General features: G+C 39.8%; 4 protein-coding genes and 1 long non-coding RNA gene across 15 annotated transcripts; 2 read left to right on the forward strand and 3 right to left on the reverse strand.

Moving 5' to 3' along the window:
- Positions 1–21,796: 21,796 nt before the first annotated feature.
- LOC128670013 (uncharacterized protein) lies at positions 21,797–38,788 on the reverse strand. Of its 4 annotated transcripts, none has more exons than XM_053745334.2 (17): positions 37,147–38,788; positions 36,696–36,816; positions 35,428–35,712; positions 33,621–33,974; positions 32,816–33,175; positions 31,438–32,723; positions 30,025–30,142; positions 29,584–29,877; positions 29,186–29,289; positions 28,398–28,621; positions 26,535–26,675; positions 25,492–25,684; positions 24,793–25,057; positions 23,700–23,886; positions 23,254–23,390; positions 22,884–22,986; positions 21,797–22,525 (listed from the first exon to the last, which is right to left on the reverse strand). In XM_053745334.2, exons 3-17 carry the CDS (start codon positions 35,450–35,452, stop codon positions 22,291–22,293), a joined length of 4,026 nt encoding a protein of 1,341 aa, XP_053601309.1. In that variant the 5' UTR covers positions 35,453–35,712; positions 36,696–36,816; positions 37,147–38,788; the 3' UTR covers positions 21,797–22,290. The 4 variants fall into 4 exon arrangements, with proteins under 4 accessions (XP_053601309.1, XP_053601310.1, XP_053601312.1 ...); XM_053745336.2 differs by having other exon boundaries at positions 21,799–22,525; positions 23,709–23,886; positions 37,147–38,785; XM_053745335.2 differs by lacking the exon at positions 36,696–36,816.
- Positions 38,789–39,960: 1,172 nt separating this feature from the next.
- On the reverse strand, positions 39,961–43,014 carry LOC128670014 (thialysine N-epsilon-acetyltransferase-like). The gene is made up of 4 exons (XM_053745338.2): positions 42,835–43,014; positions 42,200–42,251; positions 41,325–41,530; positions 39,961–40,322 (listed from the first exon to the last, which is right to left on the reverse strand). Exons 1-4 carry the CDS (start codon positions 42,928–42,930, stop codon positions 40,149–40,151), a joined length of 528 nt encoding a protein of 175 aa, XP_053601313.1. The 5' UTR covers positions 42,931–43,014; the 3' UTR covers positions 39,961–40,148.
- A 6,068-nt stretch (positions 43,015–49,082) lies between these two features.
- Positions 49,083–87,165, forward strand: LOC128670435 (transcription factor BCFI-like). Of its 5 annotated transcripts, none has more exons than XM_053746092.1 (9): positions 49,083–49,240; positions 68,122–68,473; positions 77,757–77,875; positions 78,425–78,621; positions 78,949–79,012; positions 82,435–82,649; positions 84,044–84,208; positions 84,326–84,425; positions 84,510–87,165. In XM_053746092.1, exons 1-9 carry the CDS (start codon positions 49,198–49,200, stop codon positions 84,719–84,721), a joined length of 1,467 nt encoding a protein of 488 aa, XP_053602067.1. In that variant the 5' UTR covers positions 49,083–49,197; the 3' UTR covers positions 84,722–87,165. The 5 variants fall into 5 exon arrangements, with proteins under 5 accessions (XP_053602067.1, XP_053602069.1, XP_053602065.1 ...); XM_053746094.2 differs by lacking the exons at positions 49,083–49,240; positions 84,510–87,165 and adding exons at positions 67,139–67,319; positions 83,149–83,300; XM_053746090.2 differs by lacking the exon at positions 49,083–49,240 and adding an exon at positions 67,141–67,319.
- Positions 87,166–87,360: 195 nt separating this feature from the next.
- LOC128670434 (transcription factor GATA-6-like) lies at positions 87,361–97,335 on the reverse strand. Of its 4 annotated transcripts, none has more exons than XM_053746088.2 (10): positions 97,164–97,335; positions 93,221–93,974; positions 92,964–93,140; positions 92,612–92,833; positions 92,141–92,330; positions 91,440–91,618; positions 90,662–90,796; positions 89,394–89,508; positions 89,186–89,300; positions 87,361–88,486 (listed from the first exon to the last, which is right to left on the reverse strand). In XM_053746088.2, exons 2-10 carry the CDS (start codon positions 93,971–93,973, stop codon positions 88,429–88,431), a joined length of 1,944 nt encoding a protein of 647 aa, XP_053602063.1. In that variant the 5' UTR covers position 93,974; positions 97,164–97,335; the 3' UTR covers positions 87,361–88,428. The 4 variants fall into 4 exon arrangements, with proteins under 4 accessions (XP_053602063.1, XP_053602060.1, XP_053602062.1 ...); XM_053746085.2 differs by having other exon boundaries at positions 92,964–93,143; XM_053746087.2 differs by having other exon boundaries at positions 92,964–93,143; positions 97,060–97,335.
- LOC128670436 (uncharacterized) lies at positions 95,468–96,623 on the forward strand. The gene is made up of 2 exons (XR_008404762.1): positions 95,468–95,838; positions 96,097–96,623. It is a non-coding gene; the product is annotated as an uncharacterized LOC128670436 (long non-coding RNA).
- Positions 97,336–107,985: the final 10,650 nt, after the last annotated feature.

Below are 107,985 nucleotides of genomic sequence, written 5' to 3' on the forward strand. Positions count from 1 at the left end.
CCTAACCTAACCTAACCTAACCTAACCTAACCTAACCTAACCTAACCTAACCTAACCTAACCTAACCTAACCTAACCTAACCTAACCTAACCTAACCTAACCTAACCTAACCTAACCTAACCTAACCTAACCTAACCTAACCTAACCTAACCTAACCTAACCTAACCTAACCTAACCTAACCTAACCTAACCTAACCTAACCTAACCTAACCTAACCTAACCTAACCTAACCTAACCTAACCTAACCTAACCTAACCTAACCTAACCTAACCTAACCTAACCTAACCTAACCTAACCTAACCTAACCTAACCTAACCTAACCTAACCTAACCTAACCTAACCTAACCTAACCTAACCTAACCTAACCTAACCTAACCTAACCTAACCTAACCTAACCTAACCTAACCTAACCTAACCTAACCTAACCTAACCTAACCTAACCTAACCTAACCTAACCTAACCTAACCTAACCTAACCTAACCTAACCTAACCTAACCTAACCTAACCTAACCTAACCTAACCTAACCTAACCTAACCTAACCTAACCTAACCTAACCTAACCTAACCTAACCTAACCTAACCTAACCTAACCTAACCTAACCTAACCTAACCTAACCTAACCTAACCTAACCTAACCTAACCTAACCTAACCTAACCTAACCTAACCTAACCTAACCTAACCTAACCTAACCTAACCTAACCTAACCTAACCTAACCTAACCTAACCTAACCTAACCTAACCTAACCTAACCTAACCTAACCTAACCTAACCTAACCTAACCTAACCTAACCTAACCTAACCTAACCTAACCTAACCTAACCTAACCTAACCTAACCTAACCTAACCTAACCTAACCTAACCTAACCTAACCTAACCTAACCTAACCTAACCTAACCTAACCTAACCTAACCTAACCTAACCTAACCTAACCTAACCTAACCTAACCTAACCTAACCTAACCTAACCTAACCTAACCTAACCTAACCTAACCTAACCTAACCTAACCTAACCTAACCTAACCTAACCTAACCTAACCTAACCTAACCTAACCTAACCTAACCTAACCTAACCTAACCTAACCTAACCTAACCTAACCTAACCTAACCTAACCTAACCTAACCTAACCTAACCTAACCTAACCTAACCTAACCTAACCTAACCTAACCTAACCTAACCTAACCTAACCTAACCTAACCTAACCTAACCTAACCTAACCTAACCTAACCTAACCTAACCTAACCTAACCTAACCTAACCTAACCTAACCTAACCTAACCTAACCTAACCTAACCTAACCTAACCTAACCTAACCTAACCTAACCTAACCTAACCTAACCTAACCTAACCTAACCTAACCTAACCTAACCTAACCTAACCTAACCTAACCTAACCTAACCTAACCTAACCTAACCTAACCTAACCTAACCTAACCTAACCTAACCTAACCTAACCTAACCTAACCTAACCTAACCTAACCTAACCTAACCTAACCTAACCTAACCTAACCTAACCTAACCTAACCTAACCTAACCTAACCTAACCTAACCTAACCTAACCTAACCTAACCTAACCTAACCTAACCTAACCTAACCTAACCTAACCTAACCTAACCTAACCTAACCTAACCTAACCTAACCTAACCTAACCTAACCTAACCTAACCTAACCTAACCTAACCTAACCTAACCTAACCTAACCTAACCTAACCTAACCTAACCTAACCTAACCTAACCTAACCTAACCTAACCTAACCTAACCTAACCTAACCTAACCTAACCTAACCTAACCTAACCTAACCTAACCTAACCTAACCTAACCTAACCTAACCTAACCTAACCTAACCTAACCTAACCTAACCTAACCTAACCTAACCTAACCTAACCTAACCTAACCTAACCTAACCTAACCTAACCTAACCTAACCTAACCTAACCTAACCTAACCTAACCTAACCTAACCTAACCTAACCTAACCTAACCTAACCTAACCTAACCTAACCTAACCTAACCTAACCTAACCTAACCTAACCTAACCTAACCTAACCTAACCTAACCTAACCTAACCTAACCTAACCTAACCTAACCTAACCTAACCTAACCTAACCTAACCTAACCTAACCTAACCTAACCTAACCTAACCTAACCTAACCTAACCTAACCTAACCTAACCTAACCTAACCTAACCTAACCTAACCTAACCTAACCTAACCTAACCTAACCTAACCTAACCTAACCTAACCTAACCTAACCTAACCTAACCTAACCTAACCTAACCTAACCTAACCTAACCTAACCTAACCTAACCTAACCTAACCTAACCTAACCTAACCTAACCTAACCTAACCTAACCTAACCTAACCTAACCTAACCTAACCTAACCTAACCTAACCTAACCTAACCTAACCTAACCTAACCTAACCTAACCTAACCTAACCTAACCTAACCTAACCTAACCTAACCTAACCTAACCTAACCTAACCTAACCTAACCTAACCTAACCTAACCTAACCTAACCTAACCTAACCTAACCTAACCTAACCTAACCTAACCTAACCTAACCTAACCTAACCTAACCTAACCTAACCTAACCTAACCTAACCTAACCTAACCTAACCTAACCTAACCTAACCTAACCTAACCTAACCTAACCTAACCTAACCTAACCTAACCTAACCTAACCTAACCTAACCTAACCTAACCTAACCTAACCTAACCTAACCTAACCTAACCTAACCTAACCTAACCTAACCTAACCTAACCTAACCTAACCTAACCTAACCTAACCTAACCTAACCTAACCTAACCTAACCTAACCTAACCTAACCTAACCTAACCTAACCTAACCTAACCTAACCTAACCTAACCTAACCTAACCTAACCTAACCTAACCTAACCTAACCTAACCTAACCTAACCTAACCTAACCTAACCTAACCTAACCTAACCTAACCTAACCTAACCTAACCTAACCTAACCTAACCTAACCTAACCTAACCTAACCTAACCTAACCTAACCTAACCTAACCTAACCTAACCTAACCTAACCTAACCTAACCTAACCTAACCTAACCTAACCTAACCTAACCTAACCTAACCTAACCTAACCTAACCTAACCTAACCTAACCTAACCTAACCTAACCTAACCTAACCTAACCTAACCTAACCTAACCTAACCTAACCTAACCTAACCTAACCTAACCTAACCTAACCTAACCTAACCTAACCTAACCTAACCTAACCTAACCTAACCTAACCTAACCTAACCTAACCTAACCTAACCTAACCTAACCTAACCTAACCTAACCTAACCTAACCTAACCTAACCTAACCTAACCTAACCTAACCTAACCTAACCTAACCTAACCTAACCTAACCTAACCTAACCTAACCTAACCTAACCTAACCTAACCTAACCTAACCTAACCTAACCTAACCTAACCTAACCTAACCTAACCTAACCTAACCTAACCTAACCTAACCTAACCTAACCTAACCTAACCTAACCTAACCTAACCTAACCTAACCTAACCTAACCTAACCTAACCTAACCTAACCTAACCTAACCTAACCTAACCTAACCTAACCTAACCTAACCTAACCTAACCTAACCTAACCTAACCTAACCTAACCTAACCTAACCTAACCTAACCTAACCTAACCTAACCTAACCTAACCTAACCTAACCTAACCTAACCTAACCTAACCTAACCTAACCTAACCTAACCTAACCTAACCTAACCTAACCTAACCTAACCTAACCTAACCTAACCTAACCTAACCTAACCTAACCTAACCTAACCTAACCTAACCTAACCTAACCTAACCTAACCTAACCTAACCTAACCTAACCTAACCTAACCTAACCTAACCTAACCTAACCTAACCTAACCTAACCTAACCTAACCTAACCTAACCTAACCTTTTTTTTTTTTTTTTTTTTTTTTTTTTTTTGTTTTCGCAGGGGGGAATGCATTTAGGCACCGGCCCCCGGGGACACTGTTCCCGGGGAGTGTGGGACTCCCAGGCCTAGCCCGGACTACCCACTAAACCCCCCTGCGGCGTTTCCGCACCGGCCGTTATTGGGGGCGCCATGGGATCGCGAACATTCTACCACGACGCCCCCCGGCGTTGCCTCACGGCACTATCCTAGCAGACGACGGGCATATTGTGCCCGCCGCCTGCCTCTTCGTCCTCGCCGATGGGGAGGGGCATGCGCTCGTGCCTCGCGCTCCCTTTCAGCAGCCTCCTTCTGCGACATTACCGTTTCGCAGAAGGAGTATACTGCATCCCAGCGTCCCTCGCCGCTCAACATCTTGCTGATGACGTTGTGCAGCGAGAGATCCAGGCCTCCTCCTCCTAGGGCCACTGCTAGGGCCACCCTCTCCTCGGTCCATTTCCCGCAGTCTGCCAGAGTGTGTTGGGCCGTGTCATCCGGCTCCCCACACTCATGACAGACCGGGGTTTCCTCCTTTCCTATTCTGTGCAGGTAATGACCGAAGCACCCGTGTCCGGTCATCACCTGCGTCATCCTGTACGTCAGTTGGCCGTACGTTCTTTCCATCCATTCCTCGAGCGATGGGAGGAGCGCCCCGATGGTTCGAACACCATACGGGGAGTTTTCCAGCTCTACTCGCCATCGCTCTTTCAACCTGTCTACGGCCAACTGACGGACAGTCCTTAATTCTCTTGGGGCGGGCCTTTCCCCCACAGCTCGCCTCCTTGCCCGCTCCCAATATACTTCCGCCTGAACCTTAGCGTCCATATCCCACGGTGGGGTGCCAGCCAGTGCACACGCCGCCGCCCATGCCACCGTTACGTAGGCCCGAGCTATGCGATTGGCCACCACTCTCTGTGGCCTCCGCAGCTGGGCCACGTTGGCTTTGGAGAGCCTATCTGCCCAGATTGGTGCCCCGTACAATGCCATGCTTCGGGTTACACCCGCATATAGCTTGCGGCACGGGGCACTGGGCCCTCCAACATTGGGCAGCAGCCGGCCCATGGCCGACGCAGCACCGACTATCCGGGGAGCCAGTCGTTTGAAGTGCTCCCGGAAGTTCCAGCGTGAGTCCAGGATGATACCTAGGTACTTGATATGCGGTTTCACCTGGACTCGTTCCCCACCGATGGATATGGACGCGCCCTCAGGCGGCTTCCATCCCCTGCTTCCGAAGGCGATGACCTCACACTTGTTGAGGGCCACCCTGAGCCCCAGCAGCCTGACGCGGGTGACCATCAGGTCTGCTGCGACTGCGGCTGCCCTGAGGGTGCTTTCCAGCTTCTCTCCCCAGATGGCCACCATCGTGTCATCTGCATAGCAGATGACAGTCATCCGGGGGAGCAGGGCCCCGCGGATGGCCCAGTCGAAGCCGATGTTCCATAGCAGAGGCCCTAGAACAGACCCCTGGGGAACACCGCAGGTCATCGCCTTGGATTTTACGCCTTCTCTGTCCTCGTAGAGCACCACCCTCTCAGTAAGGTAGTGCCCTACGAGGTTCCTGAGGTAGAGGGGCACCCCATGGTATTTGAGTGCCTCCTCTATTACCTCATATGGGAGGGAGCCGAAGGCATTCGCTATGTCCAGCGAGACACCCACGGCCCCTCCCTTCCGTTCCATTGCGTCCTCCGAGAATATTCGGAGGGCCCCTATCGCGTCAACGGTCGACCGCCCTTTTCTGAATCCGTACTGGCGGTGCGACACGTTGGGCCCGACATTTTCCAGATGCTGGATGATCCGGTTGGCCACAATGCGTTCTAGCATTTTCCCGGTTTCATCCAGCATCAGTAGGGGCCTCCACCCCGAGGGGGAGTCCTCGGGCCGGCTCTCCTTCCTGAGTAGGCAGAGCTTGCCCTCCTTCCACGGTTTGGGGAACCGTCCTGATGACAAACAGTCATCAAAGAGCTGTCTGAGACGGCTCCCCAGGTGTTTTAAGGCCACCGGTAGAACCAGACCAGGGACGCCATCTGGGCCAGGGGCCTTTTTGCAGGCCATTAGGCGCGCTACTCCCTGGTCAAATTCCTCAGTCGTCACCGGTGGCACTTCCGTCGTGATGGACTCCCGCTCGGGGGCCGACATTCTCGGAGGAACGAATGTTTGGGCCGTTGGGAACCTAACCTAACCTAACCTAACCTAACCTAACCTAACCTAACCTAACCTAACCTAACCTAACCTAACCTAACCTAACCTAACCTAACCTAACCTAACCTAACCTAACCTAACCTAACCTAACCTAACCTAACCTAACCTAACCTAACCTAACCTAACCTAACCTAACCTAACCTAACCTAACCTAACCTAACCTAACCTAACCTAACCTAACCTAACCTAACCTAACCTAACCTAACCTAACCTAACCTAACCTAACCTAACCTAACCTAACCTAACCTAACCTAACCTAACCTAACCTAACCTAACCTAACCTAACCTAACCTAACCTAACCTAACCTAACCTAACCTAACCTAACCTAACCTAACCTAACCTAACCTAACCTAACCTAACCTAACCTAACCTAACCTAACCTAACCTAACCTAACCTAACCTAACCTAACCTAACCTAACCTAACCTAACCTAACCTAACCTAACCTAACCTAACCTAACCTAACCTAACCTAACCTAACCTAACCTAACCTAACCTAACCTAACCTAACCTAACCTAACCTAACCTAACCTAACCTAACCTAACCTAACCTAACCTAACCTAACCTAACCTAACCTAACCTAACCTAACCTAACCTAACCTAACCTAACCTAACCTAACCTAACCTAACCTAACCTAACCTAACCTAACCTAACCTAACCTAACCTAACCTAACCTAACCTAACCTAACCTAACCTAACCTAACCTAACCTAACCTAACCCAGTCTCCCCGCCGCGCGCGAGCTGAACGCACACGGTCCGCGTCGCTCCGCGCAAAAAATTCCCCATTTCTCGTTTAAAAAATTAATACCTCCGGATCTAAAAGTGCTACAGCTAAGTGATATACCTTAAAAAATGCGCGCTTATTAGTGCTACAAACTGTGTTTAGTGTTATAAGTGTAGATTTTTAGTAACTATTTTTAAAAGTGCAAAAACTCTAAATTTTCGTTGACTTTTTTCATATTAAAATCAATAAAAAAACCCAGTGGACAGATATCTTTATGATTCATATACCAAATTAAAGGTTACAACAGTGCGCAACTTTTGACATATAGTACAGTGTTATTAAGACAATAGTGTAACAACAGGAAACCCAAACATTTTCACTTTTAAAAATTTTAAACTTCAAAAAATTTTTTCTCTGGAATAAGATCGATAACCCCACTTTTTTGAACTGCTATCTTGTGTGTAAAATCAGTGACTACAATTTCACCAAATTTGAGACATTTCTGCTGAGCCATCAGGTGGCTATCACAGAAAAACCATCACAGCCAATCAGCGGTTTTCTTGTGTTTGCGGCTAAACCCATGCACCTTCGCTAGTGGTTCAACTGCCTCCTGAAGTGCGGTAAGAAGACGCATCTGAAGGCAGTTTCACCAGGTTCCTGGGATCCCGCGTTCCTGAGATACAGCCGTTTTTCCTGCCGAAATTCAACATCTGGCGACTTCGCGTCATCACACACCAGGACCCTGGAGCCCCGGAGCTAAGTGACATAGTTGAGCCCCTAGTGCATCTATCTGACCATAATTGTGCCAAATCTGAGAATTTTCCCTGCCATAGTTCCCGAGATAGACCGTCCTAACCAAAAAAGAGAACACTTTCTCGACGACTTTACGTAATTTCAAACTGAAAAATCACTTTTCTCCTACGGGATTTTTGGACAAACCAACAATATACATCCATAGTCTAGACCTAAAAAATAAGTTTCACGCTGTTTTTGGAATTTTATACCCAGTAGTTTCTGAGATATTAAGCTCGTAAAATCGGAAATTTTCACTACTTTTTCGCATTTTTGGTCAAAATTGCACTCTTTTCCAATAGATTAGACCCACAGAAGTACACCTACACCATTTTTGAAATCTTTTCTCAACTAGTTCCTAAGATATTAATTTATAAAGTTAAAATATTTCTCTTATTTTTTTTTTTTTTTTGATAAAGTCATTCTTTCTTTCATTTACCATGGCTAGCGTTAAAGCCACCTTGCCCACCCCCCCGACCCTCCCCAATTTGTCAGAAAACCCCACAGAAAAAATATATCAGCTAGCAAACATCATTATTGAAGCAATTAATCAAGGAAAAAGCGTCACAGCACCCAATAAGAAATTAATAGTAGAAGCAGCAGAAGCTATTAAGAGCACTACGATAAGAATTACATCGAGCAATAGTGAGAAAAGCTCTCAGGACACCCCTAACCCCCTAACCCCAAACCCCACTATTCAGGAAGACACTCTCAGACGGGTTTTTAGGGAGGAGCTTGAGGCGTTCCATACCCTCTCTACTCCCTCCAAGGCCCCCACATATGCCTCTTTGACCGCCAAGACCCCCACTAAACCAGCTATTCTTGTCAAGACCCCAACCCCCGACGGCGATAACGCCAAACCAGCTATACAGACTCTGAGAGAACAAATCTCATTTAAAGATAAGAACTTCGCCCCCAGCAAAATAACCCAGATTACAAAAGACAAACTTATAATAGAAGTTGAAAACCCACAACAACAGAAAGAAACATTAGAGTACATCAACCAGTTCGAACACCTGCAAGCCTCTATACCAAAGAAACGTAAACCACTAATTATTGCAAAGGGAATCCATAGCCGAATAAAAAGAGAAGAACTCATACAAATCATTACAACACAAAACACTCTCCCAACAGAATCAATCAGGCTGTGCTACTTGACTAACAACAGGAACCCTAAACTATACAACGCCGTACTAGAAGTCGACCCCTCTGTTTACGCCCGTATCATCGGACTAGAGAGGATCGCTGTTGACTTGCAACGAGTGCACGTAGCCCCCCAAACAAGATTTATACAGTGCCACTCGTGCCTCCAATTTGGACACACGAAAAGCAAGTGCACATCCAAAACTAAACCGTGCGCACACTGTGCATCCCCTGACCACCAGATTGACACCTGTCCAACCAAGAACACTCCAGAATCAGCCTGCTGTTACAACTGTGCAGGCAAAGGCCAAATAAGGAACATCCAAGACACACAACTCAACCTAAACCACTCCGCAACCGACCATAAGCTGTGCCCTAGAATAAGGGCAGCCATAAACAGAATAGAAGAAGCCACTGACTTTGGATATTAAACAGAAACGAAATTCCTCCAAATAAACCTCATGAAGAGCTACCGCACGCACCACGAATTCATTCAATATTTTCAAAAAGTTAAAGCAGCAATCCTCATTAAAAACAAAATTTCAACCCTCGGAATGGCACAATCCTCCAACAGTAACATAGCGGTAACACAACTAATAATGGATTACAGGAAATAACAGGCCATCACATTAACAAATTCTTCCCAAGTTTAGAACAATTAAGAAAAATTACAGAAAAAAATAGCACCGAATTTTGAAACTACTCAACTTATAACCTAGCATACAACCCACGAAACACCTAATAGAACACTGCCCAAAATTTTACAAATCAAGAAACTAACACAAAGAAGTAGCCAGGATCTACAAGATAGACCCATATGACCTATATCAAATTCATCACCGAGACTCCACCATCAAGACATTAGCAACCATTTACACAGCATACTAACTAACTTGAAAAAATTTAACCTACAATTGTAACTAGATTAATAATTAAGTGATTATAAAATAAACGCCACTGTATCAAATCGCAGAGGCAACAAAACTGTAAAATCAAAGACAATTGCTTATGTAAAACTACGATATATATTATGTAAGAAACTCTGTAATAATGCTCGATAATAAATTCCTCCCGGATGTCGTGTAGCATCCAGGAGAAATCTAAAAAAAAAAAACCTAACCTAACCTAACCTAACCTAACCTAACCTAACCTAACCTAACCTAACCTAACCTAACCTAACCTAACCTAACCTAACCTAACCTAACCTAACCTAACCTAACCTAACCTAACCTAACCTAACCTAACCTAACCTAACCTAACCTAACCTAACCTAACCTAACCTAACCTAACCTAACCTAACCTAACCTAACCTAACCTAACCTAACCTAACCTAACCTAACCTAACCTAACCTAACCTAACCTAACCTAACCTAACCTAACCTAACCTAACCTAACCTAACCTAACCTAACCTAACCTAACCTAACCTAACCTAACCTAACCTAACCTAACCTAACCTAACCAGTCTCCCCGCCGCGCGCGAGCTGAACGCGCACGGTCCACGTCGCTCCGCGCAAAAAATTCCCCATTTTTCGCTTAAAAAATTAATACCTCCGGATCTAAAAGTGCTACAGCTAAGTGAGACATCTTAAAAAATGCGTGCTTATTAGTGCTATAAACTGTGTTTAGTGTTATAAGTGTAGATTTTTAGTAACTATTTTTAAAAGTGCAAAAACTCTAAATTTTCGTTGACTTTTTTCATATTAAAATCAATAAAAAAACCCAGTGGACAGATATCTTTATGATTCATATACCAAATTAAAGGTTACAACAGTGCGCAACTTTTGACATATAGTACAGTGATATTAAGACAATAGTGTAACAACAGGAAACCCAAACATTTTCACTTTTAAAAATTTTAAACTTCAAAAAATTTTTTCTCTGGAATAAGATCGATAACCCCACTTTTTTGAACTGCTATCTTGTGTGTTAAATCAGTGACTACAATTTCACCAAATTTGAGACATTTCTGCTGAGCCATCAGGTGGCTATCACAGAAAAACCATCACAGCCAATCAGCGGTTTTCTTGTGTTTGCGGCTAAACCCATGCACCTTCGCTAGTGGTTCAACTGCCTCCTGAAGTGCGGCAAGAAGACGCATCTGAAGGCAGTTTCACCAAGTTCCTGGGATCCCGCGTTCCTGAGATACAGCCGTTTTTCCTGCCGAAATTCAACATCTGGCGACTTCGCGTCATCACACACCAGGACCCTGAAGCCCCAGAGCTAAGTGACATAGTTGAGCCCCTAGCGCATCTATCTGACCATAATTGTGCCAAATCTGAGAATTTTCCCTGCCATAGATCCTGAGATAGACCGTCCTAACCAAAAAAGAGAACACTTTCTCGACGACTTTACGTAATTTCAAACCGAAAAATCACTTTTCTCCTACGGGATTTTTGGACAAACCAACAATATACATCCATAATCTAGACCTAAAAAATAAGTTTCACGCTGTTTTTGGAATTTTATACCCAGTACTTTCTGAGATATTAAGCTCGTAAAATCGGAAATTTTCACTACTTTTTCGCATTTTTGGTCAAAATTGCACTCTTTTCCAATAGATTAGACCCACAGAAGTACACCTACGCCATTTTTGAAATCTTTTCTCAACTAGTTCCTAAGATATTAATTTATAAAGTTAAAATATTTCTCTTATCTTTTTTTTTTTTTTGGTAAAGTCATTTTTTCTTTCATTTACCATGGCTAGCGTCAAAGCCACCTTGCCCACCCCCCCGACCCTCCCCAATTTGTCAGAAAACCCCACAGAAAAAATATATCAGCTAGCAAACATCATTATTGAAGCAATTAATCAAGGAAAAAGCGTCACAGCACCCAATAAGAAATTAATAGTAGAAGCAGCAGAAGCTATTAAGAGCACTACGATAAGAATCACATCGAGCAATAGTGAGAAAAGCTCTCAGGACACCCCTAACCCCCTAACCCCAAACCCCACTATTCAGGAAGACACTCTTAGACGGGTTTTTAGGGAGGAGCTTGAGGCGTTCCATACCCTCTCTACTCCCTCCAAGGCCCCCACATATGCCTCTTTGACCGCCAAGACCCCCACTAAACCAGCTATTCTTGTCAAGACCCCAACCCCCGACGGCGATAACGCCAAACCAGCTATACAGAGTCTGAGAGAACAAATCTCATTTAAAGATAAGAACTTCGCCCCTAGCAAAATAACCCAGATTACAAAAGACAAACTTATAATAGAAGTTGAAAACCCACAACAACAGAAAGAAACATTAGAGTACATCAACCAGTTCGAACACCTACAAGCCTCTATACCAAAGAAACGTAAACCACTAATTATTGCAAAGGGAATCCATAGCCGAATAAAAAGAGAAGAACTCATACAAATCATTACAACACAAAACACTCTCCCAACAGAATCAATCAGGCTGTGCTACTTGACCAACAACAGGAACCCTAAACTATACAACGCCGTACTAGAAGTCGACCCCTCTGTTTACGCCCGCATCATCGGACTAGAGAGGATCGCTGTTGACTTGCAACGAGTGCACGTAGCCCCCCAAACAAGATTTATACAGTGCCACTCGTGCCTCCAATTTGGACACACGAAAAACAAGTGCACATCCAAAACTAAACCGTGCGCACACTGTGCATCCCCTGACCATCAGATCGACACCTGTCCAACCAAGAACGCTCCAGAGTCAGCCTGCTGTTACAATTGCGCAGGCAAAGGCCAAATAAGGAACATCCAAGACACACAACTCAACCTAAACCACTCCGCAACCGACCATAAGCTGTGCCCTAGAATAAGGGCAGCCAAAAACAGAATAGAAGAAGCCACTGACTTTGGATATTAAACAGAAACGAAATTCAGTAACATAACGACAACACAACTAAAAATGGATTAATGATAAATGGAAGGAAATATACAGACAGGAAATAACAGGCCATCACATTAACAAATTCTTCCCAGAACTTAGAACAATCAAGAAAATTTACAGAAAAAAAAAAAAAAAAAAAAAAATGACGTAATCAATATTAAAAAAAAAAAAAAAAAAAAAAAAACAATGACACAAAAAAAAAAAAAAAAAAAAATGACACAAAAAAAAAAAAAAAAAAAAAAAATAGTTTTAAAAGTAGTATAAGCCTGACAAAAAATAAAAAAAAAAAAAAAAAATTAACTTAAGTAGCAATAAAAAAAAAAAAAAAAAAAAAAAAAAAAAAAAAAAAAAAAAAAAAAAAAAAAAAAAAAAAAAAAAAGACGACAATGGACAGAACTACAAAATGGAGTACGTCATGCTCACGAAAATGGTCAATCTGGCGGCGGCGTCGTGGGCCGGGTCGTGAGGTTCCCTCCAATATGGTTGAGCTTTGCGATGGCTGACCCATGCGTCAACTCGTGAACGGGTGCTGCCAGGGGGTCCTGGTCTGCTCCATTCTGGGGTTCTGTTCGTAGAGTTAGAGTTAGTTAATTGTATTTAGTATTTTGTAACCGCCAATGGTATTTAGTTATTAAGACGAAAATTCGCGGAGCGAATTGGATGTTTCAACAAAATTTTCTAAACTTAAAACATTCATTAAATTAAAAAAGGTACAGGCCACGCGCCGTAGCTGAAAAATTTATTTAAAAAAAAAAAAAAAAAAAAACCTAACCTAACCTAACCTAACCTAACCTAACCTAACCTAACCTAACCTAACCTAACCTAACCTAACCTAACCTAACCTTTTTTTTTTTTTTTTTTTTTCGTATGGAAAATGGCCAACCCACTGACACCACTTTCACTGCGGGGACAGGAAAGCAGTAGTGTGGGGCTCGAACCCACTAAAAACCATACGGTGTACCTCTTATCGCAATTGGTGCCGTTAGCAGGGTCACCTGACCGAAGTCTGGCATTCTACTGCTGTCGGCTGCGATTACCTGCTTCCAGGTTCCTCTTGTTTTTGTTGCCTCTTGGGTTGCGCGCAGGCACACGCGCACGCATCCTCAAGTTGGGTCGACAGACTTATCCCCGAGTCCGCCACCCAGATTTGCCAGTCAGGGGGGTTGTTGGCGGTTAAAGTCCCGCCTTCTTCGTCCTTTTGTTCTACGTCGCATGGGGTCTGAGGTCGTAGCTTCACGTTCACGCTCCGCTTCCTCCTTTACTCCCATTACAACTTCGCAGAATCTTTTTACAGCATTCCATTCTCTTCTGGACGAGACCATCGCAATCAGAATGGCCCGCAGAGAGAGATCTAGCCCAATTGCGGCTGTAAGCTCAGCACGCTCCGTACTAAATGCCGTACACACTGTTAAGGTGTGCTCGGCCGTATCCTCAAAGCCGCCATCACAGTGGTGGCACTCGGTTGTCGGCTCCCTTCCAGCCACCTGACACAGATATTTGCCAAAGCAACCATGCCCGGTCAAAATCTGCGTCAGTCGGAAGGTAAGGGACCCATGACTCCGGTCCACCCACTGCAGTAATATAGGACGGACGGCTTCTACCGTCTGACGACCAGCACTTGTGTTTTCTAGCCTGTCCTGCCATAACTGTAGGGCTTCCATTCGCTTTTGGGAGCGACACCCCGCCACCTCTCTAGGAGCAGGTCGATTACCACGAGCCACCGCTTCTTCACGCCAGTTATAGACCGACGCGAGAATTCTTGCCTCTAGGTCCCATGGCAACGACCCTGCTAGTACACATGCCGCACTGTGGGAAACCGTGCGATATCCTCTTATGACTCTGATTGCCATCACTCTCTGAGAGGAATTAAGGAGAGCGACATTCTGGTTTTTCAGAGTCTCCGCCCATATAGGCGCTCCATATAAAGCCATCGATCTCACAATACCCTCATAAAGGCGACGGCAAGATGAGTTCGGACCTCCCACATTCGGCAGCAGACCTCCCAGGGCTAGTGCCGCTGTTTTAAGTTTGGGCACCAACGTCACAAAGTGGGTGGTGAAGTCCCACCTACTATCAAGTATCAGCCCAAGATACTTCATTGACCTCTTTATGACGATGGTGATTCCTCCCACCGTTATTTTACTTCCTGCAGGGGGCGCACTCCGAGGTCCGTGGAAGATTATGGCTTCAGATTTCTCAAGCGCAACCTCCAGCCCAAGAAGTCTAATGCGTCGTACCACATGTGCAACTGCGATAGTGGCCCGCATACAGACATCGCGGAGTGACTTCCCTCTAATCGTTACCAGAGTGTCGTCTGCGTAGCAGGTGAGATAGACACCTCCAATATTCGCACCCCGCAACACCCAATCATAACCGATGTTCCACAGGAGGGGACCGAGGACCGACCCCTGTGGAACACCGCACGACATTGGCCAATGTCCCCAACCGTCTTTTCCCGGAAATGAGACTTGCCGACTCGAAAGGTATGAATCCACCATTTTTTGCAAGTACTCTGGCACCCGGTGATACTGCAAAGCTGCCTTGATGCAGTCCCAAGGGAGGGTATTGAAGGCATTCCGTATATCAAGTGAGCAAGCCAACACCATCCCACCCCGAGACAATGCATCGTCCACCAGGGCTTTCACACGCAAAACCGCATGGACAGTGGATTTTCCTCTTCTAAACCCAAACTGGTTTTCTGCTAGGTCAGGACCAACAGTCTCGAGATGTTTTTTGAGACGGGTTGAGATCACTACTTCGAAGACTTTAGTCAGCTCACTCTCCAGAACAATCGGTCTAAATGCCGAAGGTGAGTCCATGGGACGACCCTCTTTCCTCAACAAAATTAACTTTCCGGTTCTCCACTCTTCAGGAAATTCACCCCTTTCCAAGCACTTTGAGAGCAGCGCTCGCAATCTGGGCTCTAGGTGTTTTAGAGCCATTGCTAGTACACGTCCTGGAACGCCATCTAGGCCAGGCGCTTTGCTCTTTGCTCTCAGGCGTTCAATCGCTAATCCCGTTTCCTCTTGCGTCACTGTACAATTATTATCTTCTAGCGCATGCAGACTTCCTGGAGGACAGGCCATCGGAGGAGGTGCATATTGGCCTCTGGTAGGAAATAGTGTCAACAAGACATTATTTAGGAACTGCGGTTGCAAAGTCTCCGTTATAGGGGGGGCCCAAGGTCGTAACTTCTGCCGCACCATTCTATAAGGTCGTCCCCATGGGTCATTGTCCAGTATCCTCAGAAACTCTTCCCTTGCACTCTCTTTAGCAATGGCTATTGCCTTTCGGAGAGACTTCTTGGCCTCTTTATAAACGGCGTGTAGCTGTACCTCTTTATCTTCGTTTCTGGGTCGTCTTCTTCTTTGGCGTGTGTACTGGCGTCGTGCCGCATTGCAGGTAGAGCGCAGTTTGGCAATTTCAGCGGACCACCAGTACACTTGACGTTTTCGGGTTGGGGGGCCAGCCCGGGGCATTGAGGCATCGCATATACTCTGCAGGGCCTTCCGGAACCAAACCACTTCTTCATTAATGTTCCAGAGAGGAGACGATGGCAGCCAACTCTGAACTATTGCCGCTTCTTCTAGAATTTCTTTCCTTAGTTTTTTAAGAACCCATCTTGGACTATCTCCTAAGCTATTGTTAGTTGGACCAGGGGATGGGACATCAATTTCTGGTGATATGTCAAATCGGATATATTCATGGTCCGATAGTGTCTCTACCTGAACTACCTCCCAATTTTTAACTCGGCATGCGATTGCAGAGGACGCAAAGGTGACATCCACTCGTGAACTTCCTTGCGGACGGACACAAGTAGGAGTAGTTCCTCTGTTTAAAATTGAAAGTCCCATAGTTATAAGCCACTCATGAATTGCCACACCCCGGCTGCACGTCTGGTGGGATCCCCAAGCCGTAGAGTGAGCGTTGAAGTCTCCAGCTATTAGAATAGGGTGAGGGTGGTTTTGACGAATGATAGCACCCACCTGGTCCAAGAACACCTCGAATTCCGATAAGGGCCTATTGGGAGAAAAATATACAGAAATAACTGCAATGTCACCCAGTAGAACCGACACACATCCAGACCTCTTAATAACATTACCAATAGTCACCTTTTCGGAGTTGTGGACTATTACAGCAGCTGTACTATCATTGTCTCCCAACCAAGTATCCCGCAAAGGAACGAAGTAGGGCTCCGAAACCAACGCTACATCTACTGACCACTGGGCCAAGCTTTGCACAAGCAGGTCTTGTGATGCACCACAGTGATTTATGTTCGCCTGGAGAAAACTGATTGGGGCCATATTATTGGCTGTTGACTTCCGTCGCCACTTCAACCCTGGTCACGTCTGTGTCCATCGGGCTTGTAGTTTGCAGGGACTGTTGCGTGTCCTTGGCCACTACGCCGCCTCTTCTATTGTCGCGTTTGACAACAGGTGCTTTGCATGTTTTGCTACCTAGCCTATGGTCGGCAGGTCTCTTTGCTTCCTCGCATATAGAACAGTGTGCTGGCGCCGTGCAATGTTCTGCTTTGTGTTCAGGGTTTCCGCAGCGATAGCAGTTGCTGCTTCTGTCTGTGGCCGCAGTACACTGAGCCCTGACGTGGCCACTCTGAAGGCAGCGGTAGCATCGCCTAGGTTGGGACTGTAACAGTCTAACCGACGCAGTTACCCAGCCAATACGAAGACCTTTTGCAGCCACTATTATTTTCGCAGCGACTGTGGGACATCTAACGAACACCCTACCCTTTCCTGTGGGATCTATGCGTATTTCACCCGCTTTTATTGATGCTCTTGGACACTGACCTTCTCGAGCGATTGCATCTTCAACCTCTCCTTTAGTGACTGCATCATCTAGCCCACCAATCACCAGATCAGCACAAATTTCAGGCCTAGATACTTTGACTACATTTTCACTTAGTGCCCCTCGTAATTTTTCAGCCAGTGCATCCGCTTTCTCACGGGTGGTAGCTCCTGGCAGCTCAAACACAGCAGCTCCTGTTGCGGCCCTGCGAAACCGGAGACCTGTTATATTAAGGTCGTCGAGTCCTACCTTAGACTTGGCCTCAAGGAGAATTTCTTTGTAGGAAACACCTCTCTTTTCTGCCTCAGGCTGCAGTGTAAGAACGACTGCTGAGGATTTTGGAGTCCGGAGCTTCGCAGCACGGGGGTTCGTCTTCTTTGGCCCTTTGCCTTTAGGCTGAGCTTGAGCACCCTGCGGTTGACTACCTTGTGTTTGACTGCTCTGTGGTTGCGTCACACTAGGTGCATTCTTCTTTTTTTTCTTCTTATTTTTCTTCTTCCTCCCACCTTTTCCAATTTCTGTCCATTCCGATGGGTTTATTACCTCAGGCTCCACATTAGTTTGAGGAGGAACATTTGCCTCTACCCGGTTCTCTTGTACCTTAGTTTTCTTTCCTATCCCTTTACCTTTTCCTATGTATTCAGCAGGCGCAGGGGGAGGCACTGGGGCAGTCGCTGGCTGACTATCAACAATAGTGGGGCCAGAGCAAGATGGAATACAGCTGTCCATCAATACCTCACTCCATGTTCTGTGTACAGACGGTGGAGGACGGTCCGAAGCAAGTGGAGGGCGTAGCCGTTTTTCTGGCAGAAGTCGATCTCTGATGCCGTCCAACTTGGCGTCCACCATAAATCCAGTCTTTTTCAGAAGGTCCGCCATAAAGTTCTCCAGGTCAGCTCTAGTGATAGGAGCACCGTCGCCAGCAGTGGGGCCGGCGCCAGCACTCTGCCCAACGCACAAGCTGTTTGCCCTTTGAGCCTTTGAGACTTCCGCTCGCAGCTCCGCCATTTCTTTGCGGAGTTCTGTCATTTCCATGTTCAGGCGATGATTCTCAGCCTGTAATTTCACGGTCTCCTCCGACATGGTCCGTTCCTTTAATACATCTACAGCTTCCGTTATGGACATAGAAGACTCCTTCAGACATTTAATAAAACCACCCTTCAGACTTTTGGACTTTTTGGCAACGTCCAGAATTATTTCCACCGAGTCCTGGACCTGCTTTGCCAACGCTTCAGTCGGCAAATTATGCAGGTTGTCACCGCCAACGCTTTTCGCCGTGTTTTTTCTGAGACGTTTCGCCTTTTCTGATACCTCTTGTTCTGCAGCAATACGCAGCGCCTCACGCTTAGCCGCTGCAAGTTCGGCTCTCGTTTGTGTCATCCCGACATGTTTTCCGGAAGACGCCACTCCACTACTGATAATCGGCTCCTCAGTCTGTATGTATTTTTTAGCCGGCGCATCCGAATCAGTATCCTCTTCAGTGGTTTTTGTTTGGCGCCTCTTCCGGCGCCACAAACCTCTAGACCCGTCAGAGTCAAAGTCAAGAGACATCGACGACCTCCTTGACCCGAGATCTGACTGCTCATCACAGTCCCGAAGGACTACCTCTTGCTGACCTTCTCGGTCGCTCCTACTCAACAACAAAGGTTTTTTAAATTTTTCTTTAATATTCTCCATACAATTCCCACGAGTATGGGGGAAATAAGTGGTCCACCCGAGCAGTGCCCCCTGTACCCGGGTAAGCCTAAGGGGTAACCCACCAGAGTGTCGGCCGGTACTCTGACGGGAGGGACACTAACGACTGGTCTATCCCCCAGCCATGCATCCCCTCACGGCGTCCCCACCGCTTGGGATTGGGAGTAATTTTTTCAGAGGTTGTCTTCCTCGCAGGCCGGGCGGTAAAGCCAAGCCCCTCGGTCCCGAAGGGATCCTCCGGGATTACGAGATCGACGGTGATTTGGACATGGTATAACGCCCAAGTCTAGCCCAGATGCCAACTTGGCAATCCGAGCCCGCCGACTTCCACCGCCAACTGGCGATGATGGCCGTTGCCGGCCCCCAAAATGAGCAGAGGCCCATTACTGGACCCTGCTATTTCCCCCCCTATGCCAGGACATTTGCCAACGGCTAACAAGACCCCTCATAACGGGGAGTTATTAACCGTTGCCCAGGGTGCACCAGCCCAATAGCTTGTCAGCCGCCGCTATCACCGGATCAAGAGATCAAGTGACAGAAGCAAACCTTCAAACCATCGAGCCAACGTGGAGGTTTCCTGACTGTAGCACCCCAACCTAACCTAACCTAACCTAACCTAACCTAACCTAACCTAACCTAACCTAACCTAACCTAACCTAACCTAACCTAACCTAACCTAACCTAACCTAACCTAACCTAACCTAACCTAACCTAACCTAACCTAACCTAACCTAACCTAACCTAACCTAACCTAACCTAACCTAACCTAACCTAACCTAACCTAACCTAACCTAACCTAACCTAACCTAACCTTTTTTTTTTTTTTTTTTGTTTTCGCAGGGGAATGCATTTACGCACTGAGTGTGGGACTCCTGGGCCGCTATCCAGCCCAGACTACCCACTAAACCCCTGCGGGTGCCATCGGCCGCTTTACAGGGAGGCGCCTCGGATCTATCTAACACAAGACGCCTCAGCGACTGGCCGGTCTCTTTCGCCAGAGACCGGACTCACCATTCTCAGGGGCCCACCGACACCTGGTGGACCCCTGCCGTCGGGTGGGACTAGTCCCACCGATTTAGGGGGGCGCCTGCAGGCGCGCAAGGTAGCGCCTGCGTCGCACCCCCGTCCGCCTTCTGCGGATCGGCTCCGCGAGGGGGTGGTCCTCGCGGTTCCTTTCCTCGGCCTCCCTCTGTGACATAACAGTCTCACAGAAGGAGGCCACAACCTAACCTAACCTAACCTAACCTAACCTAACCTAACCTAACCTAACCTAACCTAACCTAACCTAACCTAACCTAACCTAACCTAACCTAACCTAACCTAACCTAACCTAACCAACCAACCAACCAACCAACCAACCAACCAACCAACCAACCAACCAACCAACCAACCAACCAACCAACCAACCAACCAACCAACCAACCAACCAACCAACCAACCAACCAACCAACCAACCAACCAACCAACCAACCAACCAACCAACCAACCAACCAACCAACCAACCAACCAACCAACCAACCAACCAACCAACCAACCAACCAACCAACCAACCAACCAACCAACCAACCAACCAACCAACCAACCAACCAACCAACCAACCAACCAACCAACCAACCAACCAACCAACCAACCAACCAACCAACCATGGCATGGCTTGTAAACCAAACCATAGCGCCATTCACTTTTACTAGTGCGCCATCTAGTATTTGACACACTAACTATAAAATGAATGCCCAACCATATATAATGCTTTTACGCTTTTGTTACTCATTACCACTTTTAATTACAAACTTACTTAGTTGGGATAGCTGCCATACAAGTTAAAAACTTTAACTCCTATTGGTAGTAATTATAGCTTTTTATAGCTTATTATAGCTAGCGTAGCTCAATGGCAAAACGGAAGCCTTACAAATTCGTCATGTCTGTCTGTCAGTCCGTCCGTATGTTACAGCTACTTCTTTTTTCCGAAACTATAAATAACTATACTGTCGAAACTTGGTAAGTATTCTGCACAAAAAACTGAAACAAAAATTTTTTTTTAATATTACGTGTGGTACGTATCTATCTTCAAAAATGATATAGAGGTTTCTATATCTGATTTGTTCTAAACTGAATAGTTTGTGCGAGAGACACTTCAAAGGTGGTAAAAGTGGTGTGTGTGTCCCCTGTAACTTTTGAGATATGAGAATAAATACACTCAAAAAAAAAAATAATTTGATGTACATTGTATATTACTATGTAAACTTCAAACGAAAATTGGTTTGCACGAGATCTAGTAGTAGTTTTTGTATACGTCATCAAAGCAAAATTTTCTTGTCATTCGATTTTGGTATTAAAAAACAAATCCATCAACAAGGACTTTTATGTTATGTTACTTGCTACTACATGGGCGAGTCGACTCGCACTTGGCCGCTGTTTATTCCTTACTGTAGTTTCAAACGGATGACTATCACGGATGTTGACTATCACGGATGTAAACTATTTATGTTTTGTATTTATAAACCTATGCAAATTAATTGTTTATATAGCTTTTTCTTATTCTTTGTTTCTTATTATAAATAGTGTTCGGGGAGTGAGGTGTTGTTGGATGTTGATGTTGAGAGTAAAGGCCGGTGTAAAGCATTTCACTTTATTTACACGAAACAATTAATTATAATAATGTTAAAGAATTCACCCGCTCCGTGGAGTTGCAAATGTGCACTAAAAGTAAGTAAAATTGAGTAATTGAGCGTCGACCGATCGGCCGACGTCATAGGTGTTCGGTTACACCGAACAAATAGCTTTTTCTTATTTATGGGTACCTACATATAATTAAAATGAAAAATATTTTATGATAAAAGATATTTTTTATTTGTAATGAAAATATTCAAAAATACTCAAATCACCAAGATTAATCACATGTTCAATCATCGGTGCTCTCATATTAAAATATTTACACTTACTACTTCTCTTTATTTCATCACAACAATAGGAAAGTCTACCAGTGAACAATCTAAGATATCAAAATGAAGATAGGACACGGGGTCCGACAGGGCTACAAAAATTATTGTCGATCGGGGACTGGGGGAGACCTGGGTCTACGAGCTTCGACAGTACTTATCAGTAAATCGACAGATTGAAAATCGTAATAATTCGAATACTATCAAGTAGGATAGAGAGAGGTCTGGGATGGCGGCGGGCCGCGGTCGTCCAGACGCGTGCGGTAGCGTGGGGGCGCAGGGCGCGCGGCGAGCGGCGGCAGCAGCGCGAGCGGCTCGGCGAGCGGCGCGGGCGCGGGCTCGGCGCGCGCCGCCGCCAGCGCGTCCCCGCGCTCCAGCGACCACTGCCGCCGCAGCGGCCGCGTGTTGCGATTCACGCTCGTTCCGTTCGACAGGCATCTGTCAATAGAAGAAACTAATATGTATTTATTGTTTTATGTGGAAAATTTACACTTTAGAGGTACAAAAGTAAGTAAATACTTGACGTTTCAAGACAGACACATCCACGGTTCCTGATTTGAATTGGGTACTTTTTTAAAGACTGGATTAAAACGTTTGGGTCAGAAGGATCCATGATTATTCATACAAGGAATAACTTATTCCAGAAATAATAAACGGAACACACCCATACTAATAAACCTTATAATAAAATTGCATTTGATATTCGTTTGCAGGAGTAAAGTAAAATAAAATCGATATGTGCGAGTCGGACTCGCGCAAATGTTGGGAGCTGGCATTACAAACAATAAGAACATACCTGTACCGCGAGTAGGGGGCGCTGTGGTCGGCGACGCAGACAGCGGACGCGGCGCGCGGCGGCGGGCTGCAGTCGGCGGACATTGCGCCGGACCGTTGCCAACCTGATCCAAACAAATCATATAATAATATGCTAAACTTTTATGTTAAAGAAGCATTTGAGACCGAGATTTTTTTTATGATGTGTGTGTGTATGTATGTATGTGTGTGTGTATGTATGTATGTATGTATGTATGTATGTATGTATGTATGTATGTATGTAATGTATGCATGTATGTTTGTTTATTTTACATTAAGTTTGAAGTTCATGGGGCAACAAATCTCAGATTCTCGATTCTCCAGAATGTTCCTCCGAATTAATAATTAAATACCATATTTATCATTGAGGGGCGCAGGTGGGTCCGAGCTCTGCCGCTCGACGGCGGGGGCGCGGGCGGGGGAGGCTGCCGGCGCCGACGACGTCGAGCTATCGTTCTCGCCGTCAGTCTCAAACAATACCTCCTCAGATCTGCAAAACATGTTTTTATTTTAATTCTACCTACAACAATTACATTATATTTACGTTTTGTTCGTGTGAAGAAAGAAAATCAGCCGAACTGAAGCGAACAAATTCTGCCCCTATGCCTCCTTAACAAAAAATCCTTATCACTTTCGATTAATAGGTTAAATACTCTTAAATTGTAACGCACTAATGGAACAGCCATTAAGAGTCGCTACAATGTAAGAGTTTTATATTTGGCCGCTTTTATATAATTTAGATGTGTAAGATGAGAGATTAAAAAATAGAATAGAATTTTCTCGAGTTACATAATCGTACCGTACGTACTCGAGTGGGGGTGGAGTGGGGAGCGGTTTATCGAAGCCCTCTTTGCCGAGCAGCCAGTAGGTGTGCATGGCGCCCTTGCCCTTGATCTGCGTGAGGCCGCGCGAGCGCAGCCGGTAGCCGCCCGCCGCCGTCAGCCGCTCCGCCGTCGCTGCAGACACCTGGATGCGCCACGCTGCACCTGAATATCAACGTCATTATATTCTCAACAAAAACCTTGGACCCTTCCTAAAACTTCCACCTCTCACACTTGATCTTACTTTTTTATTATTATTTATATATTTTCTTGACATGTTTATTACATATATTTTGACATTTACTTGTAAAACATATACGTGATTTGTGATCTTCAAGTGTCTGAAAGTAACATAGGTATCTATTATGTTAGATTATGGAGATCGAGTATGTCATGCACACTCAAATGGTCAAACCGGTAGCGCGTCGTGGATCGGGTCGCGAGGTTCCCTCTATTGTGGTTGAGCTTCGCGATGGCTGACTCACGTGTCAACTCGTGAACGGGTGCTGCCGGGGTAACTGGTCAGCTCGATCTTTTATTAAAAGCTTTTTTTGTTTGGTTAATTATACATATACATAGGTATATATATTTTCCTTTCATCAGCACTTGATCACAATCATAATATGTTTCAATATACCATTTGACCATGTACTTTATTGTGTACTTACATTGTTATATTACTGATAAAAAATTATACATTTTATATTTCAAAAATGGTAAGCCCTTCTGGCATACCTAATAGGGACCAACACTGTTTGAATGAGTTTCTTTCGGCATTTCTTGTCAGCAGTGGTCGTTTCGAAATACTAATAGTTTGTAGCTTTGGTAAACATCATTTAATTTAATAATAATTTAATTGAATATGACGTGAAAAAGTACCTGTGAAGGCCTAATTTCTGAATAAATTATTTGATTTTGATTTTGATTCAACCCGATTGTACATGGACAGATTTCAGTGAAAGTCAGTGGTTAAATGTCTCTATTTTCTCTGTTTCAATTGGTAGCCAATAAATACGGCGAATAATACCAGTAAAGATGATTCATTTCTTTTTTAATTATCAAGAATGCTACCAGTTGACTCCATGCGCGAGGCAGTATTGACAGTATCTCCAAAGAGGCAGTATCTGGGCATGGTGAGGCCGACGACTCCGGCGCAGCAAGCGCCAGTGTGTAGTCCGATGCGCAGCCGCAGCGGCACGCCGGGCAGGTGCCGCACTCGGAAGCGGCCCGCTAGGTGCAGCAGATGTAGCGCCATGGTGGCGATGGACTCCGCGTGGTCGGCCGCGCGCACCGGCAGACCTCCCACCACCATGTACGCGTCTCCGATTGTTTCTACCTACACAAACATTTCAAAATTGTTAGAATTGCATTGTGTGTAGTCTATGTACATTTGCAATGTGTATTCATCTCATATTCTCGTGTTGTACGAGAAAAGATTTGTATTTTTGTTTCCTTGTTTTTGTTCAAATTTGGCACATATACCTATAGACGAATTCATCAGGAGTAACACAAAGACTACTGTTTTAAAATAAATTAGATCATAATGAATATTATGATAAATGTACTTCATAGGTTCACAAATACAACTCCTAAAATAGTATGTTTTGATCGGCCACTGCCTTATAACTCTTATCTTCTATGGTACATAGAAAAAAAAATGATGCCGCGCTAGCACTTGTGACATCACAGTACCTACGAAAAATGTTACACGCTCGGTCCACATATAAAATGCTTTCTGTGACTAGAACTCATTATAGTATGAGAACTGACCTTGTAGACGCTGTACTGTTCGATGGCAGCATCGAAGGTGGTGTAGAGGTCATTGAGCAGGTCGACGACCTGCACGGGCGTGGAGCGTGCCGCTAGCGCCGTGAAGCCCACGATGTCGCTGAAGTAGATCGACACTTCCGAGAATTCCTCGGGCTCCACGCGCGACCCCAGCATCAGCCGCTCCGCCACCGACCTGCCACATATACCACAAGTCCACGTTGCAATATTAATATTAGGTATACTTACAGTAAATTAAAAAAGTGTTGATAACGATAAATGTTTATAATGATAAAGATAAGGGTTAAACTTCACTTAAAGTTGTATTTGCAGTTGAGATTGCAATGAGTTCGCGTGGTAGGTCATGGCCCATACTTACATATCTACCCATAAGAAAAGCCAAAATAGTTATAATAGAAAAGTTAAAATAGATTTACATCGTTATCTGCGGTATGTTTTTAGAGTTCCGTAGTCCTACAGAAAATGAACCCTCATAGTTTCGTCATATCCGTCTGTGCGTCCGTCCGTGTTATTTGGTATGGTTAGTATACATAATAATTAAATCAACAGAATGGGCAAATAAAACCTTGAAAAAAGCATTTTTTAGGGTACTTCCCTTACAAGAAAAATAGAAATGTTTTATGAATAGTTTGGGGTGTTGTTGGATAGGTCTTTCAAAATATTTGAGGTGTGGCTAGACCGTTTTTGGATTTAGTAAATAGTTTGTAAATTACCTATCAAGCGTGTATGTTTAAAGTGTCAATTTTCGTTGGAGTCAAATGTGCCCCTCCCTCTTCAAACGAAACGGTTGTTGTTAGGAATTAAACGTTACGGCATTAGTACTCATACATAACGAAATTAGAATTATCAAGCACACTAAGTTGGCTTTTAAGTTTAGGAGTAACTGTATTCTACTGCAAAACTTCGAGAAATTCCATGGAAAATACGGAGTCCTACACTGTGGCAGTGCAACACGTTTAGCAGGTTTTATTTGTATTATTTTCTAATGATCACAATAAAGAAGAAGTTAAACAAACAGAATATACCTAGGCAGCATGCGGTTAAGTAGTTGCTCTGTCTTCTTCTTCTCCATGTCGAGCTGCTCGGTGCGCTCGCGAATCAGCTCCTCCAGATTGTTGCTATACTTCTCCAGCATCTCGAACATAGAGTCCACGATGTTGATCTTTCTAGAAGATAAGATTCATTCTAGACACACTTCCAACAATTCATTGTAAAGAACAACTACCATTGGACGCTGAACAAAATAGTTTTCTAACTGTAATGTGTATTAGGGTGGGCCGATTTTAAATATTTTTGAATTTTCTATTGAAAGACCCCTGAAAAGTTGCATAATGTGATACAGATATATATATATAAGAAAAATAATTTTAAAAATATAACTTATAACTTTTAGCCCTTTACTGATCTCCGAAATTTTATAAAATACCTAATTTTTCATATTTTTAAGTCTTATGTTTTGTCTGGCTGATAAGTATTCTTTGATGATTTAATTTATTTACTATTGCTATTTTACCCTTTATTTACTCTTTGACCATTTTGCAATAAGACCAGACACGTTAAGAAGGATGAAACATGAATTGTCATGTTTTGACACGTTTCGCGCGGGCAAATTACATACTTTTCTAATAAAGAACTTGTCGCAGTCTTGTTACGCTACTTATTTTAACGAACTAAAAGTATTATATTCTATTTGAATAGCAAATTTCTAGTATTTTTTCAATTAATAATTTATAGTTAATACGCATTTGTGGACAAAAAAATGAGTGTTGGACCTCGGCGTAGTACACAGTTTGTCCTTTATTTGGACCGTATTCTAAACTCGATCACAAGAGACTTCCAACTGTAAGTGATGTTATTAAGTTAACATTATTGAAAAGACACGTATTAAAAGATAAAATGTAACGGGAAACAACCTTCGCATAGTGAAGTTTTTTCGTTAGAAATCGAACGTGTTTGGAAAAATGCTTCAATTCCTAAAATTACATTTTGATAAATATCTTTCATTTATAAGGTATCCAAATTCCAAGAAAAACGAATTTTTTTACCAGAAGTTGAATTATTTTATAACTTTCTGTTCAAATATTTTATTTGATATAGCTTCGTGCAAATGTGAAGGAAAATGTATGTGTCCGAAAGAAATAAAGGTTCCCTTAAAAGAAATTCAATTTCTTATAGATCAAAGAGGTGAAAGAAAAATGATTATTGGTGGTGTTGACAGAGCAGAAACTATTAAACTTCAAAATAAAAATATAAGAAAATTACAGAGCTCTAGTCGCAGTACTAGTCGTCAAGATAAGGATAGTTCCGATCCGTCGATGTCAGTTATTGAAAAAGCCGATGAAAGTATAACACGACGAGTTTTGAATAGAGAATCCTCAGTAAGCCACGGTAATACAGTATCTGTTCCTTCTACCTCACAAAAAAAAGAACACAAGAAGACAAGAAAGAAAACACACACACTGAAATCGCGGTCAGAAATGCCTGAATTTTACAACAAGAGTCAATTTAAATGTGGTGAAAAGTAGAGCACAAAAGTTCGATTATGTGTAATTTTAAGATCGTAATTGTATTACTTTAACATGGAAATTTAATATACATTGAGATAATTAACAAAGAATATAGTTTTATTTATACTATAACATAGAAAAAACATTTGATTATTCATAAATAAAAATCTGAAAAATTGGTGAAAATAGAGTAAAAGTTCATTTTTTAATTGCTGGTAGAGAGCTAAAGATTAAATATTTTTTAACATTTGATAGTATAATGTGAATCTACGTAATTAACTGCAACTTTTGACATCACTTGCGTAATAGAATACAGAAAAAAAAATTCTCATACATTATCGGCCCACCCTAATGTGTATGTATAGTAGGTAGGTAACCCACCGGCCGCGATGAAGATGTCTGAAGATGTCGTGTAGCCTTGTGAAGTCGGGTCTGAGGTCGGGCGCCTCGCTCCAGCACTGGCGCATGACGCTGACGGCCTCGGGCGGCGCGGCCCCCATCGACACCGACGGCCGGATGAGAGGAGGAGGTCGACTCAGCTTCTCTAGCAGCTCGCCGGGTGTCAGAGACAACATACAGTACGGTTCGCCACGCACTATCACTTCCTGCCAGAAGGAAATTTCTAAATTTTAAAAAGTAAAAGACATATGGACGTTGAAAAAAGTGAGCAAACTTTACAATTATAAAACAAATTAATACAGAGAGCTATTTGTGGATACAATAACGAAGATAGATGTCTTCTTTAAGTCTTTCTTATCAAGTTTTTAGTAATTTATATGTATCAAAATATGTAAAAGCGAAAAATACTCATATTGTCACTAACTCACCATGAAATTTCGTCAACTACGTCGTTCTACTACGTCTACGAAACGAGACATGTAGTGGGTAACGAGACAAGAGTACTAGACACGTAGCGGAAAACGGCACGGGACGCTAAGCAAGAAATGGAACAAATTTAATGTAAAGTTTAGCGGTCCGATGCAATACGGTATAAAGTAGAAGCTTATATTTTATTTCGATAATTGAAGCCGCGGATACAATTTTATGAAGTAACTAGTTGATCGCCGCGAACTTCGACCTCGGGAACACAATAAATTATTTATGAGATTTGTCAAAATTGTGGACATTGTACAAAGCCGGGACAGACTGCTAGTATAATAAATAATCACCTGCATAATGATAGCGAAAGAGAAAACATCTCCAGGCTGGCTGCCCCGCCCTCCACCGCCGCTCTGAGTCTCGCGGAGAATCTCGGGAGCCGTCCACAGCATGTCTAATTAAAGTCATTATCTTTTTATAACAGTAAGTATTCAATAATTTTGAATTTGCACAAGTGAACAGGAAAAAACAACTTGAACTGCTAAACCATATTGATATAATCGTAAGTAGCGTAGTGTGTTCTGAAAAAAAAATATATATTGCAGCCATCTGTTAATAACTACGTTATTACAGCACTACTAGTGCTTTTCCGGTAATTTCCGTGTGCTAGTAATTCCTCGAAAAAGACTAGATGATTACATCGGGTTATTTGTTTTTAAAATGTATTGGATGGTAAAAGTGGAGCGACCTCTAGGTGATCTCTCTGGCTCAGGCAGCGCCTGCGTGCGGTAGAAAGTGGAGACGCCGTGGTCAGTGACGCGAAGCACCCAGCGCGAGTCCACCACGCAGTTCCGCGAGGTCAGGCGACCGTGCACGCGCAGCGGCGACGCGTGCAGGTACCGCATGCCTTTCACCAGGTCTGTCAGGAGCGACAGACGGAAAGTCCAGTCCAGTTTGATGTCGTCCGCCATCAGGACGTCTTCCAGGGAGCCACGCCCGCAGTAGTCGAACACCAGGGCCGGACGCACCTCGCATAGACAGCCTGGAATATCAATTACCTTTAGGTGCTTGGTTTATTGAAGACGAGAAAAAAAAGTGGCATTTTTGGTTTCGTGAGCAGAATTAATAACGGCTTCCGTTTTTTGAGGAATCAATATTTTTATCAAAATAAAAACGATTTTTTTCTTACCTATAAATGGATTAAGGTTTTCATGTCGTAAATTTTGCATGACAAGCAATACGTCAGTAGCTTTGCGCTTTAGTTCCAAAGACGCCAACGGAAGGTACTTCATATGTACTGCATCACCCTGTAAAATTCATGTATATATACTGATAATATCACAGTTAAGTAGAGTCACTTCCTAGATACAGCGTAATTTTTTGGGGCAATTTTACATACAAGGATTTAGCCTTCAAAATCTAATAAAAATGTTCAAAATGTCCGTTGTATCCGGGCATTGTTTGGGATACAGAGTAGGCATTGAGTATTGATTAGTTGTTATGTAAATAACAAAAAACTTTTTCACTTCCATTGACACTTAGGATGGCAATTAAAACTGCATTATTCAGTAAAAATATTGTTTTTATATCACCCGAAGTTTATAAAATATTCAAAAACAATATAAACATTTGAATTAAAATGTATTTAAAAATCACGTCAAGTCGTTACCAATTGATAAATCCTTAAATTATAAAACAAAGTCCTCTACCGCAGAGTCTGCCTGTTCGCGATAAACTCTAAAACTACTGTGCAGATTTTCATGCGGTTTTCACTTAGTGATTCCTAAGGAGGTTTATGGGTATAATTTATTATGTTTTTACCCGAGCCAAGCCGGGTCGGGCCGCTAGGGTTTCTATAAAATAGTAATTTTAACGATAAACTCAATTTTAAAATAAAGTTTCAAGATAAAAGTGTAAGTTTCATTTATTTATTATACGTAGCTATATTTTGGTTTACGGTAGCTAGATTGTTGAATTAAAAAAAAAAGTTTTTATTGGGTAACAAATTTATACATTAAATATTAGTAGTTGGGGCCTCCTTTTAAGCAAAAATGCTTGTGACAGGAAGCTCCGCTCTTCTTATCGCTTGGTGAAAGTTACCAAATAACTTATTAAAGTATTGTTGTTGACTTAATTACAGAAAAGAAAAAAATAATTATAATTGTAGAGTTAAGCTAGTTACAAATGAAATACATTAAGGAATAAATGTTAACTAATAAACGTCTCCAGTTCATCATAGGTTAGTCGTTACCCACGTTTTTAACAGATTTGTATTCACAGTAGGATTTGTTATATATGTATAGTGATCGATTTATTTTATTATATAAAAGAGAAGCACGAGAGTTGAGCTGCACCCGTGCAAATTTTGTATTTGTATGTGGAATGTCAGCGACAACGTGTCTTCTTCTTCTCCCTACGATGTCAGGTTTATAGGGTAGGGATTTATGCTTACCGAGTATTAGTTCGAGAATGTATAGTTTCCTAATAGACAATAGTTTACAAGTTAAATATAGTTCATCGTTCGGGAAATTTTTTTTTTTTGAAATACATAACTTTTAAAAGAATTCTTTGTGCTCGTTCAACTTCCAAGAATAATACGTACCTTGTATCTTGTGCGACGGTCAACGGCAACACGATTGATGCTGCAGGTGGAAGAGGGTGCGGAAGGGGCGTGCGCCGTGGAGAGCGGGGGCTGCTTGAGCAAGTCGGGGCGCTCCAGCTCGGGGCCGCCGAATTCATGCAGCTGCTGCAGCCAGCACGATAGCATGGTCTCCATGCCCTCGCCTACGCGTCGTCGCTCGTCCGCTGGGAACGTGAAATCGTGCGGCGCCAGCACGGCGTCGCCGCGCCTCCGCCGCCGCCGCCGACGCGCCGCCGCGCATCGGGCGCCTACCGCCAGCAGCGCGGCCGCCACCAGCGCGCTCGCTACGCATGCCACCAGCGTCGGCACCGTAATTCCGATCGACATCTGCTCGTACTCATTCTCGAACAGTTCGCTCCATCGCTCCAACTCCGCCGTAGAGTTCAGTTCGATGTCAGTGTTCCATTCGACTGAATCGTCTAAAGATTTCTTCGATGTGGCAACAATGGCTGCGATTCGTCTCCATTTAGGTAATGCTAAAAAATCGGCAGTTTCATATAAGTAGAATACAATCCTACTGGTTTTATTTCGCGTTCCATGGGATTCTGTATCCTGATAAAAAGCATCTAATACATCTTCATATACAGAATCGGCCACTAACGGCTCATTGACGTCTTCGAGTTTTTTGTGCGTGAATAATAGCAGACGTCGCTGAGTCGCGTCGGCGAGTTGGGAAACAAATTGGAAGTACTTGAGCTCGATAGCGTCCTGCCGCACTCGATCTTTACTGGTAATAAATTGTGATTCGTCCTTGGACTTGTTTTTTTCGAATGTTTGTTTCGCGGCTTCCTTGATGTATTTTGGAACTGTATTATTTTGTAATAGTTCCTCTATCATGTCTGTTTTTATCGTGTTTACGAAACCCAATGGCAGGGTGTGAGGCGGCGCGGTCGGACCGTAACGATTTCTCTTATAGTGAGAAGTCTCGTTGTTTACCTCCGCGTCACGAGACGATGGCAAACTTTTTATATTCGATCCCGGATAATATGACGGCACATTTGCGTTTTCCGAGGACGTGACCGAGGAGGACGACGAATTATTCTTATCATAAGGCGAATTTCTTAAATCTAAAGTGATATTGCTCATTAGGAAAGCGTCATTGGAGAAGTCGATGTCATCAGCGGCAGCACGAGGTGAATCACGCTCCACGTGCAGCAACAGCACGCGGGGTGCGGCTGGCTCACGCAGCGCCTCCAGGGCCGCACTGCTCAAGCCCACTGACTCCACAGAGGCACACAGGATCACAACTGTTCAAAATATTGTATTTTAGAAAACGTAACGGAAACGTCTCTTGCAATGGTCGTTTATAAGAAACGCAGTATATTATAGTAACACCAACCGTGTGGGTGACGGGCGATTTCTTGGTCATTGAGTGATGCTCGACGTACATTTACGCCTCGAGTGACCAGGGCGCGCTCCACGTGACGGAGTGCGGAGGTGCACTCCGAGTGTGGCCCGGCTGGCGGCAGCAGCGCTCGCCGCCAGCGCAGCCGCTGCGCTAGCTCACCGACGCCGGCACCGCGTGCCGCGGCCGCCGCACACGCTGAGGGAAGCGGACGCCGCAACGCTCGCGTCGCCGCTGAGAGTGCCTCGCACGCGCCTGCGCCCGCCCATCCGGTGAACGATACGGCTCCACCACTGCTGATTGCGAGCAGAGCATTGCGCGTCACCTCCATTTTCCAGTCCGGGCCACACGTTTCTAAGAAAAAAAACAATAAAGGATTCTATATTTTTTAACTTTTCATACTGATCTTTACAAGCCATCATATCCAATGCCAAATCAAAACGTTTTTCTCGTTTTAAATAATGTAGAAAGCTACCTGACTTTCGAATACGAAGAGGATTGTAGTTCCCAATATACATTAGAACCAATTCTTATAATCTTGTGGATGAAGCACGAGACGACTAAGGGAATTATATCCCTTGACGACTGATATGCAATACCATTTTACAACAGCATTCCAAAAGAGGTTTGGTATCATGAAGGCGGCCGGTTATAAAATAAGAGCCAATACTTAAAATATAAGGTGCATTTTTTACGAAAAACTCTGAACTCAGGCATTCGGCCTGGGTGTCGCAGCGGCCAATGAAACAAGAACACAAAGATAACACGCAAAAATGAAAAAACATAACAAAATTCTAACCATTATAGCCAAGTATGCGAATCGCCAAATGCTGTGAAGTTGAATCGTGGCGAGTGTCGGCCACATAGCGCCGCAGCCGCTGCTCCTGGAAGAGCGCGGGGTCGCCGGCGTCGCATGCGGTGCGCAATACCAGCAGCGCCGGCGGCGCGGAGCGGACGGGCGTGGCGGCCAACAGCGTGGCGACGACAGACAGCGCGCCGCGCCACGCCATGCCGCGCCGGCCCACGCCGCGCCGCGTCACGCCGCACTGCACCGCGCGGATGCCATGTGGCCGACGAGCTTCGTCGCCGAGGCGCACCAATTGTGTTCTCGCCTGATTACCCGAGTTCAAAGGGACGAGATCCTTCGTCGTGCCTGTTACATGAATAACTTAATGAAAGCTATAATTAGCTTGATCTCTTAGTAAAAGAATAGCTAATAAGAGATTTGCAATGACTTTTTTCAATATTATGAGATATTATACATAATGAATCTCTAGTTACCTGCATAGCAACTCTATGCAATGCTTATGGCAATAAGCAGCAAATTTGCAATGATTTTGGGTAGCTTGATATGTTGACTGTAACTATGTTTGTTAAAAACATTGAAACATTGAAAAATCAAATGAGTGATAAATCTACTGAGTTTTAATAACTATTTTATTATCTGGCACTTTCTAGCCTGAAAGTGCGTGATCTGACAAAAAACTATTGCGTTTATCTATGTAAGTACCCCGATGTTCAGTCATCATTTCAGCCAGTGTCGGTCGAATCGCGCCACCCACTGACCCCCTCGCTTCATCGGTTTCAGGAAAATTGATTTTACTATTTTTAAACTTGACATAATTATCATCCAGAGTTGGATTGTGAAATGCGAAAAGTTTAACCAGATGCATGGAAATTACATTAAATATAATATCTCAGTATTTTATCTTAGTATCAGTAGTATTAACCACATTATTATGTATTCGACTACTTGCCACAATTGCGCTATCGCGAAAAGTATTCACAGAGAAGCCTAGAGCAAAATATGTTGTTACACTAGTGTTAGCAATCTCGACAGGAAGCAAATAGAGATCCATCTATCGAATTCTGTGAAGTCACAGTATTTTCTTGGACAGCGTTTTACGGATAAATAGTAAAATATTAAGCGAGTAGGTCTGTTCGCAATCACGGCCAAACGCGCGTGGGCCATACTAATCATCTAATGGGTTTTGGAATACGAACGTCAATCTCTTTTTGCGTCAGGGGTATAAATATAATTTTGGGTTATGTAGAAATAACAAAGGAGTAAGAATTTGAAAAAATGTCTGTCTGTTTAAATATGCTCATATCTGGAATAATAAATCTGTCCAGTAGGACAGATTTCGATGAAACTTTTTTATTGTATAGCTATTTAAGATTAGGCCACTTAACTTGTAATTAATTTTGAAAACTGTAACACCATCATAATAGAACAGCTGATGTAAGGAAGAAAAGGGATGAAAATTGTTCAGTCTGATAAGTATCTTCTATTCACGTATAAAATCGATAATCTAGAACATCATCGTCGATTTTGGATTGCCAAGAGACTTGCACCAAAGTGAAGATGCCGAAGAACATATATTAGATTTGTTGATTGATCGTCCATTCAGTATTGAAGTGAAAACCAGCCTAAAAACCGGGAAAATTGAGATGAAAATTATTGAGCAATTTATAGAGTAGTAACAAAGGTAAACAAAAGTTGTAACTACGTTGGGACGGGATCGCTCGCTGACAATTAGAGTAAACTGCCAAAATTTAAAAGCTAAAGTGAACTCCCGTAACAACATCTTCCAACGCCTCACCACCTGACGCTGGGGTGCAACTCCCCATATCCTCAGGACGAGTGGTTTAGCTATTCTGCTGGCGAATACGCATGCCCAGTATGGTTGCGCTCAGCTCACGCCAAATAGATAGATGTCGCACTCAACGCCACATGCCGCAGTATCATCGGCACGCCTCTGCCTTATCTTTCCACTCTATCCGGTATAGCCCCTGCAACTGTACGCCGAGAGGTGGCTTGCGCAGTGGAAAAGAGCAAGCAGCTTGCCGATCAACGCCACATGCTGTATAAGCAGCGACTCCCACGAACTCTGAAAAGCCACCGAAAACTCAGGATGCAAAAGACATTCAACTGACTCTTTGAAAACAGAAATACCACCACATTCATCCCGATTTTTCTTCTGCTGAGAAGCTTCCACCGGATGAAAAACTCCCCTGGGCAACCTGGAAGTTCTTAAACAGACTCCGGGCTGCCGTTGGGAGATGTCTAGAGAACCAGGTGAGGTGGGGTTCCTCTGCGGCTGTGGTGCTGTCCAGTCTATGGTTCACCTGCTGTCGTGCCCTAACTGTCCCATTTCTTGTACGTTAGAGGTCCTCTACAAGGTTAATGATAGAGCAATAAAAGTGGCCACATACTGGTCTCAAATATATAGCCATATCGACTCGAAAAATGGGCTTGTTCCATTGTTCATAAAACAATAAAAATTTATCATGATGTGTGCGTGTGGGTTTGTGTGTGTTTGTTTGTTTGTGAATTTTTAAGTTTGTGTTCACGAGGTCTAAGTTTGCGGCGAATAACTAGTATTTATAAAATATATATGTATATATTCTAGCATAATTGATATATAACCTATATATAATATATACATGAGTAGTATGTATATATTATATATAGGTAATATATAAATTAATTTGATAGATAAAACAATATAAAAATATGAGGAAGTCTGCGTTTGGATTGGAAAGCGGGAGACGTACCTACCTCTATGTAACCAGATAAACACGTAATTTTCAATAATATTTATTCAAACACTACGAAACACAATATTATATTTTTTTTTTTATTATGCAAAAAACACTGCTTGAGTTACAGTGGAAATACGCAATAACACGTTTTAGGCATTTACAAAACAAGGCAAACACGATCCGATTAGAAATCATGGGAACTACTTACTCATTAACAAACGTATATTTTCATGCACAGTATGCGTAGCACAGTCACAGACAGGTAGTATCGTATTGTCGTGTGACTGATATAGTAGCCGATGGAATAATCAATGTTAATATTACTTACATCCTTGTTTTTGATTAAAATTAAGTACATTGCTTTATATATTTGTCTGTCAATTTCTATATTTTGTCATTTGAAATGAGTTCCGTAGTTAACTTTTGGCGTCCAGTATTAGTGGGAATTTCTAAAAAAAATATTTCTTTTATTAAAGATGATGATTTAATAAAGATATATGCATGCAAAGTTGTTCAGTCGAATAATACAGGTATCTACGTAAAATAAAAACGGAGCTGATGGAAACTTATGCTATAGATAGGAAATATGAAATCGAAATAATATGTAATTAAAAAAGTCCTGATTTGTGAGTAGGTAACATACTTACGTACCTAATAAATAATACGATAACTTTTAGTTTTACGAGTTCATATAAATGTATTTAAATTTATGGGATTATTTCAACTAGTTGGAAAAAGAGATAACTGATGTTGAAATCGAGATAAATTTGTTTACTTACGGCTGTTTCTGTAAGCATTCTTTTTGAGTTCACAGTAGCTGTCACGGTTGCAGTCCGGATGTCAACAAACGGAGCGATGTGGGGTGCGCGGACTGTGCTTCAGGATCGCTGGCGGAAACTGCGAGTGTTGAGAGCGGCGCGAGGTCGCGCGAGCGGCAGGCGGCGTCGGGCGGCGCGCGCCCTGTGCCGCGACCCTGCCTCCCCCCTCCCGCCCCCCACCACCGCCGCGCCGCGCACGCGCCATCAGCTCGGCCCGGCCGACTCTCGGGACCACACGGCTCCGGGTTCACCTCATGATGATAGACTGCCCGCTAATAAACGACCCATATATCCAATTATACAAAAAAGTTACTTATATTATTACTTTCGATACCTCATTCTTACTATCTACTGCAGAGCATAAGCCTCTGTTGCCGATGGGCCTACGAAGTGGGTTTGGAATGGGTGACCGTGACCAAGCGCCAAGCAGCATTAGTACACATAGATGTCTGACACAATTCTCAAGGTCGCTAGAGGACCTGATACAGATTTTACAGAATTGATCTCTAAGATTCTGGATTTATGTCGAGAGTTAGGTTATGTGTTACGTAATATGTACGTTATGTGATTGACTTAGCTATATTAAGTTAAATTACTGCAAAACACGTTTTACAACCATGAGAGCATGAGATTTAAAGCTGTGACTTCGACGTCGCAAAGGACGAGTAAACATCGAAGGATAATCAGAGATTCAGTATTAGGAGTGTAGCTCGGTTTCTTCCGGTTCGCCGAGTGCATTAAATCTCTACCTGCCTAGGGCTGTCAGGCGTGATAACAAACCAGACAAATAATAGAAAAAGACTATATTGCAATCTATCTTATTACTTGATGATTCTACTTATAAGAGTTCAACTCAATCGAAAGGATTTGATGTGTTACCCATACTTTTATTTTTTATTTATTTACTAGCACGGCCCCGGGGCTTCGCTCCCGTGGGGATTTCGGAATAAAAAGTACTTTATATGTTATTCCAGGTTATTTTCTACCCGTGTACCAAACGTCATAACCACCGGTCCAGGAGATACTGCGTCAACAGGTAATAAACAAACTTACTTTCGCATTTATAATATTAATTAGGAAGTTAGGATAAGGATTTTGAAATTATTTGGTCATTCATATAGCGGAGCATATCTTAAAGAAAAACATCGGATTTTTGTGAAAAATTTTTTTATGATATAATTTATATCTGATAACAAATGCCAGAAGGGTAGCCTAGCCATTATTGTTTCTTACATATTTTTCTCTAATAATGTTATAAGATGGTCAAGTTTACAAAAAAATTAATAAAACATATTATGATTGTGATCGAATGCTATCTATTTCTATCAGCTCTCGACCACAATTCAAAACACGATTGACCAAAAAAAATATATGAGAACTGAGCGAACCAGTTCCTCCTGGCAGCAACCGTTCACGAGTTGTCGCACGGTTCACGCATCGCGAAGAAAAGAGAAAGACGAGAAAAACTAAATTATATGGTTCCTGTTTGACTCACCACCGCTGCTTGGAAGACAGAAGACAAATGCTGCCAGCCCTGCCTCGGTACCGACCACGAACGGAAATAATTGGCAACCCCGCGCCAGCAACGGGTCGGTCAACTGTTAACTTTAGTGGAGCAAAGTTAACAGTTGACCGACCCGTTGCTCACTCTCCACGGATGGTTTTATAGTCACGCTGAGTTATGTCCTCGATAGTGGGATTTGAGGAATCGCTCTTTAATTTTATAACGATTGGAAAAGTTCGGTCTTTAACATTGATTTACTGATTTACAAAGAAAAATATTTCGACTAGTGAGCAATAAGCAACTGGATAGCGTGCAAATTTTAAAGTAAAACTAAGATAGCTTACTATTATACTTGCTAGGCCGCGGGCAAAAGCTAGTGTACAATAGCTTTTGCCCGCGGCTTCGTCCACGTGATTTTCATAGTAAACTCTTGGTCATTCTTTAGGAAAAATGATGAAGAGTATGTTTACCAATTTCCAGCTTTTTATTTTGATATTTGTATTAAGTTCCATACACCCATTTGTATTAAGTTCCAAGTTTTTACCCCCATTTTGAAGGGGTTGAGAGTTAAAATTCAGAAAAATCTGAAACACGTTTTCATGAATTTGTTGTAAACAACCAAAATCCAAATTTTCACTAACTTCACATAAACATTTTTCACCCCTTTCACGCCCTTCAGGGTAGAATTTCCAAAAATCCTCTCTTAGTGCTCACCTACACTCCCCAGGGAATCTACATGCAAAATTTCAGCTTTCTACGCCCAGTAGTTTCGGCTGTACATTGTCTGTCAGTCAGTCAGTACATAGATTCTTGCTCTACATTACTTATCATAGTTATTATTGCAACTTATACACTGTTGTTAAGTTCGGGAAATTAGTAAGCCCATAAAAAACTACTTTTAGAGATACAGCAAACAACCGTTGTCGTTGTGTCTATGACAGACTAATGGGTATAATTTTATTTACTGTAGAGACAGTTGTGGATGTTAGTAGACTGTGCTAAGGAAGCCCAGGACGCCCATTATGACCCGCGACAAGTTTCCTACATTACCGCGGCCCGCGCCGCCGCCCGCCCCGCCCGCGCTCGCCCGCACCTACATAATTAACTTAAAGTTTGATCTCTTCATCACAACAAGGCGCGCCGGCCCGTCGCCCGGCGCCTGCTGCTCACGCCAGCCTCGGTTAAAGAAACTATTCTATCCAATTGTAGATTGCCTCGAATTTGAACGAATTTAGTATTTATTGGAATGGGGTATTTAAAAAACTCATTGCTTTCTTTCATTATTTAATAAACATAACATTCTATTGCTATAACAACAGTCTATTGCTACGGACAATAGTGAATTACCTATATACCAAAATAATGGGGGTAAGCAAAGCATTAATTAAACCCAATTATACTTATATTGGTATATTCGCTTAATAAGAAAATTGAAATGCTTCAGTAGAATGTGAAATGCTTACAGCTGCTGTTGAGCGACGGCCTCGATGCGATGTCTGTCGAGGCGCAGCATGAGCCGGCCCTCGGTGACGCGCAGGTCGCGCGCGCCCAGCTTGTCGTAGAAGCGGCGCGCGCTCGCGTTCTGCTCCAGCACGTGCCAGTCGATCCGGTGCACGCCTGCCGCCAGCCCCAGCTTCAGAGGGGAGACCGACTTCACTATTTGTAATTACGGCCAAGCTATTTTCAATTATTGTGGACAAGCTGTGTAGACAGTTTCTTGTACACACAATATGAGTAAAGATATTCAGCAAAATAAATAATAACGGAAAGCGATTTTGTTATATATTCAACTAGCTTTTGCCCTCGGATTCGCACGCGTGAATTTCAGTTCTTAAAAGGAATCTAAGTATAATTTCAGTTATTCTTTTATCGCGTATTGCCAAGACGAGTCTAGTTTGGTTCACAAACTCTAAGTCAAAATGTATGAAAAAGTGGTCAGATCTCACGTAGAGCCAAGATTCCTGATATATGCGCCTTAACTTTACCAGACCTAACTTCACATACTCTACATTCTAGTTAAAACGTGTAGCTTGGCCTTTTCTTTACTCTACAAATAAGTCTCTAGAAATGCCTATGAAATCTACGTGACGGTAGCAAAACGGCCAAGCTCTTGCGTTTCGCTTGGTTCGTCTTGGCGGCGGCACTACCGTGCCCCCAGATGTATCTTACTTCAAAAATGACGATGTTTCATACAAACCTGCAACCCCTATTTCATCCCTATGGGGATGTAATTTTCAAAATCGAATTAATGCATTATTATTTTTACCAATTACAAATTTAAATTAAAAATTTAATGTGTCTTACTTCAAAAATGACGATGTTTCATACAAACTTGCTAGGGGTTGCAAGTTTCACCCCCTTAGGCATGTAATTTCGAAATAACCTTTCTTAGCGGACGTCCCGAGTGAGTGTGTGAGTGAGTGAAAGAGTGTTTTTCGCTTTTATATATAGATAGATTATCTTTTCGTTTCGTTGGCAAAACCAAAACCTGTCAAAGTTTCTTGCCGGAACTAGGTCACTTCAATAGCTTTATAGAAGCTATAAAGTCAAGCTAGTTTATAAGCATGTACGTATTTTGATGTATCCTTTGTTTAGAAGCTAATAAATTAATATTTAGTCTGCATAAGGTACGTGCCTCACAGAGCGCCCGCATCAGCCGCATGCCGACGCCGGCACGCCGCGCCGCCGGCAGCACATACAGGTCCTCCACATATAGCGCGCGCCGCGTCCAGCTGGAGTACGCCCGGTTCCACATCAGGTAGCCCACCACCTCGCCCGCTGACTCCGCGATCAGAACGGAGAACCACGGCGACGAACACTCGAACCCGTCTGTGATCAGATCTAACACACACCGACATTATTCTGAGACGCTGCGGCAGGCGGCAGATGCGTGGTGACGACCGTCTGGGACTGGAAAGAGATTCGAATCCTACGACAATCCAAATTTGGTCAGTTTTATAGACCAATCAAAAGGGAGAAGAGATTCTGTCAGTAATTCTTTATTCAATAAATAAAATAATAAAATTCTTTATTCAATTCTTACAGGATAATAATTAACAGAAATAAGCATATAAATAAAAGGATCACAAATTAATAAGGTAGTTGAACTAGGATGTAAATAAATCACCCTATGTTTCAGGCGTTAAAAGCTACAATAATCACAAATTAACAATCAATTACATACATTACAGGAAAATTAAATAAAATAAATAATAATTACATTTAAAATAACTAAAAGAAATTATAATTACAATAACATTATAATATTAATGTAACAAATGAATGTAACTTAAGATAAAACTGTTATTAATTCCTTTGTTTCTTCGTTGACATATTAAGAAGGGCGTTCTCAATGTGCATGAGTAGAAACCTAGTTTCTTGTTGAGTCTATTGTAAATAAGTGGACCAAGGAATATAAACAATCTAGAAGAGAAGGCATGTTGTAATAAATTTTGAGTGCAAACAATATCGTTCCATCTTTATCAATGTCATAAAACATTCTTGTCTCACCTTGGACTGAGAGTTTGGGTCCATCTGGAACGTTCTCGTAAGCCGCAAGTTCCTAAAACAGGGACCTATGAATGCATTATACAATATCGGCAGCCGGTCGGCGTAACCACTACTTGGCAAATTGGCACGGGCTCAAGCCTTACATTTTTATTAAATTATTTTCATTATTAGCAAAAACTCTAAAATAATATCCTACAATAGGTACCTAAATAATTTTATTAAAAAGGTTTTTGTAAACAACATTGTTCAACAACAATAACAAGATGTGGTTTCATCATTTTAATTTCCGGTTCAGTAATTGTGAGTATTCAAAAAAAACTAAAATACTTTCTAGCATAGGTATGTTCTGTACATTGCGTTGGTGGCGCTAGTGTGTGTATACGTGTTTACAAAACCAAATAAATTAATTGGGTGGGCGCGTTGTTTATTTGTGTACAAAATGTCACTATTTGTTTGAGTGTTGCCAGCTCCACACTGTTGCCGAACTCAGACACATGCCGACGCTAATGTGTGTATATTGCGTAGTTAGTATGAGAGCCTTTATTTACCGCAATTAAAAACCAGCAATGTTTACTGAATCTGCCAAAGTTTGTCAAACTGTTCGACGACAGTGTGGAGCCGGCAACAAGACTCACGTGTATCAAGGAATGCACACGGGCCATATCCTCGGGGCGCGCCGGACGCACGTGCACCTTCGCTTCTCTGCCCGCCTCAGCTCCGCTTGACGCCATCACTTCAACACCACTTTGTAATTATCTAACCTAATTTCTACTCACAATGTGCTCTCACGAGGAGATTCAAGAAGACAATATAATTATTGAGATCCCCACTCTTGCGTGAAATGTACAAAGTTAAATTGTTACCCTATTTCCCGATAGATGGTAATATGTGGCAGTTAGCGGTGTCTACTCTGAATATGTATGATATTAGCGGATATCTTAAGTAAATTTTATTAATATTATATTAATATTATTCTATTAATTTAATACCATAGTAATAAAATACCTTAGCGATTATTTTAATTTACGTAATGAATATTGGAAAAATAAAATCTACATATCGCGCCACCTGGCGTACTGTTTTGAAACCAGTATATACAGTGAGGGCTTGCTTGTAGTTTTTCAACAACAAACCTCGCCTTGGTGGTACGTCTCTTGATGGAACGTTCAGTATTATCGATAGCTGGCGCCACTGGTCTAAACCAAATTAATTATGCATGTTTGTCAATAGTTGAGGAACAAATTCAAACACATCGGCCAAAAAACGCAACAAATTTTTAGTAGTGGTCCAAAATTTTAAAACCGGATGGTAAGTGGTCACCATAGCCTATTAACAACTGCAACATCAGGGTTGTCACACGTATGTTGTCTACTTTGCAGCCTGGGATCATTTGCCTCAGCTGTAATTTCTTATAAGTGAACAACGTTAAAACTGGTGGCCCAGTTTTAACGTTGTTCACTTGTCTAACGTCACCATCACATTTTTACCAAACTCATTTAATTAATGGCAAAAACGAAAAAATACGTACTACAGAAGAATAACCATATTCTTTTATTTTTAAATCAATTATAGTGTATCAAGTATAGTGGTAGTGTAGCTTGCTTGGTTGCGCTCCGTCGCCCTCGGTCAGAGCTTACGCCCCGATACTTTCGGCGTCCATCGACAGACAATGCAGTACAACCTAGTAATTATACGAAGCTTCAACGTACGTCAACACACGTCACTGTAAAAACCTATAGAAAAAAAATGGTTTAAAAAACATTAGAAAACAAGCTTTTATAAGTGCATGTATGTTCAATACAACATCTTTCTATTCTTCATCTTCTCTATCTTTCTAACATGGAATGCCAGTGCATATCCTCCTATTTATGAGGATTTGTGGCGATTGACACTGAATTTCATGTATTTGATGAAAAGTACCAAGAATAAGGTTTAAATGAAGGCCATTATGATTAAACCATTGGTACAGGTGGTCAAGATCGCTGTTTAGCTTAGTTACGGCTGATTCCAACTTGATCTGGTTTGAAAGATATATATAATTGAAGGTCGTCTACGTACATATGGAAATTGGCATGTTTTATTGAAGTGGAAATATCGGACATATATAGTATGATAAGCAAAGTATAGGGAACACCTTTGTCAATTGAAGAGGAAGAGGAAAGAGAAGAAGAACCATCGCTTTATGTCCTAATATATTTATTATTTAGATCTTCCGACTACATCATCAGATCAGTTCGACAATACCTACCATACGATTGTAATGTCATAAGAATTACAGCCGCCAATTTTCATGACGCTACGAACCTTGGAAGATGGTTAAATTATTTAAATTAGATGGTTACCTTAGATTCCATTACATAGTATTCTATCTAATAAAATCCTTTATCTCCTGTGGTATTTTGGTGGTGCCACTAATGTGAGGTTGGCACTAATGTGATGGTGGCACTAATGTGAGGGTAGCACTAATATGAAGATGGCACTAATGTGAGGGTGGCACTAATGTGAGGGTGGCACTAATGTGAGGTTGGCACTAATGTGATGGTGGCACTAATATGAGGGTGGCACTAATGTGAGGGTGGCACTAATGTGAGGGTGATACTAATGTAATGGTGGCACTAATGTGAGGGTGGCACTAATGTGAGGGTTGGCCCAGGGGTAAGGCGACAGTGTAAACATTTCGCCTGTTCTTCTTTATCTTAAAATAATGATATTTTTAATGACTCAATAGGAATAGATCTTTTGGCCCACTCAAGACAAATTCCTAAATAAATTATACGACTTCAAAAAACTATGATTGTCTAATAAATAGGAAGTATATATTCGCTTTCTTTATAGTTTATTTCGTATTTTCGGTTAGAAAATACGAAATAACCTATAAAACAAATTTAATTTGCAAAACAAACTATTGTACAATAAAATAATGTAGTTAGTTGTCATAAAAGAACTTTTTTGTTATCTGTTTTCATATACAAACATGTCCTTTTATTACAAATTTTCCAGTTTACTTAAACTTGAACATTGTATAATAAAAAGGACATGGGTAAAAACATAGGCACTTACCTATGTTTCTAACTTTTGTTTTGTTGTCCAATTCGTAGCATAACTGATGGCTGATTTACAGTGAAACTCGTCTCGTAGGTGATTGCAGCGACTCGTAGCAACAACAATGGTGCGTAGCAAGTATTGTCTTGTTCTTGTCCTTCAAACGAACATCTAATATTACAATTGAATTATATAAAACAATATTTACGTATATAGGAAGTTATTATGTCTGTCTATAGTTTAGCAGAAATAAAAATATTTAGTATAAACACATGGGAGATGTGTGTATCTATATTAGGTAAGCCTTTGTGAGTTTGTATGTTTAATGCTGGTAATCTCCGAAACTACCGAACCGATTTCAAAAATTCTTTCACCATAAGAAAGGAACATTATTCAAGACTAGCTTTTGCCCGCGGCTTCGCCCGCGTGAATTTCATAGAAAAATCTCAGTAATTTTGCATCGCGTATTCTGTAAGACTATTACTAAACTATTATATTAAATGATTCAAATTCGCATTTTTTCTCATCTTTAGTTCAACTTCCTGTTTCCCGCTGCATGTCTCGTCCCGCAAACTAGTCCAATCCCGCTTCCTGCTATGTAATGTAGATATCCCGTACCGTTCCCAACATATTGTGCCATCATATATTTTCCTTTCCCTTCCCCGTTTCTCTTCTAATTATATCTATATCAGACTTTCATCAATAAAAAAAATTGTTTATATTCTGTTTACACTTTTCTACAAAATTTTAAAGTAAATAGTGGATTGTTATTTTAATTTTCCTAGAGAACTCTCCTCATTTTCCGGAATGAAATGTCTATTAAGATGTTAACCCGGGATTCCGGGGCATTTTTGATTCATAATTAGTTTTTCAATTATCCTACGGGAACCTGACCATTTACCAGGATGAAATGTATCTAAGATGTTAACCCGGTATATAAGGTATATATGTACTACATTTCAAGCAAATCGGTCCAGTAGATTTCGAGTGATGCGTGTTCAGACAGACAGACAGACAAAAATATCCAAAACTATATTTTCGTCATCTGTAACTAAGTATATTCCATGAAGAATTTTAAAAAAATACTAGCGGCCCGTCCCGTCGTCCGGGTAAAAACAATAAATTATACACCTAAACCTTCCTCAGGAACCACACTATCTATTGGTTTTTGGGTGTATCGCGAACAGACAGACAGAAGCGGCAAAGGACTTTATTTTATAATGTGTATAAGGATATGGATATTTCGCAATTATATTCAGGTAGGCACAAATTCAAATTCAAATTCAAATCATTTATTCAGAAATTAGACCTTCACAGGCACTTTTTCTCGTTAATCTTTATATTTATAGTTATTTCTCACAAGCTACAAACTACTGGTATTTATATATGTGGTATTTACACAAGATATTTGCAGTACTTATATATGTAGTGATATACGAAATACGAGTGTGGTTGAGTACTTGAAATTGATGAAATGACGAAATACAATTTTAGGACTACAATAGACAGCTAAATGAACTGGAAGCCGCATGTGCAGCACTCATGACAAAAATAAAACCTATGTAAGACACTATCTTAATGAGAGACAGCATCTTGTGAAAAGCGTCCCAGATAATCGATAATCGATAAACTAACCATTTGGGTAGATAAACATAAAACCTTTGAAAATGGCTCTTCTTAAATTAATTATTCACAAATGCTATTAAAAATGGATGATGAAGAATGATGACATCCAGAAACTGACCAACTATTGCCAACCTTATTAAATGTAAACCTTTTTAATATTTGTATTTTATTTATTTGAATTTAGTTGAATATATAATTTAATTGACAATTTAATTTATTTGAATCAAATTTATTTTAATCACTCATTATATCTTTGAATTTCGTTTATTGAACTTGATTGTTATTCCATTTCGTATTTTATTTACCGGAATCGGATTCTGTTTAATCATATATTCATTAAATTGTCAATTTTATTAAATACTAGCTTTTGTCCGTGGCTTCGTCCGCTTCGTCAATTTCATTGAGGTACTCATACGCCACTGGAGCGCCCATTCATGACGATAATGCTGAGCTTGCATACGCGACGCTCGCGCATGTGCGACGACCTCACGTGCGGCTCCCGCCCCCCGCACCACCGCCCCTCTACCCGTCGAGTTACATACAGTCACGTAGGGAAGTCTCCTTGAATTAATCACAACAATAATATTGGCGGCTGCGATCTGTTTTGGAGCGTCCTCAGATCTCGTGTCATTTCTCTCTCACTACTACGCATGCCTAGATCGAAACAGCTCAAAAGATTAATTATTTTTTAATATTTTCAAAAATATGAGATGTATTTCATACAGCCATGCATAATTTTACAGGACAAATATTTATTTAGTAATAACTCCAATAACAGACATTGTCTATTGGGTATACCCTCTTTTATACATACAGAATTATTTTATCGTTTGTATATTCTATGACAGCTACAATATATAAAACATATAATTTTTTAAAACTAACTTTTATGTTGTAAGTAGGTTGCAATACTTACAATAACAAAAATAATGTACTTCTGTTCGTTTCATCTTCATTTTCAATTGACAATATGCTACTTGTATAATGGGTTGCACTGCACATCGACAGCGATTCACCCTCACACGCACGCCATTATCCCTTGACCGGTCTTCAATAAGCGTTTTACAAATATTCACATTGGATCATTCGATGCACTAATTTTTTAACAACATTTTCATTAAATATTTGCTTTTCGTGGGACGTAGAATCAGCTGTTTGATACCGGCTTGAATTTCATAACACTGGCATTATCCGTACAAGGAAAACGTGTCGCGTGTGCGGACCTTCAGCTCTAGGCACGGCTTATGATAAGTTTTTCTCGGGCAGTTCCGTATATAAGTTCACAAGCACTTCCAGCTATACCAGTTTACACGTGTAAGAGAGCAATCTACACAAAATATTAATTGAAAAAAATCTATAAATTAAAGATGTTTTTCCAACTATATATTTTTATATATAATGTATAATGTTATTACAGTATCGCAGAGTTCTTTGAAGATCAAATCGATCGGTGATACCTTCGACTCGCCTTCATTTTTAACCGAATTCAATTTTAATCATTTCAATCATTTAATTTTTAATAATTTAATTATTTAATGCATGACAATTAACAAACAATGTTAAATATTTAAGTAAATGGCTAAATATTTAAGTAGTGTAAAGTTTAAATAGAAAACGGTTACAAACTCAGACAATCTGACCTTATAGGGGTTCCGTTTTTGAATGATAATGTATCGCTTTCTTGAATCGACCAATCACATCTCAAGAGGGCATTAAATGGTTTTTGTGACCTACAATATAAAATAACTACTAAATGGCAATTATAACTGATAATAAAACAATAATTTACAAACAAATATGTATCACAACATGATTTGCTGCAAATGAATTGACAAAAATAAGTGGAAAAATCTCGAGCCTAAATTCTAGGATGCTGACTCCATATTGAGTTCAAAAACACAATACACTTACTTAGTACACAATATATTATACTCTTGACATTTGCTATCGTGGGTGCCTAGAGTCTTTGTTATTTCTTTACTCAAATGAAAAGGAAGCAAACATTCGGTTGGGTAAGATGTTTCATGTTGAAATTTAACCTCTTCTTACCGTAAGACCAATTTCAGAGGAAGTGTTATTCCTGAAAGCTATCTTCATAAATGTAAAGGCTCGATTTTATGATAAATGAAGTATTGTAGAGGGTGTGCGGGGGGTGGTGTGCGCGGGGGGCGTCGACGCAGGTTGCGTCAGCGCAGCGTCCGCGAGTCGCGCGTCGTGTGGTGTAGACCGCGATGCAGTTTGCTCTCGGCCGCCGCGGCCGCGACCGGTGATGTGCCCGCGCCTGCCCGCTAGCCTTCGCCTGCGCAGGCGCACACAGCTCGACACTGACCATGGAGGCCACCATGCCTGCCACCAAGACTGAATACCATTTCGGTGAGTTTTTTTTATTTTATAGGCAAATCATTATGTTCTATTTTAGATTCTGTGTCAGAAATATGCCAGTAGTAAGTTGAAGAGTTGCCCTCGCTGAATGAACACGTACAAATGGAATTATTTCGTTGATTGACAATAATAATGGATTAAACATTTTGTAAGCAATTTAATTCAGCTATACTTAACTATGAGGTAATAATATTATATTTTATATAGTAAAAACAGCTGCTACTCGTTTTCGTTAAGATGTTAAGAAAATGCAACGTCATCATATCATAAATTCTAGATCAAAATTGATACTTGCACAGATTACAAGTTGTGATACCTACTGTACTCGAAAATTAACTATTCGTAGGTAGATAATTGTTTTTTTGTAATTATGAATTGTATCAAACCATGTTGTTAGCTCGGTTGAACGTGAAGACGCTCGGCGACCGCGCGCCCAGCTCGTCCCGACGTGATTTACAACGACGACGGGGTTATCAGCTCCCGGGCGGAGATAACGCCTGTCAAAATATAAGTTTTATACGAGGCGGTTGCGTAACACAACGGCTCGACATTAACTCAAGCAGAGGGAACTGGCGGCACGAAAAAGTAATTCAGCAAACACGAGCTAGGTTTATTAGGAGCGCCTAGGTTTAACGGGCAGGCGGTTTACTGCCGCGCGCGGCGCATTCTCAAAGGACTGAACAGCCGCAGCATCGCGCCGCGATGTGTGCCATCGGGCGCTCGCGGTGGGTTCACACTGCCTCGAACGGGCATGACGCTGCTGTCCTTGCGGTCCTCGCCTCTTATCGCCGCGTTCGCGCAGTATTTTTATACCACATAACAATCGAGTTCACTCACGCCGACCCAACCGCCTGCAGGGCCCTATCACCAGTGGTGATGCTGCGAAGGAGCCGCGGCTAGACGCGGGGGAGCCGCTTTATCTGCCGACGATTAGATAAGTGAAAAAACTGAAAGCGGCAGTCGATGGCGGCGGCAGAGCGGCGCGCGCGAGCCTCGTGCGAACTTCCTTGTTATTGTTAGCGAGTATTGACCGGTCGCTGGACGGTTCCCGGTGACCCTCTTCCCGCCTCAGCCTTCGAGCCTATAAACTGCACGCTCCACATCGACCGACTTTATTGATTCTTTACTTGGTTGGGATTAATTTTTCAAGTCAATAGAGCCAGTTAAAACGACACGTTGTAGTCAGTAATATGACATTTTGACACTGAAACATAAAATAGAAGGGAACTATTTTGCGTGTCAATGCGCAGTATGCGTGGGCGCATCCGGCTACGTAGATAAAGGAAGAGCACGGGCTTCAGCCACTGGTTTGATGTATCTTATCCTAAAGCTTCATGTCACCAGGATCATATACCTAGTAGACAATGGTAAATATAGAGTAGAGGGTTTGTTAACAAATTGTATATTCTTGGCAAAAACATTTAAATGATGCATCAGCGACATTAGTTGCTCATAATCGACTTAAGAGTAGCGTAGCGACAAAAAAAGTTGTATTCAAGGGGAGGGTCGAATCTCGCGTAGCCCTGCTTATATCAAAATCATGCAAAATTGTTGTTACCAGTTAGCAATAGCATAATATAGAGCTTTTATTTGTAACATGTAACTTGACATGTCGAAGATTTTAAGAACGTCTGGGTCTGGTCTGCAGATTAAACCGATTCATGAACCGAATGCTTCGCTATTTTTTTACCGTTTAAGTGATGGTGGTCTAATCATTAATTAAGACGCCTGCCTGTGTACATATCTTAAGTGTGTGTAATGGAGAACGCAATTCACCTCATTTATATTGCCCAGGAAATCTTTGTCGGTGTTAAATGTAACACCGACAAAGATTTCCTTAACTAAATGTGGAATGCCACACAATGACCAGGATCCTCAGCTATGAGGAATACGACTATAAGAAAAGATTTAGTACCTCTTGCTAAAAACCTCACGAGGAAAAAATAAAACACTAGATTGCCATTCCGTAGCGTGTAACGGCTGCTGATGTCGACTACTTAGTGTTATTGTCATTCACACGGCCGCGGTCGCGCCAGTTTTATTGAAATCATCAGTTAACACTTCGTTAATGATCACGATGAATTTTATCATGGACTGGATCTAACGTTTCAAACATGACTTAAATCAATGAGTATGTTAGGTTCACACATGAGGGTCGGGCTTCCTGTAGCGCCAGCACGAGCTCGCGCGCCATGCGGGTCCACGTCGAGCAGAGCAAGCGAAGTGCGCAATAAAACGTTCCTGCGCGCCTCAGCAACTGAAACGCTGCCCTTCCTGCCACGTGGTGCCTCTACCTTTTAATGTTATCACATGAGAAATTTGCATTGATGCTGATGAAAAAGAATATTTGTGTGATCAAGTAAAAGGATTCATACATGAATATGAAGTATACATGCATACTTCACAAGAGTATTAATACCTATAGAGAAATGATTTGAAGATAAGTAGGTAGGTAGTATATTTTTCATGCATCTGGAGAAAAACCTCGATGAAAGTTTAATGAGGGGTTTGTGCGACGCAGCAAACCAATCACAATGCAGTGTGCTTGTCGTTACATCACAATGGCGTAATGTGATTGGTTCGCTGTGTCTTACTTCGAATCGATTCCATGGTGAGAAGTAAAATGGAAACCCGCACTTTGTCCACAGACTTAGGTATCTATTCTCTGATGCCGAGAATTTTACCGAAAAGAAATGATACGAAATCTCGGTTGCCTAGGTAGGAAGGATCATTAAAGATATCCATCACCTAGTCAATCGAGATTGAACCCTAATTCGGGCGTCTTTGTGTTATCTCGAGCGAGTAATCTGGGCGCCCCCAGCGGCGATAAGACGGCATCGCCACGGCTACTGCGAGCTATCGAGGTGATATTGATACAAATATTATAACTTTCACACTCATTAGAGCTATGTGTTATTGCAGGCAGCGCGGGCGATGGCGGGTGTGCGGGGCGCGCGGCCCGGGGGCAGCGATAAGAGGCGCCCGCGCTGACCCCGGAGCTGCTCCCCTCCCCGCACCCCGCCTCATAATGCTTAGCACAATATTTTTCATAATAATTGACAATACTGACATGACAGAGATCAAAATAGGCCGAGTAGGTACCTAAGCTTTGAAGATAACAACAATAGCCGGGGTGAGCGAGGTATTGTGAGATATACGCGTATTTTTCCACTGGGCTAAACTGAATAAGCTCTGAGCCAGGGCTGAGCCTCGTAGCTCAGGCCGGCCTGTTGGACGTGCCTAGCAGGCTGGCTGCTTGTATCAGAACGTGCTGTAGATCGCGATACCAGCGATATGGCGCGACTTGCGACACGCGTGGTTGTCGCACGTTCTGCCGCTTACGCCAATGTACTTGTTGTAAAAACCTGGCTCAGTGAGAGAAACATGAATTACCAAATAGAGAGCTCTTCAGTAGCTGCTCATCTTGGTGCAGTATATCATCTGACGATAGTTTGACTCCACGTCAGTCTGCCGTGCTTCTAGGTCTATTCTTATAATATTACGCAAAAACAACTGATACATCACATTTTAGCTATTATTTGGTGGAAGTATAGCTATTAGTATGAAAAGAGGTTCGATTGATGGGCGTAGCGAGTGACACATGATAAGTGGCCCCGCAACTGCGCCTGCGCAGGCCCGGACCTCTGCCAAAACATTATGTTTATGTTTTATCTGTTATTAAATATGATACAATGTTGATGACATAAAGCAAGAGGTCTGAAACATGTGAAACGGAACATTTTTACTTTATAGTTGTTTTTGTAATAACTTCAGATAATGCTGTATGCACGTTGTCTTTATAGTAATATCAACATATTACTGAAAAAAAAATCAGTTATCATCACTATACACAGCTAAGCTGGTCATCAAATCATTCATCAGAGCCTAATTAAGTAATAGTATAATATTCCATTACCTATCTTAATCTAATTTAAGGCCGGAAGAATTTATTACTAGCAATGTGACGTACGAGTATGTCCTGACTTAAAAAAATCTCCCTCCATTATTTCCATATTATTATTTCAAAATTACGCCAGGCCAGGTTTGACTACAACTGTTTAAAAATATTGCAAGTTAATTTTTTTTGTATAGTACATAGTATTCTAATTTATGGTGGTATTGGTATAAAATTGAAAAAAGAAAAATCGTTTATTTGAATTGATGTTATTAGTAGATGTTATCGTGTGATTGGTTTGTCTTATGTTATTTCAACAAATGTGTGGAAACGAGTGCGTTTCACAGAATATATTTGGAGAGCGGTCGGCGGCGGCCATTAGCGGGTAATTAGTTTTGGAGTAAACAGCTAACGAGCAGACAAACAAGATAATGGTGACACGATGCGCAGCAGCGGTCAGTACAACTACAAGAGTATACAAATATTTTAATATGTACAAATACGCTTGTATGCAGTACTTCCACCTACACGTACGTCATGCTGTATTTACCAAAATCAGACAAAATATAAAAAATCAGACAAATTTGTCAACCTATAATTATAGGATTTTTTAAAATTTAAAACTCTCTCTGTATTTTTCTGGAGATTAATTTGCCTTTTCCCAGTAAAGCAAAATATCATGAAAAAACCTGCATTGCCTAATGAGATCGGCAGCGGTCGTCGCCAGATGATGGTAGATTTGTCAGGTCGTACTGTCGTAAGATCTGTAAGGCTGACTTGAAACAACGTCTAACGGTAATGTTGACTATAAATAAGGATACAATTCAGGACGCTCTAGATGCTGTTAATAAAGTCAGATTTATTATCTGCGACATTATTTAATACGTTACGCCAAGCTACTCGCAGCCTGCAGCCTCCGACTTTCTTTATCATCGCTCGATGACGCAAAACGCATCTCAGATTATCAGCGAGTTATCGCGCTCCTAACACGGAAAAGTGCATTGTATAACAGACGTTTGATACAGCTGCTGCTTATCACCGGTGATAAGGTATCAAGTGTGTCAGCGAGCGGGTTCCCCGGCTTCCACCTGCGATACGCGTCGCTATTACTAAATATGTCATAGCCGTTTTAGACGATATATTGCTTGTCAAATTGCAGTACGCATTTTTGATAAGAAAATCAGTGGCGAACTGCCTCCAAGGTTGCATTGTCCTGCTGTTTAGGCATTCGCCTTGCCGACGCCATTTCTATGGGTTTTCATTACAGTACTGGCTTCTTTTTCAGTTAGTCTCCTGAGCAAGCCATCACTGCGGGCTGAATCACCCGCTAAGCTGGTCGGAACGCTTTATTCTTTATACAAACTACTTTAGAGGCTACTTAGTGTGGTTATTAAACTATCATGAATTAGAATTTAGACTTTCCATCCGACTCTATATGAAGAACATTATCCATTTCTTACAATATAGCTGATAAATCATTAACTTCTACAATTATTGGGATTTTTAGAAACATTTTAATATTATTGTAGTCAATAAGTACTAAAAACAAGTTGAACGAAAGCTGACCGAGCAAAGCGCGCAGCGTCCAGGCTTCAGCAGCCTCGCTCGATCTAGGTCATCAGCCCGTTGTGTTGTAAGAAAGCGCGTTAACGTCTGTTGCTGTTGATTGTGTAACAAATGATAAAGAACTATATTTTCAAAACTTTTCTCGGTAGCTTCTGTTTTTATACTACCAACCAACAAAGCAAACTTGCGGTCGTTTTTTTTAGTCCCATTATTAATTTTTTACTTGCAGTACCTACCGAATGTATCAACTGTCGATAGGTAAGTTAGTAGGTAGATAAGTAGTAAGGCAAAAATATAAAATCATTGAATGAGCAGTTGAAGAAATTATATTTTTCAAGATTTTATTTAATTTGCATTGTATTTTTTAATTGTCTATTAGGTTGGAATCTTGAAATACAATTTTGAAGCAAATTCTTAGACCGATTAAGATGACATTTTGTACACATGTTTAGTTTAGATGACAATGCAATATTTATGATAACCATGACCTAATGATGCACCCAGGAATGGCTTCAGATGTGGGAACTCCTCAACGGTTTACTGCGCTGACATAATTTTGCAGTCACACACTGAACGCAACAGGATCTTTCTGACATCAATAAAAGCTATATCAAAAAAGTTATTTAAAAAAACTTATTTAGCATAGAAATGCTTCACACGCCAATAACGTGCTGCTTATAAATTTTAATAAATACGAATGCTAATAATTGTACCGCTGCTGGGCAAAGAAAAATCTTTTTGAAAAACCTTTGCACAGCAGAATAAAAGAAAAAGAATTTAATTTTAATGGTTGCACTGTATTATCTCGGAGAAAAGTATAATACCAATTGGTATAAAACGGTAGGATAATAATTATTAACAGGCCTTAACATGTAGTTTTGGCATGCGGATATACATAACTTTGGATTTTATAACATATTATTATATTGGCATGATAAGATTGCCAGCTTGCGTCTAAATCAAATAACTCAAATTATTGTCTACAGTCATCCAAAAATCTAACGAGATATTGTGGTGTTTGGTTCACACGGCATCTTGTGGTATAAGTATTGAAGTCTTTGTTTGAATAACTTCTGAATATTCGTGAAGTCGACTATGAGCTAGTTAACTATTGAGGTTAGCTTCCGTCCCGTGTTTGTTCTATGCAGTGAAGCTAGCTGCGCGGGCGACGGAGGGGCCGCGGGCGGGGGGAGCGGGTCTACTGATAAGAGACCGACCTCCGGCCTCTGCGGTTAAAAATACTAATATCTCTATTTATTTAAACGACCTTTCCCCCCTCACCCCTCGTCACACCGCCATCGTTAACTTGGGAATAAAGTTTTATAGCCAACTTATTACTTTACGACTACTCGCGGGCTTTTGTTTCTCTCATGTCTTAATAGAAATATAATCTTAAAAAAAAGGCCTCCAAAGCAGCCATACCAGTAAATATGGTAGCCAATTGCATGTATAAGAGCGAGCAAACATTTCTGAGAATTTGTTATTATTGAAAAGAAAAAGATAATCTGGTAGCGTGAGATTTCTATATCTTTTTGTAGTAACGATGTAGCACATGACCCAAGCTATCATATGCAGAGCATCCATTGGAGATTATATTCATATCTAAGTTGATTCAAATCTCATAAATACCTACTTCACATTCCTTATTATTATGACTTATATTTGAACATTATGATGTAAACGGAGACTCAAAATGCCTAGTTTGATTAGGGTTCACTCTCATGCACTATATTGGTTCTAAATAAGAGTTCAACGCGACATTTCGATACATATCTTAATATTTGGTAATTTAAAGTGTTTATTGAAATTTTGATTTTTATTCTGTGTTTATTACTTACAGTATTATTTTATTTACTTACACATTTTGTATTTATGTCTCAGCTGTAGAGGTGTATGTAGTGTGGATATTTAAATGTAAAAATATTCTATCAAAATTATTAAAAATATGAGGCAGTTTTGATAGTTTTCACAACCCTAATGCATATTAATTGTAGAAACTGCACTGCATTTTTTTCCTTTATTCGGGCCAAAATAAACAGAGAAAGAGGTTATATGGTATGCAGAAAATTTTTAAATTGTGATAAAAACAGTTGTGACCGCCAGGTGTCAGGCGCATTGACCTTATTCAACTTATCAATAACTAATTGTTTGAGAGTACCAAAACGCAGCGAGAAAATATATTTATTTTTATTATATCTAAATTTTTAAAATAATCATTACCTACAAAGTTTAAACATAGGGAAAGGGGCACGCATTACCTGCATTGGTATGGCATGTTTTAGAAATTAAAAATGGAAAAGATCAGCAGGATCGCATGCGCGGCTGCAGGCGGCGCATGGATGTATATGCTACTCGTGATATGTTTTGTTATTACAAATAATATATAGGTGTAAGACCTGTAATATGTTCTTCTAGATTTTATGGTTGGTAAGTTATGATTCTCCAATGAACTATCGTATGAACACAACGATGACACTAATTATATACACAACGTAAAAACTTGTTCACTATTTCAATTATATTTCAATACTTATAATAGTAAGGATCCCAGACAGATAGAACGTATCAATTGCCTGAATAAGTGCAGGTATGTTACAGGGCGTTTAAAATCATTACAAGCGTGGACGATAAAACCGAACATTTTAAGGCTTTATCACAAATACTTTAAATATGTGTATCTAAAATAATTTATAAAAAAGTTCATACAGAGTGTAATTATAGATATACTAACCTTTTTCTTTTTGGTGAAAGCAAACGGTAACTGTTGACGTGAAGTGTTGTTATTGGGATGTGAGTCCCTGTTAGAGGTTGAATGTGTTTTCATTCCGTAATGTTGTACTACTGACCAGTAAGTACCCTTAGCGATATTACTGATTCCGGCTCATGTTCATGCTCTTTGTCACACTTATCAGCGGCGCGACGTCCCATCACTTTTTTGATAGCAACACATGTGTGAATAAACAATACTATTATTAGTATCACCAAATAAATATTGGCACTCAAAAATTTATAAGTTCAAAATGTTAAGCAAGAACTTAATTGTTCGACATATGAAATAAGATAGATTTTAAAGTAATAGCCGAAGAGTTGGCGCAGCGATACCCTTGTTACTGATTTGTTGTACATACGAAATAATGTGAAAGAAGTTTTAAATATATTAAAAGTATCAATTTCTGTCAAATCATTCATTCAATCAAGCTTTGATTTTGTTGTGGAATAGTGCGGCAAATGAGCAAATGGGTCAACTGAATGATCGCTACTGCCTAGGAATAACTGCAACACTGCAACACAGACTGCATCATAGAAGCGTTGCCGGCCTCTCAACTCATCGTAGACTCGTCAATTGGTCTTACCAGTCTTGCCGATCTCCAAGTAACGTAACGAAATTTTGATTAATAAGTGGTGGGTGTGGAAACTAAATTTTTCCTCATTACAATTATTTATAGCTCTCTCAATGATAGATAAGATAAAAAATGCACAATGTCGCGACTTCTCTACGCGGAGCTAGAGGTCCTGATGAGAAATAAGTTTACATTTGTAGAAGCTGGGACAGTGTGTGTAGCGGGGCTGTGTCAGCGTGGCAAAGACTCGCAAAACAAGCGAAGGTCAGGCGATAACCTCCGACCCGCAACCGTTCTTACAGGCCCGTGACGTCATCTCTGTCCACTCGCCTCCTCACGTCTCACGTCTCACGTCTATTATATTCATTATAATTTATTAAATCGGTATATTTTATAGTACCCATTAGTTGAAATTAGCAGTGGAACCTACAGTCTGGAACGTCATGGACCCACATGGGTGGTGGAACTAACAATATAAATTTTAGACAATGTAAAGATTTCACTTCCTAAATGTTGCAAGCATATCTGAATTTCTAACATTAGTTATGTTTTAACTTCATTGACCCCAGTTTATCGTTTCGTTTGTTGAATTGTTGAGATCTGATAGTAAAGTAGTGTTGTTAAAATTTTATCAAAATCGTCGTCATCATAAACACTGACAGAATATTGATTTTTTTGAGCTCAGCTCACAGTTACAACGGTGTACAAAGCCGTCCTCGTTCTTTCAACTGGCCTATATCCACTTCAGTCTCTGGAACGTTTGTAAAACGTATTATTCACATTGTCACGCTGTCTCCCTTTTGGTTTTTTCATTTCTTTAGTGTAATGTATGAAATATTAATATATTACATACAGTTTAGATCAACAATGATGTGAGATATAGTTTAATTTTGGTCATCGCATCGTAAACACTTAGTGATACTCACTCGTCGTTATCGCAGTTACTGTAATATGAATTAACGAGAACAAAATTATATTGTTTACATTCAAATTTCCGATAAACAATTTTTTGCTCAATTATTAGTCTCTTTTGCGCCGGAGTTTATTTTTTATTTTATTTCATTTTCTTACTGCAAGTGTTCTTTGAAAGTGTTTATAATCAACTGATGATGTAGATGTGCTGATAAGTAATGATTTGTCATGGATGTAAATTATTCATAATATTGTGATGACCCCAGGAGAATTGTAAGAAAGTCTCAAGACGTTGTGCGAACAACCTGTAATTTATTTGCAATTACCTTCGATACTGATGACTAATAAAATAGGTAGTATAGTTCTCAAGACATCTTGCACTATGATTGGACTGCTTCTTGATGGCATGAGCAGCATGAGTCAACGCCGCGCGCCGGGCCGCCATTCCTCGCGTCACTCGACTCGCCTGCGCATGCGCAGGTAGACGACCACATTGCATAAGTATTGTGGCCAAAAGATGCCATTGTTCACAACCAAATCAGATCACAATAGGAAGGGATAAGGATAGCTATGTTTTATGGTGATACCATTGAAAATGTATTAGAAATTTTTAGTAATCTAATTATTATATAACACGGACAGCGCACGCCATTCAATATGTTATGGAACTAACTATAATATAATGACGCATCATTGGTTTTAGTGAATCTTATTTTTATAAAGTTTACAAAGTGTAGTGTTCCTAAAATGATACGAACCAAAAATCGGTCAAAAATAATTTTACAGAGATGTAAGAAAGGTATAGACATAAGGTATTTTTGAGAATCTGTTTGAATCTGAGTTTTACGGAATCGCAAAGCTGATAAGAATTTTTTGCAGTTTCAACACCTATAATTTACTAGGATACTATTACTTTATAAAAAATCATGCAATTTAGACCACAACAAAAAACTCTATTAAAAATAGATTTTGCTTTACATGAGACAGCTATGAGAGTGTTGGTTGGCACTTGTACACTACTAGGTCTTGAATTAGACATAAACATCAGCTGGAAGCCCCATATCCAAAAAACAAAAACCAAGCTTTTTAGGTTTCTATACACTATCGGAATTAAAACGATGCACTTATTTAGAAACAGCTTTTTCTGCCTTCTATGCCTACGCTCATTCCAGCTACAGTCTGGCACGCTCATTCCAGCTACAGTCTGGCACGCTCATTCCAGCTACAGTCTGGCACGCTCATTCCAGCTACAGTCTGGCACGCTCATTCCAGCTACAGTCTGGCACGCTCATTCCAGCTACAGTCTGGCACGCTCATTCCAGCTACAGTCTGGCACGCTCATTCCAGCTACAGTCTGGCACGCTCATTCCAGCTACAGTCTGGCACGCTCATTCCAGCTACAGCCTGGCACGCTCATTCCAGCTACAGTCTGGCACGCTCATTCCAGCTACAGTCTGGCACGCTCATTCCAGCTACAGTCTGGCACGCTCATTCCAGCTACAGTCTGGCACGCTCATTCCAGCTACAGTCTGGCACGCTCATTCCAGCTACAGTCTGGCACGCTCATTCCAGCTACAGTCTGGCACGCTCATTCCAGCTACAGTCTGGCACGCTCATTCCAGCTACAGTCTGGCACGCTCATTCCAGCTACAGTCTGGCACGCTCATTCCAGCTACAGTCTGGCACGCTCATTCCAGCTACAGTCTGACACGCTCATTCCAGCTACAGTCTGGCACAATACTATGGGAAACAGCCCTGATGTATAGCTGCTGTTTACTTTACAAACTAGTAGCTCTGTGAGCTGTAGACGTCGCGCGCTTATAGAGATTGCTGATACAAGGCACATCACGGAATTGATTCCATGAAAATGATATTCAAGCCATTTATTGAAATTTTTTGAAGAAGGTCAATATACATAGATAAAAATAAAAGTGGTTCTAGGATGATGCCTTGTGGCCATCATACCATATTTTGAACCTGATATTACGATCTGTAATTTTTATATTCAAATGTTTCATTTATTCGAGTTATTTCTACACAACTACACAACCTAAAATTAAAACTAAATTATTAAATTAATTTAAATACAAAAATCTCAAATATTTATAATAGGGATTTGGCCTATTGGACGATTTCGATCTTTCCTATGTGTAAATTCAAATTCAAAATGTCTTTATTGTTATTGTATTTGTATTGCGGTATTCTGACTGGCACATAATATTATGTAGAATGGTGTTTGTAATACTCTGTTTTACTTTTGTTACATTTGTAACTACATACTGTCACCATAAATAATAGCCAAGAGGTGCTTTTGAAATATAAGTGAATGTGAAACACATTTACCAGTATTTGTAGTCATCGTTATCACTATGCCACTTTCCTGTCGTTTTACTGCATTCATACAGACAGACAAAAGCGAGGGCGATGGGTACCTATATGTCCATCGCCTATTGATTGCGAATACTGTGCCCTTTGCATTCCGCGGGGGTGAGTCACGGGTGACAGCGGGGTGCGAGGCGCAGGGGGTAGGGAGTTGCGTACCACAAGGGTGACTCGAAAGGGCTGCCATACTATAACCAGACTCTACGATTCGAGGGATAGTCTCTTTGTTTAAATACCTAAATATATAACTTACAATACACTTCTGTAGATATAAAAATATTTAGGATTATTGAGCTTTAATATGCAAGCTGTGACATCTAGAGCTCATTCAAAATCTCTGATACCGGGATAAAATCCACGGATGTATAAATTGAAGACCAACTCTCAATTTGCGCGATTTTAGTTGTCCAATAATAAATATTAAATTAATTTAAATAAAAAAATATTTAGGTTTTAATTTTTATTTTAACAAATAGCTTAAGTGTGTATATACATATATATATATTATCATCAATTAAAGTATTTGTTATTTAATATCGAAATATTTAATAATCATATAATTTTGATGTATTATTGACTGTTTGCCTGCGAAAAACCATTTGTCCAATTGGTTGGCTATATGCATTTATTTATTCTGAAACAGATGTAGATATATGCGAGCAAAAGGTGGCGTGCAATAAATCAAACGTAGTTAATAGGGTTTGCAGTGGAGCGTGCGTGAGTAGTGTGAGAGCCTCGTGCGCGAGGCGGGTTCCGCGAAGGCGCCATTAGTGAAAGCTGCACAGTGCGCTCGCTGAGCGGGCGCCGCACGCGCTGGTACCGGGAAATATTACGACCAGCAGGTAACAGGTTATAGTTAAAGCACTTTCTGAACTCATACTGGTAACCAATGATTATTAACCTTGCAATTGACATATTTTCTAAAACAGCAACAGGTTTTCAAACTTTTTGTATAATGGAAAGCTCATCATTTGACGATACGCTAAGTTATAACTTGTGAATTGTATTGAACAAATAAAACAGCTTATAATTTCATAACGTAATGGCTAACATTCTTAAAAATAAATCATATTTTATAGTTTTTCATAATGACTTTGCAAAATGAAAATATTGTTTTTTTTTCTCTAAAATATGCTTTGCTCCGCTGTACTGAACTATTCTTTAGTTAAAGTTAATTAGATGATTCTTGAAACAGAAGTAATTAAATTAAATCAATAAGATTATTATGTACAGTACAGTACAATACTCTGCGCTCGTTGTCAACAAGCGCAATCATTCCATCTACTTCATCATTTCCTTGTTCCATACCTAAATTACAACATACCTTTGTGGCGAAAACTACATTAAAAAAAAAACATTTTAAACGACATGTTAGATAAGTAATTCGAGATCGAACAATTATTTATGACAAAGCCTAGGAGAGCTTTCTTTGCTTCACATACAGGACTTTAAATGTCAGTCCTAATAAGGACTGTGGCCGCTCACTTACTCAAAAAATAACATGCAGCTACTTACACTCTTATAATTTGGCCTATTTAAGAAATTTCAAACAAGATACCATTTTGAACATATTCAAAAGAATAGACTCTACATTTATTGAGGTGTAATGTTAAAAAAAAAGTCGAGTAGAAAGGTCTGTGAATCTGTCATGGTAGTTTTATATGGGGGGAACCTTTGCGCTGTCGGTATCAGGTATCCGTCGCGGTGCGTTGCATTAAAAATCTACTGCAGACATATTTTACCATATTTAGAGCCGGGCTTCCAGCCAACGCAGTAAGTTTTGGAAGTAAACGGCTCGAAGCTGCTGTACGCAAGTGCGTACAGCACCTTGGCACCCACTTTCTCACGCATGTATTCACATGCGGCGTGTACTTCCTAAAACGCGGCGAAGGTGTGATATTGTTGAAGGTAGATATCAAGATTGCGTTCAACTCAGTCGACAGAGCGCACTGCTGTCACAAGTTTTATACCTGCCACATATGCTTATATTTGTGGCAGGGTTGCAGTAAGCCAATTTGTTTGGTTTATGAAAATCAACGTATTGATTCAGCAGTCGTAACGTATTGAACAGTAAGAGAACTTTGTTACTTGGGTTTTTATTGATTAGTTGAATTTATAGTTTGTTCTCGCGCGACATTAAAAATATAATAATGCGGTGAGTTTTCTGACCCATTACATGTGATTGAATAATTCAAATTCGCCCTTATCAGTTAGGTACAACATAATTTGCAATAACCGCAACATAACGTGGGTTGCCGCCGGCATGTCTGCCGCGGCCCGTGTGTTGTGACATCTGATGAAACAAACAAACAGATGCTGACACGGTCCAGCAGTAAATCTATTATCACTGGCAAGTTATGGCATGTTTATCTTCTGCGCTAAGCCGCCCCGCGGGGAGCCCGGGCCCTAAACACAATTTTTTCAGCGCGTGCGATCCCCGGAACTGAAAAACTTATTTAAACGCTAATGCGATAAAATTTATTACTTCTCGGGAGATAATATCGTCGCAGGGTCGTGTAGACGTGTTTATAGACATCGCGCTTCGCGGAAAACCAGCGCGAACCTGCGGTTCCCACAAGATCATAATTTATTACAAACCAATTTCTCCTCTCGTTAACAAAACAAATACCTCATATATTATGTCTAGCCGCCTAATGAGCTTTCCAGGAAAATAACTCGCTCCCTATTGTTGAATTCCACAACATTACGATCGACTATTCATACTCTTTTGTCTCAGTAATTGTTATTTTTGGAAGCTATTGGTCTAGTTCTGGATATTTATGAATGGGTTTTGAGTGTGGGAATGAAAAAGTTCGCGAGCATATGATGCAGGTGGCTGGTATTTTTGGAAGGAAGAATGGCGAAAAGTAGCCTCATGTTATTGTTCATTGGACCAAACAAAAATAGATGCCAGAAGGTGAGAAAAAAATATGTATAACAGACAGACAAAAAAAAAATGTTTCTTAGTTACTGCCAGTAGTTCATTTTACTTTTTTTTATTATATTTCTGCAGCTATTATACACTGTACTCATATGTGTGAGCTCAGAAATACACGTAAAGCTTTCGATATTTCTCGTCAACAATTTACTATTTAACCTAAGCTAACAGGTAGAACAGAAACAAAGATAGACGCACGAAAGAAAATCCTCATGTTTCGTAGTAAACCAACGTTATACTTACCTTTGATTTCTAGAATATTCTTGTGAGACATCGAGCATAATGCTCGATGTCTCATAAATTGTATGAATATTTTATAACGTATTACACACGTGACTATTGAAGTCGGTCGACGTTCGTCACGAAGCGAAACTTACATTTCTCTGTTGAACTCGCGAGATTTAACCGCAGGTACATCTGTTAGTTTAACAGAATACGAACGTGATGTCCATACACCCAATTACATACATAGGTAATACCCACCATTTTTCAAGCAACTTGATATCCTATATTTATTGTACTTCAATTTATTTAGCAATATTTTTATCACATGACAGCAGTACTCGATGAATACGTTATAAATATATCTATATATTAAAGTACCTATTAAATGGTTATACGTAATTGTACATATTCGGAACCTAACCACACATTAGCGCTGAGCGTCAATTAATAACTATGTTTTATCTAACGGTCACATCTCCGACGCTGATACCGCTATGCGAATGCAAGAGTTGAAACTGCGTAGTTAAAAAGTCATAAATAACAGAGTTTAAAATTACAGACAAGAATCGCTATCATATACATATTTGGTAAAAAAAACTATTTAGTTTTTTCAACAATTAGGTCCACAACATGTAGTTCTTCGTAGACACTGCTACAACAGCGCGCTACGCAGAAGCTACAACTCAATTCTCGTAGCAGAAGCAAGTTTTTATTATCTTCGTTGGGGGACGTCTTAAAGACATAAGTATAATGTAATGAAATACCTATTGCCTTGCTCGATGGATACAATGATTACAGACAAATATATGTGTATTGATAAATAAAGGATCTACGTACGTTTGCTTTTGCATTCATATGTCATGGGTGTTGTGGAGAAATGAATGATACGCTATATTCGTTACGATTGGTTTAGCCTTGATGTGGTATGTAGATTTTGTGTACAAATGAAAAATCGTTTCTTGTCTATTTGTTAAGTGTTTACAAGGCTTAGATGCTGGTTCATGTATGCTAAGTACTAGGTGTAGCCCGCGGCTTCGCACGCGTAAACTTTCCAGTTTTTTTTTTCGGTATGAAAGTATTCTATATCCTTCTCCATACTATATACTGCATCCATGCAAAATTTCAAAAATATTGGTTGAGTAGATTGAGCGTGAAAATGTAACAAACAAACTTACTTTCGCATTTATAATATTAGTTAGGATAGGATTAGGATGTTGAGATAATTAATGTTTTTAATAATAGTGTGATATTTTCTTTTAAATGTATTATTTGACAACATAGTTCATAAAGCGGTATCAATTTTCACCTTGTGAATAGTGCTCTCAGTTAAACATTTTTATGTATAAATTGTGTTAACAGCTGATATATGTACCTAAAGATACTAGTTTGATATATGTATGTAGTTAGAAATTAGGTTATTTCAAAGAAAACGATAAAAAATGGTGAATGTTCTCCCCAATGGTCAGTTTGGTCAGGCTTCATGTGCGCTAGAGCACTAGTACTAGGTGCGCGCGAGCGGCGTGCGCAGGTCGGGATGTGAGCGGAGATAAGCAATCACCACGTGGCGATAGCGACAGCTGATCCGCGCCCGACGTCCTAACACTCCTTTGTACAACTGAGGATTGTATTCCTACGAGAACTATATTACACTATCAATCTAAACCCGTTCTATGCTGCACCTGCACTAGAAGTAGCATAACTACAAGATTCTCACAGCTCACTGCGGCACAATATTGTTTGCGATTGTCTGACTGTTTGAACGTTGCCTGGGGCGAAAGGGCCCAAGTTGCAAGCATACCTACTCATATTTCTGATGTTTTTTCATCAACCTAAGGTATGTCGTATTTTAGTACTTAGATTTATTTTTACAGTAAACACATACATATTTTCATATCATCTAAAATACAGATCGTCATACACATTTTCCATTAAGGAAATCATATACAAAACTTGATTTATTTGATAATTATCATCCAGACTGTGTCCAGATCTTTCTAACATCTCTAGATCCTGAATGCATGAAATATAATATGCATTCAAAAGAATAATTTCTCATCTCTCAAAATAAATTACAAAAAATACTTATATCTAATACATACAATAAATCATGATCACCCAAATAGTAAAATCTTAACAAACAAAAGGATCCTGCGAGTGCTACCACTGACTGACGTAATGTATTCTGCTTATAATATAAATACAGAAGTGATAATGATGACTTGATTTTGAAATCGAAAATAGGCACTTAAAAATTGGGATCACTTTATATTTTTTTATTATCTAGGACTTATTCTGTAAATATAATTTCTAGCCTGGGAGTGCATATTGTAAATAATAATATTCACTAACAATTTTATTGCCAAGTTATTTAGATCATATTGTTCAGAGCAATAAAAACTAGTATTTAATATTAATAATATTAATGACAATGAACAAAGTGCAATAATTTCAATACAATCCACACAATGCTTTGTCATTGTCAGTAGTAAATATGTCCTTAGGGAATACATATGCATAAAGTCCTAGCATAATAGAGGGATCCTCCCAATTTGTATCCAGGGAAAGGGGACAAGGATTGGGAGAGGGGATGCAGTGGCGGGGATGCGGTCGGCGCGGGCGCGGTCGCCGTCGGCAGTTAGTGCAACGCGGCCGGCTAGAGTGCATGTCTGTGCTTCACGTTTAACAGTTATTTAAGTGAACCAAGTTAAAAAGTAAAAATGCTCCACGACGCGTGGCCCGGGCCCTGGCATAAGGCGGAGCAGTTTGAGTTGGACGCTTTCATAGCAGAAGTTAACAACAACTATGTTAAAGGTTCGTTCGTTACCGACTTAATTTTGTGCTTAACCTGGCCATTTTGAACTTGTTATTTGCTTTCCATAATTTTGTATATAAGTCTACATTATTGCTTACAATGATTTTATACAAATTATGATGGCATACTGAAAGTGTAGTTGAGTAATTGCTTTTTATAACAGTTTTTGCGGGATTAACATATTGTATGTGTTCATTTCATGAGAATACTACTATACATCTTTTTTAGTCTTGTCGTTATTAACGACTAAATAACTTATTGTAAAAATAACCTTTATTAATGTAATAGCGTTTCCATAATGTTTAAGGTTAAGAATTACGTTGCAAAACTGAATAAAATCAGTTGATTACCATCAACTTATTTTATTATAATTGAGAAACTTAAATTGGTATAGTAATTATAATTGAGAAACAATTCAACTAAGTATTTAAAGATAGACAATATTTGCCATTTGTTCACATTTTGAGCCAATTAATTAGCAAACACACGAGTACTCGTTAACAAATATTGTTTTCAAGTAATTAAACTAAACGTTAACTCGTTGTTCATTAGCAATGATGTTTTTCAAATTATTGGAACCACAAATAAAAAGGGTTAGCATTGACTAGTTTACCTTAATTAGTAAACACGGGCACGTGATGTTTCTGTTAGTGAACAAATCAATACGTAGTGAGGCAATGGCGAAATCGAAACTACAGGTCAATCGAAATAGAGGGACGCTGCGGGCCAATCGCTATCGTTCCAGTCACTATCATCGTCTGTAGATAGATGTGTATATATGTTGTGTATGCGTGTGCGCAGAAGGCGAGGCGGAGTGCGGCGGTGCGGAGGGTGGTGGCGGGGGCCAGCAGGGGGAGAGCCCGCCCCCCCTGCCGCCGTTCGTGTACGCCCACATGTCGCCGTCCCACTCGCGCAGCTACCAGGAGCTGCGGCCGGCGGCGGCACACGCGCGCGACATGCAGGCGTACGCGCACCTCGAGGAGGCGCTGTTCAAGCCGGGCGCGGGCTCCACGGACGGCTTGTACCTGCGCGGCCGCAGCCCCGAGCTCAGCCCCTCGCCCGAGCGCCGCGACGACTACAGGACCGTCCACTACGAGACCTACCCCCCCGCCCCCCCGACATACGCTCACGAACATCATCATCACATCGAAGGGTGAGTCATATATTTTTAATGTTTTTTCATGAAAAAGGTGCATCGTTTAACCAAATTTGACGTTTTTGTTCTAAACTAAATATAAATTATGAATGAAAGATTGCTGTTCAATAAATCATAGAGTTACATTGATAATACGAACAACCATAATCCACCAAATCTCAATATTTAGTGGGATACTCGTGATTTAAATTTAAAAATACAATTTATTCTTAAACAAAAAGAATACAATTTATTATTCAATCATCTAATGATTAAAAGTCTCTTAATATTGTCATGGCTAACATAAAAATATTCAGTCCTTTACAAGAAGCATCAGCTGGTCACCCTCTGGATTTGCACACTATCTAGATAATAGATGCGTCGGTACATCTTTCCCTTTGTATCAGGTTATTCATTAATTTTACGTGTTCCAGTAGATTTTACGTCAAATACTGACAAACAATCCTAACACATTATTGCATTTATGATATGATCATTTATGACTTTGGCTAGACAAAGTTTTCACTCTTCATCCAGCGGTGCTATTAATTTTAAAGACTAGAGTAAGTGGTGACTTACGACAGGATTTTTTTTTTCCTGTCGTATCATTCTCATCATACCAAGTATAATTTTTAACAAATAAATTTCAATGCACCGACTGTGTTGTAATGTAGTATTTCTAGTAGATTTGCTAATTTAAACGAAATAGTCAAAAAGGGTCTGAAGCAAAATAAGAAATATATAAGGAAGACTTCCTGCTTCCCAATCCCAGTTACAGCCCTCTACGTCGTAGCAGTCGTAGCGTTTCCGTACAACCGTCGTGAACATTGTACTTGTTGTTTAAATTGTTAAAAAATTATTTGCCGTAATTTGTTTAAATTGTTGTCCACGTGAAGCGGGGAACTAGGGAACTAGTAATGAACTAGGCACACGATTAAAAATGCCGTTTAAAAGTTTTGAGTTGACCTGAATTTATAATTCAAGTTTAAATTAAGAGGTACTAGGAGCACCCCGGGCCTTCGCTCCCGTGGGAATTTCGGTATAAAAATATGATATGATAATGATATGATTTTTTTTTCGATATATCAGAGTACATAATGTCCATATTCAAAAGGTATATCAAAACCAAAACCTTTGGATTATGAACTATGATTAATATATGAATATGGTTATGATCCGAGTGCTGGTAAAAAAATGTATATATTTGAAGATTTAAAACACAATTAATTACACAAAAATATATGAAACGAGATGACCAGTTCCTTCTGGCAGCACCCGTTCACGAGTTGACGCATGGGTCAGCCATCGCGTAACTCAACCATAATAGAGGGAACCTCACGGTAACCAAATCTTCCAAATTTACTAAATGTTACCTGGGCTTTGCGTCCGAATGCAAGCGGGAACACGCGAAGATGAGAGAGTAAACAATTTCTAGCAAATTCCATTTTGTTCCGTACGCTCGTTCGTACAGTACGATTACAAGAAAATAACCGTTTTTAATATTGTAGGTATGTGTCATGATATGACCTATAAAATATATACACTTTAAACACACACGAGTACAAATACGTTGGTACCAATGTGACAACAATAGGCTATATGTAGTATAGTAATATATGGTTTTTAATCTATACGTACCAATATTGGGCGATCAAAGTCTTACCATCTCCTCCAAACTGTTTGATCAAAAACAACTGTTTTTGGGGCTGGCGTAGGGTATAGTCTATGAAGACGGAACTGGGTGGGACATATTTTGCCGCAGGCAATTGAAACATTGGCCAATTTTTTCCTTACGCATTGGCCACTTAGATACGGAAAGAGGATACGCGGCAGACCAAAAGAGCGTTGAGGTGATGATTGGAGAATTTGAGAAGGAATGGTTTGAGTTCGCGTTGAACCGAACAATAGTACTTTTTCTTGCTATTTATTCTTTGACCCAGTAGCTTTGTTCTTCCTCAATTTCTAAATAAGTACCTCCCTACACTGATGTATCATGTCTGTGGATTTGTAGCCAAATAATTGGTATTCGTGCCGGGTTCAGTCAGTCAGTTGTTTTCGGCGCCGCTCGTCAATTGTCCTCGGCTGTTATCAGCTCATTGTTTGTATGTATGTGTGTATACGTGCATGCGAACGCCATATATGTGTGAGCACAATTAGTAGGCGGCGGCGCGCTTCTTCCTGCATGGAAAAATCATCCACAAAACACTCGTTTTTCATCTACAACAGTAACGCTAAGGTCGAGAATCGTGTGCAACGAATATATGCCAGTACCTAACTAGCATGTATATTATAATTTTAATTGCCTCCCGCGATCTCTCTCCGCTTCAAACCGCCATTGTTTATACAATGTTCGTTACATTTTATTTCTGTTTCATGTGTATAACTATTTCACAATATATTTCAAATGAATAAACTTAAACTTCATTTTTACTTCATGTTATATTTGTAGAACCATCGTACTTTCAAATTATACCTTAGCTAAGACTTAATGATTTTCATAAATAGAAAAGTTGCAGTTTATTTATAGAATACTTAAGTTTTAACTAGTTTAAATAATTGATAGATAAGAGCTTTTCTACTGCAGTTGGTAAAAAAATGTTAAAGTAGAATACATTAAGGAGAATAAATAATACCAATGATGGTTTTAAATATTGGTTTTAAAGTTAAAAAACTTCCGCTAAAGGCGACAGTTTCTGTCGTCATTCGCGCCGTGACGTCTCTGCGATAAGGGGATACGTTAGTTTATGGCCGCGGTAATAGACCAAATTCACCATATAATTTAACAAGTGCATACCTATTTTAAATATTCCATTTTTATCTAGTAAATTAAAGTATTTCATATCATACGTAAAGACACATGTAGGTAAAATGATAGATTTGTATTTGTATATTTGGTGGCATTGGTCATCGTAAATTTAAACAAAACATGCCAAGAAAGCTGATATTCTGAACATCAGTGACAGAACGAGATTTTTAAAGAGACCGTTTGGATTACTTCTGCTATTTACTAGATACTACTATACTACTGACTATTATCTAAACACTATAAGTAATCAAGCTTCATTATAAACATTTATTAACGCATGAAGACATTCTTGTCTCGTCGCTCGTAAGTTTATATGCTGTTGTGAATGAACGCGATGGGGGCCAGACCGCGGGATCGGATTCCTGCTGACCAGACGCTAGCCTGAGTAGCTAGGGATGCCAGTTACTAGCTAAATTGCATTTTTTTTACTAGCTATAAATGCATTTCTGTTCGAATTTTCAAAATAAAAATTAAATGCGCTACGCGAATACCGAATGTCGAAATCTGCATGAAGAATTAAATTAAAACAATCACATGACACCACAGTCCTTTTCTGCATAATTAAGTAATTACTAAAAAAACTTTTTTAGGTAAGTTTGCTTAGGTTTTCTAGTAAAAGAGTTAGGAGTACTGTTATGGTCATAATATTATTATTGCCATAACGTTTGATTTATTTAATATTTTTATAATCGACCTAATTAAAACTGAATATTGAACGGCTGAAGTCGTCTATACATTTGCAAAAATGCGTCCTCGCTCTCGATGCCGCACCGATGTGAACAACCTTCGCCTGTACTGCAGTACTTACATCTACACGAGCCTACTATGGCAAGCGCTCCGGTTCTGCGAATGAGTAATGCCATGCCTACTTCCTGCGGCGCGCACACTTAACCCACTAACGAGCAACAATGCGCTAACATATAAAATACACACTCCACGCAAACAATAGGCTGTTTGACGATCCGCACTCGTATTAATTTATGGCAACTCTCTAAACCCAAAAACAAACTTCGGGTCCAAATACGAATGTTGTGCAAACAGGCGAGGGTCGATCCAGGCCCGGATCGGGCTGTTTGCTCGTCGTCGACGGCGACGGGACCCTCACTACGTCCCTGGCATCTTTAAAGCACAGGAAGTTCCCGACTGTAACCCATTGTAACCGCGCAGTAAATGGGTAACATTGCAAACTATCAATGACCATTCACATGACAAGATATATGTGTTGAGAAATAATAATACGAATTAGATAGACAGTAATTGTAAGGATATTTAATATTAATTAATAAGACCTATATTTGTTAATTGACGTCCTTGGAGAAAAGGTTGCGGTGAAGTTTGTTGCGCCGCTTCTTCTTCACTTGCGCTTTGGAAGCCGGCAGTAGACTTAGTTTAAGTAATTTTTTTGACGTCAATAAGTGATGTATATCATCCTGAATTGAATAAAGAATTTTGAATTTGAATTTAATTAAGTACGCTATTGCATTGGAGTGTCTCTGTAATGATAGTGTAAGAATTGAATTAATTAATCAATATAAAAGAGAAAAGTTATAGATGCAAAGGTTTCCCATTCAAATAAATGCTAATAATCATATTCATATTCTGATTTTTAAATTACACGGAATTCTGATATTTATGAAATGTTCCCAATGAAAAATTTTTGAGTGAAATAAAAAAATAACTAATTTCATTTGTAATCAATTATTGTATTTGTAGTCGTTCAATGTGCATGTGGGCTCGCGTGGTGGTTCATATTCCTTATCCAAGGAAGGCCTGCGTCCCACCAACGGGGACGTTTAAATTTGATGAAAAATAAATAAAAAAAACTAAAATTATTAATATATATACTATATTAATTCCGATAATTTTTAAAATTGTAATTAGATATTTAATTATCGTATTATCAAAGCTGTGCATTATGATTATTTGGTAAATCATTTTTCTTTCTCAGGAATCTCCGTTTAGTGATATGTGTATCACTTTTACAAACATTTTTTGGGAAATAATTTAATCTAAAAAAGCTAAAGTTTTTCTATTTATTGAATTTTAGACCATGAATCCACTGCGGGAATACGTTTCGTTGGATGACTCACGAAAGGGGCCAGATTTTCACTGACTGGAGAAAATTGTTATTTTGCTGTTTGTTTCCATTGTACAAATAATCTGTACTTCCTCAATGAAATTATAATATAAGAATATCAAGTAAACTCTTGTTAAACTGATCTAATTCAATTATAATATTTTTTTTATATAAAAAACCCGAAGGTTTATCTTTTCTGAAGTGTCGAAAATTGATACTTGTCGGAATTCCGTAGCATTAATAATCAGGGATTTTTCTTATTATTTTGAACGCGTTGAGTGTTGTTTTATCAGAATATAAACCTTTTAGTAGCATGAGTATATACGATTCTGTCAAAGGTCATGAACCAATTATAACAATTCTGCGCCACAACGCTTCTAAATAAGTAATAATAAATGAATATCCAACATGCAAGTTTCAATATTTTCCTGCAGTAGCCGCTGATGTTTATTTCAAGCCTTAGAAACAAAAGAGGAAAACATTGTATTTACTTCATATTGTGCCCAATGAATCTAACAAAATGTTTTATTATATTATCTTTCTAGATATTACAAATCAAACAAAAAAATAAAATGCCCATAATATCAGAAAATAAGAACGTTGTATGGGTATTTTCTGTCTTTCTCAAGAAAAATTAAAATCGACGAGGTAAAAATGATTGTTTAACTAATGCATAGTTACTTAACCATCTTAGTAATAATATCGTTCTTTCACGTCAAAACTGAGGTTTTTGACAGGAGTATAGAGGTGGTTTTTGGTGTGAAAATAGTTGTTACCGACGACAAAGTCGTGGGGAAACAGTTAGTCCAAATAGAAGTATATGCAATATGGTTTTACTCTCGTCTACTTTATTTTGGGTTGAAATTTGAAATCGTGTGGATCGAGGCCAGCCCAGGCAGGTGGGGCGCTAGCGCTGTTTGCGGAGCACCACTTTTTATGCGGCGACACTAACGCACCATTTTACACATCTTAAGAGTCGGATCGTTTCCAAATTTGTTCGCTTTTTTGTCGCTGTTGAAAGACGGCTTAAGTGTCTCGGCTGAGTTATTTGTATAGGCCCTCGATGTTGCGAGACGAGGATTGAGACAATGCTTGGATACGACACATCACGTGTCACTTGATAATTTGGACATTATGTGGCCTCACCGGAAACAAAACCGAACTGCAGTCTGCACGGGTTAATTCTCTGGGGACGCAGTGGTGTGGTCTGTTTCAGATTTCTTAATTTGTTTGACCAACAAATGATTAGGTTTTTGCGTTAGTGTTTTGTTTCTGGGCAAGGGTGGCCACAGCGGGTGACGGGACACGTGTCCCGAGCGCGCGGCCCGCGGCTCGGAGACGCGCTTCACTGGTCGTCATGCGGGCCTCACTCTGTGCCGTACCGTTTGCCACACGTGCGAACAAAACCTTAGTGTTAATGCCCTTATATACAAAAATCCCGTTCTTCGAAAAACCATGTTCGAAGCAGTTTAGAAATTGATTATAGTAGATCTTGCAACATATTCAGGTTAAACAAACAAACAATATAGGTAGCATTTAATTCTAACTCGATTATTTTGATTGTATATAAGTTCGGATTTCATCGACCATAAAGAAACAGTCTCTTAAAACAGGATGAGTGTGCATTTGCTATATTTGGTCGCATCTGTTCTCACATCCGGGTTGCTGGTTGCAACTAATGAGGCTGTAGGTGAGACGTCTTTTGCTGTAATTCGCACAACAGTGAGTGCACTTCGGAAAGGCATTAGGGCGTGCGTCGGTTAATGGCTGGTAAATGTGACTTCCAATTTCGTTATCAGTAGAACGGGTTCTCTAAACTGATGGCCCATCAGCTGACAGTAGCTGCTTATAATGAGTTAGCAGTCAAGCAGTTAAAGTTATGCTTACTAAAGGAAATTTTAAAGGAGAATGAAAATCGACAAGATATTTTGTTCGGATTCCATTTGAGTCTTGTTCTGATAAGTGATAAATTCTAACCTTAATCAAAATAATATATAAACCTAACCTACGAACTTGGTTTGCAGAGTCGGTAGGAGGTTAGTTTCAGTTTATACAATGTGGTACACAAAAGTATTTCAAAGCTACCCTAATTGCTTTCCTAATGATTACGAACATTGTAGGTACTTCGTGGAGTGGCAACTACTATAAATTATTATAATTATAGAATATTTAATTCGAAAAGAGTAAAAGGGTAATGATTGCGATTTCAAAGTAAATATACGAGAAAACTCGACCCCAGGTGACAATTGAAATGGGATCCCAAGTAAAATGGGATAAGAGAGGAAGAATTTCCATTTCAAAAGAGAAGAGTTTCCATTTCAACAACTCTCCAGCCACATTTAACACTATATTTGAGTGGTGTCTCAATCCTAATGTTATTGGTGCATTATTTGATAGGGAATATAATAGTTTACATCAATAAATGAGTCATTCCAATAACAGGAAGTGTACGGAACACCGTTCATTAATCGCTTGAACCTAACATATTTTAATATAAATGCTTAGACGGCATATCTCGCTGCTTGCGTATCACGTAGCTTAGTAGCTTAGCCGTATCATTGACGCCAAGCCTTTATCATCATCATTCATATACGAGTATCAATCACTGCAAGGACTTCACAACCCTTACAGGAAGTATGCACCTATTCAATATACGTTTACGAAGGTTTCTTATATAGTGAGGTTATATTTTAAATGTATTTTAAATTATAATAAAATTTGTGATCCCCCTAGAATAGTCAACTGCATCACCAATCTACTCGCAATTTGGTATAAAGTTAGTCGTACCGACATAAAATCTTACTTAGGTAAATACAGGCATAACATCTCATATACTTTTTTATAGCCTGTATTATGTGAGTCACGTAGGAAATCATCTAAACTAGAAGTAAACTGGTGGCAAATTACGTATTAGTAGGGCCCGGTCGCAATGCTCCGTTGCGCCGACACAGCGTGTAACCGCTTCATCGTGCTCCGTTGTGTCAACGTCTTACCATATATCCGTCGACGGATGTCAACGGAACAGAAGAAGACGGAGCAACGAGTCCAGGCCCTTAGGGAACAATAAATGTTCCAAATAAGGGCCAGGCCAGGTAGGTTTTGAAATTGATGAGCGGCGTCACGCGCACGTCAAAACTCCATACAATTTTGGCATTCTTCTATGTTGATCTGTCGACGGACGTTAGCAAGATGGAGGACGACTGATCGCAACGTAACAATGGGGCCTTGCTCTAAGTATCAGTCAGTGATAAATAGACATATGTGGACAAATCAAATAAAAGTTCATATTATTCTTTCCTGACCAGACAACTGGTTTTGAACTACATTTTGAACTACATAGCAACATATTAGGATATTTACTGTATCGTCTTTAACAGACATTATTTATTGATCATCGGTTGATGACTACTTATGAATGCAAACGGGTCGAGGGTGAGTGCTGTATGAGGCGCGGGGAGTGGGGAGAGCGATAAGGCAGTTACTTCCGAGACGTTCCGAACCATTAGCCGCGCGGCGCTCTACTTTCAGACCAAACTGTATGAGTACTTGCACTAAGCAACATCAAGTCACATATAGGTAATCACGTGCACCGCAACTACATGGGCCACTGATCGTTGGCCGACTTGTCTGCGCATAGCTTTGCTGTGGCTAGTTTGATCTTTGTTTTACCTTTGAAAGTCGTAGATTTAACTGAAAAGTGTGTAATTATTCTTCATTTCTTTGTAATTTCCTCCTAAGTATATTTTTTAATTTACTTTCTTAAATGCAGCAAGTACCCGTCTTGTCTCGTCTCTCGTTACCGGCATCGTAACTAATTTATAACAGAGCAATTAAAATATTAGTTTCATTCTTAAATGTTTTCCAAGTCTTTGTCGCCATCGGCACGTCCCATAGACGGTACTCGTTGTTGAGTTTACCGAGAATGCCGCAGTCTCTGCGACTGTCACGTACTCTCGGTTTCTCAATAATATATATCGAAACGCCGATAGCTCTTCGCTTGAGTTCCATAGTTGGAATAAAAACCTTATATTCCTCAAAATAGATTATGTGCCTAGACTCCTCCGCACGTACAAGCGGAATTTTTTCCGTTCGGTATGTAATGAACGTGAATATTGTATATATGAAATGGTCGGTGACAACGTTCTTGTTAATTACACAATGCAACGACTGATAATAAAATACATGTCGCAAAATAACGAAATTACACAACCGTGAAATTAGACTTCACGTAGACTTTCACGGCGAATTCAATGGTCGTCATTAGCAGCAAAACTTGTTTTTGTTTTAAATATACAGTAATGTTTATCTATACTTTTAGATTTATCTGTTATTAATAAAACAATTTTAGTAGGTACTTATAAGTATAATTGTAGTAAGTTTTCTTGTAATAAAAAAAAAACGAATATAATGTTGTGCAGAAATGGAGCTCCTTCGTCGGGCGGGGGCGCGTACGCGCGCGGCGCGTACCCCGGCGGCTCCCCGTACTTCAGCAACGGCGCCGACCTCGCGCCGCAGCAGAGCTGGACGCCACCCTCAGGTATCACACACTGCGCCTACACTCTTCTGGACATCTTTGAGACCGGTCATCGCCGCTGTACCAACCGTGGATTTCTTTGTTCTTTCATTGCATTTCGCATTTATGTCCCCCCAAACGAGGACATATTCATTCATTTAGGTCCATAAACCGTAATTATTTATTATACTAACTTTTTACAAGGTTTGATTTAGGTAGTTTCACCTGTACAGAGTTACTGTGTAATCCAATCAAAACGAAAAATACAATTTCAACTGTTTAGGAAGTAGATGAAATTCAACTTGCAGAATTTCATCTACTTCCTAAACAGTTGAAATTGTATTTTTCGTAAAAAACTATCGTTAATCATCTGCTTGTTTCTGGAGATGCGTTCTACTTGCTAGTAGTGTTGAATTCAAAATGTGTTTCAAAAACTGCTTTATCTTTTAACTTTTATTGTGTATCAACTTAACTTCATTAGCTAAATGACTAGTCCTAAATAGCAGTCATTAAATAGCCTTTGACAGATTCATCCCAAGTCTGCGAATAGTAAACACCAGAGGAACGTTGCAGGCTCCCCCACCTACCGGCTCGGCGGCGAGACGACGCCGAGCGTGGTGGAGTACGAGGCGGCCACGCCGGGGCCCGAGGCCGCGTCGGGCGCCCTGCCCGCCTTTAGCTCGCGGTTCGGCGCCGCCTTCGCCTGCGCCACCTCGAGACCTTCTACAGTCTATGGAACCTCCGCTTTAGCAGCAAATGCTTACACACAGGTACTTCGATAAAGTTTTGTACATTAATAATGTTAGACTAAAACTTTTAACTAATATTTTATTCTCATATGTGTTATTATAGTGAACTAATTATTGATGGATAGAATACGGTGCTAATAAAAGAAAATAAAAAGTGAAGTTGAGAGTCTCCTCTATATTTCTATTTTTTACAGTACGTAAATGGTTTCTGAGGACATCCTCAAGGTAACCATCCTCCACGTAGTTGGAGAAAAGAAGATGTATCTTCTTTAACCACTATCCTTCTCCACTCTTCCACGGTGAAGCGTAGAACAATGAGGTACTCAGAATATAATGTTGATGTTCCAGGACGTATGGAGTCTGGACAGCAGTCGGCGACCCCAGCTGTCCGCCGCCGCTAGTCTGTCTGCAAGTAAGTTATCGTTACACGCATGACAAAACTTATCTTGTAGTACATATGTCTAAATAATTATTTTAGTATTCTCTGAAAAACAGTAAAAAGCATACATGGAGACCATTACAATAAAACTGTATACGATATTAGGTATAATGCTATATCTGATACAGATTTCACCACAGTTCGAAACATTCAGTGTAGCAATAATTTTACAATGAACAAGTTAAAATTAGTTAAAGATTTGCTATTGTTCTACCCAGTGGTGTCTGAGGTTTGTAGTCCGCGGAGATGACTCACAGCCAGAAATGGTCATTATTTTTATATGTATTGACCACAGTGCAGAAAGGTTGACACATTTCAGTTATGCAGAGTGCATGTATACATTATAACACCAAGTTCAAAATATTCCATGTAGAAATATTGTAATAATTACAATGTGTGTTAACTTACAACATGTGATGTTTTATGATTAAGAAATAAGCATTGGTATCTCAATTATATTTTTATATATACATTTTTTTATTATTATTTTATAATCTATAAATATATTAAATTACTTTTTCTCGATAGGCAGTGAAAAATCAGTTTTGACACTATCTTATTTTAAAAGTCATATGTGTGTCTTACCTATCAGTAAGATTATTTTTAGGATTCCGAAGCAAACTAGAAACACATACTTATAGTTTGTTATGTCTGTCCATTTGTCCATCTGCATCGGCTTAGCTCTCAAACTATTGGTGCTAGAAAACTGTGATTTGGGAGAAGTGTACATCTTAATCAAGCGGAAGTACCTGTAGATCAAAAACATTTTTTTCTGTAAAAGAGGTAACACGTTTTTCTTTAAACTATCCCGTCATGTGGGTCATTTTGATAGTTCTTTAAAAAATATTAAGCTTGTCCAAAGATTATTTTTTGATTTAGGATTGCTTTTGCGAAATATTTTACTTAAAACGACATAATGTTTTCGAGTTTGTTCCATTCTCTACTTGGTGAAATGATTTGATCCACAATAAATATGACTTGGTTAACGAGTAATCGACGATAATCTTTAAAAAACTATTTAAAGTTTAGGCATCAACTTTATTTAATATGGTATCGTTACTTATCTGTTAGTAAATATTACTTGTGTAGGAACATTACACATGCGCGACACGCACTTGACCAGTTAATGTTTTTGCGATCACATTCTCTCAGTGCCAATTGGGTCTGGTCTTTTCCAAGCATAATTCAGTTCAATCAAGCACAAGGTGGAAGATTTTGCTCAAAAATCGAGTGTAACATACCAAATAAAAGCATATAAAAAGTTACTCATTAAAATATTCTTCCGTCAATCATCCGTTAGTTTGGGATATATCTTTTTTAAATAATGTTATGTAGTTCAACATCTATTAGCTGTTGAAAGTGCAGACGAGGCCAGGTCACGCGACCGAGCGCCCTGGCAACCAGCCTCGCCTCCTGTCGCTGATAACACTCAATCCCCCAAACTTGATAGGCGCGTCGCGTCCGGGACATCCATTTTTTGTCTCCTTTTTTACAATCATATCCTCGTCTCTCTTCGGAAGGGTAGATACTTGACTTTATTACAGTTTTGTGAGCACTAAACTATATTAATCACTTTTCTTTGAAAACGATGAGCCGACACTTATACTGTTTTAAGAATGTGCGGTTTTACGGGCAGTAAATCATTTTTTTCACTTACTATTCGTTTATGTTATTCGACAGTTCGTAATACTCGAGTTTATACTTGTTTCACTGCTCGTGTAAGAACCTAGTTAATAATAATATAATAGGTTTGTGCAGCTTTTCATTAGATTTCAAAACAGGAAACACACAATAAAAGTAAGAGTTATTAAAGAAAAGTAAGTAAATGTGACTATAAACATAACCTCTGTACTGAGGCCCGAAGGGCCGTGCAAGCGTTACAATCTCCGAAGCGCTGTGTTTGTCCCGGCCGGAGTGTTTGTCCAGGACAACAAAAAACATCTCTCTAAAATGAAGTCCCTTTAACGCATTAAAATCGCATTCCGTAAATGGTATCGGATAAGGCACGTGCCGCGTCCGCCTGCGCCCCGCCTCTCCTCCCCCCTCGTGCCCCCCGCTCGCCTTATGACCACACAACACTTGGTTTCGTGGTGTATTAGAACGCGATGCCCTTATCTGCGAGTCTCCGGGACGCAGAAAAAGCAGGATGAATCAGACTGGTTGGTGTACTCGTATCTATTCGGCAGTCAAAACATTATTAGCTAGATGTATACAGTAATTATTTAATTACTTCTGCGAAGGTAATAGTCATTAATATCTACTAAATATAAAAATATACTAGTATCGTTGATTTACTACTAGCATTTGATAGGTAAATTCCATTAAATGTATTAGTTGCGTAGAATTTATATTTTCTCTGATAAATACGTGAATGAACACAAACGTACATTTCCAATACTTGTTACTTTGGTATTTAATTATATATTGATTATTTGAATTGAATTATTCAATTTAGAAAAAAATAGTGGCCGCATGTTTTACCAATTTTTTTGAAAAGTATTACTAATGTGTCTTCTGCTCAAATGAGCATTTGATCCTTGATCACTAGCCATGAATATACTCTGGTCTGGTGCTGAGAGCACATGGCCTCAGCTCCTGTTACACTCGGCGATCATCGTTATCGCCCGATGGCACACGAGCCGGGCCTGGACACTGCCCAGACGGAAACTGTATACTTTGTCCCATTAATAGTTAAAACGAATGACGACATGTTTTCGACATTTAACAGATCGTTTTGAAAATTAATGTTTATCAGATGTGCTGATTGGCTGTTATTTGCCAAGTGCCTTAATATATTTAAAATGCTTTGATAAAATAATGTTCCCCAACCCATACATGAACATAAACATATGTTGTCCCAAAATTTGTGTGGTTTTTCTTCTTATCTAGTCTTTTACGACAGGGAAGTGAATGAGTCTCATACGTAACAAAACAACACATAATAATTGACGCAAAAATATTGCAAGGCAATCAAGCCCTGCATACTGAGAACCGAACGTGCCCTCCGCACGTGCCCCGATGATTCAGTCACTGTCAAGGCCGGCCTTTGTCTTGCAGTGGAGGAGATGCCTGGTCGAGGTGCTGCTTTTCATAGTCCTATTGTGTCAATCAGAAACGTCATGTAACTAGTGCGAGTTCTGATCAGTCAAACTTTCGACGATATTATATTAACTGCGAGCACTTAGAATAGAACTGATGTTAAATTATGAAAATAAAGGATCACGAATGGTTTTTACAGAGTAGACGAAAACAGGGACAAAGATTTTACTATAACGTTTTTCAATAGCAATTCCTAAAAGGAAACACAACTAATAAACTTGAGTTACCATTAACTGTGGTAATAAGTTGAGTGGACGCTGGATGGTTCGTGCTTAACTCGCGTTATATATGAACAGTCGAGATGGCGGAGTTGTTCACTGAGGGGCGGGAGTGCGTGAACTGCGGTGCGATCCACACGCCGCTGTGGCGCCGCGACGGCACCGGCCACTACCTGTGCAACGCATGCGGCCTCTACAACAAGATGAACGGCATGAACCGGCCGCTCAAGCAGCCGCGGCGGCTGGTACGTCAGCGCCACGCCGCGCACTCGCTCGCGCCGCCCGCACACGATGTACGCAGACGCAATCATCTTCCGCTCTCTGCTCTCCACTCCACTCGACTAACACTGCATAAGACCTACGTCACAAACCTGAACTTAGCCGCAGCGAGATCTAACCATACCATCTACAAGCGTGTTGAAACAACAGTTGCTAGAAAATGGAACAAGATCTAGCACGAATAAATGTTGACTTTGAAGATTGTGGAAAAGAAAAAAATTGGTACGACACGCGCTAATTACTTAATATAACCGACTTTTTGTCGAAGTTGTCTTCCAGTCAGCTTGCCAGTGACAACGTTGGATGCAACTTCGTCAAATAGTTCATAATGAAAAAAGTTTGTGCCAGATCTTGGTTTTACGTTTTACACGTACCTAAAAGGGCGAAATTAACTAGAAGCCACAATACTGCGGCTAGGTTCAGAGCGGTAATGACGTCGGTCGGGTATCGCCGCTCCCCGCCCGCGAAAATCCGCGCCCGAGCGTCCGCTCTGACACGTTGTTTTGGTTGCAGTGGCCGCGGAGGGGGCCCCGCCGGGCGCGGATTTCTACAAGGGCTTCCTGTTTAACGGCCTCACGCCGCACTCGCACGCCCCCGCGCACGCGCCGCCGCCCGCGCCGCTGCACGTCACCTCATCCCCCTCTGACTACAAACAGAAGAAAGGGGTACGTTATCCACCCCGACCCGATCCTCCTCTCTTCCATCCCTTCGGCTAATTGAGCGTTTATATGGAGCCAATCCTATTCAATGTAGTTATAGAAAATAACAATCGAACATAAACAGTTCCATCATTAATATGGCGTCGATAATTAAGTCTGTAATATTATATATTTGGATAGGCTCCGTGTAAGAACAGCTCTTATTATTTAATGTACTCGCCACCTTTCGCTCATTATATGAAACAAGTTTTATAATATAATATGAATTTTAGGTATTCAATGAAACATCAAGTGACGAGTAGAAATATGCCCTCCTGTCCTTTGCACTTGCAGCAATAACAATTTTCATAACTTCCATTCGCTTTTTTTCAATACTAACTACTTAACAATTCATTCTGTGTTATGATGCATGTAGACAATATAAATTAATAATGTATCTTTGTATTATCATATAATATAGTATATTATTTAAGATTTTTAAAGCCTAAACATAAATAATTACCTGTCCCACTGCTGGGCAAAGGACGGTATTGTCTATTAAAAAAGTTAAGGCTTTAAAAATGGAGTTGTGGGTTGTGAAAGCATTCTTATACCAAATTCCCACCGCGAACTTAAATAAATACGTAACAGAGTTATATTTTAAAGGCGAGTTATAATAATAATAGATTGCACTGAAAATGCATATGTTTAGTTAGAGGCCGATTGGAAAATTTGTAAACCATGAAATAATGCAATATCCTACGATACAGATGGGTTCGAAGCGGCCCGGCATGTCGTGCACGAACTGCCACACGACCACGACGTCGCTCTGGCGCCGCAACGCGCACGGCGAGACGGTCTGCAACGCGTGCGGGCTTTACTACAAACTACACAACATCAACCGACCAATTGCGATGAAGAAAGACTCTATACAGGTCATTTTAACCCATAATATATACATATGCTCATTTTATATAATTTTCGAAATGAGATCTATTACAATTACGTCTTGCCACGAGATTTGACTTATCAATATATTTCTGAAATTTCAGACTAGAAAACGGAAACCTAAAAATAGCATCAAAACAGAAAGGAGCCTCAAGACAGCAGTACAGCGCACCATCAACTCTGGCGTCAAAATGGAAAACCTAAGTAAGTAACACTGCTGATCAAATAAATATATAAAACTAAGAAAATTAAAAATCTTATATTCAGAAATAAATCATCGTGTTTCAGGTGAAAATGTAGGCGGCATGAATGTGGGCGTAGGAGTGGGTGGCGCTCGGTCCCCAATGTCCATGAACTACGCTTACATGCAGCACGCGCTGAAGATGGAGGAGCCGCCGCCGGCGCACGCGCACTACAACGTGTACGAGGACGCGGAGTACCGGCGCAGTGCCGACAGCGAGCGCCTCGACCGCCCCACCGTCGTGTCCATGGGCAGTTGAGTGCCGACCGCCGCGACCGCCAGCCGCAGCCCTCGGCAACTCCACAATATTGTATATCACAGAATTCACAGGCCTTGATCTTGTCACGAGACTTGACATCTTTCATTACCTATTTCGTAAGATAAGGCAGAAAGACCGGATCATGTTCAAGTGAATAAGAATATTTTGTAGCTTCCCGGACTTTCCGGTTGTCGACGTGTTGTGCCGAAGTCAGACCTGTTGGAATCCATAGCAACGTTAGCTTTACTGTTTCATTTGTCGTTGGCTGTGCTGTGCGCGGCTGCGGGAGCGCAGTGCGGCCGAACAAATCGTGAATCTCTGGACTCTAGGCGCCCACGCCCTTTTAATATAGAATCTCAGTCGAATAAGCCTAGTTTACGTTAGTGATGAGGAGTGAGTCGACCAAAGAGTCGTTGCTAGTTGACCAAATGCGGCGCACGCCGGAATCAAAAACGCAGGGCAGATATCGTATAGTTTCCACTAAATACAATTGTGCTTTATCTATAAATCACTACTTACTATAAAGTAGGAAATTAGCTTATAATTTTTAATAAAGTTTGCACAATGGTTATCGTCGTGTAAGTAGTGACATTTCAATAGCGCGCTGTGGCTCTATATTGTATCTACTGCTGCGCCTTGTACATAATACTGGCGTGACGCAATACGTGTATCATTGTTGCATTAGCTTACGATTTTATCGAATTTATCGTTAGGCGAGAGTCTCCGAGAATCTCGCACGTTTTATAATATTGTTGCACAGTTAGTGGCGTTACCAAATAATTAACATATATTTTATGTCAGGAAACTTATAAGACTGTACCATTCCTAAGGTGTTACATTCCTAAGTACACTATTTTTATTGTTAATCGCTTAGTGCGTAGTTCGCAACGAGATAGTTGCAAGTTTAGCTCCATGACTTCAACACATTCCAAGTCAACAAGGCCACGAGTGTGCTTTATGCTTCTATATCTCTTTAGACTTAAAACAAAAGAACCTGTTGACGGCATAAATAATAATAATCTAGTGACATATACAAACTACATGTATTTTTATTTGTTTTAAATAAGTTTATGTATGGAATATAAAATATCTCAGAAAAAAGAATCTTTTCTAGTTTAAAATTACATATATTTATTTATGTTGTGCCAGGACATTCATTTTGAAGTGTTATCTAACGGAACTCCCGCTTACAAGTCATATTCGGTGTGTTGACATCCTTGTAGCAGCATACATCACGTCCGCTCCAACGCAAGCAGCACTATTGTACAGAGGCGGCTTTTGCTCAAAATTTGTCAGCGATATTGTTTCTGGAAAGTTTCGTAGGATAGCACTAGTAAAGTGGGTAAAAATATTTACACAAGTAATAATAATGTATGTACCCCATAATTAAAACGTTGGTAATTAAATATAATCATTTCAATTTAAAATCAATGGAACAACCAATCAATTTCGCTTGCCATGACTGTCATGCTGTGGATAATTATCTCATTACTCTTACTAGAAGAAGTTGATATTCTGGGAAATACTTTTTTAGTGTGACGCAGACAGGGGCCGTACTCTCAAATGCACCCGCCATCTTACCTAACTGAATGCTTCAATGTCAATTTTCAAGTTTGTTACCATTGAGTGTTCAATATAGCTTGACACATGTCTACAGATGATGGAGGTTGAAATTCAGAGTAGTGCCCCAGGAAACGTCATATGATGACGTAGGAAATCGTGACATTGCCGGTGTTCGTTTCCGCTGAGTGCGCTTCTTCCGCGAGACGTGATTCAGCTTGGTGACGTCATAGGTCACGTGGTACACGCCCCATACAAACAGAGGCTGGTGTAGATATATTTTTACAAATTGAAACTGTTTCATCTTATCCACATTGAGCTATTTTAGTTTTAACTCAATGGTCTTTTCGCTGTTATAAATATTGCACACATTATTTTCAATAAACCCAACTTATTGTATCAATTTAAAATTTATATATTATATTACTAAAAGTGTCTTCATATGTTAGGAGTACGGTAGACCGCACATCCAGTTCAACAATCAAAAAGGCCAGTATAATACAGTCAAACTCGATTTGCGGTCCCGAGTCCAGCGCAATACTATATAACTTGCCAAAGTACTACCATCTTGCCAAATCAAATTTCTCAATAAGTCTTAAACACCGAAACGAATTATTTTGTGAATCTATGAATAGTGGGATATTAATATTTAAGTATTTTGTATAACATCGTCGGCTATGTGCTAATAGGTAGGTAAATATAATAATAGTTTTAAGATTGTAATAGTAAGAGAGAATAAATTTAATAATGTTTAATAATGTAAAAGTACATCGCGGCTCACGGTCTGCACCATGTGATGTCAAATTTTATTTATGTGTTCTTTACATACATTTCTATGTAAATATGAAGATTATACTTTAAATAAATCAATTTATTGAAATATATTTTGTTGTTTTCTATCTTTCACTCGCGACTTCGCCTTCGTCAATTTCCCGTCAACGTTTTCTCTAATTGAAAAGTGCCTTTGTCCTTCTCTGTACTAAATGTTCATACAAAATATTGCACGAACGGCTTAAAACGATACCTAGAGTACCTCAACATGCCCTATACTATGTCTTGTTAAAAATGAAACACCAACATTATAAACAACTTTCTTATTCCGACAACTTAGAGTATCCACACAAAATGCAAACATTTTTGTATTCTATTTAAAATGTCAGAGTTAATTAATCAAGGTACCATAATTTAGCGTTGATTTTTTTGTCTAGGTAGTTCTCCTCCTGCTAAATAAATAATTAGTCAAGTAAAGTACGTGAAATGACAATTACGTACTTACTCAAATATTAAACCGCAATCTGACAACGTATTACAAATACCTTTTGTTAAAAACAAAGACAAATCCATTCGTAAAATATTGTCAAATAAATAATAAATTCGTTTTATCGTACTTATGAGATAGCTTACGAACTAACAATGGTTTCTAGCTGTTTATGTGAAATGCACGCAAATCTTTGGATATTCGCAAAAAGTAAAAAGTCTGCAAAGTATTTATTCAGCGTTTTCGCAAAACTTCTGTCTGATGCTCGTGACATCGCTGTTTGCGGAGCCAAAACAAATGACTACAATTAAATAAAACCCAGAGCAAACGAGAAGATTTTCCGTTGCGTTTTGTGACATTGTTATATACTATATCAGCACTTGTTAAGGCTATTGTTACCGAGTAAAATTTTAAATAATGTTCATTTTTTACTTGACAATTATTCTGAAAAATAGGCAATTGACTAGGTAGACTTAGGCTACTTTTAAAAAAGCCAACTGGTCCACTCATTAGGATATTAAAAAGAGATTACATTAATCTTCTGACTTGACATAAACAACTGCAATAAGTTTGATTTCTTCACATAGATTTATGCATTAATAGTGTTGTTGAAGTGCTCAATTATCCGTTTACTTGACTTATCTAGATTTATGTACACAGTTCCACACACGTTACACGCGATGTGGTAATGTCTGATGGGCAAACCCGGGACTTATAATATTTACATAGGGAGGTAACACTCAGGCTTCGAATCTACTAAGTAACATTTGACGCGTTACACATGGGTCATATCGCTCAGTACAGACTTATAGGAGAGACACCTTGATGTGTTGTGTGTCACTGTAGCCTTCAGTAGTTTTTTTCTGTTGTGTTGCGCAGCGTCGCGTTGTTAAGGCGGTCTGTAGTGCATCGACGTGGAGGGGCCAGCACGATCTAGCGAGGGTACCCTGGAATATACATACTTCATTGGACTTCAGACGCGTTTATATACAAACACTACACTGATAAAGCGCTAAACCCGTGCAAACATACGAACGCGCCGTACGAAAGCAGATAGTGTGACGGGCACATATGCTACACTGCCTACTTGCTATAAAGTAATTTGAATCATAAAAGCGTTGAATAGGTTTAAGCCGATATGTAGTACGTATTAATAGAAGTTAAAGTTAAATTTGACGCAGAAAGCGAGTGCTGAAAATTGGAAAAGTGCTTTTTCTTCGATTAAGAAAGAACAAGGATAGAAGTCTGCGTTTCATGGACTGTCAAAAATGCCTTTCGAAAAAATAATTATAGGAAGAAATAGACGAGCCTAGGAACACTAGTTATATTGGAACTTACAATTTATTTTCAGTTTTTAGAATAGACCCGAAAGGGTCTATAGAATGAGGAAAGTCTTTAAAGTGAACGTTATCTAAATAAATCTATTAGGTACAAAGATACGAATTTATATAGATGTAAAAGTAAACTGAAATTATAGGCGCATAGTGTATTGGGCTTTAGTTTAGCGTTATGAATTGATGAGTTGCTAAGTTGTACAGACGCAACTCCAGATCAAAAATCATTTTAGAAAAGTCAAGAAATGTCACAGTCCAGGTTCCATAATGGAAAGGCATATCAGACAGTCGTCATCGCTGGCTGGTACTCACACATCGGCTTGGTGTCTCGGCGGCAGCAGCAGCAGCGGGCCCCCCGCGCACCCCGCGCCCGCCGTCTCCACCGCCGCGTACAGCGGAGGCAGCACTTTGTGTGCGTGACCCTCCACTGCCAAAACACATCCGTTAACGCGACGCACACTAACACACCACACGAGCACAGTCTTGGACGCACACATTCAAACAGACCAGCCCCACGTACCGGTGAGTGGCGCGCCAGGCCGGGTCACGTGGCTACTGTGGCCGCCGCCCATGCTCTTCGGTTTACGCTTTCGAGTTTGGATGCCGTCCTTCTTCATGCTGAGGGGCCGGTTCACCTACAATTAAAGATAAGCATCAATCCAAAGGATACGATGAGTAACGGCTTTTTTAATGGTATAATTTTTTAATCGTATAGTGCTACCAATCACTATTAGAAATAGTTGGGATCTGTTAAAAATAAGTGTAGAAAAGTCCCTCGGATTATCCAGCATCTCCCTTGGATTGTCCAGGGCGGACTTGCGCCAACATGGGACAAGTCCCCGGACCTCTCGCAGCGCATCACGCAGCCACGTCACTTGGGAAACTCCTCGTAATCTGCCGCCACGCGCGCCTATCATCCTTTAAACAAGCGTATCTACCACGAGGAGATAATTGATAAAAGATTATTTATCTCATTATGAATATTCGTGGTCGCGATGATAATTCTCTATCAGTCGGTAGCCCCGCGTTTTATCTCGCGAGATTAGATGAGACCCAGTGTTTTGATTTTTTATACAGACCCAATATTTGCCGAGGAGTTCCCTGATAATGTGGTCCGATTACGATTAGATATTATGTATCAGCTCCGGCAGCGGCCACCGATACTGATGCTACGCTAGTGTCTATCTGGTCTTTCATTTTTAAGCATTTTGCAATAAATACATATCACTGAGTACCTAACAAACGATAATAACAATCGAAAGATTATATCTGAAAAGGACAAGGTTTGAAAAGGCTAGAAGTGCATGAATTATCAAATTCAAATTCAAAATTCAAATTCAAATCATTTATTCAGAAATTAGACCTTCACAGGCACTTTTTCTCGTCAATCTTTATATTTATAGTTATTTCTCACAAGCTACAAACTACTGGCATTTCGGAACGACCACTGCTGAGAAGAAATGCCGAAAGAAACTCATTTGAACAGTGTTGGTCCCTATAACAGATGTTATGATAATTCATGCACTTCTAGCCTTTCGCGTAGGTAGTTTCTACACAAAAATAAGAAAATAATTCGGACACCATTAATAATCATCATTTTTAAGAATATCTTCTTAAGATGGATGATGTCCGAATTATTCTCTTATTTTTGTGTAGAAACTACCTACGCAAAAACATCTGTTTATTTTCTCTTTTATCTATGCTTCACAGACTTATATATTAAGTGCTATGCCTTGATTCTTTAAATAATGCCGTCAGATCGTGCTGGCAAGAAAAAGAGAGTCTCACGTTATGCAGCTTGTAGTAGAGGCCGCAGGCGTTGCAGACGGGCTCGCCGTTGTTGTTGCGCCGCCACAGCGTCGTGTTGGCCGTGCGGCAGTTGGCGCAGGTCACCCCCACGCGACGGTTTCCGTTGCTCGGTTGCTGTCAATATTATGTTAGCATTGGGTTTCCTATTTGTATCAGAGGCTTCAAATGTAGTAAAGCCAACCGAACTTATAAGACAAGAAGGTTGTACCAGTATGTCATCACATACTACATCCTAACTAACGTCGCCATTAAAACAAAGTTGTAACAGAAACTAATTCCGATAAACAAATTACAATCTAGCTAGCTTGGCCCCGTAAGTTGCAACTGTAGGATTCAGTTTAGGTCCCGGTGAATATTTTACCAGCAAATCTACGAGCAAAATCGTTACAGTTTCGTTGCAGTTTGTCAGTAGAGTAGTAGTTCTGTCAGTAGAGGTGTTCCATATTTATTTATCTTTTATTATTTAAGTATATCATTCATGTCAATGTGACCTTGTAACTGTATTATTATATTAGCCACATTCGACAGGTAGGTTGTTTATAAGTTGACGTCAGATAAGAATTTTCCTTCAAGATAAGTATTTACATTTTATTGAATTTTACTATGCCTAATTTGATTCTAGTTTAGTTTTTTTTCATCGTGTTACAATTTTATGCTTTGGACTTTTTTTTAAAATCTGCTCCTTCATTAAATAGCTTGATGTTATGCATACATTTATGCGTAATGTCGCTTGTACTGAAATAAATAGTGGTCTTACCAAAGTTTGTTGCGGCTTGGCCTTCTGTCCCTTCAAGGGCGGCCGGTTGACGCCGTTGATCCTGGTGTACAGCCCGCACGCGTTGCACAGGTAGTGGCCGGTGCCGTCGCGGCGCCACAGCGGCGTGTTGCCGGCCGCGCAGTTCACGCACTCCTTCATCTCGCCTATGCTTGCCATGCCTGACGGTGACATGACATTGAATATACCGAGACGATATATTGGGGATTCGATGGGTAAAGTGCTATAGATCTTCATATCCAAGCCAGGGACGCAACCAATAATATGATTTATTATTAAATACGACTGCTTCAAATAATAGATAAAACAACAAGATCGTTTATATCCAATAGTAGTTACGCCTCGTAAAGTGCTTCGCTTTACTGTCAAGGTCCACTTCGATTGCAGGGTAATAGACGACAATATTATATATAAACATTCTAATATTCCTGAATGTACGCGTCTCTTTATCTTTTACCTCTTAAAAGCTGATTAAACCAATAGGACTTTCCTGTTTTACAGCGTTTTACTTTTGTATGAGATTCTATTTTTTGCTCTAGAGCTTAAAATGTAATTTTAGGCGTCTTACATCCAATATTATTGTGAAACTTCACTAGGATGAGGAGTGAAAAAATAAGTATGAAGTAGAATTAAATACAGTAAAAAACGAAAATACTCGAAGATTATATTAGGGCGAGTGTAACCTGGGTCAAAGCCGTCCTCCAGCAGGTTGTGCGCAGACCAGGCCTGCGCGGGCGCGGCATAGCCCTCCGTGACCAGCAGCCCTCCCTCGTACCCCGACACCGGCACGTACTCCACGCCTCCGCCTTGGCTGAGGTAGTGGTCGCCGCCCACTTTATATTGCACTGTGTTGCCGTGGGTGTACAATGTCACCTATGACATGTTATGCAACATTAGCTGTCGCGTTACTTAACTTCCATGATCAAGTCAAATAGGTAGGTCTTCATTTGAATGAATTAATTATTGATCTTTATTGCGTTAAACATTTAATGACTGATTCACAAGAAAATTATTTTTTTACGATGGTCACGAATTAAGACGTCTTTGGAATATTTATCAAGAAGAAAATTAAAAATTAACAGTTACTTCTTCTAATGGCCAACATTTTTAACTCGTTGACACACTGATTTATAGAAATACTGACAAATTCTTACCTGTTGTGAATTAGGACTAGGAGGCGCCTCATATACGGCTTGCGTGGGTGGCACAACTGAACCATAAACTACATGACCCCGGGCTGTCAGCGAAGAAGATGATAGCGTCGGGTCACTACGGTATAGAAGTTGACCTGGGGGGGACTCGTCGCCGCGGGGGGCCGCGCTCGGGGCCGTCCCGGGACCGGATGTGGCGCCACCGCCGTACAGTGTCAGGAGTTCCTTAAAGAAATTTCAAGTTGATGCTTTGAATATTTAGTGAATATTATCTTAAACTCGGGCTAATTTAATAAAATTATATAATTTAATAAAGCTAATGATTCATAAGAAGACTATGTATAATTAAAATTACCTTGCTACCACCAACATATGCACTATATCCAGCACCACCGTACTGCGGACTCTGTCCGGCATAGCTGTACCCTCCATGCACTGAGGTGACTGGCTGAAGACTCGCGTAGGTACTGGGCCGGGGCTCTCCTTCCCCACGGCTCTCGTATTTTACGGGTTGATACGCAACGCCCACTGCCTGCTGATTTTTTTATTAGCTCAATAAAAAGAGTAGGTTTGAAAGATAAAAATAATTTCATTAAAAAAATAAGTGGGTACCTGATTACTCAATGATGTAGTCTGGATCATCTCCATTGCACTAGACGCTGCCACTTGTTCACTCAACACCGCTCCGTACTGTCTGCCATCAGCAGACGTCGGCACTCCTTCAGTTGGTGACGCGTAAACCTGCAAATGCTCTTTCTCTTTGTGTGCGAGGAACTCATGCGCATGCTCCTCAGTTTCTCCTTCCTGCCCGACAAGATGCGGTGCATCGTATCGGAACGTCAGGTTTCGTCTGTAGTCAGGTCTCTGTTGAATTCTATATTGTTGCTGCAATCTTTTATCGATAGATGATGGCGACGGTATCGACCGGTAGGATTCTTGTTTGAACGCGTGGTGGCGAGCTTCTGATTCAGCTTCGGCTAATCTCAACCTTTCTTCGTCATAATGTTGCTGTGCGACGTCTCTGGCTTCAGGGTTCTCTTCTAATTTTGGAGCGTAGTGTAGTTGCTCCTGTTCTAACTGAGCAGATTCAGGGGGTTCATCTTTTACGCCATCGTCATGAAGCTCAGACGTTTCTGTAATGTGTCCGGCTGCGGTGATGGTTCTGACAGATCGCCGTGATGTGATGACGGACTGAGAGTGTGGTAGCGGGGAGGGGGCACGGCCTGCTGAAGGGGGCTGCTCAGTAGGAGCAGGGTCTGGGGCCTGCTCATCCACTCTGTCCTCGTTCTTGACTAGTTGCAGCGCTTCGACTGAGGTGTCCTCCTCTCGAGGTTCCTCGCGACTTATAGGCGAGACGTTTTCCATCCTGCAACAAAATATAATCGTAATAGACCTAGTTAGATCATCAAGTGAAAGAAATTTGCTTCGTTATCTTCGTAAAAAAATAAAAATCTAGGTTATCGTTGTCTGTACTTTCTGTACTTATAACTTGTTATGGCAAATCGCTGTGTTCAAAGGTTATGACTAAGGTTCGAGTTCTAGTTTTGTAGTTGTTTGAGTTTGTTAACCCGTGGTATTTGCTCGCCGGCCGGAAGGACCGACGCCAGCGCCGGCGCCCAGTTAGGAGGTGTCTCGTGCCGTCTCCTGTGCTACGAAGTCAATGGACTGCGTCAGGTGGACAGATAGTTCTGTTTGATCAGTCGACTTTTACGGGACGCTTCTTTCTTTAGCGCATAGCAAAATAGTTTATGGTTCATTAAAAAACGTTGTCATTTTGGAGTAAACTGGTTATAATTTAATTATATATGTAATAATAATTCCAGAAAGTACATTACAAACTTTGAGAAATTCATCCGCCAATTTTTCAATGTCATAATGCCCCTATTTTAAGTATTTTTGTTAGCCTGTCGTAGTGTCCCACTGCTGGGGAAAGGCCTCCCCTTCTTTTTTCCACAGATCTATTTCGTGTAGTACTAGGTACTTATTTAGTTACAATATGGCTAATTACGTTTCATGTTTAGTACCAACACGCGCACAATCACAGAGCTATGCAACGCCATGGACAATGCTTTGGCAGTTGCGAGATTATAGCTTAAATTTTTTTTGTGCCAGAGTCGATTTACTAAGAATATAGATATAATTTCAGATATTATCAGGTTATCCCACTATTCTTATTATTTTTGATTTAGACTTACGAATTTGCACATAAAACAACATTCAGATTCTTGGCGCACCATAGTCATATCACCGAGCGTTGTCGCATTATCTATTATTTGATTCAAAATATATTTTCTGTTCATAATCTCAATTTGATTAGTTAGTGGTATAAATTGGGCAACTGAATGTAAAGTAAGCTAACACGATGTAAAGCAGAACCAACACAGGCCTCGGTAATTAAGTGATATATTTTGTTCGCAAGTGGAACAGTCACAGCACCCCGCGGCGGAAGAGCGACGCTGTGGCTTGTGTACTCAGAGCGAGCAAACACAGCCTCGTTCACCCAAAAATAGACTCTTTTCCAAACATGTAAGAGCATATTTTTATTAGAAACATCCTTGAGTAAAATGTTTAAAGGAATTTGAACCAAAATTCCTGGGATTTAGGTGCATTTTTAGTCATGAGAAGTCGACTACGCGTTGAGTTTATGGCGGCGCTTGTTTGTCTGTGATAACGGCTTCATCATTTAATAGACCTCGCCGTATCCCTAATATTAATGGTAACATGTTGAAATACATATCATAAAAAAACCTAGTTTTTAATAATAAGAAAAAATACAGAATAAATAATAGATATACTCATAGCAACAGTTATTTGGTGGCAAGTGAGATTTTCACAAGAGACATGTTGTGGAAAATTTAATAACAATGTGACAAAGAACCCTATTTATTTATTGAGCTCCCTCGTAGCTTTAGTTAAGCTGCGGTCGAACCTATGTCCCCGCCGATACAAGCCCACACATTGTTCCTGCGACCGTGGCAGCAAACTCTGTTCCCAAACATATTAGTAACATCGTCGTGGAAAATTTTCTGTCGACTAGCAAAATACTACTTTAGTAAGTAGGTATAAAATGACAATAAAATGACAAAGAGCAAGTAGATAGGTACTTAAATTACAAATAGACATACGCCGCTCTTGAGTCGACATCGATGACACGCTCGCGGGCGGACAGACGGCGGCTGCTGCGAATATGTATTCTACAGTGAAGTAAATACTGACATGCATTCTACTTGGTAAGTCAATCTGCTGTTTAAATTGTTGCGGCTTTGTGTTGCCAAGTAATTAATGTCTTTAGAAAGTGATGTAAATTAGTGACACTGCTTGTTCAACAAAATATATATTTCCCCTTTCTTCTTCGTGTGGATGTGCCGCAAACATTAATTGAATTTCCAGTCCATGTACATTACATTGTATTTAGTTTTGATTTTATTTTAACACATATTCTTAAATTTAATAAAAATGTACTTCTAGTTTTTAATTTTCATTTCTAGATTTGAGACGTACCATTGTGATCGCAGATCTAACAAGCCACCCTGACAATTTGCCGTACAAAAAACATCAACGACCCTCTCAAATATAAGTAATAAAAATTTTACTAAACGAAAATGTCGAAACTATGGAAAAAATTGATATCTGTTAAAAATTTACGATTTGATATAATGAAGGTATTATAATTTTGCTGCTACCGAAGTGACGGCGTAGCAGTGCTACCGGCTACGACGCGCGCTGCCGGCGGGCCCTCTACGACGCGCTACGCCGTAGCCGCCGCTACGCCACCACACAGGAAATATTTGGTTTGTTTGATTTTCTTTGAATCTAACCTTTGATAAAGTTTACTTTCAACAATATCTAACCATTAAATGGCGTTTAAAATAAATGTCTTCGCTTCATTAGGATGTGGAGTGGAACTTTAGTGGGATATGATTTGTATCAATTTTTTGCAGATCGGGAAAAACTATTAATGTCATGAGTAAAACGCTTTCACAATTTGAAAAAAATAAATCAGCTTTACTGCAAATTTTTTGTATTATTATTTTTTTTATTTAATTTTATAACTCACAATCACCTCTATTTTTGAAACGAATTTCTAACTTTTAATTAAGGCGACGAGTTCTCAATTTCCTCCAAGTTGAACTCTATCAATGAATCGTTGTCATTGATAGAGATTGATAGAGGTTCTGATATTGAAGTTAAGATTAGAATACAAACATTATGGTTGGGGAGCAATCGTTGTTTACATCCTTCCAAATCCTTCGCCTCAATCGCTTCGTAGTGTCGCTACCTTGAAAACTGCATCAAATTCCATTGAGTAATTTTGGCGTGATGCGCGAACAAACATATAGACAGTTTCGTGGACTCCCCATAATTATATTTCTTTAATCTCTCTCTCCTGTGTACAGACAAAGCCCACTTCCAATTTTATTATATGTATAGATTAAATTTAAATAACTTACTCAAATGAAAGGAAGACGGAGAAAACCTTGCTAGCGGCCGCTATAAGCTATGATATTTCCGTTGGTAAATACTTAATATAGTAATATAAAAAATAAAAACTCACTCGTAACAATAATAAAGATCCAAAAAATGTTTATTATACTAAAACCAAAATTATAGAACAAAATCACAACTCATTTCCTCACAAACTATATGAGAACCGTGATTAAAAAAGAAAGCGCGGTCGCGATCGGCGCGGGCGCGTGTCGCGGGGCGCGCCGGGCAGCGACTGAGCGCGGCGCCGCGCTCCACTGTGCTTTCCTTCAGTTTCCCTGAAACAATGTTAGGTATGTATATTGGTAGGTCGCTTTTGGTCTGTGTTTCAGCAAAAAAAATATGAGAAACGGAAATATATGTTAGGTGTCCTTTTTCTTGACATTTTTGCCAAAAATTAGTATTCATTTACTTTTAATTTAATTTTAATATTTTATGCGTCCAACCAGTATTATAAAGATTTACCGTTGAATAGAAAAAATACTAATTGAAAATCACTATGATTGACAATTGATTAACAATTTCCTTACAGAGATCATCACGGAATGCAGGTGTAGTATAACATGATCCTCTAATGACTATTATTAGGAAAAAATTTTTTTTGCTCAATACTACAACTGCAATTATCGTGTTTATTTATCCCTATAAATAAACATGATAATTATATACTTATATATATATATATATATATATATATATATATATATATATATATATATATATATATATATATATATATATATATATATATATAAAGTACACATATTTTTTGGTTTTAAAACCTAAAATGTTTAGATTTACCAAACCGTTTCTGTATTCATACCGGATATGTATTTCTGTGTAGTACCGCGCCCTTCAGGATATGCTCGTGCGCATGATTAACGAGAGTTCAATAAATATTAATGGCTGTCGCCGTCAGAGCGTGATTCATGTACTTCAACCTGCACCTCTGGAAAATGCGTCACACCCACACTATAAAACTAACTTTTTGGCTATAAGCGAGTGACCTGGGAGGGCCTCTTCCATAGATCCACTACTTGGATTGTACTTAGTCCTTCATCTATAAGCATAAAGCCCAAACTTTGAATCAGTGAAATTTTTGTATTCGTTTTAAATCAACTTCCATATTGAACATGTTAGCTTCTTGATAAATAATCCTGTTATCGGCTTATGTTGTGAACAGTTTGGTGACTATCGAATATCTTAAATTCAAATTCAAATCATTTATTCAGAAATTAGACCTTCACAGGCACTTTTCCACGTCAATTTTTATATTAAATAGTAATTTCTCACAAGCTATAAACTACTGCCTGCCTCAGCAACAGAGTGTCTAAAGTATCGTAAAACAAAATAGACTCGGATTAGTAAAATTTTCCAACTACGCCGTTACCATACTGCCAGAGCTCCATCCATTGACGCGTGCAAGCTTTCGTGTGCCTATTTATATTTTATTGTTTAACAATATAAATAAACTATCTGATGCCCCTGATGTTGTTCACGTGGGGTCTATGACTCTAGTGAATTATAAATACAAAAGTGAAGATGTTTGTTACTTAGTTATCTAAGTAACAAACGTCCTCACTTTCGTATTCGCCAAATCAGCTGAACGGATTTTATCAAATATTGTATATAATGATCACCAGCCCGTCGTCATCGAAAATTAGGCCTAAACTGTTACCGCCTTCACCACGCGGAGTTGCTCCCAACGTGTGTTATTGTGGAACGTAAATCATAATCCTAAAATATGAAATAAGTAAAATTACTTATTCCGTTGAACAATTCGGTTCTCGGGTTCTCGGTTCTCGGGCATTGGTTGGCCAAAGTTAGAACGTCTTTTGTTGGGAACTGTATCCGTTTTTATAAAAAATTGCCTAAATGGATTCTTGATTTGCCGGACAAAAAATTTAGAAATTATATAAAAGAAGTACTTTGTAAAAAGGCATATTACAAGTCTGACGATTATGTGAACGACAATAATGTCTGGCCCAAGCATGGTGCAGTATCCTCATAACATATGTAATTGATTTATGACATTATTACGTACGTTTTTTACATTTAGCTTTTTATTTATATATATATATATATATATATATATATATATATATATATATTGTGTGACAATTTTCAATAATTTTATTGGAAATACATATTTCATTTTATTTATTTATTCAAATTTTGACATTATTAATAACGATGTAAATTCGTCCTCCTAATTTTTAATATATATATATATATATAAGACCTATATTTGTTAATTGACGTCCTTGGAGAAAAGGCTGCGGTGAAGTTTGTTGCGCCGCTTCTTCTTCACTTGCGCTTTGGAAGCCGGCAGTAGACTTAGTTTAAGTAATTTTTTTGACGTCAATAAGTGATGTATATTATCCTAAATTGAATAAAGAATTTTGAATTTGAATTTGAATTTGAACTTTAGGCGTTAAAGTGTAGCTGGTATGTTCGAATTCCACATTAAATTATAAAGAGAACTTCGATTTTTATACCTCAATAAAAAATGCTCTTCAGACTAAATAAATTTTTCTAAGACCTTATTTCTATAATATCTATATATTACTGTGTCCTTGTCTCCGTGTGATCCACAGCAGATGTTGCAGATGTTAAATTTTTATACTTCAATAGAAAATGCCATTACCCAGTCTGAACCACTTTGCTAAGGCGTCATTTCGATACATCTTATTTTTAATATAAAATGTGCAGAAAAACTTGTTTTATTATATGTATTGATGATGAAATATATTTGATGACACTTCTTCTTCATCGTATCGGCCATTCTCATTGCAATATAATGTGAACAAATAATTTTAAAATAAACGCCCGCCATCATTATCTGTTTTGTGTTGTATTAAATAAATGAATTAAGAATGTGAATAAGATATTTAGAGATCACTACATACACTGGTTGCAACATATTAATTGATAAGTTGTCGATAAAAATATGAACAATTGATTTATTTATTGTACATTTACATACATTTATATACATTCTACAAAATAACTATTAAAAAAATATGACCCATTTACTTCTTACTACTTTAAATTATTATTATAGTATTATTGAGGACAGAGACGCTCAGTCCTTGAAGCTAGAAATCATTTGCGAAATATGATTTTCCGAGTGGTAGGCACAAGGCGAGCACAGATTAGTATTATCGTAGTAATTAGACCGATGATCGATGTCTCATTCTTATCGATGTATCGGCTTTGCTGCTATCGTTTTATTGACGATATAATCGTAAACACTCTTAAGCACTCGGTTTCTAAAATTCGGGGATAAGAGAGGATTACGGACATTTTATTTCAGGTGCTTATTGCAATGCCTTACATTTTAATGTAATCGTAGAAGTGTCATGGATGCGTTATTTTGTTGGCTGCCAGACATAAGCCGCAAAAGATCTGAAGCCCTCGGAACTTACCCTATATTCAACAGTTCAACAGTTTACATTTTAATGTACGAGGGATCTCGTATACTTAAGTAAGTAACGTAACACTGGCGCTAGTGAGGATCTGTATCTGAGCAACAGGCATAAAAAAAGATAGGTAATAAGAAAATAGGATATAAAAAGACAACAGAGGTACAACTTCTATTTGTCCAACTATTGCAAATTTTGTGGGCGCCACAGTCAAAAGTCGATGGAATATTTTTACGCATAGATCTTCTGAAGTGGTCGTGGTGGCGCGGGTGTTGGTGGGTGGTGCCTCCTGTGAGCGTCGGCTCCGATGATTGTGTACGTATTACCAACATGACTCACGTTTGCTCGTAATAGGAAGTTTTCACAGACCTCTACTTGCTCCCACTGGAAGATGACATTGTGTCGCAATCTACACTCTATGTCATGAATTTAATGTTTCCTGTCTTATTTTGTAAAAACACTTGTATTTTCTGCAGCTCTTAGAAAATGATCCCAATTGTCAGATATTGGTTTGTCATCAATGTTTGTCAGAGATGGTCGCTCTGTGGCTGTTATCTGCGCACTTGTCTGATAACCGCCTCACGGCTTATCACGATGATTCAGTATCGATGCCAGAAGATTCGTATTTTCAACAACAATAAAAATATAAAAAAAGAAAATGGTGACTTATTTTTCTTTGTTTTTTTTTTCCTCTGTTGAATGTTGATCGTGACGATACATCTCTATACAAACATACAAATCATTCTAGTTTTGCTTCGTATCCATCTTGAGAAGGCTACTTGAGGACTAGCTAGCTAGCGCAGTATCAGTTGACATTACTTGTACAGTCCTTTGCAAGTTTATTCAGCGCCACAACATTGTTCTGGAGCGAAGGTTCCGTAATCTCTTCTTTTTGCACTTAACTTACTTCGCAGCCTTGCTCTTTGTCTGATTCAATAATTAAAATCAATCTATCTAATTCAATAATTAAAGAATTCAGAACAATTTTCATCTTTGTCTGTCCCTGCCATTCATTTTACCTTCTTATGCAAAAATAAATAAATGGTTGGACAGCATAAATAGGGAAAAAATATTAATTAATTATTCCATATTGTTAGATTGTTATAAGATCTACATTTAACGAGAACTGACTAGCACGAATGTTGGGAGTTTTCAGGAATGTAAACTATATTACGAAAGTTTATTGTTACTGTGCGTTTTTGGGTCATGTGAGAGCACACTCGCTTATCAGTTCTATTCTGACAGGTGAGGTCCCCCCCCGGCCGCCTCCGCCCCGGCTGTCAATAACTGCGATATCATGACATGCGCCGTGAGATTCACATGTGGAGCAAATGATGGAAAATAATTCAAGCTGTACACTCAAGAACACGTCATGTCGTATTCGTTGCACTGCCATCCATGAAGAGCACTTCAACATGCAGTAGACTGTACTACGTCCATAACTGATAGGTACTTGCCGCAACAATGTTATGGATATTCCGGAAATAAATACGAATTTCATCAAATGAGTTTAAATATTCCGTTTTCGGTACTCGTTGCATTTTTGCATTTTAAAAATCTTATTAAGACCTCAAAAGAAGTATGAATACTGAAGATGATATATTATTTCATAATCGTAGCTATCTAATAGTATCAATATTTAAAATTAACATACTGACTCATTCACTGACTCATACATTATTGTAATCGGCGACTTAAAAACTATTAAAAATTTAAAAATAAAATCACATACAGAAAACCTTCTAAACGAGATATTATATGTTTTATGTATTAGGTAAGAAATTCTTTATGGGGCTATCTAGTTTAAAAAAATATGTTTTAGTGGCCTGGAGATGTGCGCCAGCTTGTACATTCAAGAACATAGCCGTTAGAGTGACCACGTCTCGCTATCTTTACCCATTTGTATTACCCCCTTTGTACTACATAATGCTCGCTACTACAACATTTTTGTCTACAATATAAGTTTTTGGGCTATTCCCTTCTTCTATCAGCTTTTAATAATGTTCTTTTTTTACATGTACTGTTTTCTGATACTTCTGTGTTTGTCTTATTTTCCATCCAATTACTAAATATACAAATTATATAATTGGTGAAGAATGCATATTGCACCTACAGATATACCTACATCGCAATGTGGATGTCAACAAGTAGTCCACTGCTGGACCTGTGCAATTACACGGGACACTCAGTGATAACTATTGTTAGTATAAGAGTTAAGCATATAATATAAATATGAGTTAAGCATAATGAAGACCAGACCATTTCGAACATTGTGTCAACGTTTACTATAGACTCTAAATACAGAATTATTTATTTATTTATAAGAGGATCTTTCCAGATAACTATAATGTTGAACGTGAAGGTTTCCTAATTTTCTAACTGAAAATAGGCTGTAATCAATGTCGAGAGCAAGTTAATTGTGTAATAATGATGATCCCCGAGCGTTGACCTTTCAGATACGGAGTATCGCGGTCTTCTGAGATATGCACATGTTATCTGTTTATCTAGCCGGTGCTAATATGAGTTATCTTAACTGGGAGATACCTAATCTCTCAGATACCGTATCGTGCCCCCAGCTGGTGCTATCTTCGCTGCAGGTTAATGCAGTTATGCACTTCGTCTTTCGACATACATAAGAGACCAAAACTGTTTTTATTTTATTACAGTGAAAAAACGTTTTGTATTATGTCAATGAGTCCTTTTATGTTTTTCTTGGATTGTGGTAGAATATTTTGTAGGTAAGTCATAAAGGCAAGCTTGTGTCATACGAACACCGGTGACTTTAGTTGTGCAACGAGGGGAGCTTGGGTGTGTTCGCGATGACGTGATAACGCGAGCAAACACACGGCGCTGGGCAAATATTTGTAGGGAACGTCGGTCGAAAGCCTGCCTCTCCCTCCCCGCCTCACCTCACCGTCACCCTCGCCCCTCTGGAGCCGGGCCTATCTGCGGGAGCTGAGATATCGCGATACCATCCCTGATACGGAGTAATTATCAGATACAAGCAGATTTGATTACGAGAGCGCGTATCTGAGCTCATTACGCCTGCTACACCGCTCGTGTCTCCACTGCTTCTACTTCAAGCCTTGGTTCGCTCCATGTAGCTTACCTCCTCAAAGTGACAAAGTTTAGTGGTCTAGATTCTCGTAGTGTGGCCGCGAGTGTGTAATCCCTCCGGATCTGATAGCCGCCGCCGATATATCGACGGATTATTGATGGGCGCCGCTCGACCTCATCGCGATCTTATCAGTTGTTTTTTTCGTCAAATATTTTTCCGTGAAAAGCTAATAAAGGGGCTGGGGCGAGCGGCGCGGGAGGGGGCACGTGACGCGCGATGGCCGCCGATAAGCCGCCATATTGTTTCAGGCCCCCTCCCGCGCCCCGCACCTACTTCTCCTGAAGTGTTTGGCATCACGTACTCCACAATAAGTAGGTGCAGAGAGCTGCGTAATTTTACCTACAAGCCTTGTAAAAACGCTGGGAATACAACTCGTTCATTTATAGATATAGATCGGTGATATCACCACAAAACAAACACTCGTAACCTGGTTACATCTGGACCTGTGATTTTAATGAAGTTATTATATAAATCACAAATTTACTATTTCGAAAGAGAAATGTGTATGTTCCAACAACCTGTGCGGGAATGTTTGACTTTCAGCTGGTATCTGATATCCAGGACTATCTTTAGATAATTGGAGTTGTCTGATTTCTAGTTTGATACTGCAATTACTATCGAACATTCAACATAATGCTCACACGCACGAACAGAACTACTTCAGCTCCTTATTTGCAGCTTGTAGAATATTTGTTTATTTAACATTTCCACGGATCGTGTATTATTTATTATAAAAAATGTAAACGGACTTAAAGCTTTTTCTACCAGCCGCCTGCCAGAGTGGTGTAAGGAAAGTAGCGGGAAGTACAACAATAAAACATGAATAAGAAAAATAACGTGTAAATATAAGTATAAAGTACAAAGTACCTGTTATAAGAGTTATATCTAAGAAATTAATGTGTGTGCTATGTTAAACAGGCTTTCACAAGTGCATATGAGCCCTCGAGGAAACAACTGACTGCCCACAGAAAGCTTTTAGAAAGCTAATCATTTTGAAAATAAGTTCATGGACATAAGTATGATAATAAATACATACATTTTTTCACGTGAAAAGAAGGAGTTTTGATAGAACCAAAGTAATTGGTGTTCACCAACAAAGCATTCAGTTAGTTGTATGAAATAATTGTACTCAGATAAAGACAAGGACAAAGATTATTTATTTGCAAAAACATGAGTTTACATTTTTTTTACAATGTGGTGTTCAAAGAAAAACTTAATCGTACATGTTTCACCGTCTACGGATAAATCGAATTAATAAAAGTGACTAAGTTAACTAAATTTTTATCAAATTCTATCATTTAAAAAAATCATTCAAATTATAATAACATTTATCAATCAGCAATGACCTGAGGAGCTTTTTTAATTTGTTGTGGAATTTTGTTATAAATTTTAGGTGCCATACATACAATATTTTTATTGAGTAATGCCGTTTTAGAAGGGTGTAAACATAGTCTAGTCAGAAACGACTGCTCCTTAGTTTTACACAATCTTTATTTATTTCAAACATATTGACTAGGTACTTACATAAAAATAAGTATAAATATTTGACGCATCAAGCATTTCTCAGTACTTCGATGTGATAACGGCCGATGTACATCGGCTGTTATCGGGCCCGAGATCTGCGTGATAACGTGAACAAGTGTGACAACGCCAATATGTCCTACTTCGATATTGATTTATTTTATATTTCTTTTGAAAAAAAATAATTTCTTGATATTTAAATATATATTATAATAGATTTACCCATTTTGTATAATAATAAATATAGATATGAAAAATATATAACTAATATAAATATGTAATTTGTATGTCCAAGTACTTTAATGAAATAATAAAAAATATTTAAGTTAAAGGACGTGTAAGATCCGGATCCCTAGAATATAAAAACTTCAGATATCTACGATGTTATTTACAACCAGGCAGGTTTTTACCGTATTTTATAAAGTTATATTGCACTTGGTTTGTGTCATCATCGTTTCAATCCTAAAAAGATCCAAATTTTTAACAACTTGAAAAAGTACTCTGCTCTACATAAATCCAAAAAACACTAGACTTATTGTATACTAGACGATGTACGGGTCTTCGCTCCCGTGAGAATTTTTAAATAAAATATAGCCTATAGCAATCTTGGATAACGTACCTTTCTAATGATAAAAGATTTTTTTATATCGGTTCAGTAGTTTCAGAGATTACCCGCCTCAAACATACAAACCACAGACTCACAAACGCTTACATCTTTATAATAATAGTATAGAAAGAAGAGCTACTAACGCCATCTATACTAGGTTAAGGGAAATATAACACGATCCGTTTGAATGTTCGAAGCAAGGGTACCTATGCTCTTGGTAGAGCTGCTTTCGAAGATAATTACTTATTGAAAAATAGGAATGACTATTTCAGCATAGTTCTGGGAATTTTTCTTCTTGAGCTCTTTAAAAAAAATGTTTAGTCAGATTAAGATACGGATTACATTAATCGGTGGAGAAATCAAAACATTTCACATTTCATTTAAGGCTCCACATTCGCTGACTCAGATGCCGACGCAAATGCATAAACTATGCGTAGTTTTTATGAGTGATTTTCTTTATCGCAATGAAAAATCAGCAATTTATATCGAATCTGCCAAAGTTTGACGAACTGTTTGCGGAGTGTGCAGGCGTCCGCTTTCGTAACAATTGAGATCATTTATGATACATATTGGATAGATGGCGTTAGTTATGAAACTATCTAGTGGAGGCCCCACGCTGTCGCCGATCTCAGACGGATGCCGACGCGAACACGGCTTAGATTGTGAGGGCAGTCCCGCCGCATGAGCGCGTGCTAGACGCGCGCAGCACGCGTGCGGCACGTCCAAGCCGGCAGCTAATCTAGCGATATACAAAGTAACCAATACATATATAATATATAAAAGAATAAACTACGATTTCAAATAAATGACAAATCGGCAATTTATGTGTCATATCACACTGAATCTACCGGACCGATTCACTTGAAATTTGATATGTAGGTATCTTATACGCCGGACAAACAATTCAGATATATATTATCCTGAAAAAATTCGGGATTAAATAAATAAATATATAAGGACAAATCAAAATTCGACCCCCAAAGGGGTAAAAATTAGGGGTAATGTGTGTATGAAAAATAACGAAAATCTTTACTGATCTACTTGAAAATTGGATCTACTTGAATAAATGCTATGCAACAAAAATAATGAAACCGGTTTTTCAGGATTTCTTAAAATTTTACCTTTAGGGTAGTTAAATGAGGGTGAAAAGAAATAACGAATAATCCCATACAAAATTTCGTCAACTAAAAATATGAGTAGACAGCTCAGCGTTGAACACCATTGAAATCACGTTGTTACTGTTGATGGTTCGCATCCTGAACTACAATTATTTATCTTATTATCTATATAGGGTGATTTCTGAGAAAGATTTATTATGGTTTTACTCGTGGTTTTACTCGAGCGAAGCTGGGACGGGCTGCTCGTTTAACATATTTCATATAATTCATATAAATTAAAGAAAACGCACTGACGTTGCTGACCTGCTGGGAAACATTATAAATTATTTCTGCCTCTTCTTTTTCTTCTCCAAAAAAAGAGTACTTAAAAGTCAATTAAAATATATATAGGCACAATTATTTGCTTTATGTACAATGTGCAATCTCGCATTGTGTTAGTCTATTCAGCCTGAATAGACCCTTTTAAATTTTGAACTCGAATTTAGTAAAATCACTAATTGTGAATAGTGCAGATAAAACATAGCGAAGCAGGTAATTTGATGTAGTAGATGATTTTTCTGCTAGAGGAGGCAAGGGTAAACTATTGCTTTAATATTGGCATGAAAGTTGTGCGTGTGTCTCAGTCCATGCAATTATTCAACGCTCATCTCTGTGTCTGCTGGAAGAAGTTTCGTTTGCAATGAGCGGCATCTATTTTCTTATTTATGGTTCGTTTTGTTTCTCTGTGTACTGTTAAATAAATAGATAAATAGTAGAAGCACCCTCTCGGATCTTCTTGAACTAAATGATCATGGAGAGTAGCTCCTAATATTTTTGAACTATATTCTCGAGTTTCATTAAATATTAGTCCTCATAAAAAATCTATTATCATCATTAATTCATAGCTCCATTTTTCGTATAAGTAGGAGAAATAAGCAAACAAACTTTGACATTTGTACAATCAGAATGAATGTTTTTGAAATAATTATTAACCATTCAAATTATCAAAGGTGTTTGCACTATCAAGATTTTTGCTTTCGTTGCCATTTGATATGGTAATAGGATAATGTTTCAGTCATTTTAGGTAGAACAGAGAAAAGTGCCCAATCCAAGAAATTAATGTC

This window comes from Plodia interpunctella, chromosome 5, assembly GCF_027563975.2.
Source record: "Plodia interpunctella isolate USDA-ARS_2022_Savannah chromosome 5, ilPloInte3.2, whole genome shotgun sequence".
NCBI classification, from domain to species: Eukaryota; Metazoa; Arthropoda; class Insecta; order Lepidoptera; family Pyralidae; genus Plodia; species Plodia interpunctella.

Coding starts and splice junctions, on each gene's coding strand:
- LOC128670013 (XM_053745335.2), bottom strand. CDS start 35,452: ATGGGGAGTTGCACCCCAGCGTCAG. Junction 33,975..35,427: donor GAGTTGCACCCCAGCGTCAG/GTGGTGAGGCGT, acceptor TTCATGTAACAG/GCACGACGAAGGATCTCGTC. Junction 22,526..22,883: donor GCCCCCTACTCGCGGTACAG/GTATGTTCTTAT, acceptor TTCTATTGACAG/ATGCCTGTCGAACGGAACGA.
- LOC128670014 (XM_053745338.2), bottom strand. CDS start 42,930: ATGGCGTCAAGCGGAGCTGAGGCGGGCAGAGAAGCGAAGGTGCACGTG. Junction 42,252..42,834: donor GTGTGCATTCCTTGATACAC/GTGAGTCTTGTT, acceptor TCCCTGTTTTAG/GAACTTGCGGCTTACGAGAA. Junction 41,531..42,199: donor ACCCAAACTCTCAGTCCAAG/GTGAGACAAGAA, acceptor GGTGTGTGTTAG/ATCTGATCACAGACGGGTTC.
- LOC128670434 (XM_053746085.2), bottom strand. CDS start 93,973: ATGGAAAACGTCTCGCCTATAAGTCGCGAGGAACCTCGAGAGGAGGAC. Junction 91,619..92,140: donor GGAGGACGGCTTTGACCCAG/GTTACACTCGCC, acceptor TGTCACCGTCAG/GCATGGCAAGCATAGGCGAG. Junction 89,509..90,661: donor TCTACTACAAGCTGCATAAC/GTGAGACTCTCT, acceptor CTTTAATTGTAG/GTGAACCGGCCCCTCAGCAT.
- LOC128670435 (XM_053746090.2), top strand. CDS start 67,226: ATGCTCCACGACGCGTGGCCCGGGCCCTGGCATAAGGCGGAGCAGTTT. Junction 78,622..78,948: donor CAGCAAATGCTTACACACAG/GTACTTCGATAA, acceptor TTGATGTTCCAG/GACGTATGGAGTCTGGACAG. Junction 82,650..84,043: donor TCGCGCCGCCCGCACACGAT/GTACGCAGACGC, acceptor CCTACGATACAG/ATGGGTTCGAAGCGGCCCGG.